Source organism: Emydura macquarii, unplaced genomic scaffold, assembly GCF_026122565.2.
Source record: "Emydura macquarii macquarii isolate MOO-44397 ecotype Brisbane River unplaced genomic scaffold, CSIRO-AGI_Emac_v2 contig_1253, whole genome shotgun sequence".
NCBI lineage: Eukaryota > Metazoa > Chordata > Testudines > Chelidae > Emydura > Emydura macquarii.
The window spans coordinates 4,075,653-4,219,831 of NW_027131390.1; the positions used below are offsets into that span (position 1 = coordinate 4,075,653).

Here is a 144,179-nt window from a genome sequence, read left to right on the forward strand (position 1 = left end):
AGCTTTGGGCCTTAAGTGTGTAACTTACGAGGGTTTCCAAAATATCAAATTGTTCAATAAACAAACAACTATAAAGGTTTGTGTATATAACTTTCTATATTCCAGCAGCTACAGGTTAATTCCAGGCAGTGATTCTCAAAAACATGACACTCAATCACTGCAATGTTTTCATGCCTTGTAAAAATAAAGGGAAAGATTTGTTGACTTCTGCCTTCTACAGGATTCAGATAGAAGAATGTTAGGTTAGTATTATACGGGTGACCCAAACTGAAAACATCATACATTCTGCAAAATACTTAATTATAACAGCCAAAGTTTACTTTTAGAAAATATGCCATGTACTATTTCAGTTAATTGCCAACATTTTATGTGTTCTTCCAAGCAATCATTAGAAGGAGCTTAACAGAATCAAGAAAAAAATTTTTTTAAACGAAATACTCATATTAAATGTAGCAAATTACAGTTACTGGTGCTTTTGAATGCCTCATAAAATGTTTTAACACTACATAAAGATAATGGCAGCAGCAATTATTAGCAATGAAATCATACTTATCATACTTGTGAATAAGAAAAAGTTTATAGCAAATCATAGGATTTCATGGATCCTGCACCGGAGTGAAACTCTAGCTGGAATATATATTATACAAAACAAACGCCTCACCCTTTCAGTAAAGAAATACCTTTGAGGTATCTTGTGGCTAGGCGCTGGGTCATGACCTAGGTCTTGAGAAGCTTGAGTTAGTAGATGTTAGGTCTTTGTTTACCATGGACTTAGACATTTTGTATTATTAAGAATCTGTGGCTTATGAGGACATTCTATTTATCTTACCAGTCTTTTTTGATGGAAATGCCTGAATTTTCTTGGAAACAGGGATTTTATTGTGGATTCTTGGTGCCCCTTGGAGAGGCTTATTTTTCTGGACAATAGTTTTCCTTAGTGTCACCATCCTTTTGATTTCCCAATGGTCACAGGCTCCCAAGGTCGTGCAGAGTGCATCCTTTTGTTACAATGAACCTAGAATTGTATATAAAAAGGCAGCAAAAAACTCTGGTTAGTAATTTAAAGTATATTTACAGTCATGTATCTCTGTATTAGAACTGTGCTGGTCTGACTAAAAACCTGAAAAAAACTTAAAAGTGTGAGATTTAAAGGCAAATTGCAAGAATACAATTAATATAACTATATCTTAAAAGTCTCTATGTGTGTTCCCATGTGTAACTGAAATGAGAATTCTGAAACAGGACTTTCTAAATAAACTTCTGTACTATTTAAAAGTTCAGTGTAATCAGTGATACTGTATCTTAAGCATATTTGCAATGTAAAAATTAAAACAATGTGCCTTTCTTTTTTGTTTTTTATTTTGATTGTTTTTTCCAGAAAATGTGGTAATTTAAATGATGATGCTTCTTTTAAATCCTTGTTGTTGGGTGTGTGTGGTAGAAAATGTTGATCATTGCTGTGGCTCACTGCATTTTTTAAGATGCTTAACTTGGCTAGAAGATGAATGGCTTCTCTCAGCCCTGATCAGAAAAAGCAGAACTCTATGAAGGCTGAACACTCAGTAAGATTAATAAGAATTTTAACTTGAAAATTTCCCTTAAGATTTGCCTGTGTTTGCAATTTCCTTTTGACCTCAGTAGCATCAAGTCTTGATTAAATGTGGGAAAAGTGTGTCATACTTCAAGAGTATTTCCATTCTTTATCTTTTCTTTACCCTTTCTTGCAAGAGTACATAGAATTCTCTATAAAGCTTTTCTCTGCTTAGCTGGGAAGTATATTAAATCTACTAAAACACTAACTGAAAAGATGGCCAGCAAAAGGTGTAAGCACAGTTCTTCTTTAACACATTTTAGGCTGCCAAACTAGATGTAAGTGTTCAGTTGCTCAATATGTCATTTATGGGTATTATTACTAAGCTTTCATTAATCGTGTTATTTCTCTTTCATGTTATTTCTTTTGTTTTCCATAATCAATTCAAACAGTTTTGTATATTGCAGAATAAATTGCCAAATAAATATAACGCCATTCCATAATCTGCAACAGAAGAATCACCGCCATCAGACATAGAAAGAATTCCTGTTTTCAGGACAGTTGAATGCATTTCTCCTTTAAACTAAGTTTTACTTATTTTTGCATAGATGGCCAGTAACTACAGCAGAATGTATGTGTTTTTTTGCAATGTCTTTTCCTACCACTGTTCCTCAGAAATACAATTAAAATGTTCATAAATTATTTTTTGTGTATTCTTTTTCATTTTATGGCTGTCTATGTTGCTTAAAGGGAAACTATCAGGTTTAACAGTGTATGTTTCAAAAAATACTTTTTCATGTCACCAATAACACCCTAATATGTAAAACTAAAATATTTTATAACTATTTATTTTCATGAAATATAGTTTTGTTTACTTTTTTGCTTTTACTTCACTGGGTTTTGAAATTGAGAAGAGATGAGTCAGTTTCACTTTTGCTTACAGTCAGTGTCCAATAATTTTCACTTCCTGCAACTAGTATACTAGCACAATGCTTGGGCTGTTAAAGCTGTAGCAGAATGTTTATATCCAAATAAAACTGCTTTGATTTAACATGTTTAACTGTAAATATTTCTAGTAACAAATTTTTGCTTCATTTAAAAGGAAACCTAAATTTAGTGTATAAACTACCTGGTCATGTGCCTTTAAGCATATGGGGTCTGATCCAAAATTCACTGAAATCAATGGGAGTTGGTCTTTCCTTCCATTGACTTCAACAGAATTTGGATAAGACTCTTGTGAAAGAAGTTTGGCAAGTTACATTGTAAGATTTGCAAAATGACAACATCTACTACATATTTTGCCCTTCTGATAGCAACTACACAAAGCGATGGCTTATTCCGGGATGGGAGTCATACACATTTTTTTTTTTAAGTATGATTGTTCTTGAGATCCAATTCTTCCATCCTCTGTGGGGGAAAAATGCCATTGGCTTCAGTGGCAGCTTTGCCTGATCAAGAATTTCAGGACTGGTCCCTCTTTTGGTACTTCAAATGTTTTCAGGTCAAAGAAGAGCTGATTCAGTAATTAAGCTCTTAGGGTACTAGTAAGGCTAGAGATACAAGGAGATGAATTCAGTAAATCCTCCATTCTTGACAAACCAGGTTATTTCCATCTGCTTCTATTTGCTAGAATCACTTATTTAATCTACCTCTGTGATTCCCACAGAGTAGCAATTAGGATTTTATTTACCTTGGGTTTACACATTTCAGCTGTTAAGAGACAGTGGCTTCTGAACACCTTCTCTTTAATTTAGTTACTTTTGAGGAAATGCTGAATTTTCTTGGAAACCAAGATTCCTTTTCAGTTTAGAGCCTTTGTTGAGCTTTTTGATGATCCAACACATAGCCATAAACAGCCACACAAAGGAAACTAGGATTTTATTGTGCATTCCTGGTGCCCCTTGAAGATCTTATTTTTCTGGACAATAGTTTTCCTTAGTGTCACCACCCTTTTGATTTCCCAATGGTCACAGGGTTCCAAGGTCATGAAAAGTGCATCCTTTTGTTCCTTCTAACCTAAAATTTTGTATAAAAAGACAGCTAAAGGACCCTAAAGGTGGTTAAGACCTGGAGCGTATTTTGTATTGCAAAACTTTGTATGAAGAAATGTTTAAAGAATTCCATGCAATTTAATGGAAAGTTCACATTTTCCGAATATGCAACTATTGGTGGAAGAATCTTTTTATGTGATCTCTTGCAGCACTTCTGAATATCTGATCTGTTTTAAGTGCAAGAATTTGCATGGCTTGAAGAAAAGCTTTTAATGTATGCCTGGTTTTAATGACAAAACTTTTTGTTAAAATACAGTTAAGGTTGCAATTCAAGAAAAAATATACCATTAAATATGTCCTTTAAAAAACCCAAGCAATGGAAATCACAAGTGAAGGTTACAGAAGCAATCCTGACACAAATCTTGGCATTCAATTCATACACAAAGATCATTAAAAAAAAATTCACTGAGCAGCACCCACGCACTTTTAGCTATAATTTTTTTTAAAATAGTTATTTAATTTTCTAGGATTATTTTAGAAGTGTTTTATGATGTTGCATTTTAAATGCTATTAAGATGTGTTAAAGTGATGGGAAGTTATATCCATGGCTGACGAGAGGGAAAGGAAGGAGGGACAATTGTACCAGCCACAAAACGTCAGTAACATCTGTGTAAATAAAGTGAAATGGGAGGGGGTAGACCCTAGCGCACATGATGCTCCCAACAGGCTCCCAACAGCCCTAGTTATATCTGTTCTTTAACCACTTAGGATGGTAGCTTTTGGAACCCTTCTGTTGTTTCAAAAAGAAAATGGAGATTCTTACAGGAATTTCAGTAGCCCATTGTGGAGGTTTTCTAGAAAGATATCAGTGACTTTCTTACTGAGGTGTACCCCAGGCTTGGAATAAAGCCAATTGTTCTGATTTTGAATATTTCTGTGCCCAATATTACCTATCCCTCTAAGAGGGATGCCAATCTCTCTTTAATAGTCTAGCAACATTGTTCCATAGCATGTCAGTTGTATATCTCAACTACCATCTCTCCATGAGGGACAGGCCTTTCCATGAGTGGCCATTTCAGGGAGAGTACAGGCCTACTGGAGATTCTTCTAATTTTCAGCCCAGAACACAGAAATTTTAGGGGATGTAATTCGCAGAACTGATGGAAGTTGAAGGGTTGGCAGGAATGCATTTGGAAAAAGCAGCAGGGCTATCAAAGGGAGAGCTGGATGGATGACAAAAACAGGACTGGCTGTTGGATCTCTCCAGCCAAAGGAGAGGAGGAGCTTTTACAGAGCCTTAAGGAGACCTGGAGAGAGCAACAACTACTGGGGGAACTCTCCTGTAAAGAGACCAGAGAGGCCATGGAGAGTGGCTTGTGTAGAACAGTCTGGAATGGCTATGCAGAGCAGGTCTGGGGAGAAGCCTAAGAGACAGGGAAGTAAGCAAACATAGGGAATAGCACAGAGGCCTGGAGAATGGGGAGAGAGTAAATCAGGAATGCTTAAAGCTGGAGTGGACAGTTGCTTCATTGTTTAGGGTTTCAGGAGTGGAGCTTGTGGTAGAGGAAGGACATGGGCCCTCCTTTACGCTTCAGTAATAATGCTGGTCAAAACTTTCCCATCAAAATTGGTTTTTTATGGAAAACTTCTTTTGACAAAATTAAATGTTTAATGAAAATGTCGGCTTTTTGTGGAAAATCTGTGTTTTTTTAATTGAGAAAATGGACCAGTGAAAACCAAAATATTTCCATTGGAAGATGCTGCTGTGATGCCTCATGGCCCCCATTGTCCTCTCTGGGCCAGGCTCCCCTGCCAGACTTCCATGACGCACCATGCTCAGGAGCTCCCATGATCTACCACATCTCCTCTCCAAGAGCAGGGGCTGTGGTGCATCATGGGAGATGTAGGTCGACCAGGGAGGCCAGCACATAGAGGATAATGGAAGCACAGGGCACCAAAACTACAATTTCCACCAGGCACTATGGCAGCATTTCCAAATTGAAATATTTCAGTTTGCAGGTGAAATATTTCAATTTATGTCAAAAACAATCAAACATTTCCATGGAAAATTTAGACCAAAATTATTTTTTAAATTTTCATCAGAATTTTCTATGGGGAAAAAATCCTGGTTTTGGAACAATTCTATTCAGCAGTGCCACCTTGAGGTGATATCTGCTGATCCACCTGCATCAAGAGGAGGGTATCACTAAGCCAAGAAGCAAAGGCTGCATGGTCTCTGGGAAGAGGGCTATGTCCAAAGGACTCGTGTTTTGTCCAGATTTTTTATTACCTTGCAAAGGGAAGAGTTTTCCTAATGTAATGGAAGGGCTAAATTAAATCAATTTACTTACCAGCAAATGGAACACTAAGGTACCTAATGCCAAAGACGTAAGACACATCTACACTGTGATACCAGAAACTGATATTTAATAGTAGATATATCCTCTCTGATACGATGGATTAATTGCACCCCTTCTTGATATGACATGATAACTTCTTTTGCAATTGGTGATTATAAGGTTTGGGAAAAGATATGAGGATTTCACTTCACAATGCTTGAATTAGCTGTTGCCACCTCATTTCTCTCTTGCTTCTGCAGATCACATTACATCCTGGTAACCCTAAACTTGACTTGCCATGTCACATCAGTCAAGAACCTCCAACAATCCACACAAATCTGAAGTATTCTGAAAACGTAGGGATAGCATAACATACGTGGAATGCAATATCAAAACAAATAACATGGATTTCTGTGCTAACTCTGTAATTCATTTTCACATCTAATTCATTGAACATTTCCATTTATTAATTGAAAGGAAACTGACACAGAATTAAATGGGACGACTCACACCAGCAAATGTTTGCAGAATTTGGTACATATTGTACACAGGACACACATACCAGGGATTTGGCACCTCTCATCAGTGTTGAGGATCCTGTCCCGCCATTTGATGTTGCAGATGCATCTTAGGCACCAAAGGTGGAAGCTCTCCAGCTCTTTGATGTGCCATTGGTAGAGCATCCATGTCTCACATGCCATGCCATGTTGGGCTTTGCCAGGTGCTGAATGATCTCATCAGCCAACATAGCATTGCTGGAAAGTATGCTACTCAGGTAGCAGAACTTGCTGACCAAGTTGAGCGATGTATTGTCAGTTGTGACAACGGGATCACGATGCCTGTGAGGTGGGCGGTCTGGTACTGGTTGGTACATGACCTCTGCCTTTTTCAGGCTGATTGTGAAACCAGAGCATTTTGAAGCATAGGCAAAGCATCCACAATAAGCTGAATGTCCCTGAGCATGTGTACAGTTGTCAGCAAACAGGAGCTCTCTGAATAGCTACATGATTACCTTAGTGCAGACCCTGAGTCACTGTAGATTGAATAGACCCCCATCCAACCTAAACTAGATGTGTATGTCTCTATCAGAGTCCTGGAATGCAAACAAGAGCATGGCTGAAAAGACAATGGCAAAGAAGACTGGAGCCATTACACTTCTTTGTTTGGTGCCGTTGGTGACAGGGAAGGCTTCTGATGAGTCAACCGCACTCCATCACTCTGGCCATTATGCCATAATGAAGAGTGGATGACAGCAATCATCTCTGGGCAACAAAATTTATGAAGGTATTTCCATAGGCCCTTGCGATTCACTGTGTTGAAGACCTTGGTCACATCAACAAACACCTTGTACAGGTCCGTGTTCTGTTCACCAGCCTTCTCTTGTATTTGTTGGACAGTAGAAATCATGTTCATGGTGCAACGGCCAGCATGAAAGCCACAATGTGATTCTGGATACACTGAGTCCACTAGGTGAGCGACGAGCCTGTCGAGGACAACCCGTGCAAGGATCTTTCCCACTACAGACAGCAGTGAGAGGCTGCAATAGTTGTCACAGCTAAATATACTTCCTTTCTTTTTGAATAGATGGACTATGAAGGCATCCTTATACTCCTGGGGCACGGTATCCTGTTCCCATATAGTCTTGAAAAGACTGGTGAGTTTCCTGACCAGGTGGGCATCTCCACATTTGTGCACTTCAGGGGGAATGCTGTCAGGGCCTGGAGATTTGCACATGGACAGCTGCTTGTTGGCCTTAGTTACCTCATCTACAGAAGGGTTCAGGGACAACTCCTCCAGGACAGGGCACTGCCAGAGTGAGTCAATGGCGTCGTTGAACATAAAGGATTGACAGTTCAGGAGACTATCAAAGTGCTCTGCCCAGTGACAGAAAATGCCACTTTTTGTCTGTGAGCAACCGATTGCCATCTGCTGTGAGGACAGGGGCTGTACCACTGGATTTTGGGCGATACACAGCATGGAGACTTTCACAGAAGGCCTTCATGTCATGCTTGTCAACACTTCCTGCAGTTCTATAGCCTTCTGCTCTCACCTGTGATTCTTCATTAGCCTTAGTCGGGTTTGTAGTGTGTTTGTCCTGATGGTATCTGGCTTTCTTCATTACTGATTTCTTGTCCAAGATGTAGTTTTGGTGTTTTCGCCTTACAAAGCCAAGAACCTTGGATGCTGCATTATATGTGACATCTCTGAGCTGTTTCTGCCAGGTGGCCTCAACGTCTGTGGAGTTCTCTGGGACATCAGCTCACACAGTCTCCAGTGTCTGTTTCAACTTTGCTTGTTTGCTGGGATCTTTCATTAAATTTCTTTGGTAGTTTGAGGTGTCTATGGAATGCTTTGGTGAGAAATGTAGCAACATGATGCTTCTCACAAGCCAGTGGTCTCACCAGCATTCAGCACTTCTCAAAGAAAGAGTGATGTACACATCTTTAATGTTTTTAGATCATACATTTACATAGTCCAACATGTGCCACTGTTTACATGTGCCACTAGGATGCATCCATGTTGTCTTATATTTGTTGGCCTGTTGGAAAACTGTGTTGATAACAGTGAAATTGAACTCAGCACACTTGGAAAGATGCAGTTGGCCATTGGAGTCTGATCTTCCAGTGCCATTATGTCCTAGTGCCCTGCTCCATGTATTAGAGTCGGCTCCCATATAAGCAGTAAAGTCTCCAAGGACAATGAATTTGTCCTGAGACCCCTCTGATGACCCTGCTGAGATCTTCAGAAAACGCCTCCTTGATCTCATCTGTATGAGTCACTGTCAATGTGTGGGCACTGATGAATGGTGGCATACTGGTTTGTCTCTGAACAAGTTGATGCAGATAAGTCAGTCATAATTTCCCTTGGGGAGCAAGTCAAACTTGCGGGCAATGTCAGACCATATATCAAACCCTACCCCCAACTGCCTTGGCTCATCCTTGGCCTTGCCATTCCAGTATTATGTGTAGCTGGTCCCATCTTCTCAAAGTGGGACTCATCAATGAGTCTGGTTTCACTGAGCCTAGGCAGTAGTACTACTGAAAATGGTCTTGGAGTTATAGTGGACCATGAACTGAATATGAGTCAACAATGTGATGCAGCTGCAAAAAAAGCTAATATCATTCTGGGATGTATTAACAGGAGGGCTGTATGTAAGACGGAAGGTAATTCTCCCACTCTACTCAACACTGGTGTGACCTCAGTTGCAGTACTGTGTCCAGTTCTGGGCGCCACAATTTAGGAAAGATGTGGACTAAACAGAAAGAGTCCAGAAACAAGCAACAAAAATGCTAAAAGGTTTAGAAAACCTGACCTATGAGGAAAGGTTAAAAAAATTGGGCATGTTTAGTCTTGAGAAAAGAAGACTGAGGAGGCACCTAATAACATGCTTCAGTAAGGGCTGTTATAAAGAGGATAGTGCTCAAGGGAAGTTGAGGAATCCCTGTCATTGAAGATTTTTAAAAAACAAGTTAGACAAACACTTGTCAGGGATGTTCTAAGTTTACTTGGTCCTGCCACAGTGCAGGGGGCTGGACTTGAAGACTTCTCCAGGTCCCTTTCAGCCTACATTTTTATAATTCATTTGTCCTTAATAAGGCAAGAGAAGGCCCTGAATGGGCCAATTGAAGCCTTTAATATTTTCCCTTCAGAGGTCTTATATGGTGTAGATCAGATTTGCTACATATTGTTGACCTCTACCCACTTATGTGTATCATAATACAGCTTGATTGGTAGTCCATTGCTCACTTTGAGTCAACTCCAAGACAAACAGGGCAAGCAGCTGCAGGCACAGTTGGTGTACAGCTAAAGCGTGTTAATAAATCTTTTAAATCCCACAGTTGTTCCTGAAGGCTGCAAAACTACTAACAGTACTTATTCTCTAAAAAAAGGAGCCAAGGGCAATTCTTGGTATTACACACTGGTGAGCCTTACCTTGGTACTCGGAATCTAAGGATAAAATAGCCCAACACTTGGATAAGCCTTACTTGATAACATCACATCAATACTGCTTTGGCAAAATTATGTTTCTCTAAGTAGATTCAAGTTAATAAAACAGTAAGTACTGGAGACCTAGGGGATAAAATATACTTGGCTTTTCAAAAAGCTTTTAATAAGGGCTCTCATAAAAGATTTAGAGAAAATAAACTAACCACAAAATAAAGGGCAAAGTCTTGTCATGGATCAAAGAGCTGGTTAGTGATGGGAAAGAGTCACAAAGAATGGCTGCTCCTCACAATGGAGATGAATAGTTTTGCCTCCAGAGATTGGTATTGGGGCTGGTGCTGTTTAAATCTATTTGGAGGAGGATGTGAACAGCAAGATTTCTGATTTCATAAAGTTGAATGTTTTCTGATTTCACAGAGTTGTTTACATTAAATGGACAGTAGAAAATATAAAAGAAAGTGAGAAATTCCATATGGAGACATGGGGATAGGACAGCATAATAGTACAAGAACTCCACTAGCAGTTTGTCCCTGTTATAGAAATCAGTGTCCAGCTGCCAGTGTAGCTGCACCTCTAATGTAGACAAGATAAACTGCTATAAGCAATTTGCATCAATGCTGTTTATTCCTGTTTGTTATTGCTGGTGCAAATAATCATTTATAGCCGTCTTCCCTGTCTACACTGGGATTTGTGCTGGGGCAGCTACCTCAGTGGGTGGCCACTGATGGCTGAAATCCTCAGTGGAGACAAGGCTGGGTAGTGTGATACATTTTCTTGTACACAGCAAAAACAAGGCGAGTCCTGTAGCACTTTAAAGACTAACAAATTTAACTTCTGCAGGCATAAGCTTTTGTGGGCTGCAACCCACTTCATCAGATGCAAGAAATAGAAATCAGATAGGGGGCATATATATATATATGTATGTATACATTCAGTATGTTTCAAAAAGCTTCTTGCAGAGCTAAATAATACAATTAGAGCTAAACAAGCAGCGGGAAGGAGAAATTAAAAATGATGGAACAAAAATGTGTTCTGGGTTGAAATAAGATGGAGAATCAGGAGGCAGAGATACAGGAAGGCTGTTCTAGATGGCAGAAGCTGCAAAAGAGGAGGCCTCTCCAGTTCCAGCAGAAGCCAGAGGTTGAGGTGGGACAGAGATCACCATAGCTAGATGAGCTGAAGGTGTGGATGAGGAGACAGAGAAGGGCTGGGGCCAGCTGGAGCAAATCCACGGAGGACTTTTTAGGAAAGGGCAATTTCTTACTGATCTTGAAATGAAGGTGGGAGCCAGTGGAGCTGTCTGAGTACGGCAGTGACCTGGCTGACTTTCTCTGGAAGCAGGCCCTGGACCGCTTCAGCACAGTCGCCACTTTTGGGGTCACACGAAGCCCTGTCAGCACAGCCGCCCTGGAGCGCGGCTCGGAGCCTTTGGCGTGGCCCGCTGGCTGCAGCAACCCCACCCCTCCAAAAGCTGTGAGGGGGCCATGGAGGCTGCCCGGACCAGCTCAAAAAGGGGGAGATTAATTTAAAAAAAGAAGAAGCAGCAGCAGCCACGTTGGTTTCGTGATGGGTGCTGAGGCCTTGGCGTAGGCTCGGGCGAGGAACCAGCACTGGGCTTCTCGGCCTGGACCCCTGGAGCCAGGGCTTCACGCCTACCCCAAGGTGGGCAGCCTCGTGGCGGGGCCAGGGATCCAGGCGGCGGGGGAAGAGCTGGGCAGCGGGTCCCTGCACTTGGGGCCCCTCTGTGCCTGGCTGGGGGCAGGACGATGGGGGCCCGGCAGCCCCACCTCACCGGCCCGGCCCAGCCTGGGGGTCCGCCCGCCAGGGCCCCCCACGGAGAGGTTAGTGCCGGGGGAAGCCGCTGCCCGCTTCCCCCCGCCCGTCCCCCGGGGCGGAGCCGGCCCTGAGCGGAGGCCGGGCTGCCCCGGGCCACTTCCCTAGGCCGCGTTGCTAGGCGGGCTCGCGCCGGGCCGCTCGGGCCGCCCCCGCCGCCGCTACCCCGGGGGACGGAGCTCCGCCCCGCCGGCACCAGGTAGGGCCGGGCCCGTGCGTGGGTAGAGCCAGAGCCCCCCTGCGGTGCCCGCCCAGCGCTGGGTGCTCCCACCCTACGGGTGTTACACCCTGGGGTGCTGGGTCCCCCAGTCGCTAGGGTCTTACACCCTGGGGTCCCCCACTCTCATGGCCTGAGGCGCTGGGTGCTCCCACCCTACGGGTGTTACGCCCTGGGGTGCTGGGGGCCCCCCACCCTCCTAGCCCAGGGTGCTGGGTGCTCCCACCCTATGGCTGTTACACCCTGGGGTGCTGGGTCCCCCACCTTACAGCATTCGCCTCTCCTCCAGCTCGGGGCAGGGGGTGACACTCTGCCCCTTGGACATTCCTAGCATCATCACTACTGTATTTACCTCTGAGCGCTAGTCAGAGATTAGCACCTAGCAGTGTGGGCGGCAGGCTAGCAGCAGGAGTCCCCCACTCCCCCCATGGCTGCAGCCTTTGATGCTGGATGGCACGGCTGTGGCACTGGGTATCCTCTGAGTTTGGGGCATTTATCACCCTCAAATTCATGCTGGGTAACTGCAGGAGGAGGACAAAACTGCTTGCCTGCCGGAGGCATTTTCTCCCCCTGGAACCTCCTCAACAAGCAATTTCGGTTTATCTCCTCAGAGGAATAAAAGTACGGACAAACATTATGGCTGTAAAAATTCAGGGGTGTTGTCGTTTTTAAATGTATACGGACTGGGATGCCCACGCCTTCTGGCAAACTGCTAGCATGGGTCTCTGTCCTAAAGTTTCCTATTGTGTTGGAGAAAGGAATGCCAGGAAAATTCACTCCCTCTAGACAATATCACAAGAATCTCCCAGCTCCGGGAAACATGCCCCTTTTTTCTTGCTTCAGAGTTTATATGATTCTCATGATCACCTGCTCAATATGACCCTGATCCTCTGAGCAATTCCACATGGGCAGGCTCTTATTGACTTCAAAGTGGCTTCATATGTGCATGTATGGAGCAATTTGCAGCACTGGGGCCTAAATGATGGCATGTGATTTCCCTTTGTCTGCAGTTTCAATACATCTGTATGGCTTACCCAGTTTTTCCCTCAACAATTTCAAAAATCACTGCATCATGTCCAACAAAATTATTTTGTTTCCTTTGTCCCACCTCTCAGCTGGCCTATACATTGTTTCAGTTTGTAAATAATAATTGTACTTCAGACATGTGCAGCTTTGATTCTAAGTGGTGCTAAAGGTGGGATAATTTAACACAGGAGTTAAAAAAGTGAGATTTGAAATGCTACTTGAATATGCATGAAATTCTTCATCCTCAGCATAGGATACTTTTTCAATTATCTGAAATTCCCAGTTACCCAAAACAGGTTTATGACCCCCAGCATTCATTACTTGAAGTGAAATTAATTGATTATTTAAAGCCTTTGTTGTCCAGATGTACACAGTGTCCCACATAGAATTCAGATACCTGAGTTGTATTATAATTTTTAATTGCTTCAGAATTGAGTCCCAGATGCCTGGGACTCAACAGGTCAGGCCATCTCAAATTCTTGCAGCCATGAACTTGTGCCATCTACAAATATGTCTCCCACTATTAAACTGCTTCCCAAAACTTCAAGGAAAATTGGTCAAGGTTTCAGGTAATTTTTATTAGGTACACTGAAAGTCTACTTTTTCCGCTGTGCATTGGCAGTAGCTCTAAACATATAATTTTTCAAGCTGTAAACCTGAGAAGGATCTTGTTGAGTTTTTAAAATTAAGCAAAATTCAACCAATTGTTTGGTGATATTAAGATGAGTGGAGGTAATTTTTCAGTAGGAAATATAGGCAAGGTTTACCATCAGACAGCATCATTGCTGAGCACCATTGCAGTGGTACATTAAGTGAAGTGACAAACAGCTCTTGTGTGCAAATAGGAAGTGTGCAGCAAGGAAACATTAATAGGGGAAACATTGAAACCTTTGTAGAATTTCTCTTCCTTGTATCTTCATTTTGTGCTTACTTTTCCTTCTTCTCTTGTTGTAACCTTTTTCCTTTTCATTTTTTTGACAATATTTAAGAACATACAAACTTACTCAGCACTGAATTGATTTGGAAAACCAGTTCTTTTCAAATTTATGAAGTCAGAAACTAGGTGTAATGAAGGCTTCTCTTTTAATGTTTTGAAGATGAATTTGGTTCTCATGAAATTTGCCTGGCTGACACATTTATTTGTCCTTAGTAACAGTTAGAACCTGGACAGCCACTTTGAAAGCTTCCCCACACAACTAATGGGGCTCAATGCTGTTTTGGGAGAGATTACCTCTAAGAGCAAAAGGGTAATTAAGTTTTAATGAGGGTTCAGTCCGTGGCCTCACTGCAAGAATTCCAGCAATAGTGTGTGTGGAGCAATGATACAATGCTGTCAACCCACTCTAGTTTCCTATAATACATACCTGATATAGAGTATGTCTACAATGCAAGTGAAGTTGTGGTTGTAGCAGCACCGGTAGGCAGAGGGCTGCCTGATCAATAATTTAGTACATTTTTATTTTTAAGATGACATCCAAACAGCCAAGATAATCCCCTTTACTTTTTTTTAGTCCATAACGTAAGTTACTTTTCAAAATTAAATTGTATTGTATGTGTGCATGTCCCTCCCATAAGAACAACATGCTGATCTGAACTGATCTGCACTTTCAAATTCTGGGTCAATTGACTGACTCACTTGGACCAGAGACAAAAACTGGTCTCCTGCACTAGGGCCTGAAACTGATGATTTGTCTACTTAGGTAAATTTTTCCGCTTGTTCCACTGAGTCACTTGTAGCCCACATTGCATTTGGAAAGACAGCTATAGCCCTCCCTGAAGTGCAGCATAGCCAACTGCAGCCTGGTGGCGTTATATAAGAAAACTAAACCCAGGAGGCCGTTTATTACTTTTCCATGCAGGACATGCTGATCAAACAGTGTACTGAAGATTTTTTATTTTATGTAATTTAAATGTCACTTGGCTTGATGGGGATTTTGGTTGGCCCATGAGCCCAGATGATAGGGGTTCAGAGGGTGGGGGTGGGAATAAGCAAATTAACAGTAAGGGGACAGAGGCAGACTTCTTTCCTTCACCTGTTAGACTGCAGTTGGAGCTTGAAAATACCAGGAGCACCAGTAGTGAGAACAAACAGGCTGCTGTTTAGAAAGAAAAAAACCTGTAGTAAAGCTCTAAAATTCATAGTTGTCTTGTGGTTCCCCTGTAGGTGTAGTTTATAGTTTCTTTGCTCAGGCGTCTTCCCCCTGCTATATATGTTTTATCCCTCTGTATAAAGTTTCATTTTCCATTGGCCAGATTATGAGCTCAGTTACAGAATAACCTTGTTTACTATAGCAAAGTTCCTCTGGACTGAGCATGCATATCTGAGATCAGAATATAAGTACATAAATGGGGAGCAAATATGTAATAATGAGCTCTTCAGTCTAGCAGAGAAAGGTATAACACAACCCAATGGCTGAAAGTTGAAGCTAGACAAATTCAGACTGGAAATTAAGCAGAAATTTTGAACTGTGAGAGCAATTAACCATTGGAACAATGTACCAAGGAGCATGATGGATTCTCCATCACTGACCATTTTTAAATCAAGATTAAACATTTTTCTAAATGATCTGCTCTAGGAATTATTTTGTAGAAATTCTCTGGCCTGTGTCGAACAGGAGATCAGACTAGATCAGATGATCACAATGGTCCCTTCAAGCCTTGGAATCTATGAATGATTCCTTACCTCTAGTGGAGGAAAAGAGAAATTCACTTTTTTCTCCCATCTCTTTGAAGCCTCCCTCGTTCATTTGTACCAGCACAGGTGGTGGGTGGCCACTCTCAGAGTTGTACCAATATAATTACTTTGGTTAGAACTGTGATAGTTATACCAATACAAAAACTGTGTAGACCAGGCTTGACACCAAGGCGATAGTATATCTGTATCATTGCCATGCTCACATATGGCAATGTGTGGCAAATATCTACCTATCTTTGCTGAGATCAGCAATCACTAACCCTCATCTGTTCTGTTGAGGTTATTATAACATATCCATCACCATATCTGATCTCCTTGCATATAGGTAACAAAAAAGTGGCAAGGTGGTTAAAACCTCAAATGTTTCACTGCTTCATTCAATATGGGTGTGGTTTCCAAAAGCACTCAGCATTGGCATACGTCTGCTCTCATTGAAGTCAATGGGAGAGTTATTCAAATACTCAGCGCTTTTGAAAATCCCAAACCAGGGTGCTAATCACATTGCAGGTATTCTTGTTTGTTTTTAATCACTACACAGGAAATAGCTCGATAGGGTTTCATTACGAAATAAAATGTCTATGTGTATGAACTGGTAACATGGCTAAGCAAGGGAAGTTACATACCTTGTTGAGATATGTGATCACTATCTGTTTTCCATTGTGGATACTCCATGCACCTGAGACTGGAGAATTCTTGTAAGCAGCGTCCATTGGTCCCACCTATACCCCTGCTCTCCTTGTGCCCCACACTGGCAGCCTGACTGCCTCTCCAGTTCTTTGTCTACCATGAATTTTGCCAGAGTCCAAAGCAGAGGAGAAGGAGGACAGGTAGTGGAAGACAGATAGGGACCACACGCCTCGAAGAACTCCAGTAAGTAACTTCTCTGTCTTTGCTTATGTGTATTCCACTGGGGGTGACTGACAAACTGTACTCAGAGAGGAGGAGGGTGTGAGCATGCTGGTGGCATAGCTGCTTGTGGAACTGCTGTCCCAAAAGATGCATCAGTCGTGGAATCCTGTACCAAGGCACAATGTCTCATGAACGTGGATGGAACGCCATGTAGCCGCCTTATAAATGTACATGGACATGAAGGAGCCCTTAACCTGCATGGGGGAGGAAGCTGTGGCGCTGCATAAGGATAGGGTGCAGCCAGAGATCCACTTAGAGACATAGCTTGACCTCATGCTTGTTCTGCTATGGCAACGAACAGTCTAGGTGCTTTCTGATCAGTTTTGTTCTCTGCAGGTAAAATGCCAATGCTCGTTGCACATCAAGGAAGTGAAGTCTCCTCTCCTTCTCCCATAGCCCATGTCTCCTGGTGGGGTCAAAATCTCCCTGCTGAGGGTCACTCCCAACAAGAGGGGAGATTGTGGATCCTGGGGAACAAAGAGGTCCTCTCAAGTCGTGTATCTTTCTGCTCTCCCCAGCCTGCGTGGGGTTCTGTCCACCTGTACCAACAGAGCTGAAGTAGAAAGGCTCTGAGTTAGCAGATCCATGAAGGGTTGTGGCAGTGCTGTTGATGGCTGAGGTTCCTGACTGATGCTCTTCATCTGTGCCAGCGGTTCTCGGTCTCTCAACCTGGTTACAACCACTGGCAGTGTTGTTGCTGGTGTGGTGCCTGGTAGCGGCTGAGCCTTGCTCCTATGCACCTTTTTATCGTGGCTCTGGGACACAGGATATCCTAGTCTTTGGGAGCTGAGTGTGAAGACTTGGACGGCATTGGGGAGGCATCCGTCCTCTTCAGAGGGGACTAAGAGGGAGATCTGCTCTGATGCTTATGAGAGCATTGTAATGGTTCTCAGGGTACCCAGGACTGCAAATCATCTTGTTACCCCTGTCTCCAGCATGAAGGAGTTTTTCCTGTGCCTAGCTGGCTGTCAGCTCCCTACCACCACCAGTCTTACAGCCATTCACGCACTCTCATCAGGGCTTTGCCAACCCTCTCTTGGCCCTGCAGGTTAAGATAGGTGCATTCAAGTTCATTTCACATAGGTCATCAAATAGCCAATAGAGCATGAGTGTCAAATTTATTTAGGGAGGGCCAGAGTCTATGTTTGGCCAGGATAAAAATTTAGAACTTCATACTCCCTTCAATTTATGGCAGATTCCCATCTGTCAGTGGGAGGCTTGCATAAAGATCAAGGGCAAAATACAGCCTTCATGTAGTAATTAAACTTCAATGTATTGTGTATTCAGTACCTTATTGTCATATTCCATGATTCAATGAGAAAATCCTTGAGACTCAATGAGACACCTCTGCGTTAGGGGGATCTTTCAGTCATTACCAAGCTCTTCTCAATTTGAATCAGTGAAATATTACTGCTTTTACTATTCTAGTATAATTATTACCTCTCTTACTCCACAAACTTATCCCTTGTGCCAGAGACATAGGTTTTCCATATTCACTTTATAGGCCTACTTGGTTTTATAAAACTCTTCAAGATGTTTAGACAATCAAATCATTAGAGAAGCTAGCTGTCATCATCCCTTATCAATATATTTTGCCTCACGTTGTTCTTGGATTTCAGTGCAAATCCAAATAAAATTTGTAACTGTCTTAAATATTCCTGGCACCATGCGTAAGCCTAGATTCATCTTCTTAGTTCAGTAATAATAGTGCAGGGAAACAAGTTTGAACAAATAATGTTGAAGTGAATAGCACAGTGGATTAATCGATAAATCTTTCACTTCTGGCGATCCTGAGTCAAATTCTGATTTAGTCTCTAGTGAAATGTATCTGGGACTCTTATTGTTGTCCCTAATGAACATTGATTCTCATAGCAAAACTAACAGTTGCTACACAATTACTAGTCTGTGCTCAGAGAGAGAGGATGAGAACTGGAATATCAGGAATTTTGCATGTTAGAACTGAAGGGCAATTGTCAGTGTTGTAGGAGGAAGTCTATGTCTAGTCTGTCCATATTAAGTGCATCTTTCCAGTAATTTATTCTAATAAGCACTGACATCGCCACAATTTGTAAACTCTTAACATTTACATACTGTACTGTTTCACATATTCAGATCCTTGTATAGATGTCAACTGAATGAGCACCTTTAAAAAAGAGTTTGAGTAGTGATACAAATTAAAAACAAACAATTTACAAACAAAGAAAGTATAATTCATATCCTTCAATGCATATTCAGGCAAATCTCTCATTACTGGCAATAGAAAATGTACCTGGTTTAAAAACTAGGATTTGCCCCATATAAGAACAATATAGGCTTTTCTTTAACAGGATCAATCTCTAAACTGTTTCCTCAAAGCCAGGGGTTCTCAAACTGGGGGTCACGACCCTTCAGAGGGTCACCAGGTTATTATAGGGGGTTGCAAGTTGTTAGCCCACATGCATGTTGAGGCTCTGGCTGTCAGCAATGTGTGGGGCTGACAGTCCAAGCCCTTCAGAGCTGGGTAGCCAAAGAGCTGCTGGCCGGGTACCCAACTCTGAAAGCCCCCAGCAACAGCACAAAAGTAAGGGTGGCATGGCATGGCATGGGGGGTCCTTACTTTTTTGGAGGGGTCGTCACAGCATGAAATATTTTCAAAGGGGGTCTCAGCAAAAAAAGTTTGAGAACTCCTGCTCAAAGCAATCTAGTTTAATTTCAGATAGAGAGCTAAAACAGAGCAGGGTTTCTGTATAGTTAATATGTGTATGACACTAGTAACTTTGGACCAGTTTCTGATACCCTTATTCATGTTGAAAAGCACCTTACTCCACAAGTAGGCCCAGTGAAGTCTTGAGTAAGGTGCTACTCAACGTGAGTAAAGGTACCTGAATCTAGCCCACTATATTTTTAAAAATAATTAATAATAATTTTAGTTTCTTTCAGATTAAACTTCACATCAAAGTATAAATGTGTTCTTTCAGTAATTGATTTTATTTTTCTACTAACAGGCACTGGAAACCTTAAAAATGGAGACCAAAGATAAACATTGGGTCGAGAAGTTATTTTCTCCTCATTTTAGTGCCCAAGATTTTTTTAGTCAAGCCCATCAACATGAATCTCTGAGTTTTGAAAAACTGGCTTTAGAGAGAGCAAAAAGAGTGGAAGAAATCTACAATATGGCAATTAAAGAATTTCAAGAAGAGAAAAGGCTGAAAAGGAAAGAATGTCTTTCCAAATTCATTGTCCGAGAATATGAACCAAACATAGTAGATGCAAAGATAAACATTTCAAAGAAGGAAACAGAAGGGGATTCTGCCTGCTGTGGAGCTGGTAATTTAGACGTTGGGACTGAAGAAAGCTTAAAGAAAACAGAGGGTCATTGTATCTGGAATGCAAAGGAATTAGCAGATTTGCGACAAGAAATGCACAAGAACCATGTGGAAGGAGTTTCTCTGAAACTTCAGCTGTCTTCCTTGAATGCAGAGTTAGTGGATCTGAAAGCTAAATACAAAAAAATACAAGTGGACTTTGAAAATGCTGAACAAGAATTTCTAAACTCCAAAAAAGAGGTTCGCTGCAAAAATGCCCAGTTACAGCACATTCGAAAGGACAACTTAAAAAAAGATTTTGAGCTTCAAGCCTTAAAACAACATTTACGTGAACTATCAGCACACATAAGAAACTTAAATGAAGAACTGCTTCAGGCAAGAGAAGAAATTCAGAGTTTGAATCTAAAGAACAAGGATTTACAAGAAGAAGTTAAGAAGTTAAAACAGCAACATGATCTTGGAAATAAGATATCCATAGAAAAGGTGAAACTGCATTATGACTTAAAAATAAGAAAAATACAAAAAGAACTGGAGGCTGTTAAAAGTGAGCTGAGTGATGAAAAACTTTTGCATACTAAGAATGTTACAGCTTTAGAAATACTTAGGAAACATTTTTCAGCCCAACCATTATCTAATACCTTGGACAATCTGAGAGTAGATTTTCTTTAAAATAAAAAAAGGGGAGAATCCTTGTTATTTGCAGTCAAAAATCCCTAGCAACCATACTTGCAGTTTTCTTGACTTTGTATTTTTCAAAGACTTATTAGTTTAATGTTGAACTTGTATTTTTAAGTTTGAATGCAGTCAAGTGTGATAGTAAAACAATATCTAGTTTAAAAATAGCTTTGTTTAGAGTTTTGTTTGAGTGAAATTGTGCCTTGATTCTGTGACAGAGCATCCCTGTGAGTTTTCATGCCACTGACATCCATTATACCCTTCTTGCAGGAAGATGCATCTCCTCTCTTCTGGAGAATTGCTTTGCAGAGAGGAAACACTAGTTTGTATTGAGATAAATCATGGCTTTGATACTTAATTTGAATGCAGGGTTCTATATCCCTCACTCTTTAGATGTATGAATTGACAAATGCTGAATAAACTAATTCTAGTATGTTCCAGTCGTCTTAAGTGCTAAGAGAAGTAACTTAATGTAATGGTCATGATTTGTAGCTCTGATCTGTTTGGTATGCCTATGATATTTCATGTCTGAACTGATGATATCCAGTGCCACAGTACCAATCCTTTAGACAATACCACATGCAGGTCCTTTGATTACCCAGCAGGGTGTACTGTCTACACAACTCTGAAGCATCATTCCACTAGAACCTTTAAAATCTGCTGTACCCAGATTTTACTTTCTTACAGTTTGCTAAAAATCATGCTGCTGTTACTATGCCATTTGGTTTGCAGTTTATATTGTTGCTCATAACTGCTGCAACAAAGTTTTTCTCTTTAAAATCTCTTGGAAATTGATGTTAAAATTATGTGTTGATCTTTGGAGAATGTTGTAAATCTATACCTTAATTTAAAACAATATTACTACTAAATGTTTAATTATAAAATAGTACACCGGTATGTAAGAGGAGCTAGTGATTTTTTTCTAAAAAGTATGTGGGTTATAGCCACAGACAATCTTTTTGTACTGTTAGTATGAATATGAATGATTTATTTAAGAAAGTATCTTCATTATGGATATGTGTGGTATACACTGTCACCAATAATTCTCATTTTAATTTTGGCTCAAAAAGATTCCTCTCAAAAGCTGAAAAAACAGAATTTCAGAAACTATCCTAGTATCTTTCCTCTTTATTATAACATTTTTCTTGAACTTTAATTGAGTAAATAAATGAATCATGCAATTCTATTCACTCCAGATGATGAAGTGACTATTAAATAATTGTTGCCTTAGATGTTTTTAAAATACATTAAATATTGGGGTACGGCTACATCTAAAACCTAATTATTATATAATTTTACCTGTTTTGGCCAAGATTTTCTATAAATCTATTACCTAAATATATTTACTCTTCCAGAAAAGCCTCATGCTTTGTCTGGTCAGAAATGTAACTTATGTCAGTCAAGCAAATGATATGTAATTTTAACTAAGCTAATTTAAACTTAGATTCCCCCTCCAAAAATTAAGACTATAACATTTTGTTTCTCAAGTATATCTGCAAATATAAGTGTGAAGTACTTTATATTGTGCATCTCCAACACTTATTATTTTGAAATAATTTGTTTCCCTAGTGGGGAATGGGATTGTTTGATGAGAATGCAGAATTATTGAAGTTTTCTGCATCCTATCATCATTAGAGCCAGACCTTGATTCAGGAGACAAATACCTTCTTACATCAACCAATTAGGTTCATTTTTCATTCTGCTCTCTCACTTTGTGACCACTAGTTCCTCTTCTCTGTATGGAAGTTCTCACCGGTGAAACTTGCTGGATTCTGTTGAAGACTGAGTTCTATTGACCTTCCTTCAAACAGGGGAGAACTCAGAAGCTGATGGACAGCAAGACTGCTTCTAGTCTGCTGCAGAGATAAGCACTAAAACTAAATTTAGTTTTACATGATTCATGTTAATCAAGAACCTAAAGCACTTGGTTGGGAAGAAACTTTGCCATTCCCCCCCCCACCATCTGAGGAGATTAATAATTGTAAAGGCTATTGGACTTCTGTTCAGTGACTCATATTGACATGAGGGAGATGGGAGAGGGGACACATTTAAAAATAACCCATTTCAAAGGTACTGGCCAGGTTTTGTCTGTCTGTCAGATCTAAGAGTGAGGCACTGTCACTGAGGAATTTCCTGCAAACTAAATTAATCTCTACTGGAGTGATCCATTCATCTCCTCAAGTTCCAACCCAGTTTTGTACTTTGGATGAATACCCTACTGAACAGCTTGGTGGGGATACAGAAAGCCACCAAAACTAGGGAATGTTTCTGCTAATTGACTTAAAAAGTACTAGAAGAACGAGTTTAAATAAATACAATTGTAAACATATAGAAACAACCCATCCTGTGGGTAGCGGCTATGTCTTTGTAATTGGGGTTCTCAGTGGTTTTTCCAAACTTCCAAAGCAGGCTGGGAAGAACCCTCCTGTCCATCAGATTAAGAGATTCAAAAGCCCGGTCCAGGAAAGTGACATTTAATCAGGTAGACTCAAATATTCTGCCTTATGGCTGTCCTATATAGTCACGTTTGGAGATGGGTTGACATCTAGGACGTGTGAGGTAGGCTGCAGAGTAAATGTGGGTGTGTTCCATGGGCATTTGTACTGGCTCATGTCTGAGCCCTGTCCCCTGTGTGTGCGGTGCAGCAGCCTTGAATGGTGCTGGGTTTTGCATCATCAGGTTTCCAGCCCTCATGTCGTGCAGCAAAACTGTACTTGTTCCACTGCAAAGGTTCCTTTTTCTTCCTCGTCTTCCTTTCCTACTGCCTACCAGACAAGCTCTTGAAGGGCACTTACATTTGGGTACATTGATTTAGCAGCACATCCAACTTGAGGCTAAAACTGAAAATTAGCCTTCTGCCTCATATTCCTTGTAAACACCACTGAAACGCAGAATGAGCTGACTTACCCTCCTAGCTTCTGCCTTTACAATAGTCATTCTCTGATCCTTCTTGGCCAGCGTGCTCCACGCAGCACTTTGGGAAGAATGTTAAGTGTGAATATGTTCTAGAAAGGATCCCCGTTTGCCTGGCTTGGTTTTGAAGGACATGAGAGGCCAGTTTTAATTTTTAATCCCAGGTCAAAAGTGTCTAATATTGTACTGTGTGCAGGATTTTTAAGTGTGAATTTCGTGTCCCACAAGCAAGCTTATCCTTGAAGGAGGGACCTGAAACAAGTACATAATCCAATTTAATTAAAAAGTAAATCGATCTCTCTGTAGTGCTTTGTTGTTTTGTTTCCACCTCGTTTGTTCCTGTGCTGGGGCGTCTTAGCAAACCAGTCTAGATAAAGTAGGCAGGATAAACAGACGTTTAACGTAATCAAGTTACAGAATTGCTTTCCCTATATAGGGAAGGAGAGTAAATATTTTAAAGCAAAATGCCCCACATTTTGCTTAGTTTAATAGTTCTTATATGGTATATGATAGTCCCTATCAGTCTACATGAGCACAGAGGGGCCTCTCCTCTGATTAAGTCAATGGAGCCATGAGTTTATGCCAGCTGAATATCTGCCCTCCACTCTTTAAACCACTGTCAATCCTTGATTAGTATTGGCTTAACAATAGAAAAAAATTAATGTTAACATTTATTCAAAATGCTTCACTTTTGAAGACCTTTTTTACAGTCTTACTACACAGGCCTTTAGTATACTAAACTTCCTTACAGGTCTCAGGCTAGAGTGTTCTGAGCTTGAATATTGTCAGAGTCCCAAATGCCATATTTTTAGCATGATATTTATTGGTAGAAGTAGGCTCATAAATGTCATTTGTAACTGGTACATTGTTTTGCATGTGTATCTCGCAGTTTATTTGCATTGGGAAGTGCTTTTTTTTTATTCTTTCAAGTTTTGTCTAGTGGACTGCCTAAAACTAGCGTTTTTATAAAATGTTGGAGACCTCATTGAATTATTTGACATGAAGAATATGATACTGAGTGTAAATACCAGTGAGCTTTAGCCAACAGAGTGTTATTTTGCTGTTTATGGACTTTGTCAGAGATGACTGAAATCACCTTAGCTGCACCTTTTATCAGAGGGCTGTCTGCTTGCCACAGACACGTTCCTGATGATATCCACTTCTGGATCTCTCTGCGTGAACAGAAGACTGAAGGCTGCCCCTTATTTTAGTTTTTGGCAGTTCCGCTTACATGCTCTTTAAAGTGGGAAAACGTTTTGGACAAAGATTGGAAACAACAGTGCCGTCAGCATTGTATTAGATTCTAAACATATGGCCTTGTGTACTCTACAAATTCACAGTGATGGAATCCACCCCTTGCTGTAGAATTGTGCTCTAGAATCTAATACACAATAATATTGAGGCAACACATTAGAAAGTCCAGTGCTAGAATCATGAAAACCATACATTTTACATACTGATTACAAAAGTAAAGACCTGTGTCAGAAAAAGTGTTTAGCATGTTATGCAAATGCTCCATGATGTTAATGTGAATAAATAAAGGTATAATACATCCTATCTGGATTTAGTGTAAATGGAAGGAAAAGGTACAGTAAGGGTAAAACCACAGCTCTACCATAGTCTAATTCTCCATGAGGATCCAGTGTTGCTGAATTAGGTCACTGCTGAGTATTATTAAATGGATTTAGAAATCCAATCACCAGTAATATACCTCACACTTTGACAGCACCATCCACCAGTCAAAGCACTTCTGAAGCACCCACCATTGTCCAATCCAGGGGACATAATTTACACCAGCTGAAGATATCACAGCTCTATTGAAGTCAATGGAGCTATGAAAATTTATACTGAGTATCTACTCTAGGTGGTGGTGCAGGACAACATTATAGTAATAGAGCCTCAACTGCTGTCAGAGGCACTAACTGCATTGAAGTTAATGGGGCTACAGCAGCTGAGAATCTGGCTCAATGAATTATGCCTCACAGCATTCCTATAAGGTAAGTATTACATCTGTGCCAGAAGTGGGGAAACTGAGGCACGGAATTTAAGTGAACTGCCCAAGGATACTCCGCAAGTCTATGGGAAAGCCTAGAAAAGTAACGGGCCTCCATTGCTCTAGCTGCATGACAGGTCTTTTTGTGTGGATGAGGTTCTAGTTCCCTACACGTATAAAGTAACTATTATGGTTAGTGAACAAGACTGGGAGTTGGGACATGTGGGAACAGATCTTCAACTGGTGTAAATTACCATAGCAGGGAGCTATGATAATTTGCACCAGCTGAGGCTCTGCCCTCTAGATTCTAGTCCCAGGTGTAATATAAACAGTCTGTGACCTTCAGAAAGGGGCTTAGACCAAAAGTTTCAAAAGTGTCCACTAACTTTTGGATGCTTAATTTGAGTGTCCTTGAGCCTGATTTTAATATTTGTATTTTTACATTAATGTTGCTATGATAATAGTCCATCTTTATTGTCCTCACTGTAAGGTGTGTATGTTAATCATTTTCTTAACATTTCTAACCGTACGGCCCTGTGTACTCCACAAATTCACAGTGATGGAATCCACCTCTTGCCGTAGAATTGTGCTCCAGAATCTAAGCTTTTATAATTAAAAAAAAAAAAGTTTCTAGCCCTTGTGTTTGTGAAGATAATCCTAACAATATGTACCACCCATAAAGTGATGCGATGATGTCCGTGTGAGGTCATCGATAGCTTGAAACAGTAATTCTGAGAAGTCAGAACCATTCAGTTAATTTCATTGGATTGTTAACTCTTAAAACCAAAGACAATAATTCAAATAATATTTTTGTGAAGTATTTCATTGCTGATCATTTCAGCAGAAACATCCAGCTAATGGGCTTAACTAACAGTGCAATACTGCCTCCCACTCCTTCCCAGGTGCCAAAATGCAACCATCCCTTATTGGGTTTTTTATTTCTTGTTGACCCTAACTTTTCCACAGAAGTGTGATGAATTTGTATCTTTCATGTGACCTATTATATCCATCTCTTGGCTTTCACCTTAAGTTGAAGATTGTAAACCCTTTGGGGCAGGAACCAACTCTTTTTGTATGTTTGTTCAGCACCTAGCTGACTGAGATGCTATTGTAATAGATATAATTAAAAATGGATATGTTTTTTTGTTAAACTCTTTCTTTGCGTAAGAATTTGTACTCAGAGACTTTAAGGCCAGAAAGAACCATCATGATCATCTAGTCTGACCTACTGCACATTGCAGGCCAGAGGACCTCACCCATCCACTCCTGTAATAGGCTCATAACTTCTGGCTGAGTTACAAATCTTGATTTAAAGACTTCAGGTTGCGCCCCCATGCCAGCTATGCCCCCGCATACCTGGATGACATGATTATCCATACCCCAGACTGGGAAACCCACCTGGGAAAGGTGAAAGCAGTACTGAATACCCTGAGGCCGGCGGGCCTTACAGCAGATCTGGCCACGTGTGCCATAGGACTATCAGAAGCTAAATACCTGGGAGATGTCGTGGGAAGGGGCATAGTGAAGCCCCAAGTGAATAAGCTGGAGCCATCCAAATTTGGCCCCAACTGAACCGGAAGAAACAGGTCCGAGCATTCCCCGGTGTAGTGGGGTATTACTGGAGATTCATCCCCCACTTCGCCACCAGAGCAAAGCCCCCTGATGGACCTGGTAAAGTCTTGGGGCCCGGTAATGGTGAAATGGACCAACGAGGCGGAGGAGGCCTTCACAGACCTACGGACAGCCCTCTGCAGCAACCCCATGCTCGTGGCCCCAGACTTTACGAAGGAATTTATATTACAGACTGATGCATCTGAGGTGGGGTTGGGGGCTGTCCTATCACAGATGGTGAGAAAAGAGGAACACCCCATCCTCTACCTCAGCAGAAAGCTCCTTCTGAGGGAACAAAAATATGCAGTGGTGGAGAAGGAGCGCCTTGTTGTCAAGTGGGCCATGGAAACGCTCAGGTATTAACTGCTAGGCCGAAGATTTACTCTTGTGACCAACCATGCCCCCCTCCAGTGGATGCAACGGAACAAAGAGAAAAATGCGAGGGTGACCAGGTGGTTCTTGTCCCTCCAACCATTCCAATTTACCATCTAATACGGGGCTGGGAGTCGCCACAGCAATGGGGATGGCCAGTGGTGTTGGGCAGCGGGGGGGAGGGATATGTGACAAGGTCAGACCGGATGGCTACCGGAGAGTGCTAGAAGGCCGATATATCAGCCTCAGGATCAGTAAGTCCCTTTTCCCCGGTAGCTGAGCAGGGGTTACTCCCAGTTAATTAACACACCTGGAGCCAATCAAGGCCCCACCTAGGACTTGTGAAAAGCCTCCCCTCCAGAGAAGGGGTGTGGCTGGAGTTGTGGGAGTGAGGCAAGCTACCAAAGTGTGTGTACAGGCAAGACGCTGTCAGAAGCCAGGAGGGTTTCGGAGAAGGAGCAGAACGCTGGGAAGAGGAGCCGGCAGCTACAAAGACTGGGGGAGGGAAAAACCCTGCCCGAAGGTGGCAAAGGACTTTTTCCGGGCCTGGGGAAAAATACCCTGCCAGAAGGGGAAGATCAAACTGGACATTTGGTTTGCCATCACCACGCCCAATGGGGCTGTCAGAGGTCAAGAGCTTCCCCTGGCAAGGAGGCCAGGAAGGGCCCCTGTCTGAGCAGGGTACGGACAGTAAGCCAAGGGGCATGGGGAAGTAACCCAGGGACTCTAGCAACTTTCCCAAAGCCACAGCACAAGGCTGCTACTTGTAGGGTCTCTGGGTTGGGGCCCGGAATCGAGGGTGAGACTGGGCCTCCTCCACCCCATACCAGTCATTCACTGGAGGGGCAAGAGCCCCAGCAAAGAGGCAAGGGCCTGGAGAACCACAGACAGGACTGGGAGCCAGTAGGGAGCGGCCATCTTAGGGCGACTGTATTACCTTCCCCCATCACTAGAGGCTGGAAGAACACTAAGGGGTGAAGCAGTTCCCTGACCTACCGCTCGAAGGAAGCACTAGCCCCACCAAGATAAAGGAAGAGCTTTGTCACACTCCATAAACTTAGCAAGCTCAGTCTTGAAACAAGTTAGGTTTTTTGCCCCCCACTGCTCCCGCAGAGGCTGTTCCAAAACTACACTCCTCTGATGGTTAGAAATCTTTGTCTAATTTCAAGCCTAAACTTGTTAATGTCCAGTTTATATCCAGTTGTTTCTGTGCCAACATTGACCCTTAACTTAAATAACTCCTTTCTCTCCCTGATGTTTATCACTCTGATGTATTTACAGAAAGCAATCATATCTTCCTTTAGCCTTCGTTTGGTTAGGCTAAACAAGCCAAACTGTTTGAGTCTCCTCTCATAAGGCAGGTTCTCCATAGCTGTAGTGTAGACTTACCCTAAGCAAAGAAACTATTCCTTGTTTTTTGGTTCTTCCTGCATTTGCAGAAGTAGGACTTTGTACATTCCTTGTAAATAAACAGGGTTGTATAAAAGAAAATACCAGACTATGTCATCAGTTTCTATTCCCAATTTGAACATCCCTACATCCTGAACTTTGACTAGTCAGTCACTCAGGTCAAAAAGGAGCAACATTTATATACCTTCCATGGTGAAAAGTTCCAGAGGGATAGCCGTGTTAGTCTGTATACAGCAAAAACAACAAGAGTCCTGTAGCACCATAAAGACTAACAAATTTCTGCGGGCATAAGCTTTCGTGGGCTGCAACCCACTTCATCAGATGCATCTTACAGTGTTTGAGTGACTTAAAGAGCTCAATATGTTTATCAACAAGAAGATTGAGAGCTGACTTGATTAGAGTGTATAAGTACCTTCATGAGGAGAAAATACCAGGTACTAAAAGGAGAAAGACTCAACAAGAACCAGTGGCTGGAAGCCAGACAAATTCAAATTAGAAATAATGCAATTTTTAAAAACAGAGATGGTGATTAAATACAGGACAACTACCAAGAGAAGTGGTGAATTGTCTATCTCTTGATGTCTTCAAATCAAGACCGGATGCCCTTCTAGAAGACATGTTTTGTAGAATACAAGTTATCGGACTCAGTACAGGGACAGCTCAGTGAAATTTACTGACGGTGCTTGTCTTTAACTTGACCCCCCAATTCATGTGCAAACTACACACTGGCTTGTCTTCACAAGGATTTTACCTGGAGTTAGTTAACTATAGATAGCTAACTTGAGTTAAGAACACACCTTTCTTGGCAGGAAAATGGAAGTGGGGTTTGTTGACTCATTATTTCAGATGTATTGATACCCATACAAATACAAAGGATGTAGAAAGGCATTATAATGAGGACCTAGAGTATGGGCTGAGCAGTTTTTGAGGAGGAGCCTTGGAAGAGAAGGCTTGGCTTGATTTGATGTTGTTTAACTTCAAGTTCCTCTTGTAAATAAAGCCAAATCCCAGATGGGGATAAGACTTGATCCACTGCAATTTACGTGGACTATATTTGAAAAATGGTGAGGAAGCCAGCTGCTCACACAGCTTTATTTCAGTTAAGTAGATCTCTAGTTGTAACTGTTCCAGGCTGATTCAACCTCTCTAAGAATATCTTTTAACAGCTTTTCTGGTATATTCTGAAGGAACTTGTGTAATGGGGTTTTCTTTAAATCGAGCGTTGCTCTGAGAAAAATAAATTATGTTTTTGTTTTAACCAAAAGTTGCTGATATACACTGGATTCCCTGTAAAATGTATTCCCCTACAGCTGGCCTATAGAATATCCAAAGAAACTGATCATGTCTTTGATGGAAGATGAATGTTGCTTATACAAGTCTGTGGTGTATAAAGCAACTGGATTAATGCTATGTCTGTGGGCAAATGACAAGCTCTGCCTTATAATTTAACTCCTTTTAGATGCTTGATTATGACATTTGTTCTTCTGCTGAAATGGGAGAAAGTAAATAACTGAGTTTATGGGTGATGAGCTTGCCAAATAAAAGGCACTGAGAAAAGTTCTATAAGCTCCCATAGTTGTTAATGTTCAATGGGCTCCTTGCCAATGCAGTCAATATATTTCAACATAAAGTTAGAATCTCCTTGTGTTGTCATGCAGTCATTACAATCAATCAGTCAGCTATATTCTGATACCCTTGGCAATTAAAAAAAACCAAAACGTTTGTTACCACTATTTCACGACTATAATTCTCAAAATCTCTGGTCCTAAAAATGTAGATTATAAAATATTGAGCCATCTGGATATGTTATTTCCAAAACTCATGAATTCATTCTCCTTGCTGAGCTTCTCAAAGGAACTATGTCAGAATTCACTACTCGTGGAAGGCACAAGTGTCCAAAGAGAGTTCTTAAATGCTGCACAGTAAGAAAGTAAAGCAAATGGCTATATTCAAGTTCTTTTAGAAACAGAGGGAGAGACACTAGTGTTTGCAAAATTATAAATACATAGGACCAAATATCAGCCTGAGATCTGCACGCAAAATGTCCCCTCCACCTTTGGATCTCATCTTTTGTACTGGAATGAAAAATTAACTGACTCCACAGCACCATTTTTGTCCGTAGCCCCAAGTCTGCCTGGGTTATATAGCATTATGATGTTACCTTTCAGATCAGTTTCTCTATACATAGAAGCTTTGGTTCTCTTCTCTCCAGGGCTTAAATTCTCAGAGACCATTTCCCAGAACCTCCCTCACCCTCCCCCATTCGGGGCTCCAGGCTTCAGCTGCAGGGAAGGGGGTGTTAGGGCTTTAACCCCACCAGGGAGAGAGAGTGGGGGGGCAGGCTCAGGGTTTCAGTCCCACAGGGAGGTGCCGGAGCTCCCACAGGTTTGAAAATATTTACCAGGGCTCCGCATCAGTCGGCTCTGGCTGAATTTAAGCCCTGCTTATCTCTAATTGCTACACCACATTGTCCTCTCACAGCCAGGGACAGATCCTCAGCTGTGTCAACTGTCATCATTCCATTGACTTCTGTGCAATGTACACCAGCTGAGGATCTGCACCTAGGATTCCTGATCTCCATTCTACTACTAACAAATAGCCATGAAACCCACTGAAAGTGTGTCAAGTCCTCCTCGAGTGGATGGTTCAAAGACTAGCAATGACTCCCCTAGTTCAATTGTAGTGAGCTGAGTCTCAAGGTCCAGGGTCAAACCCTGTTAACAGTCCACACTGGGGATTGCTATGCGTTTGCCAGTTTTCTTTTAAACATTGGCTTATTTAATTCACGCTGCAAGAAAATCCCCTTTTGGATTTTTTTTTAACTTAAAAACCACTGTAATCGGTGTATCGTGGTATGAGGTATATGTGGTATTGAGGCACCAAAATACAGTCAATTCACATTTCATTTGTTTGTCATACATTGGCAAGTTTGAAGGTAGGCTTCACACAGGCAGACAGGCGACCCAGATACCAAAAAGCAATACTTACTCCAGCTTCATCCAGTTTGCAGTCTAATACCATACCTCCGTGGCAGGCTAAGGCAGACTAACATCCCAAATGCCCAGGAAGTGTGATAGTTAGACGCACTGATCTGTTGATGCAAGAGTCTTGGTCACGTTAAAGGTCTGCATTAGAGTGTAAGTTGGGTGGAGCTGAGGTATAGACTGCTTTTTAGTAGCTATTGGAGATGGAAATAAAACCTTTAGCCAGTGCTCGTGTCACCAACGGACCAGGAGGCAGGCAAGGCAAGCAGGAGACTTTCCCTTTCTCCTTTCTGCCATGCTTGCAAGGGTTGGGTGGGCTGTGTCTCGACCCAGGGGCTGTGTCCCTAGGCACGGCTTTTATGGGCGTTAGTGGGACTAGCAGGGGCGGCCGACACAAGAGCGCTGGGTGGCAGAGTGTGAACTCCATGAGGCAGGGGCTGTCTTTTTAGTCTGTGTTTGTACAGCACCGAGCACAGCCGAGGGTGACCAGAGAGCAAGGGTGAAAAATCAGGACGGGCTGGGGGTGTACGAGGTGCCAAACTCCCCAACATCGAGACTGTCCCATCAAATCTGGACATCAGGTCACCCTCTGCCAGCGGCCCTGGCCCCAGGAGTACAGTCATTGCCCACACCCCGGGCACACCCGCCTTCCCGCCCCTGGCGCACTAACGGCCTTGCTGCGCGTGCAGAGGCAAAGACCCGCCACTTGGCGGACCACACACCCCAGCCCTTCCGAGCCCCCTCAGCCCCGCACATGCGCAGCCTGAGCCTCCGGCCCGCCGCCCCCGTCAAAACGATCTGTACGCATGCGCGGGTCGCCCTCCTGGTACCCAAAAGGCATTCTGCGCACGCGCGGGTTCCCCATTTTTTTTTCCCTCCTCCCCCTCCCCTCCGCAACCCCGCCAGCGGTCAGGGGGAAGTGCGCACGCGCGGGTGCCGCGGCCTCCGCGCCCCGACGACTCCGGACGCTCGTGTGCGCCTGCGCGGGAACGGCAGGCCGCGCTCTGGGGACCCGTCCTCCCCGGCCGTGCCTGGCAGCCTCGCGCGCCAATCAGAGGGACGTCCTGACGTCTTGTGCGTTGGCGCCCGCGCGAAGACGGACGTACGTGCGTGCGTGCGTGCGGCGGCGGCGCAGCCAGCGTCCCCTGCCCCGAATGAAAGGGAAGGTCCCAGCGAGCGAGCGGTTTTGAGCGCCCAGCGGCGAGGGGGCCCCGAGTCCTGCTTCTCCGGCGCCCCGCCCACCCGGGTGAGTGAGTGAGCGAGCGAGCGGCCGCGCGCACCTGAGGGAGGCGCCGCTCGGCGCCGCCTGTGGGCGGCGGAGGAGGGCTCCCCTGCCCGGCCCCCCCCCCCCCGCCTGAGGAGAGCCCCCCGCCTGACCCGGCGAGCCCCCCTTCTTCTGGGGGGAGGGGACGGGACTCAGGCCTGGGGAGCCAATCTGCCCGAGGGCCAACCCCCTCGAGGCTGCTGGGGGCTCGCCCTTCTCCTGGGGCTGGGGGGGGGAGCGACCCCCAGTCTGGCCCGGGGTAGCCCCCGAAGGGCCCCGCGAGCCCCTTCCCCGGGGCTCAGCGGAGTTCGTGGCCTTGTGGTGAGGGGGCCCCGGGCCTGGGGCCGTTTTCCTCGAAGCCTAAAGTCTTCGCTCTGGCCCCCGGCGGGGAGCCTGCCCTGCCTGGCGGGGAGTCCAGGGGTCCATTTCCCCTGAAACCTGCTTGAGGATCCCCCTCCTCCCCGGGGGACACGGCAAGCTGTGGCAGAGGTAACTCCTCCTCCTAATGGGGGGCCCTCATCGGCTCTCTGGCTTAGCTGCCCTCTCCACCAAACTGGTCCAAGGTTTGACCCTCCTCGGCTGGGGTGGGTGCCCTGCGTGGCTTGATTGAACTCTCCATGGGCCCCCCTTGTCCGGTGTGGGAACCCCAAACTTCCCTGAAGATAAACCCAAGTTATCTGCTGAATGCTTGTCACACCAGCCTCTCTTTCAGTCTTTGGGGTTTTTTTTAGGTAGGAGATGCATGGAAAATCCTGTTTGAAGGTGCCTTAAGGCCAAGATTTTCATGTGATTGATTTTTGGGTGCTCACGGTTCAACTAGATACCTTAAAGGGGCGTGATTGGCAGAGGATGGGTAATCTGCACGTTCTGAAGATCAGGCCCATGGGAGTATTTTAAATTGGGTATCCCAAATCATCAGTCACTTCTAAAAATATGTGCCTGAATACTTCTTTGTCTTTTATCTGAAAGTATCCAAAATCACTTTTCTAACAAGCTTAAATAAAAAAGTCCATAGGTATTTCTCTTGTGCTTTTCCCAGATGCCTCAAATTCTGTTACAAGTTTAAAAAATGAAATAAAATCCCAAACCATCCTATATTTGCCTAGCACCTCTAACCATGAAGGATCCAGAGTTTAGCAAAACAATAAAGCTTTACTTTGGAGAGTCTTGTGTATAAACTGTAATCCAATATTTTATGTAAGAAATGGCAAGCTGGGGCCTGACTTCAGCTAACAAATAAAGCATGAAGAAAAGCTCTTGAACCTCCTTTATTACCACTGGTATAAATGGGATCCACGTTACTGTTTCATGTACTGGGGAAGTGCCTTCCTTGTCTTTCCCTGAGAGATGTTGAATGGTAGAGAAACAGGGTGGGTGTGGGAATATCTTTTATTGAACCAATTTCTCTTGGTGAGAGAGACAAGCTTTTGAGTTACACTGAGCTCTTCTTTGGGTATGGGAAAGGTACAGTGTCACAGCTAAATACACGATTGAACAGTTAGTATAAGTAATTAACATGTATTCTATGGGGCCATTCAAGGTGAAGTGGCCTGTAAACACACTTGTAGACATAGGACAAAAAGGGGAGGTTAGTGGGTTATAGATTGTTGTAATAAGCTATCAATCAAGCATCTTTATTAAGACCATAATTTTTAGTGTCTAGCAGAGCTATGAATTTAAGCTCCCAGGCTCATCTTTTGAAAGGTTTCCTTCGAGGATGAGGAGTATGTCTGTTTGCTGTGCATTTAGAATCAGTCCTTTAGAAGATAGCAATAGAACTAGACTACGGGGCTTAATATGTTTTGTGTGAAACACTCTTATAAAAATTAGAAAGACATCAAGAAGGAAAAGATGACCTTGAGTTACTGTCTTAATATGCATTGATTAAACTGCACAGATGGACAAATTCTGGAGAGATCATTACAAAAAGAATCACTTTCTGTAGCTAAGAATCTCTTACGACAGCTTTCATTTTATAAGAGATTTTATTGTGGATATAGGTACCCCTTTAGATAGAACCCTTGGAAGATACTGACATGACTTTAGTATTGTATTGTCAGTACATCTTAATAAAAAATATGTACCCATCTGTCTCTTTTAATTAGATTGCTAGTGCTGGTATAAATAGTTGTCTCCATAGTCAATGTTTCTATGAAATATCGCTCTTTTCAGAGTTTATAGTGTAACTGTAAATCTTGCTTCTGACTAAAACTTGGCGAGTAAGGTGTCAGTCCAAGAATATATGTACACATCATATTTGTTTGGGGAAAAAAGCCAGTTTATAGTTTATTTTTAAAAGTGGATAAGAAGAATATTTTGCTGATTTTTAATTGTACCTGTTTTGGTGTTCAGGTTAAAAGTAGGTTGGTGTTTAGTTGATAATCTGGTTTAGACATTCTTAAAATATTTTCAATAAGAAGTTATATGGCAAGATTTTGAATGTTTGCATTCAGGATTATGGATTTGTAATGTGGCAGGGCAACTAGTTCTAACTATTTTTAGAAAATGTAAATTAGCTAAAATAGAGCTAAAATAAAGGTTTCTGCTTTTCTGAAACACTCTCAGATACATTTCTTCTTTGTAAGTATTCTATCAAAAATGTAAACCTAGCAGTTTTTCTCTAAATAGCTTGCTCGTTCTTAACCTATGTTAATATACATTTACTGCAAGCCATGATGATTTGTGATGTGAATTTATGCAAAAAATACACACATGAAAAGGATGCCGTGTGCACCCTATGATATGAAGGAAAAGGTTTCCAGTACATACCAGATTGGCATAGGCTATGACAACACGTTTATATATATCATGGGTGAATAAATGTAACTTAAAGTCAGTAGCATGGATAAAATACTTCTGATACTAATGAATTTTTTCTGCAAGCCTTATAAATGTATAAATAATGTACAAATGTCTAGGTATACAGAAAACACATGCTAAACAAAGAGCATACAATTAGAGAGAGCACTTTTAGGTTTCCTTTAAAAATGCTTTGGGAATAATACAATGTGATTTTGATAGGAATGTGTGTTTCCTTTCTGGCCTAATCTTTTGCTTTTTTGCTATGCTGGCATTTTAAAAATATTTTAAAGTATGTGAATAATCATGCCAAAACACAGTTTCAGCTAGTTAGTTGAATCTTTTCATTGCTATGCCAACAGAGACCTTCACAATGAAATACATATTACTATCATTTTCTAAGTTATAAAAGATACAAAATTACTTCAAGGAGTGAGGTCATATAAACAATAGTATGTACCCTATTAACTGTGCATCTTGTTATATGTGTGTCTTAGATGCACGGTAAGACATAAGGCTGAAGGCCAAGTGACTCCAACCACCTGTGAAGAACATATTTCTTTATCAGTAACTTTCAAGAAGTAAAATATTAAAGTGAGCAATCATTTTGACTTCCATGGTGGTCATGAATTATTCAGATTTTCCAAAACCTTAGTTTGCCACTCAGATTGAGATTAATTGCTGTAGCAGTTAGAAGCGATTGACATACTTAAAGCCAAATTCTCCATATGATTGTGTGTATGACTCCTGTTTAAGCTAATGGAAGTTGTGCACACACATCCAAGGACAGAATTTGACTTTAAATTTCTTAAGCTACTTTCATAAGGACTGTCATCATTGTTGCTACAAGAATTAGTTCCTGAATAAGAAAATAAAGTAAGAAAAATTAAATGCAGTGTAAAAAAATGTCAAATGAAAGCTAACCCAGAGCTAACCCAACACTTAACCTCATGTAAGTGTGTGTGTGTGTGTGTGTGTGTGTGTGTGTGTGTGTGTGTATATATAATTTGCTGAAAGATTAATTATCTTGAAACAGAAGTTATTGCATTTTAAATTTTGTTACATCTCCAACCCATTATTGTCTGATTTATGTGAAACTTTTGAATGTGACCGAAGAAAAAAAAAAATCTTTCTCATTATCTACTGTTCTTCTAAAGTCCTTTTTCCTGCTTCCAAGATTTCGTTTAGATTTTTAACGAATTAAAGAAAATTTTGAAAGTCTTTCTTTCCTTCACAAGCCAGCCTTTCTTGCTGTTTAATAAATGGAGTGCAGAGTTATCTTATTTTGGTTTCTCTTTAGAAGAATACAGTAAGTAATTTGTGTGTGTGCTTAACATTTAAGGGTTCTCTGTTGCCACTGTAAAAGGGTGTGACTCATTTATTCACATTGGCACTTTTTTGTGTGTAAATCAGCAAGATCTAGAATACGTGCATTCTTGTTACAAGTATGTGTCACCAATCTAGTAAATTACTTTATAATTAAAAATGGAAGTAAAGGAAACAGTAAAAAGTATAAGTACTAGATATAAGACGTACACTTATCTTGAATCAAGCATGGCAAGAAAAATGTTTTTAAATTGTATCTCTGAAAATTTTTGATAACGCTACATGAGAATGAAAAGGATCCTCACTAACTGTATTATATACAGAGGTATATAAACATAGCAATATTCCTCAACTTTCTGTTATAAAAATAGGGAGTGATATTAGTGTCTATGAAAGTGAGGGATTTGTAGCACTCTCAAGAAACACTCAGATTTGGGCTGTGCAAATTTTATCAGTCAGTTGTACTGTTGCAACTCAATCCAGAGCTATGCCACTGCCACTGTAGCCAAGGATCTTTTTTGAGCAGAAGTTTCTAATTGTGTAGTGGTCTTCCAGATTTAGATGGGAGTCTACTGGAGATGAAGGCTGAGAAAGCCATATTCATTGCACATATATGACCAGAATGATACTGAGACCGATATCTTCAGAGAGGAAAGGCAGTGAACAAGAATGCTATGTAGGTTCTCAAAATTAGACATTGTTAATTATATAAATTATATGATGTTTATATTATGTAATTTTTTCTTTTAGAGATGTAAAGATGAATGGATACAAACCTCAACTTTAAAATGGGGGCAAAAAGTGTGTATCCTTAAATATTGGGTGTGTTAAGACCCAAACTTGCAATGAGATACATAGTCAGATTCTTGTGTGAAGCCTTATTTAAGTGGATTCCCCTGTGTGAATTTCATTGCTGAATTGGGATCTTGGTGTTGTGTTTAAAACTACTTTGCTTGTAAAACATAAAAAGGATGTGACTTATGTGGAGTTTAATTTTAAATCACTTTTCTTAAGATAAGAACAGCTGCTGTTATGCACATATTAAGAATTAGGGTAAGGTTTTGAAAAACAACCATGGATCTTAAAGGGTTTGTATTGCAGCATATTAGTCACAAGTATTCACCTCTAAAACTTTGTTTGTGACTTTAACTAGCCACAATGTATCTATGTAATACCTAAAATGGTAACATTTTATCTTCTCATCTCTGAAGGGCAGTTACTCATCTTCAGCTTTACAAATATGAGTATTTAAATTCAATACATGTTAGCTATTGTGGATTGTATCCCTGTTTTTGTATTTACATTTTTATTCTACTTCTAAAGGAGTTCAGTAGAATGGGTTTTATTGTATGCTAAGGTACAACTCTCCCAATGCAGTGTGATTTTTGGGATAAATACAATATTGTCTCTCATCCCATTTTATTTTTTTCAGGATTTCCCTCAGAGCCCCAATGATTGTTGTACTTGTTATATTTTTCATTTATTCTCTTCCCCTGCCCCTCTCTCAGCCTTTACATTTATATACGTTTTCTAACTTCTCTTGCTTTGGGGACCATTATATGGCTTGTTGCCACATTCTTATAAAGATTTTGGGAGATACAGCTTTTGCAATATGCATGTTTACTGATATATTATACTTTAGTTGTGTGTATGAGACAAATTATATTCCAGTCAGAGATGTAGTGGGCCTTTCAGGTATTTTAAGAGAAACACAACTTGAATAGATATAATTTAAATTGATGTAGATTGAAATTAACATCACTATTGGACATTTTTATTCTCTGTAGCATTTGTGAGGACTGAAGTGTCATTTTAAAACCTTTTTAAAAATCATGACGAGCTCAGTTGGACAGAAAAAAGGGTCTGCAAGACAACGGAAGTGTGGTTTTTGTAGATCTAATAAAGATAATGAATGTGGACAATTATTGATGTCTGAAAACCAGAAGGTGGCAGCACATCATAAATGTATGGTAAGTAATACAGGGGACAAAGGAAGTTAATAAAGTGAGCTATTAACTATGGTATACAGAAGAATAAAACAAAATCTTGAATAATTTCAGCCCACCTGTGGCAGTGGTATATAAGTTACTAATACCACTGTTTATTTTTATTTTGAAATTATTCCTTTTTACAAATATAATTATTCCATAATTTTAAGGAAACCCTTAAAAATTAAGTTTTGTTTTTACCCAATTTGCAGCTATTTTCATCTGCATTGGTATCTTCACACTCTGATAATGAGAGTCTTGGGGGATTTTCTATTGAAGATGTTCAAAAGGAAATAAAGAGAGGTACTAAACTGGTAAGTCTGTAATTCTGCCTCTTGAAAATGGAAAAGTAGCATTTTCTTAACTTCTACAAAAATGTCATGAAGTAGTTCCATATACTACTGAAGTTATCCATTGAATCATATATTTTTGAAAAGATGTATCTTTTCCCTTTGCCTGTGAACTTTAGTGTAATGGGTAATTAACCCTTGGGAGGAGTCATTAAGATAAAACTGATCATGCATTTTTAAAAGAGAGGGTAAATCTTAGAGAAGTGATAGGGTGGTGGCCAGACAGACAGCCACCAACAGGTGTGATCATGCTCTTATTGAAATCAATAGGAATTTTGCAGTTGGTTTCAATAGGAACAGGACTCAGTTCTAAATGTCAAATGACTGACTATGGGAAGCTTCTTAAAGCCATCAGTTTGTTTTTATTTTAGTCATAATGTGTATATTCTCATACACATGTAAAGAGGTTATTTTGGAGATAGTGGATTATTTTTGGAATTACTAAAAATGAAATGCAAATCTTACCATTTTCACTAGTATTGTCCTTGTGTTATCAGCAAATTCAGATGGGTATAGTGAATATATGGCATAATTTTTCCAATCAAGTTTAAAAATTCATTAACAAAATAAGCTTTTTGTTCTTTTTAATGAGCTACGTACAAAGAAAAACCAGTATTTCTTAAATTTACTTTTTCTAATCCACTACTTCCTATTTAATATTTTCTGACAGATTTCACAATGAAAGCACATTCCAGGGAGCTATGCAAGTGTAACACTGCTCCTTTACCAACATTTGGTTTCACTGCCAAAAACTGGCCTTTACTGCCAAAATACTTATTGCTTCCATTTTTTAATGATTTAATAGAGCCTTGGGATGCAGATTTTGCATGATACATGAACACAAACTAGTTTAATCAGAGCCTCACCAAACTGTTATGGGACTTTGTGATAAGAACTGTCTTTTTTTTTTTTTTTTTTTTTTTGCAAAGCATTACTCAATTTCTGAGGCCGATTTTAGTTTGATATAAGAGCTAGGTATTATTATGATGATCTTTCCTATCTGAGGGGTGGCTTGTTTTGCAAATATTTTCTAACAACTGATACAGTATAAATAATACAGTACTTAGACACTTTCAGTTTGTTTGGTTTTTTTGGGAGAGAGGGGGACAGAAAGAGGCTCTGCTAGTGTTGCCTTATTTGGAGGCTGAAGTTACATCATGTTGCACCTCATTGTACTTACAGCTTCATCACTAAACAGTACAGTACTTTGCTCAGTCTTTCAAGGTGGAGTTTTATTTGCTCTGATTATATGATGTGTTCATTGAGCTATAGCCATTGAAGACTATACGTGTGATTGCAGATTTGATATTTATAAAGAATATGATAAATATTGGCCAACAAGAAACTTTTTGACAATTAAGACTTTAAATGATTTTACAAGATTTGTATGTTTGGGAATGTAGATTATCAGTAACATGCTGAAAGAGGATGCATGGATTCTTAAAGCACACCAGCTATAGAAACCAGGCAGTTGAACTAGGTCCAAGTTTTATATGAAGAGGCTAAATTGTTTCATCCTGTTAGGCTTGAATGTGCACTCTCCTCAAACAATTTGCATTTAGTGGTTGCTTTCCATTCTTGACTGGTCCTTTATATGAGAAGCAGTAAAGCACTCAATGTGGTGTTCCAAATCTAATAGTTATATTGGCAGTTCTTACTAAATTCTGTCTGCTGGCAGACAGAGTTTAAGTAGTTGTCCTCTTTTAATAGATGTTGCTACTTAGCAAATGGGCACTGAGGACTTGAAGCTACTTCTGCACATTCAAGCAATGATGGGAGAAATGCAGAATATTTCTGATGACAGATGACTAGCTGAGAAGACTTGATGGGTTGAGCCATAATGACAGCCCAGTAATATCAGCTTGTTATTAATTCCCAGGAAATGCACTGATCTGAGGTCATTGTTGCTTCTACTAGCTATATGTGAGGAGAAACCTTAAAATGTGTGGGGGGTTTTGTGCTTCAAACTTTTCATGTGCTTGATGTACCTAGTAAATTAATCCTGTTGATACACGCCAATCAGATAATAGGACTCATTCCAACAAGTTAAAAATTATTTCAAAGAGAAATATAAGATCAATAAGTCAATGTAAAGATTCTTCCAGTCTGTCATTTCACTAGAGACTTCACAGCTTTTGTTAGAGTAAATTGTGCCTGTCTAACTTATTAAAATTTTTGAAAGGATTAAAATAGTTGATAAAAAGGAGCTAATGGGTATAATTTATTTACAGTTTCAAAATAAACTTGATAAAGTTGCTTACAAGAAGTTAATACATAGGGTTGAGTAAACACCTGTCATGGATTTAAAAACTGGTTAAGAGCAAAGAAACAGTATGAATAGAGCAGCTCTCAATTTGTGGGGATGTAAGGATGATCTTCTTTTTTAATTCAACACATAGTTTTCATTCCTCTATCTCAAACATAGCAGACATGAAGAAGGGCCATGAAAATGTTTAGAAGCATAAGAGGTGATACCTAAATGAGAAATCATTACAAAGTCTAATGTGGAAAGTGTCTATCCTTGGAAAAGGAAAGCAATAGCCCTCTATGTAGCCTTTTCTACACCATAAAAATAAAAAGGCAGTGGCATTAATACAAATAAGATAAATTATTTTTATGTGACACAGAGTTGTGGAATATGACTGAGGCAAATTATGTGAAAGAGGATTAGACAGTTGTAGGGGAAAAAAGAAAGGCGGCTGCAGTTAACTAAGGTAAAATTGCAAGCATTCAGTCCTTATGCTTTAGGGAATAAACTGATTTGCCAGCTGTGGTCAGCAAGAAAGTCCCTTTTCTCTCCTGCTTTTATAGATCCACAGTTGACCAGTGTTTGGGATAGCCCAGTCTTGGAAGCATAACATCTAAGTGAAAAATTAAGTTTGTTCCAGTATGGCACTTCTTACTTAGCTAAAGTTATTGGATTATTTTTTTCTATTGTATTAATAATTAAGATGATAAAATGATTATCATACTGTTGTATTTTATAATTAAGTAGCTGTTTCATATCTCTCACTCCCGTTTTAAAATTAATTAAAAATTATACTTGAGGGGGGAAAATGCAGATAAAGACAATATGACTAAATACGTTGCTCTCAGTAACTCCATCTGTTTGGTGGGGAGAGGAGTTATTACATGCCTATTAGTTCCAATTATTTCCAAAGCCAAAAGTATTAAACTACTAGTAACATGAATGCTATTTTTCTTTCTTTCTGCTATAGATGTGCTCTTTATGCCACTGTCCAGGAGCAACCATTGGTTGTGATGTGAAAACGTGTCACAAGACATATCACTACTACTGTGCATTGCATGATAAAGCTCAAATAAGAGAGAAACCCTCACAAGGCATTTACATGTAACTACTATTTATTACCGTGTTATTTTGTATTTCACCCTCTTTGTAAAATGATCATTGAAATCCAAACATTTCAGGTGTAACTAAAAGACGTTATAATGGTGAATATGGGATTTAATATAACAGCGTGCTAGATATTGCATCTTTTTAACTGCAAAATTGAAGTATTAAGAGAGTCTTATAAAGGGGGTGAAATGTACTGCTATTTAAATTAAAGTGAGCAGAAGAGCTCTGAATCATGAATTATCTGACAGTTCTCAACTACTTTGTTTATAGGATTTTATGCCGAAAACACAAGAAAACTACACGTAACTCTGAAGGTAAAACTATTCAATGTAATTTTTTCTCATTCTAGACCAATACTTTGATTACATTTTAAATTTTGTGGAAAGTATAAATGTTTTGGGCAAATTAGACTGGACTAGAATTAGATGTGTTTCTGAAAGAATGACTTTAGGAGTCAAACATATATAGAAAATTTGCATATGCTGGTAAAGTGCTAAAAGGTAGGCATCAGGTAAAAAATCTAAATCTCAGAATGCTCTGGAGTTCTGATCTGTCACAAAACAGATTATGTGAAGGTAATGTGTTCCTTCTTGGGAAGAGAGATTCCCTTTTAGGAAGAAGCTGATTTGTATGTTCAGGTAAGTATTCTAGATCTTAAATGTGTTAATTTTATCAAGCAATGGCTATATCTTATGCTGTTTGTAACAAAATTCTGCAAAACCACAGCATTTCTTTTAACTGTTGCAAGGTTAAGCTTTAGGTCTTCCTTCTGTAATACTCCAGACAGTTTTGTCATAGATTAGAAAAGAGATCTAGTATTAAGTATAAGGGGTTATGATCAGATTACCCTTTGAAATACTCCCTTTGGCTATTTGACTGAGTTGATTAATACAAGCAGTTGTATGAAAGCACTCATGCAAGCTTCTTATAACTGGGGGGAAAGTGTTGGAATGGGTAAATAAGTTGGGCAATACATTAAAAATAGCTTTAATGTGTTGTATGGTCTTTTGACATTCAAAACCTGTTGTGAAATTGTGTGGAGGTAGTTTTTGCCTTTTTTCTATTTTGAATTTGGGTAAGTAGAAATTAGTTTATTTTTGCAGCATTCACAATTGAAATGTAATCTCAAATTGAAACAATGAAGAAATGCATTACTGTGACTTAGGAATATTTTTGAGTCTCTTGTCATTTGTTTATGCTAAGTGCATGTTATTTAACATATACTTGTTATATGTGTGTATATATATATATGTTATATTAAATATTATATTAATATTAGGTGTTCAGTTTAATCTTCCTCAAATCTCTTGATACATGTAAATCAGAAACTCCAGGCTAAAACTGTTTTTTTATGTTACCCCATTATTCCTAAATATTGTAGTGCACGTCGCATGTAACCTGCACTGCACTATGACTTCTGTAATTAAGAAGGCTGCATTTGAGGAAACTGGAGAAACAGCATAGAATTTGTATTAATAGTTAATGGATTTAAAATAGACTAGACCAGTGGTTCCCAACCTTTTTGGCTCGAGGGCCACAGATATAATTTTTACAACCCTGAAGGGCCCCCAGTCTCTGCCAGCAGCCTCCCTTTTCTCTTCCCCCGCCCCCACTGCAGCCAGATGGAGGGAGTTCCTCATTGATCTCCCATCCTCCTGACTGCATCAGGGAAACTGAACATGTCCTGTAGCCCCGTGCGCTCCATCTGGATCCTTAGGCAATGGTTTCCTTCTGCAGCCAGGGAACAGGAGATCAGTGCTTCCCCTCTCCTCTAGTTCCAAAAGGGAGCCACTGCCTAAGGACCCAGGTAGAGTACATTGCCATGGGGCTAAAAGACTGGTGCAGACTCCTTGCTGTAGTCAAGGGGACAGGAGATCAGCGCTCCCCTCCCTTTGGCTCGAGCAGGGCACCCAGCATCTAGGGACCTACGTGGAGCGCTTTGCCATGCAGGGTCCCTGCTACACCCAGGGGGAGGGGAGCGCTGATCTCCTGTCCCCTTGGCTGTAGCAAGGAGCCTGCACTGGTCTTGTAGCTCCGTGGCAATGCTCTCTGCCTGGGTCCTTAGTCAGTGGCTTCCTTCTGCAGCCAGTGGGAGGGAAGCGGTGGGTCACTTTGAAAGAACCCGCGAGCCACAGGTTGGGAACCAGTGGACTAGACCCCTTTACTTGAGTGTAGTTTGGTGTCTGAATTTCTGTTTGGGGTTTTTTGTAAACAGTATTGTAGAAAGAAAACTTTTTATGGAAAGATTTGGAGTGAATGACTAAACTAGTCTCTCATGTAAATAGTTTATTTTTGACAGACACAATATCCATATACTCACTGTTGGCTCATAGCTATTGCCATCTATTGAAAACTCTGTGGCCCTAATCCTACAGGGGTTCTGCTCCTTCGTGAAGCTCCTTGCAGGGCCAGGGTCTATGCTAGTATTTGAGAGTTTGCAATAGCTGTTTCTGCCTGTTATAACATGTCACTCTTTACTGTGAGGGGCTCTTTTATTTTAATATGTATATCTGTATTGGAAAGGACATGGAAAAATTACTGCAGAAGTGCAACAGCTGTTTTTTCAAATATTAATGATTGCAGGTTTTCTAAAACACAAAAGCAGTGTCATATATAACAGATTAAAACATATTTTAAACACCAAATCTGAGCTGTTGGAGACAAAAAACCTTATGTATCTTGTTTGGATTCTCATTTTTCACTCCATTAAATTGAAATTGAGGGAATTGGGTCAATAATCTGTTGCCATCGTGTTTGTGCCCTTTCTAGTCAGGGACCCAAGTTTGGAAATCAGACAGTGTCATTTTATTCTTAGGCTTATGGGGACTGAGTATGTTGTACTGACAGAACAGCGCAGTTGTTATTTATAATTTATATTGTGGTAGAGCCTACAGGCCAGGATCCTGTTGTCCTAGGCCATGTACAAATATAACAAAACAAGCATATTTAGTCTCTGGCAAAGAAGCACCTGTCATCATTCTATAGCATCCACATTTGAGTACACTGCTAGATACTTATACCCAGAGAGATAGTTGCTATGTCTTTAAAAGAGTAAGATATCAGGTGGTCTTCAGAGCCCTGAGAAGGGCCTTAAAGGATCTCCTGTGTTGTTTACTATTTAAGTGCTGGCAGCTTACTGAAGCTGGAACAGGCACAAATGGAGTCTGACAATCATTGTGCCATGTCTTTTAAAAGCCCAGAAGAGTTTTTCTTGCGCATTTTGTTGGCTCAGTTTTTGTGGCCAGCATGAAAAAAGTGTGTCAGGGAGGAAGTTGAATGTGTAGAGGGAAACTAGGGCTTGGCACACAAGAAAAGACAAGTAGAGAAGAGTAAACAAATTGGACTGAACAACCAGATGCTCTTGTAATAGCTTTTTTTGTCATTTATTATTTTGTTTCCACAAATTCCACTCTTGGAGTTGTTTGCATACCAGAACAGTTAATGCTACTCTGTGGTCATGTGCCTCACAGTTTATGAGCGGGGCACTGGGACTGAAAGTCAGATGTGAAAAAAAGCATATGAATCTAACCACATGATGGTTAAGTTCTTGGGGGAGAGGAGTTTGATCAGTGTAGAACAGTACTGGTTATGTGTCCTAATCCTAATTGCAGTAGTTCAGTTGCTTTTATTTTAGCTCTTTTGGCAGTGGCTGTTGGAATATAATATTTTTTATAGAATAGTTTCTCATTTGGACCATATCCTGTTTAGACAGTCCAGAATCATTGGAACTTAAATTCTGTGGATAATGCTGCCACAAAATATCTGTTAAGACCAACATTTATTCTTCCTGCTTTATCTAGAAAATGGTTGTTCTCTCTGGAGTTCTTGCTAAAACCAAAGAGGCATGTATTTGTGGCATCTCTGAGCAATTCCAGCTTGGTTGGCCAATAGCTTTTAGAGATCAATATATGTTACTGCGTGCCGTGTCATTTTCCACTTTCTGGAGGAAGGGTACCTGTTTGTATGCCATCCAACACATTTTAGGGTAGCTTTCAGTGTGGTGCACAGAAATTTGGCTAAATTACTTATATTAACATTAATTAAAGTTGAACAGCTAAAAACCTGTTCACCCTAATGTAAATTTACCCTTTGATGTCCAAATTTCTCATGAAGCTGAAAAGGAGCAAGAATTCATTATGCTGAATGCGTCCCTACTCACCAGGACCAATTTGTGAGTTAATGCAAGATCTTGTTCATGTAATGTCTGGGAGGAGATGCTAAAGTGTCTAACATTTGTTTTTGAATGTAATCAATTTAGCTTGGTGGCACAAGAAGCTACACTTAGTCATTCGCTAGTCTAGCAAATTGTTGACCTCCTTTAATATTTCTTTATGGTCCAGCATTCACATGACATCAGAATCTATATTTCTTCATCTTCACTCAGATGCAGAAGTAATTGCAATAAAATCCAAATGGTGCACCAGACAGATGATTGCGTGGACACAGTAGGTTTAATCTAGCAACTCATGGGTTAATTAGTTGTCACTGCATAGGCATACAGACAAGCTGGAATCTTATATGCTGTATTCCTACTAACTGGAAGAGCATATCAGTTAAATTAGTTTGGAGGCAGCTATTAAGAAGAGCAGATTGAGAGCTGTTTGAAATGTGTTGTCTAGTAAACTGTCTAGATTCTTGTTTTAATTTCTCATAAAATAAAATACAACCCCAAATTAAGCATTTTATTCAGGAAACCAAGTGAGCTCTTGGATTTTTTTCAGCACCCAATGTCATGCAGGAGTTGCAATTGTTGTTCTGTTCAGCTGTAAGTGTTATCATAGCATTTCATTAGTTGAATTATTATGCAACTTGATACAATTGTATTTACATTCTGAGAAGTTTGGAGCTGAGGTTCACTCATACTTCGTTTTCTTCAGTAGTTGCAATTTTGGTCAGTCATTTTGTTTGTTTTCTGTGGTGTGGTTCAAAAATAATTTTTCTTTAGTACCTTACATTTGAGGATTTCCATGTGAACTGGGGAGACCAAGGGACAGAGAATTGGTGATGTGCTCGTCACTCAGAAAGCCAGTGTCAAAGCCAGGAATAGAACCAAGATTGCCAGTTTATGCTTTACTCTCAGGTCCTTCAAATGTTCAACTTGTATCATTCTTAAATTAACTGAATTTTTGTCGATACTCTACTTCTTCATATTTCATATCAGACCATCGATCTGATCTTCCTGCAAGTTTGCTCCTTGCCCGATATTCTTTTTGCCATTGGGGTAGAATCCTCGACAGTCTACTTCTAGAACCAATTAATACTTTCAGGGTATCCACTTTCGGTATGCTACTGACATTTTAATGTAGGCAACCAACCCACAGATCTCACTTCCTCTTCATTGCAGAGAAGTACCTGGTCTTGCAGAAAATTGGGACAATACTGATCTGAGGTGCTTGAGTTCTGTTCCAGGAACATTCCCAGAGTAAGGCTTATTGAATATCAGTACTTACTTAAATACCAGGTTGTGACTATCCTCAAGAATAAGAAAAGAACTTTCAATAATTTTACACTCCTTTCTAAATCTAGCCAAGAGCTTTCTTATTGGAATTCCTTGCCAATAGCCTTGATTGCTAGTACTGCATTACTATAAAGATGGTAAATTTATCTCTGTTCGTTCCAGAGCATAGACCAAAAGTGCTCAGCCCCACAATTAGAACCATAGCTGCTGCATGCTGAGCTCTTCTGAAAATCTGGCCCCTATAAGTTTGATACATTAGTGAGATATGATTATAAACATATTTGTTTATTGGGACTGATTGATGGTCAAAAACAAACTCTAGTATCCTTCAGTTCTCTTCCGAATAGTTTTTCTTAGCCCTTCCAAACTGTACATATTTAACTGATCAGGAATAGTTCAAGATAGGAACTCAACAACTCTGCATCTCATTCCTCTTACAGCTGCTACGTAGTAATAAAATGGAGAATAATAAAAGAGGCCATATGACTGTACACTTTAATGTTTGGAACAGATGCCTGGAAACTGGGGGGTCAGAAAATGAGGTGTCCATAATTACCAATGTTGATAAATGCAAAGTAATGCACATTAGAAAACATAATCCCAACTATACATATATAATGATGGGGTCTAAATTAGCTGTTAGCACTCAAGAAAGAGATCTTGGAGTCATTGTGGATAGTTCTCCAAAAACATCCATTCAGTGCACAGCAGCAGTCAAAAAAGCTTACAGAATGTTGGGAATCATTAGGAAAGGGATAGATAATAAGACAGAAAATATCATATTGCCTCTTTGTGAATCCATGGTACACCCTTGAATATACATCTTGAATACTGCATGCAGATCTGGTCGCCTCATCTCAAAAAAGATGCATCAGAATTGGAAAAGGTACAGAAAAGGGCAACTAAAATGATTAGGAGTATGGAAAAGCTTCCATATGAGGAGAGATTAATAAGACTGGGACTTTTCAGCTCGAATAAGAGACAATTAAAGGGGGATATGATAACTGTCTGTAAAATCATGACTGGTGTGGGGAAAGTAAATAAGGAAATGTTATTTACTACTTCGCATAGCACAAGAATTAGGGATCACCAAATGAAATTAATAGGCAACAGATTTAAAACAAAAAAGTATTTCTTCACACAATGCATATTCAACCTGTGGAACTCCTTCCCTGAGGATGTTGTGAAGGCCAAATATAACGAGGTTAAAAAAACTAGATAAGTTCATGGAGGATAGGTCCATCAATGGCTATTAGCCAGATGGGCAGGGATTGTTGTTTGTCAGAAGCTGGGAATTGGTGGCAGGGGTTGGATCACTTGATGATGACCTGTTCTGTTCATTTCCTCTGAAGCACCCGGCATTGGCCACTGTCAGAAGACAGACTCTGGGGTAGATGGACCATTGGTCTGACCTAGTATGGCCGTTATGTTCTTTTACCACAGTAGCTGCACCCAAAGCTCTCAGGGAATATGAGGAATGGTATTTCCACAAATGGAAATCTAAAGATTCCCTTAGTCAACATTCTTTTTTCTTCTTCAGATCAAATATGACATTTTTAAGGGAGAACAACATTTCTGTAGAAAACCCATTCAGAAATAGCACATTCTGTACCAAAGCAATTATTTTATTCCAAGCTCTGCATAACCCAGATGCCACCAGGAAAAACATCAAATACATATTGGCATCAGATTTAGACAGTGTTCTGTGGGATGAGATTTATGCTTTAGTCAGAAGCATTTCTTGATACAGCCTCATTTTCTTTAACATCAGGCACAGACTACACCTTTACCCTGTACAGTTGCCCCACTATGCGCACACTTCTCTTGACACATTTAAAAGCCACAATGGCATCCTAACTCACAAGGTCTGGACCTCTCATCTTTCCATTTCTACTGCAGAGAGGTTGCATATTCTTTCTAGGAAGAAAGATTAGGCTGAACTGGCCAGAGTCACCTTGTTTTGTATCATTTGGAGAATATTCCTCTAACTATGCCCCTAAGTGTCTCCAGATCTTATGTCAAAAAGTAATGACTCCAACCTAGAAGTCTGAGCAAACATTCTCATAGTGACTGTTTCAATAGTCTGTTTTGCAAAGGCAGACTATGGAAAAAGTCCACTAGGTAACTAAAGGAAAAGAAGCATCTTTTACCTCGATATAGGAAATGTTCATTGTGTTTATGGAATATTTTACGTAATTCTTTCAGTTTGAATCTGAGACACTTTTTGTACTGTAGTTATCACCGTAGTATCTGGGTACCTTCAAGTAGTGCGTTAAGCACTGAGACTACACATCTGTCACATGCTGTTTGTTCTCTCATCCTCTCCTGAGAGGGACAAGTGTGTGCACTGAAATGTCTTGTTTTGGTAGAGGCTTTTACATTTATTTATTAAATAAATATACCTGTTGCTGTGTTTGTTAGGGAAGGCAATGTCAAATAAATGTGCCTTGCACTTGGCGTGGGAAGTAGTGAGATTTGTGATCATCCTTCGTTTGTGGGGGGAGTTCATGCCAAAGTCTCTGACCAGCCCTGGGGAAGGATCTGTCTTTCGCACAAATGAGCTTTACTCTTATTGCTGAGAGGTCCATTGTGCCAGAAGAGCGAAGTTGACAACCACAGTCTTCATCCCAGAGCTTTAGATGGTCTTTTAGGTATCCTGAGACCAGGCCATGAAACTCTTTGAAGATAAGGACCAAGACCTTGAATTTGATTCAAAATTCTATCAGGAGCCAATTTAGAGAGTATCATAGTAACCTGTGTTGCTGAGGAGACTTTGCTGCAGCATTTTGTAGTAGTTAGAGGTTCTGAAGCACTGTGCCCAGATATATTGTTTTGCTGTAGCCCAGTCAAGAAGTGATGAAAGCATGAATAACTGAGGCCAGTTCTTCGTCTGCCAGGATGGGATGGAGTCTCTCAGCCAACTGGAGATGATAGAAAGCATTACTCACAGATGTTGCTGTGTGAGAGCTCAGGGTCAGGGACAAATCCAAGAGTACTCCTAGACTCCAGACTGAAATGACCAGTTGTGGATGTGAACTTTCAACCAAAGAAGACTGCACCGTGCCTGCAAACTCCTCCAAAATACTTCCCTCTGCCCACCAGCATCACCTCTGTTTTGCTCAAGTTTAACTTCAGTTATTCATCCATGAACTGATCTTACCCAAGCATTGGGCCATCTTCTTGGTAGCGGTGTGGTCATATGTGATGAAGGATAGGTGTACCTGTGTGCCGTCTGCATATTGCGGGCACTTGAGTCTGTGTCATCTGACTATTGGTTGCATGTAGACGTTGAAAAGGACCAGAGAGAGAACTGATCCTTGTGGAACCCCACAAGTGAGGGTCTGGTGGTGGAGGTGCAGAGTATCACTACTTCCAGTAAGGACTGGGATCATTTTAACACATTATCTTAGGCTCCTGGCACCTCTCTCAAGTGAGATGGCAGTATTTCATGTTCAGCAGTGTTGAACTTAACAAAAGCATCCTTAAATTATCCATAGAAGTAATCTCAAACACTTCCTAATATAAATACTGTTCAGACTATAAATTCTTTTGGTCAGGGTCCATGTCATTACTGGTTTCTATGAGAAATCTAGTGTACTTGAAAATATAAAGTAGTCATTGGACTTAAAGGTGTGGAATTTTAAGCCTTTTCCCTTTACAATCTCTCTTTACACTTTAGAATCATATTGATATATTAGATCACAGGAAACTTTCTCCATAATCAAAAAGATTTCCTGAAAATAAACTGAACGTTTTCATCTGTAATTTTGCATCACTTATAGATGTAATTTACTGCAACCTGGTGATTTGTCTATGTATTCAAGTACATGCTTTCTACTATTTTGATGCCAATCTCTTCTAATTTATCCTCACTAGTGTCTGTGGGTGCATTCACATTCTCATTATCAAATACAGATGCAAATAAACTATTTAGTTTTTCTGCCATTTCTCTTCCAGTAAAATAATTCATTACCACCTTGTGATTCATTTATTTTTCAGTCTTCTGGTATTTTAAAGGATATCTTATATTATTATCCTGAACTATCTTTTAATTTCTACTTTTTTTTGTTCTTTCTTAATTTCTTAACCCTTTTATTTTGTAAAACTCAATGCTGACTTGCTCTAATTTCTATAAATCCTTCTTTACTTGTAATGCACTTTAGCCATTTTAAACCAAAATGTACGTGCTTTGTGTAGATTTAATAAAAGTAAGCACACTCTAAACCATCTCCACAAAGTCTAAACTTGAACCAAGTATCTACAATACCACTTGCTAAAAACTTTACCATCCTTCTTTTATCATCTTGAGCCTTTTTCCTCCTGTGTAACTTACTCTGCTGTGCTAGGTATTGCACTGCAGAGACCCGTGTGGTAGTTAGATATAGGAGTGTTAGCCTTCACTTTGCATGTCCTCCTTTATACAATCTTAAAATACTTTAATACAGTTATTTGTGTTACTTTGCTTTAACACTAGGTTTTAAAGAAGGGAGAGAAAACCCACAATGTAATTAGGGATGACACAATAAAGAATAAACTAGTGGATCTTAACTTCTTCAATATTATGGCTCCACATTACAACAGGAAAAAGTTTCAGGACCCCCTTTCCTTTTACCCATAACAAAGGTATACTTCTTCACTCCCACAAGAGTTGGGACCTCCAGGTTAACAACCTGTGGAGTCAACTGTTACATAAATCAGCTTTTTATACTGCTTGGTACTGATAGTGGAAGTCTAAAGTACAAATATGAGATTCTCTCACCCATCTGACGTTAGTATGTTCTGGATTAAAATATTAGGTGCTTCTGAAAATGCAGAATGGCTCTCTGGAATATGTTATTCTGAGAGCACACAGCTGGATCAGGAGTGTAAGACTCACTTCTTCAGATACAGCATTCCAGGTACTTTTGAGGGCAGCTTATACGACATATGAATTTGTTACGAAAGGCTAATGGGGGATAGGGAGGGGGGTACATGAAGGACATCTAGGGAACCTTAGGGGATTTCACAATATGGGTGGGGCCCATTATGACACTTCATATGGTCAGGGAGGTGTTGAACAACTTTTTGTGTTTCCCTTAGTTCAAGCTGACATGAGAAGTTGGAAACACCCAACCATCAGATGCCAGGGAAACAGGGTAAGCTTGGCAGTGGGCTTGAGGGGAGGGGTAGGGCACAAACCAAATTGTCTTTTAAATAGTAAAGACTGTCCAAGGCTCTGTTGTGTCAACTGGTTGCAGGTTTTTATTTTCTCTACTGTTAAACTAGTTAATAAGAGAGAGACTGTAATTTTCTAAGGAATCATTCCTGCAAATAGATGTGCTAGCGCACACCCTTGTATCTGTGTAGAATCCCATCTAAATCAATCCCCAGATGCACACTATTTGTTGGTTTAAATTTGTTTTGGATTTTTTTTTTTTAAATTTACTTAGATCCACACAATGTATGGATTTCAGTTAATTCTGAACTTTGCTGGAAATACTGGTTTTGGGACAGAAAGGGCCGTACTTTAAGGAAAGCTGAGGATTCTTATGGTATATTAACTAAATCATTTTTTACTCTTTAAATCTTTACTATTATAACAACCATTACAAGAGAGTACATAAAGTACAAAAGAAGTATTTCAGAAAGGATTCTATCAGGATCCTGGGACAGTTATTTATAAAAAGTTGGTTTCCCTTATGTATGTTTTTTCTTCTAATTATTGATAGTCCGTTTTCAGCACTGAAAGTACTGAGCAGTGCATTGTCCCAAGAATCTTTATTAAGACACGTATACATGTTGTTATCAGGGACAGAGAGAGACTGGACTGAGAGGTGGAAAAAATTGTGGCTGACAAGCAATTATTAAGGGTAGTCAAGACCGAAAAATATTGAGGGAGACTTGTAAAATTTAACAGGCGAATGGACAGCCTGATGGTGGATGAAATTCAGTGTAGACAAATGTACGTTGGAAGGAACAGTTTGAACTTTGCAAACACTGATGTTATTAAAGGGATACCAAACATCTGTCTGAATTTTTTTACTTACTGCTACAGGAAACACCTATGATTACTATAAATGAAAGACTCAAGAATAGTATTTTAAAGACTTCAGTATTTTAGTGGAGACCCAGAATTACATGCATGTGAAGAGGGACAAGATAAAATAGGGCTCTACTCTTCAGAAGAGCTTCTCAAAAATATAGGACTCAGCTTGTTATATGCAGTCAGAAGCGTGATATTTCCTTTGGTTTTCACCACTGACGTAATCATATTGATTGTGGCCATTTAACCATTAATCTCAAATGCAAAATAAACTAGGCTAATAAGGCAGTCATCTTTTGTGGCTCTCAAACTGTCCTTTAACAAGGAAATTAATTGTTTTTCACAACACAATCTTGTTTCTGATTTTTTTTATTTGTGTGTGTGTGTGTGTGTGTGTGTGTGTATTTTTAAAGAAAGAAAATGTTTGTGCTGCTCTATATCCCTCTGTATCTTAAACTTTGGAACATGGCATATATTCTTGCTAAACAGTAGTTTGTAGTATTGTTTGTAGCTGTGTTGGTCCTAGGATATGAAAGACACAAGTTGGATAAGGTAATATCTTTTATTGGACCAGCTTCTGTTGGAGAAAGACAAGCTTTTTCGTTTCACAGAGCTCGTCGTCGTCTTTTATGTAAGCTTGAAAGCTTGTCTTTTTCACCAACAGATTGGTTCATTAAAAGATATCACCTGCTAAAAAGAAGGTAATGTAAGCTAGGTTGACTCATTAAGTTTACGCAGAGGCTTGAGAAAAATGTGCATTGTTTATGAACCTGGAAAATCTAAATCAAATTGCTTTACAAAAATTTGTGTTACATAGCTTCTCAAATGTTGGCCTCTTTCAGAACATACAAAAGAAAAATGCTTTTTAGGCATTATATTTAAGATTACCCTTTCGTAGAAGCAGATGGATTAATCTTTCTTCCTGAATTAAGAGAAGTGCCAGTGTCTCTAGGTCTGTTGGAGACTGGCAACAGCTACACTAGGGAGGTAGGATGGGAATGGTTTATATGTTAAATCTCAGATCAATGGCTTTCTCATCTATGCTAGATTATGATAGCAATGGGATATATCCAAGGGTTAGGAATTGATCTCTGTAAGCCTTGGTTAAGTACACTAGGTTAACTATCAGGGTAAAATAACATGCAACTAGATTTTATGTCACATATTAGGCCTGGAAAAAGCAAAAGTTGTATAAATTGGAATCCCCTGATTTGTGATACAGTGTTTAGTCCTGAATCTGGAATATCCTGTTTAGAAATTGAGGCCAGGATACATTGGTGATAGGTGCCCTAGTAATGCCTAAATAAGAAGAAATACTACATTTGTCACTATTGTAAACAGTGGGAGATCAGACCTTCTGACTTTGGGCACCATTCCATTTAGATGTTCATCTCCGTCTTTGTTTTTTGGGTTGTAAGGAGTAGCTTGTCTAGCAATGTGTACAGTGCATGATTCTACAGAAAAAACAGCTGTAGAATCTTTGTATTTTGGGCTCTTAAAAAGACTGATGTTATAAATGTCTGTTTGTCAGGAAAGTTAGCAACTGAGCAAACGCTGGCTATTCAATATCAAATGCAAGTCAGTTGGGCAACAAAGTAAATAAGCCTAAAAGGCTTGCAGTAGGTCTCTGTTAACTACATATTTTGAATAATCAAAGCGACATTCAGTATAATGTTTGACTACAGCTAGATGTACCATTAAACATTTTGACTGGTATTTTGCAAGGAGCTTAAGGAACTTGGGTGGTTAACTCCTTTAGGCCTCTTTGAAGAACCAAGGCTTAATATAGTGATAAGACATGATTTTTAAACATTTAGTACTTTATCATTTTAAGGGAAGCCTTTACTTCTGGTTCTTCTGGTAAAGCAGATATAAAATCGTTGAGCTGCTGAGAACAGATAGTGTCCATATGTCAAGAGAAGAGGATCAGAAAATCTAAAGACAATGACAATCCAACAACATTAACCAGCTTTAACCTATTTTTGTGTTAGTATATGTAGAATATATATATAATGTGTATTTATAGTCTTAAATAGTGCGTTAAACTCAGCAAAAGATCGTAAACTACTTAAGTGTTTGGGTTGTAATATTTCCAGTGTAAGGAGGAGATTGCTCTGCAGCTGGCTGGTTGCTGCCACTAGCAGTAGGCTTATAAGTATATTATTGTAACTCAAATTTTATATTCAGATTTGTTTCATAATTTCTTCATGGAGATAAATGATTCTCTCAGTTCTAAATGTTCATTTCACTGGGATTACCAAAATGGGTGAAATTTCCTTTTAAACAAGTTGTGAAGGTTTCAAGCATTAAAGCAAGGAGAGAGGCATTCCTTAGAGATTGGCTTAAGATAAAATGTGACTTATACTGGTGTTTGCGTCTCATTTTTAAAAATAAAATCAAATGTCATTCAGACAAAGAACACTTGGTTCAAAATAGTAATTCAGCTGTTTAATGGAGGGCAACAGGTTACATAGACGAAATTAGGTTACAGATACACATGGTCAGTTCTGCTTTCAGATACTTGCTCAGCTCCCGTTATCTTCAATGGGAGATGAGCATGTGTATCTAAAGTCAGATTTTAGCCCTGAAATTGGATGTTGACATAAGGGATGTTAAATGCGTTGCATATGATTATAAAGGAAGTTTAAACATTTAAGACGGTAGTTTTCAGAGATGCACTAGATGACATGTACACAATAGTAGATGGCTGAAGATTGTGTTAAAAAAAGTTATTTTAACAAATTTCAAATAATATATTTTCTATAAACATGGGTAAGAAAAATGGCAATGCCCATTTATCACTTTTTTTTATATAATTTTTTGTAAAACCGTTTTCATTTTGAGATTTACTTGATGTTGTTTTCTAACTTGTAAGCAGATTTAGAAGAAGGTGTCAATGAACACGAGTTGGAGCCATCACCTCCCAAAGGGAAAAAGAGGGGTCGGAAAGGAAAGCCAAGAAAAACAAATCTCAAAGGGCAGTCAGAAGACACCAGATCTACATCTTCACATGGCACAGATGATATAGAAAGCAGTTCCTATGTAAGCAGTGAATACGCTCAACTGTTTAGAAGAAAGCTTGTCTTTGAAATTAAAGATTTTGATTAAATATGGCATTTGAGTCTCCAGCCAGTGGCCAGAGACTTGTTAAATTATGACATTACTTGGAACCCAGCAGTATATTTTAGTAGATTTTTTTTCTTTCAGAGAGACAGGTCTCCCCACAGAAGCAGTCCCAGTGATACAAAACCTAAATGTGGATTCTGTCATGCAGGTGAAGAAGAAAATGAAGCTAGAGGAAAGCTTCATATATTTAATGCCAAAAAGGCAGCAGCACATTATAAGTGTATGGTAAGTAAAATATTTTGGTTAGTTAATGTGGGGTTTTGATTTTTCTGAACTGCCATGCTATATGATACATTGTTCATACAGTGCCCTAACATTTAGTTATGTATTAATGCAATCTGTACTTCCAGTAATCTCTTTTACCACTAAAGTATTGTCAGGTGAGCAGTTCATTTATTTTCACCAGAGGCACTGTGGATGAAAGTTGACTCTGTTTAGTGATGATGAAAAAAGCTTAGGGAAACTCTTCAGCTTATTAAAAATGCTCACATTGTACCTAGGTGCATATACAATGTTTAAAAAAACCCACAATAACATTAAATTTAAACTAAAAGATTACACCCCAAAATAAAATACCACTAATGCCCTCTGCCCCAGGTCTTCTAAAAAAAAAAAAAAAAGTCTGCAGTAACAGATGGGCTTTGCACAATGCTTTGAAGATCAGCTGCTTCAGGCTGTGTGGAAAGAGTAGGGGAAGTGACCACAGGAGTCAGTGCCCCCCACTGTAGACTCCCTCCCTTTAAATGACCACATCTAGGGAACTATTCACTCATGTGCATCAACTTACCTCAGTGGTTGCAGCAGAACATGAGCAGAGAATGCAATTTGTCATATGGCTAGGTCCTTGGTCCAGGTGGGATTGTATTAAACAAAGTCCACACCTTCAGTTGTACCTGCAAACGAATAAGTAGTCAATGCAGCTAGTCGATTTTGGATGTAATTTGCTACCTGTGTTTAGTCTCTCCAAGCAGAGAGCCACACCTTTTGTAGCTCTTTGGTCGTGTTTGCTCCATTGCATGCATGAGTTTGGGAAAGAAGATCTGCAATACTGAGAAGCAGATTAAACTGAAAATAAAGTGATATTCTAATCATAACAGAGCTGACATTCATTTGTAATAAAGTAGATATGGGCTTTAAGTGCAAAACTCAACTCAGATTTATATTTGGAGCCACAACTGGCGCCTCCATAAAACAGCTCATTTCATGCAAAGGGATAACAAAACACCTTGTAAAAGAATTGATTTATCCATCCTTGCGGTGAAAACAGCTGTTTTTAATAGCATACAGTAATATTAGACAATACAGTTTGGCATAGGAGATTGATCTAGGTAGTTCTGTGGCCTCCATCACTAGCCATCGAATCTGAGCCTCTTATCCCTAAAAGTTTTATCCCCAGTTTCACAGATGGGGAACTGAGGGAGATAGAGATGAAGTGACTTGCCCAATGTCACGTAGTTCGTGTCAGAGAGAGAAATAGAATTTAGTTCTGCTGCATCCCAGTCTGCTGACTTAAACATAAGACAGACTTTCCTCACAAGGGGTCTCCCCTGAGACCTCTCCAAGCTGCTATCGTTTACCAGGACTTCCTTAGGACCTGGAAGCTAGTTTCAGCGACCACGTCTGTAGCAGCCATGGAGGGGGAAAACCTCCTGGTGAACTCCTGGTACACAACCCACAACTTCATGTACAGGTGGTGGGAGTCCCCTTTGGTGTAGCAGAGGCTGGTCCTGGCTGCTGTCACCAGATTTGAGACCACCTGGGCTCAGTTGGAAGGAAAGAGTAAACGCTGTGGTGCTTGGCCAGCCCCTTGGGTTGCCCACCTTGTGCATCCCCATCACGTGTTCAAGGAGGTGAGGGCAGTCTTGGCCTCCTCACCCCCTCCACTTCTCTCACTTTCCTCAAGCGGATCCTGTCTCTATAGGCTTGTGCTCCGTACCATCCTCGCCCTTGTGTCGTCCTCTGAAACCAAGTGGCGGGAGCCGCCGCAACCTGCAAAGGGGAGGAGAAGGGAGACCGGTGGCCAGCTTGTACTCTACCCTGGTTCCACAGCCCGCCCAGGATATAGAGCTTGGTAGCTCCTTCATGGTGCTGTGAGCACAGGCATGTAGTTGGCGTGGTTTACAGAGTCCCAGCAGCACCTGCCTCTTATATAGTGAGAGGGACACCTTACACATATCTACCATGTGTGTCAGATTGCAGCCCCTCTTCTGGCTCCTCTGTAACCTCCTGTCAAGGTTCTGGCTGTACTTTTCCCCACCCCTCCTTATATACACACACCCTATCCATGGCCCCATAGAGTCACAAGACCTTGTCAACCTACTCGTGGCATTGGACAAGATGGTCATCTACCAGACCTGGAGGAAGAAGCTTGCTTGGAGGGAAGTGCTCTGTGACTGTGATCTGTTTCCAGCCCCTTGTTGTATCACATATCCGGGCAGAATTTTGCCTTTCTCTTCAGCACGGGGCACTTGCAGGTTTAAACTAGTGTAAATGATGAATTTTCTGTAACTTGAAGTCTAAACCCATGATTTGAGGACTTCAGTAACTCAGCCAGAGGTTAGGGAGTCTGTTACAGGTGTGGATGGGTGAGGTTTTATGGCCTGCAATATGCAGGAGGTCAGACTAGATGATCGATAGTCCCTTCTGACCTTAAAGTCTGTGAGAGTTCCTGTGGGTGGCGTCCACTGATTCTTTGGACTTCAAAGAGCAATGGGCATTGCCCAGGGATCTCTCATCAGTGTCCCCATCCAAAACTGTGATTGTGAACCTTCAGCCTGCACTCCCATTCCTGGGTTTGCATTTGTTATCCCCCAAATTCAGTTGTGACCTGGGTTTTGTGGTTCCTCCCCCTTGGTTGACCTGGACTTGAGCTTGACCCCTTCCCCACCACAATTTGAATGTTCAAATTAGCTCAAATTCATTGTGGATGTCCTCCAAGAGCTTTTACTGCATGTGCTATATAGTCAAGTCTTGTGAGTGATGTTGATCTAACTATAAAAGAAAATGTATTCGCTAATAAAAGCTGCAGGTAATGGAAACATATTTGTTTTGCAACTCCTTGGAAATGCCTCCATTGTCACAATTTCAGGCTTTTCAGGGATGCTGATATTGGCAATGTGAGTAAGCTGAATTATTCAGATTGGGCGGTGAGGGGGGATGAAATATCTTTTCCAGAACCAGACACGACTTCAGTGTCTTAATTGACAGCAATACTCATTTATTGCTTTGTATATTCCATTATCATAATCATCATTTAACGACTGCTTTGTCATTCAAAAAATATCTCTGAAATGCAACCACATATAAGTGGAACAATCAAGCGGGCAGTGGAAGGAATATCCAAATTCTTGATATGCTCAAACTGCAATTTTTTTCTAGTTCATTGGCAAAATACATCTTGCCAGTAAATAACTGAGTACAGTGCATCCCCTTCTGTTGCCCCTCCTCCTTAATCTTCTTATGGCCACATATCTGTAATCTCCTAAAATTACTGTGGATTTGTTTGCTTTACAGTTGTTCTCTTCTGGCACTGTTCAGTTAACAACAACATCAAGGGCAGAGTTTGGTGATTTTGATATTAAAACTGTACTTCAGGAGATCAAGAGAGGGAAACGAATGGTATGTGTCTTTGGGTTTGTATTGAATGCTTCAGCAATTCTATTGAAAATATGTACAATTCTCTCTGTTTTCTTTGTGACCAGATCTTTTCACTTGATTCCTTAGAAAACAATTTAAAGGTATTGTCACTATTAGGTATCAGGATATAAAATGTCTCAACAATTACTGTTTTCTTAGCTACAGCATATTCTATGAATGCAGTATGTTTGCCTTTTGTGGACCATAATAGAAAGGAAGGAGCTGACAGCTTGTTTTCCGTACGGCAGGATTTGTTTGGCATGAAATTGCTAAGACTAAGGGAGTCAATTCATTTAATTGACTTATTTCAAACTTGTTTTGTTTCTTTGAAACAGTGGCTAGTTCATTCTGAACACACTTCAAAAGGACACTGTGAATCTCTGTATTGCCAGTTATAAAGGAAGGTGAATCCCATTCATATCTCTGATGAATTGCATCTTTTAAATACTTCTTTTTGGGTCTCAAGGCCCCAAATGTATTGCCTTATTAAAGTCTTCAGCTACAAGAGAGAGGGAGCTACTAGCATGGCTCTTGGATTCAAATTCACATCCCTTTGGTCTGTTCAGGGCCAGATTTGCTAATCACCTGGGCAACTGCAAGGCCCATGTTTTCTCCCATGTCTTTGGGCAGACCTAGGCTGAGTCTTGGTGGGACTTTTCAGGATGATGATGCCTGCTTGGTGAGGTGTTTTGTCGTCTTATGTCTGTTGGTTCATGTGTTTATTTTTGGAGTGGTCTAAGCAGTATGTTATGACATTTTAGTGTGAAAATTAAATCATATAAGGGCCCCAGAGTATGTGACAGGCACTCAGATATGTTTTTTAAATAAAATACGGTGCACTCTGTTCCATGAATATTAGAATTCATTAACATATCAAAGTCCATTACCATCTGAAAAAATATACTTTATTATTCATTGCCTTAAACACAATTTATATTCAATGAGTTTTGGTACTTGGAAAAGCTAGCTTCGGCTTCAACAATAGCAACAAAATAGAACTTGGAACTGCAGCAGTGTGTGCAAATCCTGCAGTTACTTACTTTTGCAGCCGATAGGTAAAGCAGTACTGTTATTCATATATATTAATTGATGCAGATTACAGTTGTTTCTGGTTTACTCTAAATTAAGATAAATTTGTGCTTCAGGAAAAATTACTTCATTCATCATGGTTATGGCTAAAATTTGGGAACATCAAAGTGAGCGTTAAGTGATGAGATTAAATGGATTAAAAGCACAGTTTAGAGTACTGTCTTCTTTCCTCTCAACAGAAATGCACTCTCTGCAATCAGCCTGGAGCTACTATTGGATGTGAAATTAAAGCCTGTATCAAGACTTACCATTACCACTGTGGAGTACAAGACAAAGCTAAATACATTGAGAATATGTCACGAGGAATTTACAAGTAAGACCCCTAATAGTTAAGTTTGTAATGGCAATTTTTTCCCATCTCCTCTGTGATAACTTTAAGAGTTGCTTTTCTTTTCAGATAAAACATTTTGATGATGCAGTAATGCTGATTAACCCATCACTCCGCTGCATTGCAGGCACTAGGCAGAACACTACTGTACATTTTTGGAAGTTCAGATAAGGTGACTGTTGCAGTTCAAAAGCTAGTTAGGTGAAAGCTTGTACAAAGTCAGTTTTGTTACTTGAACCATCGTGTTCAAGTCGAATGTCTTAGAAAAATAAATTAAATCAGGTTCTGTTATAAATGTAGAGAATGTTACTTAAAGCAAAAAAAAAAAAAAAAAAAAAAAATCTAAAGCAATCCTATTCTACAACACAATGGCAACATTAAATTTCTCTGCACAAAGCTCAGAGAATCTCTTTGTATTCTCCCCACTTTAATTTCCATTTCCTCTTGTCCCAAGGCCTTGCATCATCGCTGTCAAAGAAATTAAAAGAATTGGATGGGTGTTCCTGTCAACATCCATCTTTGACTGGCCAAAGGGCTTGCTGTTTGACTGTTCTGAGGTTCTTCCTCTCCAATTAGGCTCAGCATACTGCTGTCTGAGTATTCCTAGCTTTTAATCACCCTGAGAGCAATAGAGCCAGACCACTAATTGACATCATGGCTTCTTGTGGCATTGTAGATCATTGACACTAGACCACTGGATTGACTTCATATATTTTCTCCTTAACCTGAACCACTTACGCTCGTTTTAACGAGTCAGATGAGTATAAATATGTGCAAAACTGGAAGTATTTTCTGTTAAATTTATTATAAAACGAAAAATATTGTGCAAGTGAAAATAACTCATAATTTTTTTCAAAATAATTTTCAAACATTTCCCAAATATTTTTAGTGATCCTTCTAACTTAATTCAGAACTTCTGTGTACCCACTTATAAATACATGAAGTGTTTTAAAAATAAAACAGAAGCAAAAATAAATTAAATTCTTTTTCTCACTGATTAGTGAAATCTAACTCAAATTGCAGAAGTCGCAAGTAAACTCCTGCCATGTTATGCTTTCTGAGGGGTCACTGTTGTATCTTTTTTCCTGTTTCTTTACTGTTCATAAACTGTTCCAACTTCCTTTCATAGTTGCAGGCATAAACCTACTGCAATTGACCTTGACAGGTTGCATGTTGTTTTGGCCACAAGGGGGCATTCTGTGAGCAGTGTGATCGCAATCCTGCTTCTTCAGAACTCGAATTGATCTGTCTTAAAGTTTTTCTGCGTACACTATTCTGTAAAGCCTGCATTCTGCCTGACTTTCCTCTCATTTCAGCTTATGTATTGGTTTCAGATTGATAGTCAACTTAAGAGCCATGAATGAATGAATGAAAATTATTACAAATTGACACAAACAATCACAATTTTTATGAGCACCCATACTACCTCAGAATGTCCATTTGTTTTTGTTATGTAAATATCCATAAGAACACAGTTTCTGATCCATTTTATCATGTAGGTTTTAGACAAAGTCTATCACAAAACTTCTTAGAACTCACTAGTACTACTAACCATGTTCATGAGAAATCAGGTCTTTACATATGCAATCATTAGACATCTAGACATACAGCATTTTAGACAAGAACCAAACTGATATTTTATTTGAAAATATTTTTTTTAAATTGTCCCAGACTTAAGCCGTAGTACACGTCAGTCAGTTTTCATAGGCCATTGCAGACCATTGAAAGTAATGAAAATGCTATCACAGCCTTATCTCTGTTGGAACAAGCTTGCTAGTGTAAATAGGTAGTGATTAATTATAATAAAAAGAGAGCATAAATAGTATCCACTAATGATAACATATAGATATAAAGCCCGTCATAAACAATCTTTGTCTCTGCCCAGTGTTACAGTTGGTTGGCACAGGTCAACAGAACTTTCTTAGTCTAAGGTTCTTATCTGTGGAACTCTCTCAGAAGGATGTCTGCTGGTGTTTCTCATTGATTGCTTTTTAGGACGAGGCAGTGCCTGTTCTGGCATGTGTACTGGTGACCAGTTTTTGGGCTTCTGCCTTTGTTTTTGTGTTTAACCCCTCTTTGTTATCTTTTATCAGTTGGGAATTTTTTGTTTTGTTAATGATCTTGGGTTTGCCCCTTTAAAGGACTCCTTGGGTCTAGCCAGTGATTTATTCAGGCTAGCTAATCTTTATTTCTAATGTCAGATGTTGTCTGACCGGTGCGTTATACATGAATTCAACAATAACTGTTACTTGGCTTTTTGTTTCCTGGTAAATCCCCTATTGTTTCTTTTATTGTCTTAGACTCTATTGTAAAAACCATAGTGGAAATGATGAAAGGGATGAAGAGGATGAAGAAAGAGAAAGCAAAAGCCGTGGGAAATCAAGCTCTGACCATAGTAGCATTCCTCAGCAACAACTCAATGGAAATTAGGTATGGAAGTTACTCCTGGCAGCTCTCGTGAGACTGAGAAATACAACATACATTTCGTGTAGTTAATTGCAGTAAAATGTTTAAATCTAACATATGCAGATAAGTGCTTTTTATTGGTGTACTGCAAAAGAAGGGGAATGTTTTTATTTTTACTTCAGCTGGTTTTGTAACAGTATCAGAGGGGAGGTCTCACGTCTGTCGATAAAGATAGTTGTAACGTCAAATCTGCTAGATACTCTTCTCTTTATAGGATTTTAAATTTACTATTGTTTTTATTATTTTTAAACAGGTTCAAGGGACAGACTTAGAGAACGGGGAATGAATAAGACATCCATAACTACTAATTCTTTTTAATTGTTTTCTAAGATCAGAAAAGGGTTAGTAACTTTTACGACCTGATTCTGTTAGAAATTTCATTGAACTGCCTGAAACGTTCATGTGTGTGAGCCTTCAATAAGTGGCAGAGTTTTACATGTCAATATTATGTAGTTTGTAGTCTGCAGTGTCTGGAAAAAATTGAAACACTATATAAATGATATGTAATATGTACAGTGTCAAAAGTTAAGGCAGACATTGAAATGAAGTAAGCTCTATATTTCTGGACTGAATAAAAATCTTAAGATTTGGAATGTGTAAGTTGTTTAGTGGATTCATACACCAAGGGAAAGTCTTAGTAAGATTAATTAACATGGACAGGTCCATGGTGGCAACAAGCTGGTAACTCATGAATTTCGCATTTTCTTTATTTACAAAATATGGAAGATAAATGTGGGGGGAAATCGCTCTCTGTTTTTGCTTGCAAAGCACACAGTAGAAAAGAATTCAGTGCACGCAGAAGCATGCTTGAACCTTTCAGTTTGTTCCTGTTGTGATTGTTCCTACTGCCCAGCTTTCCTTGCTGGAGATTTACTTGAGCAGCTGTTGGTTACAAGCTGCAAGCTTCAGTACTCATGCCAAAGGGCTGTAGTTTGTTCTTTCCCCAACAGTCCACCTTCTCTATCTTCCCTAAGTACCAAGAACCTCTCACTACGTGTGACTGAAACTAACTTTTGGAAGCTGCAATTCAACCTCTTTAGATTTCAAAGAGTTACTACTTTAACTTACTATGGAATTTAGCCACCTTATCTGACATCCATACCTCAAGTGCTCTGTGTTGAGTGGAACGCTTCATGTTTTGTCCAAAATATGTATACAGGTCCCACATGCTGTAAGAAGGAGGAGGAAACAACCTTTTTTGTAAATCAGTATTTATTTTGAATCTTGTGACCACTATTTCAGAAGATTTACTTACCATTCTTAATGCTTTTAGCATTTGATTAATTTTTCTTGTCATGGCATTTCACAAATCTAGAGGTCGATGTTCCATTAGAAAATAATCAGGTTTAGGTTATACCAAATTTAACAGCTCAGTTCCCTAACTTCTTCTCATATAACTCTGGCATGTCTAGTTGCTAAAAAATAGCTTCTTCCGGTGCTGTTATTGAAGCACTTTAGCGGATTCATTTAAAATAAAACCAAAAGCTTAACCTAATAAATAAGTCTGTCTAATGCTTCCATGGCACCTCATTGCTTAGGAAGGGTTCTGACATTTTCTGAATACTGAATAAACCTAGATTTGAAGTAAAGCAGCAAGCAAGATACTCTGACAATTAAACAAAAAATAGCGTGAAGGTTCATCTGCAGTTGATATTACAAAAGCAGTTCATTTGTAACATAAGTTTCGGTAGCATTTTTTACTTGTATTTTTAAAAGATTTAAGGTGTCTCTGTCTTTTCATGTGTTTCCTTAATGTCTCAAGGGACTCAACTGTTGTATATTAAATTTCTAACAATTTATCATGTTAGAATTCAACCCGTTTTGGGGAAGAATGCAGTTTTAGTAGAAATATTACTGTGTACAGAAAATATTCAGTTACTGCTCTAAACATGCCATTGATCATTCTTATTTTGTATTTGTAACTTTCAAAATTAAAGGCATGACTTGAATTGCAATGACAGATTGATTGAGATTGTTTACCAAGGTGTTTGCTTTCTTCTAGAATATGAACATTTTTCAGCTACACAGAACAGTTACAGAATGCAAAATAATGTCAGTCACACTGTCCAGCTCAGTTTGAGATTGTGTGCCTCAGACTTGGCCTTCCCATGAAATAAAGGCACTTTCATTGTTTTAACTGCTGTGTTTTTGGCTAAGGAAAGACGAAAGGTAGAATGGGGTGATTTGCCAATATAATCATTGTATTTTTAACTAAATTTTAATTCCTATTGTGTCAATTGCTGGATTAATATTCAGTCTAATAATTCATTATGGGTGTAATCATTTAACCCTCTGCATGCCACTAGCAACCATAACAATACTTTACCTTTGAGTAGCAGAAGAGCAAGTGGCTGGCTACCTGTTATCTCACTGTGTTGAGATGGGCTGACTTAAACCATCATTAATTCAGAACTCATGGAAACTAAAAGTCAATACAGAAAACGTTTTTTGTTACAAGCCTCAAATTCATGGTATAATTTACTTTGTCTTGTCATGTACGCTGGGTAAAAGTGCCTTACAATGTAAAAATTGTATTTATATGTTCCCAAGTAGCATCACCTGCTGGGGAGTAATTCTGTCATGGTGTTAATATTTAGAAGAAATGTACCTCAGCAGTGTATTTACTGTACATCTCCTATGTCCTTAACCATAGTTTTAATAAGCATGAAAATGTATGATAGGTATACAACATTTACATCACTTTTTAAAGACAAAATACTGCCATTACTGTCTTTTTATGCGTATTTTAGCCTGAAATTTTGGACAGTCTCTTTTTTTTGTAAAGCAATGTAATCTTTGCAAGCATATACTTAAGGTTATCTGGAGCATTTACTGCCTTCCCAGAAGTTAGAAGTAACTAATGTGCTTTATAGGCGAAATAGATATGTTTAAATTAACTAGTTAAACTAATAAGGTCTATTTGTTCCTGGCATTTTTTTTTAAATAGGCACCTTTTGCTTTCATCTCATGATCAGAAAACAATCTCGAATTCAAGAAAACTTGTCTTATGAAACTGATTTCACTGAAGTTACTTTTATGTCTTTGGCCCATTTCTTGCTCACAAGAACAGTCTCTCTCTGTTCAAGAGATTCATGGAACCCTCCAATAATGGAAGATTTTTTCCACAAAAAAGTTTAAGTAGTTTCATTCTGTCAGCAAAGGGCTTGCCTTTCAAAAGAGCCCTTCCACGGCCTTTCACCCAGGGAGTGCTGGCAGAGCCTGTTTACAGCCAAGCAATTGTAGGGTAGTGGTGGCTGGAGCAGGAAGGGCTCTAGAAGGCAATAGGTCAAATTCCCTGCGACTCTGGTTTATGCACTGTGGAAGAGGTTCCAGGTGGTGACCCTCCACCAGAGCCCTAGGACATGGTGGCACAAAGTGACCACAAATTTGGTTGTGAGGGAAACGCTAAAGGGCCAGCCTAGCACCAGTGTAGGTGGCACTGGCTGGAAAGGGGACGTGGCCATTGCGGTTAAAGAGTTCACTCATTTAGCAGGTGTTTGCCAACAAGAGAACTCATTACTAGAGCCCTGGTTGGATTTCCACCTGCCAACGCCCATGGAGGGCAGCAGTGAATACGCCACTTACACTCCACAAAGAAGAATCTCCCTTGCACACACGGACTGGTGGTTTAGGGAGGTATAATTACAGCTCCATGTACCAGCTCTGCTGAATTCGGCCATAAGTCTGGTTTTCTAGTGGACGGCAGCTGTAGCAAAACCAGTAGCCAGAAATTGCTGCTTACTGTTGTTCCATATTGGGGGGGGACGGGGGACCTTCCCCTTATAGCAGCGGTTTTCAACCTTATCAAGTGTATGGACCCCTTTTCAATCTCCAAACATTTCACGGACCAGTGCATGCTACTAGTTTTATTTGAAATTGTACATTTTCTTGGTGAGGATGTTTTTCTTTTCTGCGGGCCCCCTGTAGTAGCCTCGTGGACCACCAGGGGTCTGCAGACTACAGACTGGGAACCGCTGCCTTATACGGAACTAGAGCAGAGGAGGTGATAAACCCCTCCTTGAAATGTCACCCTTATCTGATGTGATAACTGCTGTATTCCAAGAAGATTAGTAAAGTTGAACCAATATTCTAGTGGAATTAACCTTCACTGTAAGCACAGCAAAACTGAAGCGTAAGAGGACTGAAAGTACATTGCAGCAAATAACAACTCTCCTTCCATTTCATTATAAACAGATTCCATTGTATTAATGATGGAGATTAACAGAGCACAGCTCTTGATTTATATGTACTTGCTGAAGCAGTTTCTATGTATGCATATGTACGCACACTCATTAGTCAGCAGACACATCTCAAACCTGAAAGGATTCTGGAAGACTGTTGCTTGTTGAAAAGCACTCAGGTTAGACCAACTTTATTTAGCATCTTTAGCATACCTTTACATCAGATGTAAAGACAAGGAATGTTTAAAGAGGATAATCACATTCCTGTCTGCTATATTATGTATATTTTGTTCCTGTTATATTGGCTTTACTTCCAAAGTTGTAGTTTGCAGTATTAGTTTCTTTTATTGGTATCTTTGCATATATATTCAATAAATGAGCTATGAATTTCATATTTGTGTATCTGTCCTGTTTATGAAAGCACAACATTAAAACCGCACACCTCTGCATGTCACTTCCATGTATAACTGCAATGGGTTTTGTTAGTAGTATGTTATTTCATAATGAGGTACTTAGAGGACTGCTTATTGTAATTAAGTCACTGTAGAAACGAATAGCTAGCCAAGTGTAGGGGAAATAGATATTGCAGCTGTAGGATGATATGCAAGATGCAGTAGTAGTCAGAGGTTTTTGGTTTTCCTTTGTAAGTGCCAGGATTTGTTTAGTCTTATAGCTGCCTGGAGTAAGGCAGCAAGAGCGTTGAGTGGTCTTACAAGTGCCAGGCTGTGTTGCAGGCAAACTGGGGGTGGGTGGTTTGCTAGATCCAACAACTGCATACATATTTGTTGAAAATAAATGTTCCCTGTGTGGTCAACTTTTAAGAAGTACACAGTGGGGGGAGGGGGAGAAAAGGTTTAATCATGACGTCCTTAACCGAGGCAACTGTTGACTTAAATCCAAGTTGAAATTATTACTTCTGTGGACTTCAGGGTTGCCCCAATTTAAGGATATCTATCCACTCTGTTTAAATCTGGTTTCTTTCCTTCAGGCTCGCAAAGCTGAATATATTGGAAACAGAGCTTGTTCTCCAAGTGCCTGTCTCTGTGTATTCACTGCTGGCGCGCTTGCGCCCGGCACACTCCTCTTCAGATTCTCCTGGCCAGCAGCATTCATTGAGGCTGCCGATGGGCTCTGAAGATGTCTACACTGTGTTCCGGACACGAGTAGACAGAATTGCGCTAGCTCCGTGTGGATGTTGGAATGCGGGTGGTGGCACAGACTAGCCACTGAAGTCCAAGCCCAGCTGATCCCCTGGGGTCAAGCTCGGGTGCCTAGTCTGAGCCGCCACCCATCCTGCTGCATCCCCACACTGTAGTGCGCTAGCGTGAGTCTGTCTACCCATGCTGGGACTCGCCCCTTGCAGCTGCAGCGAAGAGACACCCTGAGTGGCCTCCCGCTGAGCATAAAGCAGTGGTTCCCAGACTTTTCACTGAGGTGACTCACCAACTGCATTCTGCCTTTTTGCAACCCATCATTACGTATACACTGTACGTGTGTGTGAGAAATTATTTAGTGTGTTGTAAATCCTGTACCCCTGCAACCCAATATTGATTGCGTGTTAAGGGAAAGCAGTCTCCGCTATATTGAGTGTTGCTGTCACAAATCCTGAGTGTGGCCAGGGCTGGATTAACACACAGGCAAACCAGGCGTGTGACTGGAGCTAAGATTTGAGGGAGGGCAGGGGCACAAAATCAAATACCAGCGTCCTTCCTGCCTCCTCGCCCCACCAAGGGAACACGGACCTCCTGCAGCAATATGCTATGCCCTGCCACTGCAACCTTAACTCCAGCCTGGTGCAGCGGGGAGGCCCTGGGGTTGGGGATTGGAGAGTGAGCCCACACATCCCCCTGCAGCGGCTCCTGTTCCCCTGGGCTGGGAGCATCTGAACCAAACCTGAGTGGCACTGTGATCCCGTGAGCCAGGTTGCAAACACCCAGAGCAGGACAGGAACTGTTGCTGCAGGGTGAGGGCAGGAGTGGGGGGCTTGCTTTCCAAACCTCCCTGAGGCCTCCCTCTGCCCTGGAGGATCAGGATTCACAGGGTAGGAAACACTAGCATAAAGGATGGGGTGATCCCAACCACCCCTCGGTTCCTTCACACCACTTGTGGAGTTGGAACTTGCAGTGAACAAGCCCCGTCACTCGCTGTGCAGTTTTGCCCATTCTCTTGATGAGGAGGTGAGAATGTGTGATCAGTGGCAATTACTTTTTGTAATGAGAGAACCATTCCGAGTCCCGATTCAGACCCAGACCCTGATAATCAATGGTTGTGAATAGGCCTCAACTACTCTAACTAAATGGACTTTGCTTTTATCCACCTTCCCCATTGTTGTTACTTCCCTTGGATATCCATATATATGCCTCCTATGTGATTTCTGTTCCTTACATCTGACGAAGTGGGTTACAGCCCACGAAAGCTTATGCCTGCAGAAATTAAATGTGTTAGTCTTTAAAGTGCTACAGGACTCTGGTGGTTTTCGCTGTATACAGACTACCACAGACTAACCCCTCTGGAACTTTATACAGTAAATGTTTCTTTAGCCAGTAGCTATGAGTAAAAATAGCTTGTAAAAATCAGCAGTACGGGTCAAACAGCTTCACTGCCATCTTCCCTCCTGGTGTGAAGCGGTAGAGCAGAGCTATAATTTTGGACCTTGGTCACTCTCCGTGACAATAGCTGATTGGACTAAACCGAGGCAGCTGTTCTTGTGCTCTCATTACCACTTGCTGCTGTACGGTGTCAGTTTCACCTGTTTCTGCTCTTGCCAGACTGCCAGTGACTCATTCAGGACTAAGTTCAGAGCTGGGATTTAAAGCATAATGACAAATGGATTCCAGAGATCTGTTGCGCTCTAAGCAATGCGCAGCCCCTTAATTTAAAGTTGAAATTCCCAGGTGACTTGTCAAGGAGCGCGTGCCCACCCAGAGATCAGTAACTGCCACAGTGGGGTCGCTTTTGAGTAAAGAAAGGCAGACGAGGGAGCAGCCAGTTCAAGCAGCATTCTCAACTTTTCAGATGCATGAACTAAACACGATGATGTAAACCTGAAAAGTACGCTCCGTAAAAGAGGTCTGTCAAAAAGAAAATAGGCCCAGTAACACCCTACAAATCCCATAGGAGGTCAGTCCGGATGATCAGAATGGCCCATTGTCACCTTAATGTCTATGAATTGTTGCTTGCCTTTGCTGTACTATTTGACCGTTTTTTACTCACTTGCTAGGCCAAATTATTCCCCTCAACAATAAATGGCATCACTTTGTTCTATATATTTTAAACACACACAGGCTAATGTTTAACGATTTAACTGTTCTTTGTATCAAGATGTGGTGTTAGTTTAAACAAAACAAGCTTTACTTTTTCTGTATTTTGATCATTTCTCAGTTGTAGTAAAACTGTTTATTTTCAAAGATAGCTGAAAATGATCCAGGGACAGTTACTGTTTCACCGGAATCCTTGTCAACACATAGTAATATTGCACAATAGATGTAACATGGTTCTATTTTCAACTAGTGTTTTTTTCAATTTCTCATTAACCAGAGAAACTTAACTTCTTATATGCTGAAGTGAAATTATACCCAATTATCTGATTAGTGTGATGATTAAACAAAAAGTTAATTTAATTGTGTCTTATATTCTTTTGGAGCACATCAATAACGGGTATGTTTAAGAGACAAGGTGGGAGAAGTAACATCTTTTATTGGACCAACTTCTGTTGGTGAGAGAGACAAGATTTTGATCTTACATACAGCTCTCGCTTTGTGTAGCTTGAAAGTTTGTCTCTCTCACCAGCAGAAGTTAGTGCAATAAAAGATATTACCTCACCCACCTTGTCTCCCTGATATCCTGGGACCAACACAGCTACAACACCACTGCACAGAGTGATATGCTTGTTATTCTGAATCTTGTAATTTAAGAAGTATTTGGCAGCGATTCAAAGAACAAGGAAGTCTATCCCATCTCACTCCTGATCGCAAATGCCATTCTGACAACATACAGAACAATATTTACACTAGAACAGAACGGAATTTTAGAAACGCTAATTCAGATTCTGATGAAACTTAACAGCTCCAGACTGGGATAAACATTTGGCACTTAAAAAAATTCTTGGTCACATCATTGTAAAATTTGTCTCAGTGTGTCAGTTACCCCTGCAGTTCATACAGATCTGTAAGTTGGGCAGGTGAAATTCAGATGGGGGAAAAACAGACCAAATGAAAACCTGAGATTTGGCAAAATTTATATCTGAAAAGAAATTCTATCATCCCCACACCAGTGACTTTTATGATGCTGTCGATTTCCTAAGTGGCGTACAAAGCTCTGTCTGCCAATTGTAACTGAGACCGTGATTAGTCCCCTAGACAAACCTAGAGAGAGAGGTTCCCTGCTTTCAGGGCCTCCAACTTTTTGGAGACAGGCTAGATTCCTCCTTGGAGACAGAGGGGAAATGGATGGGGAAAGATGGTGGGGAGAAGGGAGGGCTGAAAGAGCTTCTCTGCAATCAGTGCTTCTCTCTGAAGACTCCTCTGGCTACTTTAGAACTTCCTTGACATCTCATCTGTAACTAAGTGTTGTGTCTCTTCATTTCTGGGCAGTTTATAAAGCATGGTGAAAAGGCTAGAATGATCATAGAATAGATCATATAGAATCACATAGATCATATAGAATAGATCATAGATAGAATGATCATCGAATAGAAAATTAGGGTTGGCAGGGACCTCAGGAGGTCATCTAGTCCCACCCCCTGCACAAAGCAGGATCAACCTCAGCTAAATCATCCCAGCCAGGGCTTTGTCAAGTCACAGCTTAAAGACCGCTGAAGATGGAGATTCCACCACCTCCCTAGGTAACCCATTCCAGTGCTTCACCACCCTCCTAGTGAAAAACTTTTTCCTAATATCCAACCTAGATCTCCCCCATTGCAACTTGAGGCCATTGCTCCTTGTTCTGTCGTCCGCCACCACTGAGAACAGCCTAGCTCCATCCTCCCTGGAACCCCCCTTCAGGTAGTTAAAAGCTGCTATCAAATCTCCTCTCATTCTTCTCTTCTGCAGACTAAACAAGCCCAGTTCCCTCAGCCTCTCCTCCTAAGTCTTGTGCTCCAGCCTCCTAATCATTTTTGTTGCCCTCTGCTGGACTCTCTCCAATTTGCCACATCCTTCCTGTAGTGGGGGGCCCAAAACTGGATACAATACTCCAAATGTGGCCTCACCAATGCCGAATAGAGGGGAATGATCACTTCCCGTGATCTGCTGGCAATGCTCCCACTAATGCAGCCCAATATGCTATTAGCCTTCTTGGCAACCAGGGCACACTGCTGACTCATATCCAGCTTTTTGTTCACTGTTACCCCCAGGTCCTTTTCTGCAGAACGGCTGCCTAGCCAATCAGTCCCCAGTCTGTAGCGATGCATAGGATTCGTCTGTCCTAAGTGGAGGACTCTGCACTTTGTCCTTGTTGAACCTCATCAGATTTCTTTTGGTCCTATCCTCCAATTTGTCTAGGTCCCTCTGTATCCTATCCCTACCTTCCAGGGTATCTCCCACTCTCCCTAGCTTAGTGTCATCTGTAAACTTGCTGAGGGTGCAATCTGCCCCATCCTCCAGATCATTAATGAAGATGTTGAGCAAAACCGGCCCCAGGACTGACCCCTGGGGCGCTCTGCTTGTGACCGGCTGCCAGGTAGACATGGAGTGCAGAACTGCATCTTTCCCATGTCTCTTGACAGCGTGCCTTCATTCAAACACTGAGTAATTACAGATATTGGTGTAAGAACTTGAGGATACATGTTAACTGAATTCTGGGCTAGTAAACTGCTTGACACTAGAGCCCATCTCCAGGAACTCAGTCTATGCCATTTAATCCTGGCCTCTGCAGTGCCCGCGTATTGTGAAGTAGACAGCTATGAAGTAAGGACCAGGTTGTCAGCTCATTTCACATAGTCCATTTTGAACATCTGACAGGCAGTGGTAACTGCCTGCCCTTGTTAACCCAGGCTGGACAGTTCTCATGTTGGAGGAGTTGATAATCTGGCTATTTTAATCAGGGATGGGGGGGGGAGGGGCAGGAGCCAGGGTTTAGCCCTGGCGTGAGGTGCTGCCAGCTGGGGGCAGAGGGGAAAACCCCCGCACAGGGAGAGGCAGGGGGGTAATAGTTACCCTGATGGGATGAGCCACCTGCCTTGTTTGCAATAATGGTGGGGGAGGGGAGGGGCGCGGTGCGGCTGTTTTGTTTCCCCTCACAGGATGGTATGTTTCAGCACCAACTTCCCAGGGCTGGGTTCTTCAAGGCCCAGGGCACCCCACCGCTAGACATGGCAGCTCCTCTCTATCGGCTGTAATGTGCTGACGTTATTTCTTGTAAAAGAAAAGACTAGCAGGATCTTATTCAGGGGGACAAGGCAACACGCCACGTTTCTTATGAGAAAAACTTACGTTCTTATGTGAATAGCTAATATCTAGTACCTACATCCTCCTCCCCCCAAATGTTCTGCAGTGTGTCAGGTATAGTTACCAGTCCTCATCGTTGCTCGAGATCGTCGCTTGGGTTCGTCGCTGGTGTTTGCAGCTCGTGGCGGGCCAGGGAAGCCGGCACAAGGGAAAGCAGGATCTCTGTCGGGCATGCACCGACGCTCTTTGATGCTATGCAGAACGTTACCCAAAGCTGTCCAATCTCACTCATTCTTTTCTAGGTTTTAATTCTGATGTGAGTCTATGAGTCCTGCTGTGTCAGAGTGCCTCAGGACTCCCGTGTGATCACTGATCACCAGTCAGTTGCAGACATGACTTTCATCTTGTCTTGATTATACTTGGTTTTTGTTCTTTTCTTTCTGGGGTGGATCTTTCTTCTTGCTTTTTCAGGGATTTGTCTGCATTCTTCAGCCATTAAGGTGGTACTTGCATTTCATCAGGACAGGCTGATCCCATCACACACCCACCCTTCATTCACACCTCTCGTTCACACATCTAAATGAAATTACACAGTATACACCCAAAAACAAGTTTCATCAAGAGTACAAAATGGAGTACCTTATTCAAGATGGAGTTCCAAATTTACAATATGGAGTCTCCTGGGCCATTGGTTACAATGGAACTGGACAAGCTATTAAACAGAGTGACAGAGGTACTTTAGTTATGACAGTAAAGAACAGATGCACAATATTGACTAACAGATGTTCTAAAGGCAATTACTAATGGCTGCCATAAAAGAATGAGCTACAGTTTCTATCGGTAATAATAATAAAAGCACAAGTGATTTGAAACAGCAGAGGGGCAGCAGCAAGTGACTTGGAGACAGCTTTGTCAGTGGTAACTAAAAGGAGCAGCTTTTTCAGAGAACACAGGAAAGCAGTGGCTCTACCAAGCCTCACTAATATGCGCACAGCACGATTTTATGAACGACTCCATTAGCACGGTTTATGTGTGTGTGTTATATAGACAGTAAAGACAACTCATCTGTAATATAAACTCAATTCGTTTATCTATCTGTACCCCTACACTGAGGGGCTACAGGAGACCTGATTCAGTGAAACATTTTACATTCACCCCCTCAAGAACTCTGTGTCACACATGTTGAGTATTTAAAAGAATAGTTTTGCTCTTTTTAAAATGTTATTTTTATTAGTCGTGTTACTCTTACTGCTTCATCATTTACCCTGGTTATCATTGCACGGATGTATGTCATTGTGCTATTTATTTTTTATTTTAATAGCAAATACTCATAAAAATATTTATAAGTAAATAGGTGGTATTCGTTTTAGCAATGATATCTGTGTTTCTAGTATAGCACTTGCTATGGCTTCTATTGTGATTTTTAATTTGGAATTTTTTATTCTAACTTTTTCTACTTATTTTTATAGCATAAGTTTATTCTATTGGATCATGTGACTTCCAATCTGGCTGATTTCCTGGCCTGGTGTCAAAACTTCATTTGCATTTGTTCTACCAAGGGGCATTGCCTTTTGCAACTGTTAGCCTCTCACTCCAGCCCTTTGTGCTTTTTCACGTCATTGCTTGTGTGTAGAGTTTGATTCTCAAATAATCAACAAGGGAAGTATACTAGTGACGCTTTGTGGAATATGAATGACCATTTATAATATTACTGATACCAATATTACAGAATTGCAATAAATATTGTATAAGATATGCCATGCCAGGTATTGATTGGAAAGTCATGATTCGCTAAGATAGCTATAAACATATAAATGTGCTTATCAGCTTTGTATTATGAGTTCTAAATATGTCTGGTATACTTGTATTTCAAACTTGTGCTGTGTTTCTGGGGGGCAACCCCAGACAGGATGGTAGCAACAGTTAGCCTGCTTGACAGTGCATCAAAAGAAATAAACTGTACAATGAATCCAGTCAAAGAACGTGTGGGAACATGCTTTTGGCCCGAGGACTCTGAGGCTTTTCCATGCCATGTGCTGGGTGGTTGCGTTTGGGACAAAGGAAGTACAAGCCTCATGGCAGAAAGAATATAAAAAGACAGCTGCACCACGTGCATTTTGTCTTCATTCCTGGTTTCTACTTCTGGATCAACTACTCAACATCTGAAGCTGTGAACCAAGGGACTGAGACCCATCTAGGTACTGTTACTTGTCAACTCTGTGTTCTGGGGAACCCTTGCGCAGTACCCAGCCTGTCTGACTCATGAAGGACTCCCCCTCACCACACCCCCCTCTGCCTGAACCAGAACTGATCAGAAGAAAGACTTACAAAAAGCAATGAAAATGCAGTAGGGGAGACCCACCTAAACCCCTCTGGACAAGGGTGACAGGATTAAGGCAACTCCCCTAGTCTCATTTGCATCTAAGATAGGACAGGGAAGCACCTCCATTAGCATTCAGAGAGGAGAACAGAGGTTCCAAAGCAGGGACCTGCACTGAACTCTGGGACCAGAGAAGCAGGGGAGCACTGCATGATGGGGGATCTCTGCTTCGGGTCCTAATCGACCCATGCCTGAACACACCCAGCTCAGCATTTATCAGACCAATTCTAGTAATGAACTCTTTATTGGTATTGAAAATACTGAATCTGCCTGACTGCACTCTGAGCTCCCTGGAGTAACATTGCCCATAGCCAGGAATGATCAGTTCCTATTGTCCAGCCTAAACAAAACAACTCCGGTATGCTCCCTTGAGTCATCGTTTACCCATAAACAGATCTAGTGTTCCCCCTTGAACCATTGTTTCTTCCCTACAAAAACCCCTACCCAAGTTCAAAACTCTGTTCTGATGCCTGGGTCCAAAAACTGCATCAGTTCCACTGGGACTTCACCTTTTCCTGACTGATCGTGTGGGACGCTCTGCCTGTCTCAAGCGCTCCGGACTCAAAGCTGAACAGCCTGTCTCCTGGGAACCTTTGACTGGTTCAAGCTGCACTGGGTGGTGAGACCCCAATTCTCTCTCTCTGGTTGGTTAAGCTCACTTTTTCCCCTCAGATCTAATTTGATCTCTCTATCTTACTCCAGGTATAACTTTCTAGACCTGACTTTTGTAATCAGACTTGGGCTAGATTTTCCCCAATACCCCAATTGAAACCGCGTAATACTAACTGTTTGGTGTGTAAGTCTCTCCTTATATGGCTATTACTAGTAGGATCATAACTTTTATATACCTGGCAATAAAATAACTTTTATGATCAAGCTGGTTGCCAGACTCTCTCCGAACTTTGTTTACTCTTTTGTGTTCTCGGCTTCCCTATTTGCTCTGCAGCAACACTCCTCTTACCTAAGCCAAAGATCCCTGTAACGCCCACAAATCCTGTGGGGTCTGCTCATCAAAGGAGTTATTCTTAGGACAAGTGTGACATAAGATTGGGGGGAAGGTGCTGAGTCTGGGGCACATGAGCGTGTCAGCTTGGAAGTGCTGATCGACCCTGCCGGCTCAGACGTGCTGTGTGTGTGTGTTTGACTGATTCTGGGGAGGCACTAAGCCCTGCAGAGCAGCTCCACTGGGAGGTGGGGACTTGCAGAAGGGAAACATAGAGCTCCATACAGAAACACAAGTGACACAAGCAGCACATTGATAACATTTCAGAGACCCCAGAACATAATCCTAATAAATAAGCGTACCCCAAGTTAACGGGCCAATCTGGTAACAGTATGGGATGTGCTCCAGAGGAACTGTACACGCCTGCAAACTCCACAGTTCTGCTAAGAGTCTGATAGATATGGACTTTGAAGTCATTTGTATGCCTCTAAATGTTTTGAGCGTTTAACATCTGTCACCTTGTTTGTTTCTGTTTATAATAAACCTTTAGTTTTAGATACTAAAGGAGTGGCTGGCCTTGTGATCTTTTGGGTAGGCTGGCTGAAGCTTTGAGAGCAAAGGGCTAGGAGGTTCAAACACATCCAGTGATCGTCGGAGCCCTAGGCACATGGAACAACTGCAATGAGCAAGTGCTGCGGGCTCGTGGAATCGGTCAACCTTACGCTTAGCTGATGCGGCATCTCCATGGTGTCGAACACCAGCAGGTGGTCCAGGGACATCTACACAGAACACATCAGCGGGCAAAGGCAATACCAGGAGGAATGAGTCACAGCACAACGGAAAAGCAATGCAGAAAGACCTTTGTTTTGTGGATCATATTTTCTGAAGGACTACCTATCTTGAATTTATTATTCAATGAGGGACAATCAACACTCATCGTTATACTTGCTTGCCACTAACTGACCTCACTATTTCTTTCGTATGAGTGATGTACCTGAATGTTTGAATGCTTATATCTCAACTGTATCATTAAATTGATAACCCTTAATCTGGGATATTGCAGATTATGTACTCTGTGTATCGTATGACTTCTGAACCAAAGCTTGTACCTTTTGGATAATCTATGCATTATTCCCAGTTGTACAGAAACTTTCTTTCAAAAACTCTGTATCTGATCATTTTATAACATTAGCTTTAATACAAAAATTTGATCTGGTAATGTGGCTGACCCTTTGGGGATCGAGAGAACATTTTGGTAAAGGGAATAGAGTTTTAAATCATGTGTCTCTTTACTGGACCTAGTTGCTGATTGGGAGTCTGAGATTGAAATGCAATAAAGGGGGCTGTGTATTTCTTTTTGGGGCGTCTTGATAACCAGTGTGGGGAATCAGTAGCACTGTTTGTGACTGGTTGGTGAATCTAACTTCAATGTTATCCACCAGTTTTGGGAAAACCTATACTCCTTTTGCAGCCTGCCCTGGCCCTGGCATTCAGGTGGGCTACCCTAGACACAGATAGGTCACAACTATCTCACATTACATCCTTCTCAAGGGCAAAAATCTTCTGTAATTTTTGCTTAACCTAAGAATGACCATAATGGGTCAGACCAAAGGTCCATCTAGTCCAGTATCCTCTCTTCCACCAGTGGCCAGTGCTTCAGAGGGAGAGAACAGAACAGGCAATCATCGAGTGATCCATCTCGTCATGCACTCCCAGCATCTGGCAATCAGAAGTTTAGCAATATCTGGAGCATGGGCTGCATCCCTGATCATCTTGGCGAGTAGCCATTGATGGACCTCGTGTGAGGAACTTATCTGATTCTTTTTTTAACCCAGTTATAGTTTTGGCCTTCACGACATAATGAACACACATCTACAACCCCTAGATAGCTTGACAACCACAAGAATAAAAAAATCAGGCCGTGTAGACCCTCAAGTCATGAAATTATTTTAAAAAACCCCAACAGGATTGGGTTCCTTTTATGTGCTTCTTTGCAGCTGAGCATTTAGAGTACAGTAAGCCCAGGACCACAAAAGCAGGTGCCGAAACACTCCATAGTCATAGTTTTCCATATGGTTGTCATAGTTCATGCTAAGCATGCCATATAAAATATCGACTGAAGTCATGATCTGCTAAAACTGCGGTTCCCAAACTGTGGTATGTGTACCATCGGTGGTACGCAGGCCACTTCCCAATGGTATGTATCCATCTGTTGCTGGGAGGCTGGCCAGGAGCTGCTCCAGCACCGGTCCCGCACCTAAGCAGGGTGGCTGGCGGCTGCTCCCCCTCCCCTCTTCAGGTGGTGGTACTACATGTGGTGGTGTTTTATGTTGATGATACACAACATGGTAGAGTTTGGGAACCGCTGTTCTAAAACCCATTGTGCTGATCAAGTATGTGTATCAGCGTGTATCAAGCTAGAAGACTTGCTGTTTAAACGTTACAAATTTTGCTGCACGTTTAACAATCTTTTCTACAAGGGCGGTGGTCAATGCTCCGGAGGTGGGTGTTAACAGACGATTATCCTGCAAGGGAGTTCTAATCCTTTGTGATTAGAGAATCTACAATTCAATGACTGTTGCCCAAGCATCATACAGAGGCATTAATCAACCTTGTGCGTCAGCAGAGCCCAGTCCACCTATGCATGCCTTATAGCCACATGGCCAAAAGATAGAAAATAAGGGACAGAGCAGAGGCCTTGGCCTTTCTTCTCCCCCTACCTATGCTGAAAGGTCAGAGTCAGAGATGCTGGAACATGGAGACTGCAACAAGAGAGTGGACTCAAGGTTCAGGAAGAAGCTTGTGCATTGAGAACTATAACAACTACTGGGGTGACAAAAATACTTAATGTAGATACCGCCTAGTGTTACTTACCATTGTCCGGTGAGATAGTTTATCCTGCCATAGCCCCTTATTCTTCAGCCCTGTGTACCCTTCATTCCACAACCTTCACAGAAACTGGATGGTTACTTTGTGCTTTTTAAACTTTTTCCAGGCCTCTGATCATTATGATACCAAGCTGTGTATGTTATAGACGTTTCTTTATTTCAGATTCTTCAGAATTGCAGAAAATTGTTCTCTCTAAAAGAGCTGTACTAGGCAAAAAATTACTGTGATCAACATCAGTTTGGCAGGTAAGGAGAGGGTTTCAAGATACATTCTCTTGTTTTCTGTAAACATTATTTTCAAACACCTCTGCTTGTGGTTTGTTTGTTTTTTAATTAACATTTTTTGCTGTTATATTTCCTGTCCTGATTTACTGTGACTGTATTTGGTTAAAATCTTAAAGGTGATCTAATTATTTAGAATGACACTTAATCTCCATTTATCTAATACAGCCAGAGTTTGTAAAACACCAATACTTTGAATTTATGCACAGAGCTCAGGTTTACTTACCTCTCTTTTGTAATTGGCCTAATAATGCTGCACTGTAGATGTTGGCTGACATGTCCGCAATGAACATGTCATCCCACTCCCTCAAATCGGATTATTATACAGATAGATAATATACGTTCGCAGTTATGTACACGTTAACACTGTGAAATGTTTTCTTCTGTGAACGTCCCTCAGGGAAATCATTCCAGGACAAAATTGCACGGGTTTTGGCGTATAAGATGAGCAACAAATACCCTGAAGGAAGGAGTAAAGGACAGCGATTTGCTCTGCTGCAAACTTTTCTCTGGAAAGCAAGGAATGGGGTTTTTTCCATGTACTACATAGGCCGATGGAATCGTCAACGTACAACTGATGGAGACGCTCCTCTGCTCCCTATGCAGGGGATGCCACAGGCGAATCGGTCAGTTACATGACAACTAAGTCTCCATACGACCCCGAACCCGGTCTTGTCGCTGTATTTCTCAAGTTATGGGGTCCAGCCTGTCCTGCCAATGGCAACCCCAATCCATACATCTCCACAGCCCTGATCGCGAGTTAAAGACGAAATACACCGAACACAACATTCTCCCCCTGTACTGAAATTGCCGCCCTCTCCCTCAATCCCTGGGGACCCCCCACCCCCGCACAGCGGTACCTCAGCTACCTCGGCCTGGGCCTGCACGGCGGAGCGGTGCGGTGCGGTGCGGTGCGGTGGGGCCGGCCGCCGCGTGTGGTGCCATCACCACGTCTCGCCGGTGACCAGCCGGGCCCTGCTCCGGGCGGCGGCGGTGCGCGGCCTGGCACCCGCTCGCCCTTCGCGCGCTATCATGGCGGCCGGGGGCTGAGGGCAGCAGCAGGGCGTGCGCGGGACGCGAGCGGCGCCGAGCTCCCGCCACCGTGGGCCGGGGCCGCTGCCGCCCTGAGGCCGCCCGAGCCCCACGGCCTGGCTGCGTCCGTCCGTCCCCGCGGGCTGCGAGCGGCCCCTTCCCTAGGCGGAGCCATGTCCGCCCTGCCAGGCGCAGCGCCGCCGGGCTCCGCGCGCCCCGAGCTCCCGCCGCGGCTGCGGGGCGACAGAAGCCAAGCCGCGCCCGGGCCCCTCCCCGCAGCGGCCGCCTCCGCCCCCTGCGCCCGGCCCCGGCACGCTGCTGACCCCCGCCGCCGCCGCCGCTTCTGCTGCCGCCGAGCTGCTGCTCCATGGCGACCTCCTCAGCCCCGGCCCCCGGGCCCTGCATCGTGGTGAGTGGGGGGGGCGGCGCGCGCTGCCGGACCAACGGGGCCGCCTGCCGCCATGGCGCCGTGCGGGGGGGACCCACTGGGGGGGTATGGAGGGAAGGGGGTCCTGGAGGTGGGGACCCCACTGGGGGACTGGGGGGAAGGGGGTCCTGGAGGTGGGGACCCCACTGAGGGACTGGGGGGAAGGAGCCCCTGGAGATGGGGGCCCCACTGTGGGAGATGGGGGGAAGGGGCCCCAAAGATGGAGGCCCCACTGTGAGACTAGGAGGGAAGGGGGCCCTGGAGATGAGGGCCCCTTCTGGGACTCTCTGGAACTGGGGGGGAAGGAGGCCCGGGAGATGGGGGCCTCACTGTGGGATATGGGGGGAAGGGGGCCCTGGAGATGGGGGACCCCCCTCGGGGGTCAAGGGCCCCCGGAAATGGGGGAGAGGCCTGGCACTGCAGCATCTTCCACCTCACCAATTCTCTTCCCTTTTTGTTTTCATGGCACTACTATAAATGGGGGTTTCTGAGGTTCAGAAGCGACTGGGTGGTGACACACGTTGTTATGCCATTTCCAGTCACTTATCTCCTAACAGTGTGTGGCGGGATCTCTGGGTGCCTTAGTGTGACCCAGATCAGTCTGATGGTAACACTCCCTTCCCCCCCCCCTTGTATTTCATATTAATCTCTGAATACCTGTGCTGGGCACCTAAACCAGTGTTCAATTACAGAGTGTTTTTTGCAAGAGACCTTACAACAAAAACAAGAGTAACCTGAGAAAAGTGAAGTTCTTCCTTCCTTCACAAATTATACCAACATAGGCAATTTCTGATGTCTAGCGCTGTTTGTGGTGTGCAAACTAACATATATTTGTGTGCTATGCTAGAGGGTGGTGTGTTACTTATAATCATCTTATATGATATAGTTAGAAATGAATTACTTTTTATTTTGAAAGGATTCTAGGAATATCTTGTCTGTTTGGAATGTATTTCTGCTAAGGATAATACAGATTCTAAAAAAACCCCAAAAAACCGACAGCCACCGGTGTCCATGAACAATACAGTACTTTGCAGTTTGTATTTTGTTCCATGCTTTGAAATTCTGCTTAACTGTAGGGGTTGTGAGCCCTCCCCCAACTGTGCATAGTTTGCTATCTCAGTAAGAAACTGCATGTTAAATTTGTAGGAACAACCCATTCTTTCCCTGAATACAGAAAAAAGGGTTTGTCAGATAAGTTGTTAAAAATAATTTAAAGGCTGAACTGTAGGAAAAAGCTCTCTTTGAAAAGCTACAGCCTTCTCGCTACAAGACATAATAGCTCACTAATGTTTCCAGAGATCTGTCATCCAGTAACTAAATTTTGAGTCTGATGTACAGGTTAGTCATACAACTTCTAGTCTTATTAACATACTGACTATTCCATTGGAACAACAGTAGTCAAGATGAATGCTGAATATGCATACGCTGGTTAATTACCAGTAATAGGATTCAGTTTCCTCAGTAGGCTCCTAACTATACTTTACCTATAATGGTGTTAAATTGTGAAAACAAAAATGAGATGATAAACTTCAAGTTATGTCTGGGATGAGACTCGTGAAAGCCCAGATCTTGAGGCTGTCGTAAGGATATATCCTGAAACTAAATGTAATGTCTAGTATAATTATATAGGTGTACTAATCCCAAATCCTAAAAATAACACACTTACCTGCTGATCCTGCAAGCTGTTCCATACAATGGTCTGCCTGTGCAAAACTGTTTACTAAATTGAGGCTTTAGGATCTGATCCTGAGAAGCGCTGAGCACCTTCAGAACCTTTCTCTATGTAAGCATAACTAGTTGTATTTGAAAAGCTGTTTTGTGTATATTGGAAATTGGCTCCCGGATTTAGTTTGATTTTGTAGTGTACAGATTTGGAAGCTGTCCATGTTATAAAGTGTACTTGATCTATTGCTTATATAGTTTATATATTGTACTTGTTAGAAATGAAGGTATTTTTTTTCAAAAAGATATAATTTTGGATTTACAAGGAATTCAGACCCATCTGGGGTGTAGTAGTTTCATTTCCTGTTCACTAATCTAGAGGAACATTTTAAATAAGTATCTCCCCACTTTTGTTGTTTTATTAAGTACAGTACTGCTCATATAATATTTGAGGAGACTCTCATGCTCTATAGATGATAACTACTAACCTATACATTGCATTGTGTTCAATATGATTGGTATCTTTATAGTGAGGGGAGGATAAAATGAACCAGATCATTGTTGTGCCTGAATGGTTCTAGATCATGTTTTTCTCCGTAAGGATTTATGAATTGTACTCAGTCTCATCTTTTATATTTCTTTTTTTTAGATTGGTGATGATGAGCAAGGTTATGACCTGGACTTGTTCTGCATACCTAAACATTATGCAAATGATCTGGAAAAAGTCTATATTCCTCATGGGCTTATTATGGACCGGTTAGTTTGACTTCAAATAATACATTGCAGTGCAACTGATTACATGAAAAATTATAGTTTTTTAAATGTTAACATGATTGTTATAGAAAGAGAATTGTAGCTATTTTGATTTCCAGTGGTGGTGATGGTGTAAGTGCAGGACCACATGGAAGACCTTGAATTAGGACCCACATGTTCCTTTCTAGAGAGAAGTGCAAAACACTAATAAATATTTAACTTTCTTTCTTATGGCAGACCCTAGGAATTGGCACATTTGCTGTTGTAGTCCATTTCAAAACTACAGCATAGGTATCAAGAGATGCTATACAATATACAGTGGTGCATGACCTCTTTCAGAATAGTTCCAGGGCTCTTTTACAGTCTAAAGAATTAAATAAAAGGCACATCATATTTATCACATTAGTTTAGACTGAAAATTGGAAGTGTTACAGCCCCCTGAAATTCATCAGAAGATTAATCTTAACAGCACGGATGTTAGTTATGGAAGACATTTGTTGGCTCTGATTTTTTTTTTTCCAAGTTGGTATTGTAGGCAAACTTAACATCCTCCATTCTCCTCCTTTCTGTGAAATGCATTGATTTTTTGCGAATTACTGGTCCATCAGTTCTGTACAGCCTGAAATCCATGGTGAGCTCTTGAAGTTTGTATCTCCCATATGATCAGAGATTGGGAGTAGTATAATCATGAAGCATTTTCTTTCAGTGAGTACTGCATTTAAATAAGTAGTTTTGTAGTTCTGAAAAGATCTTTCTGATTTAAAAGACTGAAGTGAAAATAGGGATGCCATTCTGTAGTATGCATTGTGGTTTTGAATTCCCAGTGACTGGACTGCATTAACATATTTGTATCATGGTATTTGTAGCAGAAAGAGAGAGTCCCAAACCGAGTCAAGCCCTGCGAATGTAAAGTAGAGTTAACATGAGTCAGACCAAGTCAGGCCCTGCCGTGTTCTTGTGAAGTTCATGTCCAGGCCTTATGGCTCAGGCTCTCTCTTTCTACTACAGTATTGTAAGAACTACTGAGGGGCTTCCAATGTGAAATAAAAGCCACATAAAATACATAGTCTTTTCCTAGGAAGTTTATTTACAGCACATCAGCCAGCAACATGCAGAGCACTTTCCAAAACAAATTAGAAGACAAATTTAGGAATGAAGATTACCTTCTTTGAAAAATTACTGCTAAAAGTAATGCCTCATTTGTGTGATCTGGTTTTTTTGTGTATTGTCCTTGCTTTTGGAGTTAATGCAAGTTTTTCTCCCAAACATTTTAACCTGGCTATAAAGCAAAGGACTAATTTAAAATCTGAGCAATGTCTTGATCTTTCCTGATTTGTCTAGGCTTCCTGTATCTGCTATGTGTATTAGGAAATAGGTTTGGTTTCTCAGATACAGAGCAGTATAAACTTATCTTACTTAAAAAACAAAACAAACAAACAAAAAACCCCAATGTATGCTTCACATCTCTGGCAGCCATTCAGTAACTCAGCAATGATTAAGATTTGCTTTTGCTGTGATAACCGATGACGTTGATGAAGTTTGACAGTTTTATTGTTACATTAACCTTGAAAAGTGAGAAAAACAAAAGGCTTGCTGACCAGTAAATGCAAAAATTGGCTGTGAAGTGGGAGGCAAATATTGCATTGAAAAAGGAAGATGTTTTCCAGTTTGCTGTGTGTTTGAGTTCCCTACTGTTGGCTCCAATACTAAGTGATGCTGCTGCTGTCGTAAAATAAAATGAGAAGTAATAGGTAACTTTTTTCGTTCTACAGGACAGAAAGATTGGCACGAGAAATTATGAAGAGCATGGGAGAACATCATATTGTAGCCCTTTGTGTACTCAAGGGTGGCTATAAGTTTTTTGCTGACTTACTGGACTATATCAAAGCACTGAACAGAAACAGCGACAAATCTATCCCTATGACTGTGGACTTCATCAGGTTGAAGAGCTATTGTGTAAGTATAGCTGCCAACACTACATGACTTTGTATAAAATTGATTAACTTGAAGTCATTAAACTAAGGTGGTTTTAAATCTATTAATATTATTGCCTAAACGTGCTAGGAATTGTGTGTGTATAGTTCTAGATTCAGTCTCTTTAATCATAATGTGACAATGGGGAAATAGGAAGAAGGATGGAGGAGAATTACAAAAATTAGGTCACGTGGTTACTTGTCCACACGTCGTGCAAATGTGTTCAAAGTGGCTTCTTATGTAACTCCCAACTATCCAACTCCCCTCTCCTTCCCCCGGCTATCCCAAATCCAGTGCTGTGGTTATAATGCAACCTTCCCTCAAGTTATGGCATCATTTAAGTAAAGTTTTACATGGCTAGGGATCCTACTTACTGTATAGGGAACATTTCAAAACTATAAAAATATTTATAGCTGAAATCAGTGGATTTGCACTGAATATACTGAGAGCAACATCATTACCTGCTCATCTTTTATTTACCCAAATCAACCAATATGACTAAAACCAATGGCATTTTTTCCTTTGGAAAAAATGTTAGGCTTGTATGGCTTAATTTGTAATCAATTGCTGATGAACGGCAGTCTACCCTGTAGAGATCAGCTGTGGGCGATACAGTAGAAAAAGTCTTTAAAAACCCCCAAACATTTAAGCATTTAAGTTTATGAGAAAATGGAGCTGCAGCATTGCACAGCTTTAAGGTTATGTTTAAACCTTAGAAAGCATAAAACTTAAACTACATAGGTTGATAGAAGGTGCCTACATCCATGAATGCTAGATATTTTCTGACTTAGCAAAAGGCTGGCTTTTTATCTTCAAAATAAATCAAAAGGCTGCTTTTTGGATCGACTCCACAAGACTGCATTTAGTGTGGAAGTAAAAATAAATTATTTCAAGAGGATTCTCTGGTAGCTCCACGTCCAAGGATCTTCGCATTCCAATTAGGAGTCCAGACTATTTATCTGAATCATGGATGAGTGCCTTTTGCAGTACACAAGAAGAAAAAAAGCCATGGTGACTATTAAATTGAAAACATAACTTCATAATTCATTTGATTAGACCGTGAAACCAGAGATTAAATGGTTTTGCAGCATTAGGAGTTCTGGCTGTGGAAGAATGTTATGAATTTGTATATTGATGTGGCATTATCCGTTAAAATCTCATTTTTAAAAATGCCAGGTCTAAGTGCTTGATTCTGGATTTGCCCCTTGCAGTTGTACAATTGGGTGAGAGAGCACAAGGTGTTTTCTTTGCCCCGCCCCCCCTTTGCTCCTTGTGATCACCTTCACCCACCTTGAGCATGCATGCTGTGGGCTTCCAGAATATGGATATTTGCACTCACTGAACATGAGGGGGGGTGGCCTGCTGCAGCCTGGGAAGCTACACACCCAAGCATGGCTTGGCAAAGTGGAGAATGGGCCTTCTTGTCAGCCTGACCCTTAATGCACTGTGTGTGCTTAGGGTACCAAAGATGCTTTTATATACTTTTCTCCCAATGCCTATGGAAAGATTTTAGCTCCCCCACCACCACCAACACGAGTGCACACACACTCTGCCTATCAAAGTCCAGTACAGCCCTGAATGTTTTAATTTCCCTGAATTAATGCAGTTACAGAAGGACATATAAAAGAAGAAGAAATAATGATCCCCAGCTCTCCTGAGCAAAAAAAAAAAACAACCCCACCTTCTGTATTTTACGCTTTGTCCAAGGGACATTGTCAAGAAACTTCTGTGATTTGTTTAAAAACACAAAACTGTGGTTGAAAGAGAGACTTGATAACACCATTTGGAAAACGGCTGCAAAACAATCTGTTGAAAGATAGTTCGTTTTACATAGTGTATTTTCTGTATTTCACTTTCCTAGTTTATTAGGCACACTTGCATCAATTTCTTTAGTATCTCTGCTCCTTCTGCTTATTCCACTCCAGAATTCTAGTCCTCTGCTACATCAGTCCTTTGACATTAAGAGGGGAAAAGCATCAAGAGGAATTTTAAATAAATTAAGATATTATTTTCATGCAGATCCTAATAATAAAGAATAAGGGAAGAGAAGTACAAAGAATATCCTGGATGGGAAGCTTTCTCAATTGTATGCTTTCTTGATGTGTTGTCCAGGGCCCAAGCATCATTTTTTCAGGCCCAGTACAAACTTATAACACAGACCTCCTCCCACACACATACCCATGGGGGTTGCAGCCTGGACTGGGCCCCCCAGGGCCGCCAGGCTCGGGTAAAGTGTACCCTTCCTTCCCCCCTTCCCCCCCCCCCCATGTGGGGGCCCTGGTGTTCTCTTTGGTGGGGGACAGGTTATCAGGCAGCCATACAAAAGAACGATTGCCTGTTCTAGATCAGTGCGGCAGTCTGGTCACCTGATACACAGGACTAATACAAAATGTTCTAGCATTTCACTTCTGCAGGCTCTGTAAGGTGGTGATTAATATCCAGCGCTAGGATCTTTAGATTAAAACACTGTGGACTCGAGAAGATTGTCCTAACACAGGTATCCATGGAATTAGTTGACTAGAATTTGTTATTAATACTGTTACTACTCAGAACTTAGAGTGCTTTTTTTTCCAGTGATTTCAAATACAAAAATGAATAAATACTATCCATATTTTGATGATGGGAAAACTGAGGCCCATGGGTTCTGTAACTTGCCCATGGTCACACAGCAAACTAGTGCAGAGTTGCAAGTTGACCCCCAGCTCTCTTGACACTGAGTCCTTGCATACAATTATTAGACCATGCAGCCTTCCTCATTATATACATTTTACAATCTGGATAAAAAGGAATCAGAAGTGCCATGATTAGACAGTCAAGACAGCTGAACCTTGTATAACTGTTCTGGAATTCTGAGATAACTTTCTTATCTCTCATTGACTATTTCAACATTTAGAAATACACAGCTACTGAATGCTGGAACAGAGAGCACATGCTGTGATCCCAATTAAACTTCAGTTGCAACTTCTGCTTTCAGAATGAGCTGGCATACCATTATGGCATGGAAAGACAGCATTTATGAACAAAACCAAAACTCTTTCTTTCTTTCTAACAGTTCATTTTGTGTATGTTAGCGAAAATCACTTCCCATGAAGCTTCTGCATTTAAATTTAGAAATGGAAAAAAATTGCTTGCATAATCATGAAGAAGAGCCAAAAAACACTAGATGTTTCCTTGGAGGGTGAAGGGGCGGAGATTGTTTCAGGAAAGCCGTGAGGGTTTAAAACTTTAAAACTATGCAGTCTGCTTAGTGCATTGTTCTGAAAAGTACTTCATGGTGAGTACTTTACAGCACATAATTTCATTTTAAACAATTTAAAGTATATCTGAGCCATTAGCTAGTGGCCTCCATCATGTAAAACACTTCTGTCATTTAGCAATGGCAGGAGTGAGGTCACGGCTCAGTCTTAAATAGTAAATCTCTTCTTAAATCAATATTGAAACAAGGTAGAAACTGATTAGCTGTACTTCACTGGGCCCTTGCTGCTACTAATCTCAGAAATAATGTCACTTATGAGAAATGAAAACGCATTGTTTAATAGTTAAACAACAAAGTTCTTAACACTGGAGAAGAATGGAAATTGGTTTATAGTCTGAAACTAGGTACCAATACTTCCAGGAGTCAAATGCTTTAGCTTTTTTATCCTTAGGTTGTTTAGAAATTCAATCCATGCGTAGTAGGGAATGTGGGTTTACATGCTGGTTCACAATTGTATTTAGCATTCCAAAATGTAGGAATACTTGTATTGAAAGAAAAGGCTTTTGAGAAGCTGTTAAAATAGTTGTGTGCTCTGCTGGTTGTCATACTTCAGCAGGGGTAAGCCAGATGTTCCTAGTAATCAGTGATGTATGATGTTCTTCCTTGATGGACTTTGTGCTGCTATGTAGCCCGACAAAGTATTTACTGCATCAAGACCACGATCTTGTACATGCGCTGAGAATACCAGTCTGAGGGAAAGTTTCCAATCAGCTCTTGGTGCTTAGCAGTCTCCTTGTGATCCAACATTTAAAAAGGGAGGAGCGTAGCGCTCAGAGGGAAACCACAAAAAATAGAGCTATTTGTATCTTGAAATGCAAGAATTTCTGTAGGTGCAATTAAGATTATTTTTTAAACAGGCACTCCAAAATCTACTTGATGTGCCAAAGCATTGGTGTAATTTATCAGTGGCCAAAAGAGCTTGCTTTTGGACAAAAAAATATTGTAATAACTGCCACCTATGTACATGCTTTTATTTTATTTTTTTTTAAAGGAGCAAATACTGATGGTATCTTCCCACCTACTGTCCCTTTGCTAAAGAGTGAAATTTTTTCATCTTTCTTTTTGAAAGGAGAATAGAATCCTTAGTATAGGAATAGATTAAAAGATAATTACAATATAAGATGAACAATTTTGTAAGGATAAAAGATACTAAAAATATGCCAAAGAAAACTTGACAAGAGGAAGCTATCTTAATAACCTAATAGGATGAACATGGGAAATGAACCTCAGCATTTTGAATACAGAAGTCTTTCAAGTGCTCTCACAAACTCACACATGTTTTTGTGGTTTAATTTATCCACTTTCTCAAACATTCAGATACTAAGCTGAATATCCTTTGTCTTAAACCACATCAGCTTGGGCATCCTTTTTGGACTGTTTCAATAAAACAGCGGTTCTCATTGGGTAACTCTGTCTCTGGTCAGTTATGGAGTTTCTGAGACAGTAACTGGTATTTCTAAATTTCTCATTCAGTAAAATATGTAACTTTTCAGGATGGCATAACTACTGTTTTCCCTTAAAAATATATGAAGTAATCCTAACAAAATTGAACATTGAGACTACTTCCGTTCTTACTTGGCTTGAGGCTGCGTCCTAAAAATTAGAGATGGGAAACATCCAGTCACATTTTACACAACCCCAGCTGTTGAACTTTCAGCATTTCTTTATGGAGAATGTTTCAGCGTCTAACAGACCTTAGTGTTAGAAAGTTTTTCAAATAATCTTAATTCTTAACTTCATCTCACCCACTACTAATCCATTGTGTGTCACCCTAAATAATGACTTTCCCTCCTGGGGGTTTACACTCTTTTGATGGATGGGAAGTCCATGTTTACCATTTCACTGTTCCCTTATCTGTCCTCCCCCATGGGTTATGATGGCAAGTCTGTTTTGTAGTCTGCACAGTAATGGGAATAACACATACTTAATGCTGACTGCTGGAAAACTTCAGGTGATCAAAGTCAGTTGGATGCCAATACATGAAATGCCAAAGTCATTCCTGAGGAGCACCTGCCAGTTTTCAGGTTGGGTTGTAAGTTCCTTTTGTAGTCTGAGGTTCAGCTGTGTGGATTTTGTTTCAGTAATTTATTAGTATGGTTATACCCAGTATTACAGTTAAATCCCTCTTGACAGTTATCAGTTATTATGCCTTTGGTGACATCAGGGAATCATTGCTCATGGCTGGCTAGTCTGTTGAGCCTCCTGGCTTGCAGCTGTGAATGAGGGCAGAGCAAGTCCTTCTGGGTAAGGACTGAGCAAATAAACAGCCTGTGGCTCAGGCCACTTGGGTGGGGGCTGAGCATATAAACCATCATTGGCTCTGGCTTTCTGGCTGAGCAAATCAACACTCTGTAGCTCTAGGCCCTGGCTGAAGGCTGAGAAAATAAATCACCAGTGGCTCGGGCCTTCTGACCTAAGTATCATCCAGCCCTAGCTTGCCAACAGTCCCATATTAGAAGGGACGTCCCTTATTTCTTCATCTCTGTGTAACAAGGTCGGTAGTGCTGAATGCTGCAAAAAGCAGCAAGGAATACCTCTGGCGAATGTAGGTGAGTACTTGCTGTTCATCGTTATGATTGATGATGATGATATCGAGTGGAGGAGTGGGGCAGGAGGTGCTAAGAAAACAGCCCCTTATTTTTGAAATAGAATGCTGACAGCTCTGTCCAGCCCGTGTGGGACTGGGGGGTAGGGTGACTTGGGCCCACCCTGCTCCACCAGGTCCCAGCCCAGGGCCCTAGAAGCAACGGGCGAGCCTGTCACTGGGTTGACAGGGGAACATGGGGTCGCTGTATTGCCTCCCAGTAGTGCAACAGGACCAATGTCTCTTTTCCCTGGGCTACTTCCAGCTGGGGTCTGGTGAGCTGTCCATGGCCACTGGTTCCTGTCTCCTTGTCGGGCAGCCAGCTCTCTGCTCTCCCGTTGAGTATCTCAGTCTCCAAAGATAGCGGTTTGCCTTCCCTCCAAGCTGGCTCCAGAGGGTCATTGCCCACCCCGGCCGGTCGTGGGCTCCGCTGGCGGTTTGGCTCCCTGAGAAGAACGTCTGGCTCCAAATGAGCTGCAGGGCCCTGCTCTTATACTTCCTGCCCTGCCCCCTCGCTCCTTGCCAGATGGAATGGGCGGGTTTAACTGAGTCCAACAGGATGAGTTAACCCCCCTCAGCGCTGGAATGAGATCACTCCGCCTCATTACAGAAAGCAAAACTCCTTTTTGAGCTTGCACTGTTTGTATTGCTGGAATTTGATGTTAAACATTGTAACTACATGTGGTTGTAATTATTGTTTGTTACCTAGTCTCCACACTTATGCTTTGGACTTTGAGTAATACTTTACAAGTAAAGTCTTACTACTTAAAAGGTAAATTGTCAGACCTCGGTGGCAGAATGCCGCTTAAGCATTAAAGTATGTTTTCTCATTTATTTTGGTATATTCAGTCTATCCCCTGCCTGAGCACATGAATCCCTATTGTATAGTGTGAGAACGTGATAGACAATGCATGCTCATAGGTTCACATACATTTTCCTGCCAGACATCTAGATAATAAGATTCTAGGAATGTCACGCTCTCGATCAAGTGTCTGAGTCAGTGTGAAGTGATGGAAGCAGCTACAAGCAAGGCTGATTGCTCTTTCTGTTCAGATTATTACTAGGCTGGATCATCAGTGGGTTTTTGCAGTCTGTTATTGTCCAACTTTTAAGTTCTCAGATATTTTGACTTCACCGATTACACCCGAGTGGTGTACAGCCATGGTAAGGCAGGTATCTATGCCATGCCAAGAGTCCTAGACCATTGTGATGCCAGAGGTAATTCAACCAATCACTTTTCTCTTCCAGCTAATTTGCATACAGCCATTTCATTAGTTGTATGAGGCAGCCTGCATAGATTGTGGATTATCTGGCCCAACTGCCACACCCTTGCATCCAATTGCCACCAATACAAATCAACACAAATCTCTCTCTGCACAGCCCCCCTAGATACAAATTAACACAACCACCCACACAACACCACCACAACTAGCATACACAATAACTGCAGACATACACAGCCCTTATTTGCCACCCACACAACTCTCCCAGCACAACCACCATACACGATAACCCCGAACACACACAGCCTCTCATTGTAGCACACACCTCTCATTCACCATCCATTCAACTCCCTAGCACAACACACACATTCACCCACCCTCCTCATACTTACCATAAAACCATAAACTTGAGCAGCAAAGCTGTGGGTCCGTTGCTATTACTTTACATGTTCCAAAACACTGTTTGATCAGAAACATTCATTTAAATATCAGACTGATGACTTGTAATTCTCTAGTTAGTGGAGAGACGTTTGTAGATGCTCTCTCTGAAAGCGCTATAGTTCTGTGTACTTGATTAGAAGTTTAGCTATTTTAATTACTTCTAACCACACTGATACTTTGGTTTTTTCCCCCTTTTTAACTAGAATGATCAGTCAACTGGAGATATAAAAGTAATTGGTGGGGACGACCTCGCAACCTTGACTGGAAAGGTATGTCTTTTAGTGTGAAACAAAAGAAATAAATAACACGTTTTTAAGCTTTCTAACTATAAACTTTGCAAAATAGGTTTTGTTTTTTTTAAAGCTCATCTATGTTCATATAGTACTATTCTAACTTAAGGTAACAACAATCCAAAGGCTACCGCTGTATAATTGCTTTGTATTATGACTTGTTACAAAGGCAGTTCTGTGTTTCCTGGCTTTGGCAGAGATTATTGCCCAGCAGCTTTTCAGTACTCAATTGTACATCAACACACACTCTGATACCGTAGCTGGATTAAAAGTAGTATCTTCTTTATGGTATACTCCATAGCTGCTACAGTGCAGTTGTGTATGTGGTCAGTAATCAGTAAGGATACTGTGCATTATCGATTGTGAAGCTGTTACCATGACAATACGCAAAATCCAGTTGTGAAATCATGAGGCGTTAGCTTTATTGTCATCACAATAGTTCCATAACTTTGCATTTATAAAGCAGTTATTCTATGTTTGCAATAGCAGTCTTTTTCAGTATCCAAAAGGTGTATGGGTTAATTATCTACAGAATTTCATATTTAAAAATGAACTGGCAAATTAGCGGAATGTCAAAAAAGTTAAAATATTCTGAATGTCAATTTCCCCCTACATTTAAACGTATAACCAAATCAGTCTTCAAGGCATGTGTGTTTTAAATCAAAATGCATGCAAAGTTTCAAAATAGAGGAGATATTAATGCCAGAATTATAAACCCTTAACAAGTGTGATGCCATTGTAATGATGAATATTTCATTAAAAGCATGCCAAAAATGTGTAGGCATCTATATTTTGATCTGTTGTTGCCCGCTTATAATGCTGTTTTTCAAAGTCTAAGAATTCTACAGACCAGTTCGTATTCAGCAGGTGCCAAGAGACAGTTATCAATGAGAATCTTCTTGCCAGCACTTCAGAAACGTTAATTAAATAGAATTTGCAAAGTGTTGCATAATGTCCTTGAACTGGGTGTACTAATATTACAGATTTTTTTTGTCTACAGTTTTCAGCTTGTAAGAATGTGAAATTCTGTAAATGGTGACAATCATATTTCACTGCATTGATAATATAAGTAATTTAACAGACAATTGCTAATGGAATCAACATAATCTCCAGCTAAATACTTACGGATTTTTATGATTTCTCCCCCCCCCCACTAGAACGTCTTGATTGTAGAAGTAAGTATTACGTTTCATTTTGGGTTCTGTAATGTGTGATTTGTGATAACATTGTAACGGGAGATGGTCCTGAATCCGAACACTTCTATATTTCAGCAAATTGTGTAACCTGAATCTAGGCCTGAATTTTGCAAATAGCCCTGTATTTTTGTAATGAGCTGACCCACGTACCATCAAATTTAGGAGTATGTGAAGTCCAGATCTGAATTCTGAGGTTGGCCCCATCTTATCTTATCTTAGCTGCAGGGAGAATGTCCATGTCAAAATTTTGGAATTGTTGCTTTCAGTTTGCTGGGATCCTGTTTAATCATAATGTTAATCACAAAGTGAAATTAAGGATCTATGTCACTTTGTTAATGCACAGACAGGAATTTAAACTGCATTAGTTATAGAAAACAGTTCTTATCAGGAATATCTTAAAATATATAAAACACTCAACAGGGCCTGATGTTTCCATGCATCATTTGTAGACTAAAAATAAAAAAATACATTTTTGTTGCATAAAGAGTCTTGCCTACCAGTCTGGCTCACCATGCATCTCTGGACATTAATATGCAGAATATAATTCAATCTGACTTCCTAGCTACTAGGATAAATCAATTCTTACATTGATACCTCTCTTCCTTGATGGACAGAGGATTGCTCTATCCAGTTAATATTGATTTGTTTGCAGATAATGTACTTAAGCAAGGTTTATAAATAAGGCCCTACTTGAATCATGGGATGATTGTCAAATAATTGCAGGTGACTTGTAGACAAGATATGGAAAATCATATACAAGTAATAAAAGACCTTTTTATTAATTGCAGTAATTTGGAAAAGCCAGAGAAGACATTTGTTTAAGAAAAATTTGCTGGAACAATATAAACATTCAAGTATTATGTTATGCCTGCTAATTGTTTTTGATAACCGGACATTTTACTCCAACTATGTTAGTCATTAATGCATGGAGCTGACAGCGGGAGCCCCGCCTGCCCAGCCGCTGCCCTGGGGGCTGACTGCAGGAGCCCTGGGCGGCTGGCGGCCAGGGTTCCCGCTGTCAGTCCCAGGCAGCTGGCAGAATTGCAGTGGAAACCTAATATTGTGGGATCTGAAATTTTCACAATATCGCAAATTAAGTATAGCCTTATTTATAACCTTAGAACAGGGAAGCAGTGGCAATAAACAAGTACAAAACTTCCTATTTAAACAAAGTGTTTTGAGACCTAAAATAACATTAACTTCTTTTTCACATTAAAAACATAATAATGATTATGTCATAAAGAGCCCTGTCCTCAAACGGATTTTTTTTATGCCAGATGGGAATGACAACTTCCTTTTGTCATACCAAAGTTCTTATCTTGGAAATCCAGGGTATTACACATGCATCCTGTTTTGATGCAAGAAGACCAGTCTACTCTATCATTTATATATCCTGTTTTAGTGCATCTATCACCATAGTATGTGTGCACTCATTTTTACTTTCCCACTTTTTTTCCACACAAACACTTCAGTCACCTATGTGATCATGTATCCTTCTGAAGGGCAAGTAAATTGAATTTTATATCTGTCCCATTTCAAATTAATTTAAGTCTTCTGAGTACCAGGCAGCTAAATTAATTCATTTCTCATCTGTTCAATGACCTATATCTTCTACATGGCAGGTTCTTGTCAAACATAAGCCCAATTACAAATCACCATTCTGTTTGTCAATCAAACAATAAAAATAACTTTTACTAAAATTTATCCCCTTATGTACAACAGCACCATGATTTTTCATATGGTGCTGCCTGTGACTAGTAAAAAAAGACTATAGAAAACTGAGATCTGGCACATGTAGGTCAAACACTGAGAGGTCTATGATGTAGCTGATTTCTGTTTTGACTTTTAAAAGCTACTGACATGGCAGTAGGGCACAGTTGCCTTTGTCCATGCATTGGTCTGTTTAGTGTGCACGCCCAGAGCCCTTGCTCATACTTGTGTTAATATCTATTATTTGAATCACTGAACATTTAAAATGCATATTGGCATAATCCATAGGTGGTTTGGAGTGTTTTAGGAGGAAGCCATATAAAGATAAGATGCAGCAATCAATTTTGCCTTTCAGTGCCACCCATATCTTTACTTCATAGTAAAGTAGACCAGACTTCAGCCCAGAGAGAAGAATGTTCCTCTGAAGGGTTTGTGTTAATCCAACCCAATCAGTGGTAACACTTTCATTGCAATGGTTATTAATAAGACCACTGCTGATAGTAATTAAACCATTACATGTAAAAGATGACCACGTCAGTCCAGTATGGCATTTTGTTAAACTCACACCCACATTTGATTATGTGCAGGAAAAGCCTGACTTCCACTTCTCTAGTTACTTTCATATTATTGCAACTCGGCATGACATGGGCTCTTTGATTAGAATCTGAAAGTGCTACTTTAACAGTTCTTATATAGTTTTCTTACATGTGGCTTTTTTATCATCAGGATATAATTGATACTGGTAAAACAATGAAAACATTGCTGTCTCTGGTTAAGCAGTACAACCCAAAGATGGTGAAAGTAGCCAGGTGAGTTATGATCACTGCTGCTTGTGTTGTATATTTCTTTTTAAAGAGCAATGAAGATGGTGAAATAGGATTATAGAATACTTTTATATTTGAAAGACAAATTTTTCCCCATGACTCAAAGGTGAAAACACCTTTTGTGGAATTGTACGTGTTCATGATTTCTCTCATATAGAAGTTCATTGTAAAAAAGTGCATTTATTTAGGCAGGAGCACTTTTCTATTATAGAATCATAGAAGATGAGGGCTGGAAGGGACCTCAGGGGGCCATCCAGTCTGACCACCTGCTCAAAGCAGGACCAACCCCAACTAAATCATCCCAGCCAGGGCTTTGGTGTGTTTTTCATTGCTGTGTGATGCAGCTGTTGCACAGAAGTTCCAACATATCCCAATATAGATTTAGAGTGCTTAGTCAAATCCCAAACTGGTGACAGCCCCCCAAAATTAAGTCAACCAGCCAAAACTTCCATAAACCTCAAACGTCATCAAAGTCTGAAAGCTGACAAGTTTCTGGAAACCCAGCTGAATGGTAGGCTCAGCGATACGAAGGGATTTAGTGTTATGTTGATAGGCCATGGCAGATCCTCTCCCCTCCTTAAGGGATGTGGTTGTCTTGCTGGTAGGGAAAGGCGTATAGGGGAATACAGAGAGAGGCTTGTGAAAGTTTGTGAAAAGTTGACCAGAGGGCAAGTATCTCTCAGAGAGAAGACAAAAAGCATCATGATACTAGGGAGTGGGGCTTAACAGGAGCTCTTCCTCCACCTCTCTTCTCAGAGAGCCTCTTCCCTTAAGCAGGTGACATTTTTGAGTACATGATCAGCTTGAACTGTCTCCAGTGTTCAACCCATCAGACACCGGGGGCCATCTCTCTTCTTTTCTCCTCCCCATGCCTTCTCCAAACAATGGCAGCCAAACTCCAGACACCACAACAGCCCTTTATGTAAGGGAGGAAGCTTCCATTGACTACCTTGAATCATTTAAATGGTTCCTAGATATGTGGTGTTGGGTAAAAAGTATGAGAACACTCACTCTGTTCTCCTTTCTCTTTACTTCCGGGAAAGTGCAGTTTTGTTCTGAAAAGTGACAGCAAAAATGGCCCCTTCTTCACTTGGCAAATCTGCTCCTTGTTTTTATTCTGTTACTTTTCGTCACTAAAGTCAGCAGATGTATGTTCGTTCTTTACTACTGTTTGCTCGATAGAGTCACCACAACTGAAAAAGGGGCAGCAGGATTCCATTCCTCTGTGCACTCATCAACGGGAATGTTTATTAGATTCTACTAGCGGGGACAATCAGGTGATGGTACGCAAGAAGGAAGGAATCCAGTTTGGCTCTCACATCATAGGCTGAATTTGTAGGTGTGACTGATAACTAGAAAAGCTGTCTCTTTTCGTATGAACGGAGCACTGTACATGAAGTTTCTTAGGCAAAATGAACATGGAGCCTCGTTATGCCAGTTTATAGAATCACTTTTCAGAACTGTATTTTACCGTAACTCCAGGCTGAATTTTCTAGTCTCTGCCTCAGATGCATGTTTGACTCCTGTCCTTTCAGCTAGACTATTAACTGTTTGTGATTCAGCCAGGAGTCTTGATCCAATCAATGTGATTGTTGGGATGTGCAAATAATAGGATATATTTAATTGATGAAATTCTGTCTTCAGTTACACCCATTCAATATCAGTGAAGTCTGATTGGCTTGTTTTTAGTAATTAATTCTCTGTCTCGTTTATTTGAACATCTTGTAGCTGCTGGTTTCCATATTTCAAATTTATACTGGTTTTAATTGACAGCTTGTTGGTGAAAAGAACTCCTCGAAGTGTGGGATATCGACCCGACTGTAAGTGACTCTCTTTTGATAATCAGTAAATATTTTTAAATCAACTAAGAAATACACGATCAAAGGGTATAGAATCATTTTCATCAAATTGTAAGAATATCTGGAATGCTTATCTCCAGTTCATTTTTTTCCTTCTCTTGGGCAATGTACTCTGATTTATTTAGTACATTACAATACGTGTTGGCAGAATTTACCTTACTTTGACATGCTTTGTATGTTAAAGGGACATTGTCTGGTAGATATATCCAAAATACAAGTGGTTCTTCGAGTGGTTGTCCATACAGGTTCTACTTCTGAGGCTCATGTGACCAATGCACACGAGATAGGATTCTTTTGGCCAGCAGTATCTGTTGGGATTGCATCTATGCCCGAGGGCATAAAGGGCACAGCAGATCCAACCATCTCTGATTTCTTCTTGGTGCCCGTTGCTGTAAGCCAGACCCTTTGATAGGATTTGCTTCTGTTGTACATTATGCAACCTAAAACCTGATTTATTTTATGACTAATTAGTATATTATTATAGACAGGGCAGTGTTGGTTTAGTGTAGTTAGTACTAATATTTGATACCTTTTGACTATAAGATAAACAAAACAACAAAAAACCTTTTTCTTCTTAGAGTTAGGGATTTACCCAGAACAGGGATCTAACTTGCCCCTTTTTCAATGCAGCTATCCTGCTGAAGGATGGATACCCGAGGTGCCATCTGATAGGTGTATTATCTGCCATTGTTCCCCAAAGAACACAAAAGGTGAAAGGCTTGCCTTAAATTATTTCGGCTAGTACAATCTATGAGGGCCTCCTTGGATCTGGAGAAAAAAGGCCCTGCTAGGTCTGAACAGCTTTCATCTTGTATCACTTCTGTATGCTCCAGCTCAGCTCCTAGTTACCCAGCTCCCTGATCCAAAAACGTCTCAGCTGAGACCAGCAAAGCAGTTAAGTCATCTGAGAGTGGTAGGGAAGAACATGGCTCCTCTAGAGAACACAGATCTAGGTCCCCTTCAGAGGGACCTAGCAGCAAGAGGCAGAGATCACCTCAACCTGCTTCCTCAAAGGGTAGTTCATGGCCCAGAAGGGAGTCCCTCTGACATCCTCACAGAGACCAGTCACCAAACGAAGAGTACCATCTTCAGGAGAGCTCTGAGCTTGGCCCAGTGCTGACAGCCTCAGCACCTACAACTCCTGAGTTGATGACCATGGTACAGCTGTTCTTGGTACAGACCTCAGCCCTGGAGTTGATTTTTGGTAGCAACTGACCTAACAGCGACCGCTCAGCCTGAATCACAGCCACTGTCTTCAGGGGTGAGGGTGCCCTCTGCCATACCTACCTCTAGTACCATTCCAGTACTGAGCGCCGTCCGGGTCCTGGCACGAGCAGAGCCCACAGCTCACCCTGGGACTCTTGTTAAAGGAGCCCCACATTTGGAAGAGGAGTACTCGCTTCCTCAAGTGGTGAGCACAGCAAGGAGGCATCCCTCACCCACCTGCCATGGTCCCGTTTGTATGACCCCTATTTGTCAGACAGGGAGTTCAGGACCCATTACTACCTACGCAAACCTAGGGGGTCTAGGGAAGAGCATTCTCCATGGTGCCCCCCCTGTAGGCCCTGGCCCTTTACTCTTAACAGGGTCATTCCTGGCTCAGCTTGGGCCCCTTGGGGGACACAGCCAACAAGAAAGCCAACTTCGACTGCTCCTTCTAAGGCTAGGTCTCCCTCCTCTACCAGATCCCTAGGATTATGCAAGAGGCACAGGTGGCTATCACTCACACGGTCAGCAGCAGGAGCATGAAAATAAAGAGCAGCAGCTTATCTCCTTGTCCTTACCAGGCAAGGCAATGGTGCCCATTACTTCTGCACAGCCTGATGACTATAAGATGTTCCAGGACTTTCTGACACTCTTGAGGTCTCTGTAGAAGTTGTGCAAGAAAAGTTTTGCAAGCTGTTGGATATTCTACACGTAATAATGCCCAGACAATTGAGCAAGTATTGTAGCTAGCAAAAAAATCATCAGCACACACTAGCATCTGGAGGAAAGTGCCATAAAAATGCAGACAGGTGATACCAGGTACTCCTATCTGGCTTTGAATAATTTTAGACACATCCAATCCAAGGGTCCTTGGTTGTACCTCTTGTACCTGAGAGATCCGGACAACTAAGACCACCAAAAACATGACCAAGAGACAAGGATCCAAAAAGACTGGATTTATTGGGCAGAAAAAGTTACTCTTCAGGAAGTTTACAAATATTTATTGCTAATTATCAGCTAAATAGTTACTTAAATGGGGATAAAGTATCAAACTCTATTGAAATACTTCCTCAGGACAGCAGGAAGGAAATGAAGTCCTTTGATACCAAGGGCCAACTGATAGCCTGTACTTCTCTATAGGCAGTGTTAAATGCCTCAGATACAGCAGTGAGATCTACGGCCCTGTCCATTGCTGTATACCTAGGACTTTGTGAGTCCAGTCTGCAGGGATACCAGAGGGGTCTAAGCGACTATTGAGGACCTCCCATTTGAAGACTCTGACCTTTTTAACGTGCTCACTGAAAACTTGCAAAGCACTTGATGATCTTTGGGTGTCTGCATGCCAGCACCTAGAAGAAAACAAGCCAGGCTCCAGAGTTATTCCAAACAAGAGATCCGCTGTTGGAGCCTGTAGACCATCTGTCTACAAAGACAGCCTTTTTAGTACCTTCCACATCAACGCCAAGGCTGGGGGAAATTCAGGTGCCTATGGCTGGTCCACTTTACACCATGTTCCATAAAGACAAGGGGACCCTTAAGTCTCGCTCTACATTTTTACCGAAAATAATCTCAAGACTTTTTCATTTGAATCACGTGATTTGTCTGCCTGTTTTCATTTCCAAGCCCCATTCCCACCAAGGGGGTCCAAACTCTACCTTCATTGTGGTCAGGGGTCTTTTGTTTTACTGAGACAAGACAAAAACCACTCCGAAACCCCTGAAAACTCTGTGTGGCATGTACTGACAGGATGATGGTCAGGCAGTATGAACCCAAATGCTCTCTGCATGGGTATGATTGAATGAGAGGATGCTATGAGCTAGCTAGATTAGTTCCACCCACGCAGCTTAGAGCCTGCTCCACCGGGGCTGAGGCAGCTTTTGCGGCTTCCCTGAGAAGCCTACCTGTTTCTGACATCTGCAGAGTGGCTACCCGGGGATCAGTCCATGGTATTACACAGCACTGTTCCCTACTTGAGGCATCAAAATCTGATGCCTGCTTTGGCAGTGTTGCCCCATAGTCTTTATTCAGATGCACTTCAAGCACCGATCTCCTGTCTACCAGGTCACTGCTTACAAGTCACCAGAGGTGGACTGCACATGGACCATTGCTTGGAGAGGAAAGAACAGTTACTTACCCTACAGTAACTGTGGTTCTTTGAGATATCTTGACCTCATGTATTCCATGACCCACCCTTCTTCCCCACTACAATGGAGTCCTATAATACCTGCATTCTGTATTGGTGAAGGAACTGATGGATGATTTGGCTCACTCTGCCCTTTATGGCCTCAGAGGACTCCACTATTCAAAAGAATCGGATCTTTCTGCCTGGGGATGCATGTGCACCAGAAGTAGAATCCTGTGGCCAACACATCACAAAGAACCACAGTTACTATAGAGTAAGTAACTTGTGTGTTTGAAACTTTTTAAATAAAACCTAAATTAGTAGAAATGCTTTCATGACTTTCAAAAATTTCAATACAGAGAGATTTTTTTGGATCAAACGTTTGCAAGCTGTACATTGCAGCATTGTGCTACTGTATGAAAACCAGAAAATGAAATAACTAGTCTGTTTTCATATCTAAGATGAGTGAGATGAATGTAGTAAATGGACTAGATAGTAAAAAAAAAAAAAAAGTAAAATTAGATGTTTAGAATTTAGAAACTGGGGATGCTTTAGAAGAAATAAAGACATTTGTTTCGTTTTTTAAAATATGCTAATATGACCATGTTTTTTTAAATAAATACTGGTACATGAAGTCTAACAAAATGATGAATTATGATCCTTTTCAGTTGTTGGATTCGAAGTGCCAGACAAGTTTGTTGTGGGTTATGCCCTGGATTATAATGAATACTTCCGAGATTTGAATGTAAGTAATGTTTTTCATAATATTTTTTACTCGGCAGGAGGAAAGAGGAGAATTCAATTGTTTTCCTCTTAAACTGTATTTTCATGATCACTCTGTTAGTGATGTAGTGACTAGGAAACAACTTCAGCACCAGAGCAATCTTTCAATTCTCATTAGTAAGGTCAACAGCTCTGGAGAAAGCGGCTATACCCTCCTTGTTGACTAGATGTGAATAATGTAACAACTGCAGTTGGGGTTTCTTGTCTCATCAGGATTTTTCACAATTAACAACAGAAGGACAATTTGGAATAAAGAGTGAACTGCTCTTGAATTGCGTTCAATTCCTCCTGAATCTCATTCTCTAGATGGCACAAGTCCCTGGGTAGAACTTGGGTGGGATATGGGGAGTTGACATTTTGGTAAAAAACCGACTTGAAAATTATTCTATATAAATAGACTCATGAAATTAGTGATGAATAACGAATACTGAAATGCGAGGTACTTTCATTTTTTTCTCAATATAATTGCATTCTTGAATAAATGTCTAACATCTATGAGTAAGAGACTGAAGTTTTAGTTTTCTAACATGAGCTTTTTGTTTTGTTTCAGCATATTTGTGTGATTAGTGAGACTGGGAAAGAGAAATACAAAGCATGAGAGCATAGTTCAAGTGCTGTGACAACAGAACTTTGCAACATTTTAATTACTGAGTCCTGTCTTTAACAGACTTCAACTCTAGCACACTAGTTAACAGTATAGAACGGTTCAGCCTCATTTTCATATGCTTTCTATAGCTTATTGCATGTACAGTATAAGAAAACTGTTGTCTTCATTTATATTTTCAAAATGTCAAAAAATGAGTGCAATTCTGATTTTCATTTGCACTGTGACTCTTGACTATCGCTTCCCCTGGAGGGGTTGTGCTGTTTGTGAGCTGCACTATTTGAAGTGGAAAATTGCTTAAATGACAGCGGAATGATCCAAAGTACTGTTAACGTAAGCCATTTTAAGAAAGGGAAGTATATTAACAATATGTTTAAATATGTCATTTGTTTCTTTTAATGCACAATTGTGATTATTGATAACTGCCCTCTTGGGGCGTTAGAAAGCATAGGAAGCGGCCAGTGATAGTATCTGTATTCTCCAAAGTATTAACCACAACTCCTGGAGTTGTCTTATTGCCGTTAAAGGAAGTCTGAGTGAAAAATGTCAGTTTGGGCTGAAGGGAGATGGAATGACATAACAGAATGTTTGAAAAGTAGTTCCCTCTGAGCTGCCCCTTTCTTGTTAATTTTTTTCTTCAAAATATTCATCAGCCGGTGGGAATTGCCTTTGAAATCTAAACAACTTTAAGATATTTTACATTTGTAAAAAAATATGGTAATGTTTATAAGAGCCACAAAGCAAAGTATTTTAAATAAAGGCGGTTCTTTAAAATAAAATCTATACCCCTACACCTTCATTTCATACATTAAAATGCTCTTGAAATGTGCTTTTTGCTCATGATATTTGGGCCCAAGTCTTTCTAACTGTGAAGGCAGACTCTCTGCCTTTGCTGGTTTCTCAAAGATTTCAGTTAATTATTGTGTACCGTATATTGAAAAAATATAGTAGTAGGGTGAAAAACACAGAAATACTTCCATGTTCTATACCAAACCAGATTCAGAGAATATAGTATTTAAACACTGTTGTTTGGTCTACTTTGAGCAGGTAAATAGTGAAGATAATTGCTTATTAAACACATGCATATGGAAAAATACAAATATTTTGTGAGTGATCCTTTTGTTTTATCTTGTTGACTCGTCTGTGCGCTAGAGATACCTTGAAGAATGCTGGTATTGCTCTGGACATAGTGCCATGTTTTTCAGTCTCTTGACTTTCACAGTTCCTGTACAATATACTTCATTCCTGCCTTGTTTATCAGGACTTTACATAATTCAGGACATAATACATATTGTTTTCTTGCCAGGCAAGCTGTTCTAAGTGTATTAGCATATGTTGGATCATCTTGTTTTTCTTTTTGAAGTTTAGATTGTTTCCATAATTTTTCCCAGTAGTGCTCATTCTCAGAGAGATATTGTCCATGCATAGAGTGGTCTGACACAGCCACACAGTTAATTGGCGTAACTGCAACATGCGTTATTTACAAAATGTAGTTTAGTCTTAATAGTCATAATCAGTAGAAGACTTTTCTTTGTGAATCTCATCATTACTGAACAGTATACTGGTCATGTGTGACTGAACTGCCTTTTTTAATGTCCCAGTGTTGAGTTTTATACTTAACATTCCAAAGAGCTTCTCTAAATCCATTATGCAGTAGCTGACTCTTTAGCATTTTGTCTTAGGTTCTGAAATGGTGTTTGCATATGTCTTTTCAAGGTCAGGAATTGGGCCTTGGACTTTGCTTTTGAGTATATGTGGTATGCTTAGCAATGCCAAGAAAAGGATTGGAGGAGCAAAATACATATTTGAAGAGAGAAATGTATAAAATCCTCCCAAAATGACTTCACCCAGTTGGCCTTTGACTTAGTCCTGGCTGTATTTAGGGCCTGAGAGACTCATTGACTTGGATAATAGTTTCCTACTTCACCAGGGTGTTCCGAGAATAAATCCATTAATATGTCTAAGGCATACAGACAGTACAGTGATGGGGTGGAGAGGCGAAAAATGGGTGTCAAGGATGTTTAGCACTTTGTAGCTACCATGGCTACCCGTTCTGTCTAGCATCGGTCCCCTGCCGATACGCCCAACTGGTGCGACACTCTGTGAAGCTCAGTGAACTCAGGAAAGCAGATGTCCTCCTATCCACTAAGAGTTTGACAATGTCCCCCCAACTTCTAAAGTCCTGCAAGCCTTTCTGGGAATATTTGCTTAGCCTCATGCAATCAGGCTACAGTCAGGAGGAGGCTTGGAAAGCAGATTGGGCTAAACACAACTGAAAAAATAAGCACCTCATGCTTGATCCTGCGCAGAAGGATCCTGGCTTTGACCTCCCACCAGGGCCCAAGCATAATATTTTCAGACCCAGTACAAACGTGTAACACGGGCCCCCTCCCACACACATACCGCAATCCCTCATCCCATACATACAATCTCATGAACCATGACAAAAGTTTGAATTCTGAAATTACTGTTACATATTCTACATTTCTGAAAAATGCCCCCCCTTTGCTATTTTTGTTTCACATAACACCCAGCCTGAGAGTCCGACAAGTTTGCTGACTATTTTGTAACTGTTTTGGTCATTATAAAGGTCTTATATCCTGTCAACGTCTTGATTCTGTTCATCTGCTTCCCTAGTTAGTGTATTGCCTGACTGCAAAAGGGCCTCGTCTGATTTGAAAAACTGGAGGATAGATTGGTGTCCTTTAGCTTCTTTTAGTTCCCTTTCTTTTACCTCCTTACATTTCTGGCTGCTTGATTTGTATGTATAGCCACCACCAGACACGGCAGTATGGGGGGGGGTATGACTGTTGAGTGAATTAGACACTTACTCACATATATTTTGGGTCTGCAAATCCTACCAGAAGCAGCAGCAGCCCTGGCTCTCACTGTTTTAGGGTGCTTTGCTTTGCCCCGCCCACCAGCTGTCCCTCCCTCCTGCCTAGGCACAAGGAACTCTGGGACTGGCAGTTCTTGATCTTGATACGACAGAACATGTCACAGAGAGGAGCACAAATCTCCCAGTCTCAAACTACAAGTCCTAGTTTAACTGCACAAGCGCACACTCTATTCTAGAGAAGGGCCTGGGCTGGGCCAGCACGCCCAGCAACTCACTGTGCACGATGTTGCTTAGACTGCTCGAACACTGCTTCTGATTGGCGCCAGCAAATCTCGCACCATCTGGACAATAGATACAGGGAAATAAGTTTCTACAAAATAGCCTCAGGTATGATCTACAATTTAGCCTCAATTTTTTCCTCATGGTAATGGGGGTTGCAGCCTGGGCCAGGGTCCCCCAGGGCCTCCGGGCCCTGGTGAAGTGTACCCTTCCCCCCCCCCTCCCCATGTGGGGGCCCTGCCTCCCACAGACATCTTGGTCCACTCTGAACCGATTCTGAACCAACCATGGCATGTGTGGACACTGAAGGCACAAATGGAAAATCAAGGACTCTCCAGCTTGCCACTGTGGCTCCCCACAACAGATCACCCAATGTATCGCCACCGATTGCTCAATTTATAAATAAGAAGGAGGCATCACTGCAATACGTTCCGCCACTGCTGGTGTAGCCATCTGGCTCAATCAACTTCAGGTGAAATTGTAGTTGCTGCTCTATGCCAGCCATACGAAAGGACAAAACGACGACGTTAGATCCGTAAACAGTCTGTCCTGAAGTATTCTGTCTGTCTAGGTACTTGTATACACCCCCATCCCTGTGGTGTCTGAGTGCCTCCAACTGTAATGGATTTATCCTCACAATACCCCTAGAGGCGTAGAAACATTATCCCCCCTTAACAGATGGGGAACGGAGCCACAGGAAGATTAAGGGTACATCTATACGACAACCAGGGGTGTGAGTTGCAGATCATGTAGATGTACCTGCGCTGGCTTTTAATCCAGCTAGCTCACTGAAAATAGCACAAGCTGCACAAGTACACACCCAGGGAGGGTCCATGGTGTCCTCACCACTATTTTGAGCAAGCTAGCTGGATTAAAGCTAGCACGGGTACTTCTACACCCTTGGCTGCAACGTAGACGTATCTTAAGTGACTTGCTCAGGGTCATGCAGGAGGGGTGGCAAAGCTGGGAATTACTCCAGATTTCTTGTGCTCCGTTAAACTGTCTTACCCACAAAACAGTTCTTCCATTCTATGGTAGGGTCAAAGGGCCAGTAGACTTTAAAAATAGTCTTACGGATGGATTGATAAGTTATAACATTTGTGAAACATTTAGTTCAAAATAATCCATTTTGTTTATTTTCCCAGTACATGTTTTCCTGGGAAACCGGACACTTTTTTTGCACTTCATGTATAAAATCTTGTATGCATTGTAGATGAAGTTTGTTTACCGTTCTGAAGCACTGCTCTGATTTTAAAAGTTTATGTACTACTATATTTATATAAAAAATATGGTTCACAATAAGAAACTTCATTGTACACTATTTTGCCCTAGAACACTTCTGAATTATTGCAGTCTAGTTTTTAAAACTAAAAATGACACAAATTATATACTCATATCCTGAAAAGAAATAGAAAATAATTTACTTTGTAGGCCGGGTATAAAAGACGGGGATTTTAGCTGCACTTTTAGGTTAAAACTCTCTGTGACAAGGCAGACCTGCCTTGAGCGCCCTCCTGTGGATGGCCATGGTACAGCAGGCTTGGCTGCCTCAATTTCCACTTTCGGTCCCTGGTAATTCCACTTCAAGCCCTTGCTTAATACCCTCCCCAACAAAAGTCTGTCTCTCAGCCGGTGTACATAGTCCTTAAAACCCCATTTTCCCCAGTTGGAAACACCCCCCCTCCATCTCTGTGCTTGGAGATCCTTACCAAGGGAGCATCTCTCACTCTCCCTGCCCTTCACGTTCCCCTGGGTCCACGTCTGCAGCATGGAGATGGTAGCAGGTAAACCCCTCTGCTGCTCCCCTGCCTTCAGCCTTCTCTGGACCTCAGCTTTGGCTCTCTGGCAACTCCCTCTGCTGTTCTCCATCCCTCGGGTCCTGGAGGGGCAGGCCAGCTGGAAATCCCCCTTGCTGTTCTCCCCCAGGAACCACAGACTGTCTCTTAGCTCTGACAGCTGTCACCTGCCAACCGCTCACTCCCAGGCAGCTCTTACCTGCCTTTTTCCTGACCTGACCCTCAGACAGCCCTGGCTCTCCAGGTCTCTCTCTCTCTCTGTCTCCCTGATTTTTTTTTAATAGCCCCAGGTTCTGCCCCATCCTCTTTAATTGGCCAGACTGGGATCACCTGTTCTGACACAGAAGCTCGGCCTGCCTCATGTACAGAGGCCACGTATAGATTGGCGGTTAAAATGCTTGGTTTTGAATGGTTACAGAAAGTCATATGCAGTCCCCTGCTGCAGCTGTCATTCAGCGAGTTTATCCTGGCTAATTCAAACCACAGAACGTATTTATTTTAGCTGCCTGCGTGCTACAAATTACAATGCTGCTGTATGGGACTTCTGGTTTTCACAGCAGTTTCACATCTTGGTTATTAATTGAAGCTTGAAGGATTCTAGATAAAGCATTAATGAGGCTTGACTAAAAGCGTTTTTACAGTTTGACCGCTTGCCATTTAGTCAGTTTCATTTTTGTCTGCTACTGCAATAGAAAATTTACTGTCCGAGGATCCAGCTGAACAAAACCATGTAAATTGCCTGGTAATTGTACATTGAACTAAACAGGAGTTGCACTGCATCTTAAATGAAGTCCATTTACATTAGTGCTAATCCGATGCTACTTGTAGATAGGTAGGTACACAGGGTTCACCAAAGCACTGTTCTGGTGTGGTGCTAATTGCCCCTTCCAGTTGCACCTCGCTGGATCAGGACTCAAAACTGTACCCTCTCTTTTATTAGTGAAAGGAGAAGGAAGCAGTTGTCATTTTTTTTTTCTTTCTCCACCATAAGCCCTTATGAGGATCTGAAAGTCACTTTATTTCACAAGCAAAACGAAGGTCTGGGAACCACTTTTGTGAGAGAACTTCCTGACTGTAAAGGGACCAGGATCCAGCAGGGTTACCGCTGTTGCAGGCCTGAAAATGAAGACCCTGTAGTTCTGGAAGCCCATCAGGAGCAATGCGAAGAGTGGGGAAGAAAAAGGACAGACAAAGGTGAGGGATTTTTTTTTTTTACTTGGGAAGCTGCTGAGGGAGGGACATAGGAGCAGCAATCACGTAACAAAAGTCCTTGTTGCCACTGTCGGGCTGGTGAAAAAGCAGCTAATTTGGATTGCCACAAAGGCATCAGGGTGGGTAGGCTTCTTTCAGCTTGGCTCTGCTCTGAATTCATCAGTCACAGATGCTGAAACGCTTCCCCAGCAGTACACTAAAATGAATGCAGGACTGGCACCTCAGCGTCTCGTTAGTCCAGATGTGGCTGAACCATCCCCTTCCTCGCAATGGCTGTTATTTAAGTGACAGCAAGTGATTCTTGGCTTCTTCCTTTCCAGCTACAATCAGGGAGAAAAACCTGCCTGTGTTTTTCGAGTGTTTGCCGACAGTAAGTTGCCTCTTTGTGAACTATAAACTAGGGCGTTGGAAAGGGCCTCTTCCAAGCAGACTGCCACCTCTACATCTATGTCCAACTTCTACCACACATGTCCATGGTCAATTGGCCTCTGCAACTAGCTAGTTAGTTCCTGATCAGTCCACTGTCCAGTTTATGCCTTTTGAAATCCCATTAATATTGGGATTGCCACAGGATATCAGAATTGGGCCCAATTTCTTTTTCTTTATACTTGCTCTATCAGTGGGAACAGCGTAAACCAAAGTCTCCAGTTTCCATTGGAATATCTGTTAGTTCCATGGTAGTTTTTTCTCTTTTCTATGACAGAAGTTTAAATGCCTTTACTCTGTTAAATTGTGCGGGTGCAGCAAATGCTGTTCACTTTTTGAATCTTGCTCTTTAGGGTCTAGGAGGTTTTCATCTTGACCCTGCATTTTCCAGCTGAGATCGCCCTCTGCTGAACAGTACCTGTCGTAAACACGTTCAAGTGCAATGTGCTACATTTAAAGCATTTGGATAGGATTTTCATAGTGGCTCAGTGTTGGCCTAACTCTGCTCCCCTGATATAGCGGGGAAACTCGCATTGACTTAAAAGGGAATAGAGTTAGGCCTACAAGGAACACGTCTGAAAAACCATCTTCAGCATACAACTGAAAATAGCATTAGGGCAAAACTGAATTTACCTTCCAAGGACTGATTCTCCCCCAGATAATAATGGGACTGGAAAAGCCAGACCTGCCATGCAAATCAATTTTCAATTTGGTGTCTATAACCACTCCATTTTAGAAGCTGCTGCTGCTGCTACCCAGTGACAAGCAGGCTTCAGTGTGGCTTAAAAGCTCTCAGGCAGTCATGTGCTCACTGTCACCTTCGAAAAATGTTGCCATCTGTTTATCAGACATTGGTCCAGTAAACGTCTTGGCATTTCTTCCTTCTCCTGACCTTCCCCTGCTCCCTCTCCAAAACATACCCAAAATTACTCAGAGTTTGACAAGAAAACTTCAATTTGCTATGAGAAATGTCATGTTCTGTGTATGACGTTAACTAGCACAAGCTAGTTAGCTTTCCTGCCGGCTACAGACCACCAACCTTTGTGGATCTTCCATACACTCCCTTCTTTCCACCTCTGCTATATCTCCTGTCCGTTACACACACCCACTCAAAGGTAATTGTTTTCATTCCATGGAGCAAGGCTGGATGCTTGCTCTTATTTGGTTTAGCATCACGGCGATTGAGACCTGAGATATTGGATAGTTTTTATATATAAACTTATATTGAACTTGAATACTGAATTGTATTTTGAGTAGTTTTTAATACCTTCCTCCATTATTTGAGCATGAAAACCATTCCCTTCTGCATGTATAAGATAAGTGCAGCCTGCTGCCTTCATGATACTTGGAGTTTTCAACTCCAGAAAAGGTTTAAAGTTGAATTTTTTTTTTCTTACAGCGAGTTAATTTCCAAGAAGCCGTGGTGCGTCCAGATCCTTCACCATTCACTCTGTGACTAGCTCATTGGAGTCTTGCTGTAGCAGGCTTGACTTTATTGTTATTAGCTGGGACTTGGATTGTTTTGCGAGATGCTTGTTTCTCTTCCCCATCATTAAGCCATGATGATGCCTCTCACTTTGCAGTTCTCATGGTTTCATATTGCGCACACTGTCATTCCAGCTGAAGATAACCGGACAGGATGCCCTTGTGGTCTTAGCCAAGTAAGCATCTTCTTTAAGCAGAGGAGTCACAGTTAGTAAAAGGAGAAACTTCTTGCATGCACACTCTCTTTCCATGGACACAAGTGGTAAAAGTTGGACATAGATGTAGAGTTGAAAAGGGACCTAGCAGGACATTTACTGTTTATTTTGTTCTTTTTCTGATGCAAGGACTAAGACCCAGTTAATAATAATCATTACTTGTGTTACCATATTGCTAAGACGCCCTAGTCACGGACCAGGTCCCCCTCATCCTAGGTGCTGTATGGGCAAGGGGGGGAAAGTCAGCTTCTGCTCCAAAGAGCTTACAATCTTAAGTGTAAAACAAGAGACCACGGATGGATACAGGCAGACAGCTGGGGGATTGCAATGAGGTAAGATAGGCCAGCATGATAGACAATGGTATCTGCGCACCATTGTCAAGCGTTCTTTTTAAATAGTACCACGGCAAAAGGAGAGTATTATGGAAGGAGTTGGAGAACCATGAAGCAGCTTGGCAGATGGGGGAAAGAATCTCAGAACATGGATCTCAGAACATTACCTTGTTAAAATAGGCATCCAGTGGTAGGTCTCTTGGTTTTCGGTCTGGCTCAAAGACTAGCATAACGATGCATGGTGCATTGGCTCAGCCAGACCCTACATTCTACACCCAGCAGCTAAATAGAAGAGACATAGTGGGATGTACGTTAACTTACCATAAAGAACTTCAGGTTTTCAACTTGATAAATTGATTAAACTTTGGAAGACAAATGGAAGAAATCTTCTTCCATAGCCATGAATTCCAGGGCATCAGACTTCCCTTTTTTTAATAAACATGTATTGGGACTGTTTGTTTCATCTAACTGATTAATTTTAATGTGTATGTGCATTAAAGACAATTACTGGATATATATCTCCAAATATTCCCATAAGCTCAGCCTGCTGCAGCACACTGATCATCAGCCTTTCATAAAACTGATGTTAGATCAATTCTCTCTCATGCTATTTTATTTGTGTAACCTTTTAAAAAAAGTCATTGTTGGATTGGAGGAGTCGCTGTCAAAGCACAGTGTTGGTGTACTGACCTGAGGCTAATCTGCTAACGTGTTGGAGGAGGAAGAGTTATGTTTTAGAGAAATATCGATAGGGGTTTTCATCCCTTTCAAACAGAACAAAGGCACAGAAATACAGCCTTAAATTCTCCTCACTGTGGCTGCACACAAATATTCTTATGCTCAATTCTTTGAAGCAGGGACTACATGTAGTCCTATGTGTTTGTACAGTCCCTAGTCACTGTGAAGTTACAGGTATATAAATAGAATCATAGAATATTAGAGTTGGAAGGGACCTCAGGAGGTCATCTAGCAGGACTAACCTCAGCTAAATCATCCAATACCAGTCCAAGAGCTATCTTGCTGTTACTGTTCTCCTGATTAGCTGTACTCAAGGTGGCGTACACCTCCTCTCTGACGATTGCTATCTAATTTCTAAAATGATGGCAAAGGGGCACATGGCAAATCATGCTTCCACTTAATTACGCATTATTCTCATAGATAGAGACTTGCCATATTTACTGTGTAAATATGTTCCATTGAGCGGGTTTTACGAGGGCTGTATTGTACTAACTATGGTACTATTTTTCCTGTTGGCTTGATTTATCGACTAAAATTGCCTGCTTGTTCAGAGTTCTTGGAGTTTCTTATCCTTTTTTTTACCACTTTAATCTCTGTAACATCCCCTAGCAGGAGACTACATTCATTCCTTGCAGGGAGTGAACTCAGTGACCTCATAGGATCCTTATATTTTGTAACTTCTGGACCCCAGGTGAATAAAACATGAAGCTTTAGTTTACCCGTTAAAGTTTGGTCATGGTCAGAAAAGTGACTATAAAAATACACCACACTATTTCCTGTGTGTTTGTCACAGTTGCTTACCTTACTGATAATTTTTTTGCTTGAGTTAATGCTGCGAAACAACTACAGCTGAGGAAGACAAAAGTGGATTTTGCCTCCTACATCTTGAAAAACAAAATTGTCAAGTTCCAGTTGCAGAATCTTACCACTGGTGATGATTTAAGAAACTCAGATCCAATAGGTATGACTGTCGATTCAAAACGTCCCTTGACTGTGACTTGTGAACCAAACAAATCTGATGTGTAAGTAACAGAGTGAGAAATATGGAAATTCAGAATGACTAATACCACTTTAAAATGGTCAGTTCTGATCGCTATGCTCTAGTGAAATGATTAGCCCGGAAATACGTTTTTCATACAGTGATTAAGGACCTGATTTTCACAGTTTCTTATTTTACAAATGCAAATGAAAGACTGTACATATCTGCCTGATTTGCTGTTGCAATCATAGCTAGATGTCCAAATACTACAATTTGTACCTACAACTAATTGTGGGCACAAAATTGTGCATGTAAAATTAGGTCAGGTGAGCCCTCTTTAAAATCAAATCTCAACTGTGTACATTTATTTTGATTCTCTGCTGTGCTATAAGCAATACTTGCAGCTTTGTGGGCATTACCAGAGTTTACCCTCAATAGTACTGAGTCAGAGCAATGTAAGGTGAAAGAGTTAATCTAAATTTTAATATCTGGGGGGGGGGGGGGGGAGAGTGTGTGTGTGTGTGTGTGTGTGTGTGTGTGTGTGTGTGTGTGTGTGTGTGTGTGTGTGTGAGTGAGTGAGTGAGTGAGAAGAGGAGGCTTACTCTCCTCCTCACCATTCTGAAGGTTTGTTTTATCCATGTTATCCGGTTGCTTTATCCATTATTTTTGTTTTATCCATTACTAGTAACACACTGTCAAATATTTGAAAAATGTTTTAGGGTGGTAATTTACAGGCTTTAAACTAATGTTTTAAATAATGAACGTAGTATTGCATTATTTCCGTCAGTAATACGTGGTGTTTAAAGAATAAGCTATCTCACTTCAATCACAACTCTTAGTTAGGGAAACCTATCTAAAGATTATCTCAGCATGGTCCAAAGACACTTACCTCACCCAGGTAATCCCTTTGACTTCCCCCATGTGCACAGTGAAAAAGATTCAACCCTCTTCTCTTTATGGCGTAATTCACCTACAGGGAAGTCACTGCCGGCAGCTCTGCTAAACTTAGGGATTTCTTACCATAACTCCTAGCACCCCGTTTTCTGCCTTTGACACTGGATTCTGAAAACGTTCTCAATAAAGCTTTAACACAGCGGTTTACGTGGTGAATTCTCACTTCTAAACTGTGGCCTGATTGTGGTTTTCCAGTTTGAACTACTTTCTTTTTCCAGCTTTATTTTACAGAAAATAAAATGTTTAGACTCTCTCAACACTTCTTAGCTACCCCCCCATAACTGTGGACTGAGAGGCAAGTATGCAGATGAATCAAGCTGGTGTGAGAGATGAAAGCCGTGCAGGCGCTGATTAGTATTACAGCAGTTCGCTCAGTTTCTGATTAATTATCTCACATTATAGATGTACATTTATACCACAACTGCCCCACTTCTGGACTGGACGGAGATTTTCAAAAGGCATAGAAGAGTAAGGTGCCCTGATCCCACTGACTTTTAATGGGAGGTGGGTGCCTAACCTGCCCTTTATGCCTTGGACAATTCTTCCATTTATCTCTTAGTTTCCAGAGTGATTATCCATGAGTGGATCATCATCAATACAGTAAAAATGCTGGACACATGAGAGTTAACTAACTGTTCCATACTGCCTATGGCTATCTTTGCTTTAACGGAATAAACGTTAGCTCTCAGTTCAGGAAACACTGGGACACATGCTTAAATATTGTCCTCCATTGTAAACTGAAGTGCCTGCTTTTCTGTATCAAGGCTTTAAAGAGTGAAAGGTAGTCATGAGACTTCTGACTGGCGTAACAGTGCTGTTTAGTTCTTTTGGAGAAATATTTCATTCTTTATATTGATTATTATTATATATATCAATAGCTACAAATCAAACTCTTATTCTAAACCCACTTATCCTTTCATTTTAATGTAGTAAACACAGATTTATTAATGTCACTCAGCCGAAAACTACCCACTCTAATTACTAGAAAAATCCACTTTTGAAGCTCTAGAACTCCTGAACATAAAATAACATTTTAGCAGCATTCCACAGCTCAGACCAGGTCTGGGTTTAATCAGTGAAGAGTCAGCTTGAGTCACTTTTTGCCTGGTGTACTCTTCTTTCCCAGGTGCTGTGTGTTTGTGGAGTACTTACATTTCTACCAGCACTCCCTCCCATCTCTCTGTTCAGCCTATTTAATCCAATCTGTGCTAATCAACAGGCTTTTACTTCAGATAAAACACAGTAATTAAAGCCAAACATACAGGTTGACCCAATGCCAGCCAAGGCTCACCCTAGTCATCCACCCCATTGCTTTACTCAACACTGAGCTGGGGGAATAGATCAGCCTAGGGCAGGCCCTGCAGGTGATAAAAGGTGGGCAGTGGCCAATGAAAGAGGAAAGTAAGTTCCAGGAACCCGAGAATGCTCTGCTGCACGCCCCTTTTTATTTAAACCAAGACGCTACTCGCTTATGCATCCTAGTTCATGCAGCTGAAGCACCTGAGAAAAGACAGAGCCTCTGAAATCAGAGCTTCCCCTGTATCAGCAGCCAGTAAAGAGCACGTGTGCCATGCTTTCTGTAAAATGCTGCTTATTAAGCAGCCTGCCTTTTCTTCACTAGCTGCAGTTTTCATGTGCGCTTAAAATGCAGTTCTACTCTGAAATGTGACTCAGGAAAAATGGCTTAAAGGGGGGGCCCTGTTTATTGCCGTGGCTCCAAATCAAAGGTACTGGCTTTAGCTGGGCTTCTGACACCTTTATTTGTGCTGAATAGTATTTTATATTAATGGGACCACTTGTAAAGTGTTACACAACGTGAATAAAGATGTCAGAATGCGGCTTTAGAAATAAAAAAGGTGTTTGATTTCTCCCTGCAAACTCCACCGTGGATCTGAAAGTGAAGTGTTCTATGCATCACCACCAGGAATAGATTGCTACAAACTAAATGATACCCTCCTTTATACCTATGTACCCCATTCACACAAGGGTAGCTGGAGATGTGTTGAGAACTGTTGCACAGGTATTGCTAAAAGCATTTTGGCTAACACAGTTATTGCTGGTGATGATGCATAAATAGAAAATAACTCAACATGGCTTTCAGAACCCAGGTAAAGTTTGTTGGGTTGGCAGTTAGAAGAAAAATCATTTTTCAGAGGGAGTATATTAGATCTGGAGCTAGATCCCATAAACTCCCTTCTCAAGCCCCTTTTGTGAAGCCACTTCCTGAAGTGCACCAGGCACGCACCTTTCAGGTGCAGCTTGTTGCTGTATTTCACCTTCAAGCTCCCAAGAGGATGAGAAGGTGCGTCTGAAAGAAAAGGCTGCAACCGCTTTACCAAGTGCAGGTGATTAAAGAGCAGCTGCAGCGAATGCTACTGGGTGCACAGAGTTTGGAGATTCAGATAAAAGTGCAGCTACAGTCCCATGAGGAGGACCCTGAGTGAATCATGTTCTGTGGCAGGATAACCTCGCCAACCAGTCCTCAAGTATGTGGCAGGCTCTCCGAGGAAAGGTAAGTCAGTTTCCTGGGTATTGAATATAACTATGGATAATTTGGAGGAGGAACTGGTTCTTTAGCTGGCTGAGGGGTATGTAATGGCTCTCTGCAGGGATGTTTTGTGTGTGAAATCAAATGTAAGTTATGGCTGAGAGCTCTAAATCCAGCAGGAAAGATTAGACTGTGTGAGCTCCTCGGGGTAGGGGCTCTCTCCCTCTCGTATGCCTGTACAGTACCACGTACAATGAAACCCCAATCCTGATAGTGGCCGCTGGGTACTCCCGTGGTACAACTGAAGAACACTATGACCCAGTTAACACAAGCCCTCCTACTCCGTCTATTCAACAGCCCTAGTAATTTCACTGATGGCACCCACTGCACTGCTTACCTTGACTTTCATGAGTCGTATGTGTCTACGGTTCTTCAGAAATGACTAAAGGGAAAAGCGAAGAGAAGTTACAAACGGGTCACACGTGTTTGTTTGTTTGAAGCTGCAGGAGGTTTAGAAAATCCCTACTCTTTTTCTCAGGTCAATATGCAAAATTAGAACTTCACCAAACCATCTTAAAGCCTGAGAAAGAAAATAGTGAGGTTAGAATGGCAGAGCTGCTTTGCTGGAACCTACCTGCGCTGCAGGAAGGAAGTTGGGAACCTTTGTCTGCTGAATGAACTCGTTTGAGGACCAGTGGCTACTGCACGGGGTGGTGGGAGTCTGGTAACTGTTCCAACCTGCCTCCCTGGTGTCTGCCTGCTGCGCCAACCCCAGCCTGGAGCTAAAGGAGCGAGCTGTGGGCAGAAATCTGATTTCCCCCGCCCCAGCAAGGGGAGATCCATTCTCAGAGCCGCCCTGCTCTCCTCCCACGGGGCAGGATGGGAAACAGAGGTAAGACCCATGCGTGCCAGATGCTAATCACAGTGCTTAATGCACTAATGGGAAGTGCTCAGACGCTGCCCTGCTGGGTAGGAGAACAGAACCCTGCCAGCCGGGAAGCCTGGGACCCATGGAGGGGGGAGAGGTGCTGGCTAAGGGAGTGGTAGTCTGAAGGGGAGCCGCACCAGAAGGAGGCGTGTCTGATGTACTCCAAGAAGCAGCTGCATCGAAGGGCAGGCAGGTGTGGAGCTAGCCCCAGATCTCAGAGTTTTCTACCTGCTCCCCCAGCACACTTTACAGCCCAGCCCAGCGATCTGCTAGGGCGGCGGCATCCTCAGCAATAGGACAGATCCCATTGCCCCCGGCGTCGTGCCGCAGCGCTGCGCCCCTTGCGCGGGATTTTCAAAAAACGGGCGCCTGGCGCGCGTCCCGATTTTCAGAGGCACCGAGCGACCTCCGCCCCATAGAAACCTCCCCCCGCAGCCGCGCCCCTCCCCCCCGCAGCCGCTCTCTTCCCCAGCCAGCGGCGGGGCGGCTCTTCGACCCGCGCGTTCCCCAGCTGCAGGCGCACGCGGGGCTTTCCCCAGCCCGGGCACGGCCGGGGCCCGAGGGGGCGGCGTGCGCGCCACGTGGGGCCGGGCCGGGCCGGGCCGGGGGCAGACAGGGCGGTGGCGGCTGGAGCGAGCCGAGCCTGCCCCGGGCGCCCCGCCGTCCGTGGAGATGTTCCCTGGCGGGTGACGGGGAGATTTTTGCAAGGGTGCAAGGGGAAGGCAGTGCGGGGGACCGCGTGCGTCCCGCGTGGCGCCCTCCTCCCCCCACGCGCGCAAGTGGCCGCCCCCCTCCCGCACCGATTGCCGGCGCGGGGCTTCCCCGGCGCAGCCCAGCCTTTGCGCGTCCGGGCGTCGCGCGGCTGCGGGCACGTGCTGGGCCCAGGAAGGCAGCGCCACCCCCCCCCGCGGGCGGCAGCGGCCCGTCCCCCGCCCGCCTGGCCCCCTGGCGGCTTCGGGCGGCGCTGCAGCCCGGCTGGCCCGGTCCTGCCAGGCGGCTGGGGCTGGACTCCCGGTCCTGTGTTCCCCGCAGGCCAGGGAAATGCCCCCTTGCCCTGCGCCCAGAACTGGTGGCCCCTGGCGGCGGTAGCTGCCCCCCAGCTCTGGGTGCAGGACCCAGGGACAAGTGAACACACTGAGCCCACACACAGACCGGCAGCGGGCAGCGTTGGGGGGCCCTGGCCCAGCACAAATGCTCAGGTCCCAGCCCCCCCCAAAGCTCAGTGCCTGCCCGAGCCGCTGGCGAGGTCCCCGGCGAGCCTGGGCTGCCCTGGCTAGGACAGGACACCCTGACCCTCGGCTGGGAGCTGACCGCAGACATACCCGCTACTACAAGGAGGGCTCTGGAGGCCCCCGTGGGCGGGCTCTACCCTCCCGAGGGGCTGCTCACCCATCCTAGGCCGCAGCAGTGCCTATGAAGATGAGGGAGGCCATTCAGGCGCCTCAGCTACTGCAGCCTTGGTCCTTAGCCATTCCCCCATTTCAGAGAGAGCGTTGACCACGCAACAGCCGCAGCCCCCCAGGCAGGGCTGAGCCGGGCTAGCGCCCAGAGCTCTGCCCGCCTTTAGCAAGAGCCGTGATAGCAAGGGAAGAGCCAGCCCCCGCAGCTCGCCGTAGCCAGGGCACTACCCTGCCGGCACTGCGGGCTAGCCCAGCCACGGAGGGCCCACAGTCTATGCGGGCAACACTCTTTGGGCTCTCTCTGATTCTACCGCCCCGGTGGAGGTGGGGACACGTCCCCTTAGAAGTTGGGGGCGCTGCTAATAACCGCGGCTCAGACAGTTAAGTGAATGTATGGGCTAGGTTAGGAAGCAAAGCTCCCGGGATTCCTGCTAGCCAATCCCTCCCTCCACATCCTTCAAACGCCCCTTGCTTCCATCTCCTGCGCCACTAACCAGTTAATAATACACGGCTGCAGAACAATTATTCGTTTTCCCACTTTCATTTATTTTGTTCTTAAGACAGATCTATAGAACAGGAAACCTCTTCAGAACCTGATCATACAGCGTCTCCCCACCTTTAACAGCGTTCCCACTTTGTTCTGTTGCCCTAGGCATCACATGCTGGTAGCTACAGCACTGGCTCCTGCTGTAGGCACCAAAATCCAGCCTCACTAAAGCAGCAATGCAATACTGGAGAGCAGCTAGGCAATCCTAAACTCCAGTATTTACGTGCTGCTAGAGCACTGCTGACATGCTTCCATTGTAAAGAGGTCTCCGTGACTTCCAGAACCTCTTTTTTACAATCCCTGCTGGTTGTCATAGTACCTATAATTTGTCATGTGTGTTAAACAGAGGAAAGAATTTTGAACAAAACAGGAGGTAGGATTACTTCAAGCAACATACAGCTGTCATATAAGCCCACTGGAGACATAACATTAGAGATGATTTAATGTATTAAGTTATTGCTGATGTTGGAGAAAAGATAAAATATTGAACAATCACGTTGCCTGCGATCAGACCACCAGGTTAGAATAAGGCAAATCCCTGTACCCTGTTTTAGGCAAATTCACCAAGCAAATACATAAAACCAATACTCTGTCTTTGCAGGCGGGAAAGAAAGTGTACAAGTAAAAGCACTACAAAAACGTATCTAAACATACCTGTTCACTGATCTAAGAGAGACATGAGAATGTGTTAGCTTCCACGGCTGATACCCAGAAGCTCCCTTTCTTGTCTATCCTTGAGGTAATGAGGCAGCCCAGAATGGTCTGTATCTCCTTGTCTCTACAAACCATGATGTGCTGCTACATCTCCTCAAAGGCCACAATGTTGACATTCCAAATGGTATTTTGACTATTTTTAAACATGATATAAGGTACTGCAGAGCACAATCCAATCCAAGGAAGGTATTTTTAACATTCACTTATTACAAAGGTTAAACGTTCTTCAATCCTGTTCTACCAGAAAGTCTGTAACTATAAAAGAGAACAAGTAGTTATACAAGAGCATCATGACTGCAATCATTTTTTTTTTTTTTTTTTTTAAAGCAAAAAATAAGAGCCTAATTTATTTGCCCAAAATACACAGTAGACTTGTTGCAGTTAACTACGTTTTCAGACCAGCCATCTCTCCTGCTTCCCCCTTGTAACACTTTTTTCTGGCCCTTTCAACTAGTCTATTGGGAAATCCAAATAGTTTACAGATTGGGGTTTGTTTTGGTGGTGCATCTACTAGGCTCCGTGCTATGGAGTTTTTACAAGCTGCATATACTAGGCGCAGTGCTAGCGAGATTTTACAAGCAGTGATACCTGTGTAAGAAATAGTTATAGTGCTAAAGTGTTCGTTTGTTCGCCATTTCCCTGAATTATTTCAATTTAGATTATCCAGATTCCTCACCCTCACTTCCAGGACATAATCTGAAGTAAATATTTCTCTTTTTCTGTGTTTGTTTTTAAGGTCCATGTTGGTCAGATTTCCCATTTCAAATCTGAATGGATGAAGTCAGCTATGAGAAATTCACAGCTGCCTTGAAATTTTTCAGAACATTCCCTGCCTATGCAGATAGAGACCACACTTTTGAAAGAGGCAGGGGGGGAGAAGAAAAGGAATGTGGAATGGGTTTTTTTTGCGTGGTACCTGACTTCCCAGTGTACAACCTTAGGGTGTAATTAGAAGTTAGACTATGCACCAGTACAGGGGTGTTGAAGATAGCTTGACATATCTGCATTTCTTTTAGACATTTTCATAGTTATGTGATCAACAGGTGCAGTACTAACAGGTATATGTTCCTCCAACTCATCTTCTTAGGGCTTGTCAACATGAAAAAAATAGGAACAGTGTTAGAAATATGACATTGAGATGTCTCCCCATTGCCTACCAATGGTGTGCTATCCTGTGCTAAGCACTCTGAATACATTTTTGGGGTCCTTGTTATTTGCCCCCCCCCCCCCTTTTTTAAACAGAACTTTAAAATGGGACTTCAAAAGCTCTACTGGTTTGTGTTGAATTTATGCAAACTTACACTACTGCGTTTTTGTTAGCAGACATATTTTTGCTTTCCCACTTTAGTTTTGACCTTGTCCGCCCAACGACTCTGAAAGGATGAATGCTACTTTACCTTTTTTTTTTTTTTTTGGCCACCATTTCTCTAACAATATCTTGCTTGACTATACCTGCTCTGTCTGTTTAAGAGATGAAATAAAACAATAAGCAGAAGGATAAGTGGTTTAGTTTAATAAGCAAGCTCTCTGTTCCAGAACTCTATTTTAATTCTAGATTGAGAGTCAAATTATAGCATGATGATCTCCAGGGGTTGGGTGTGCAGAACTCAAAATCCTTAAAATAAATCAGATTCTAAACCAAGAAGGCAAGCTGATCATAGAAGATTAGGGTTGGAAGGGACCTCAGGAGGTCATCTAGTCCAACCCCCTGCTCAAAGCAGGACCAACCTCAGCTAAATCATCCCAGCCAGGGCTTTGTCAAGCCGCAGCTTAAAAACCTCTAAAGATGGAGATTCCACCACCTCCCTAGGTAACCCATTCCAGTGCTTCACCACCCTCCTAGTGAAAAACCTTTTCCTAATATCTAACCTAGACCTCCCCCATTGCAACTTGAGACCATTGCTCCTAGTTTTGTCATCTGCTACCACTGAGAACAGCCTAGCTCCATCCTCCCTGGAACCCCTCCCCCCCTTTCAGGTAGTTAAAGGCTGCTATCAAATCCCCCCTCATTCTTTTCTTTTGCAGACTACACAAGCCTACTTCCCTCAGCCTCTCCTGATCCTGCCTTTTAAAAAGAAGGGTGACATTTCCAAGCCACTGCCAATCTATTACCAATAAGCTCTTGTCTGGAGAAAAGAGGGAGTCAGTTTTCACAATGTAAATAGGGCTTTTTGGGAAAGGAACATAAGGCCGGTAGAGATGTACAACAATATAGATGTGAGAAAATATTTTTACCAATGCAAGCCAACAAAACAATTCTCTCAAACTGTTTAAAGCTATTAATCATCTCGTGCAGTACAGTTAGATTTGTTGTTTTGTTTAAATAGCCAGTGTTCACTTTGGACTCTCAATACTACATAAGTCAGTAATGAAGTAAAGATTGTCAGCGTATGTCTTCGCTCACTGTCGGCACCGCCAGATCAACTGAGCGGCAGTGGAGACCTGCTCAATCGATCCAGACGTCAATGGCATTAATCCACCCCTGCAAAACGATTAACGCTTTGTCGATGGGAGGGCATGTCTGATCGGCACAGCGTAGTGGGATGCCGCGATATTTAGAAGTTAGGAAGTCGATGGGAGAGACGCAAGCTACTCCATATAGCTTGTGTATCTCCTGTCGACTGCCACCAAATTTTGCCGTGAGTGTAGACCAGGCCTAAGTTATGAGCATCTTCCCTGAGAAAGTTATGGCTAAGATGTATCTCTTACTGTTAATTGCAGGGCCCAGTCCCGAGCGGTGTTCACTTCAGTATAAATTCCATGTACCCTGCACCTCTGGGTTGGACCATAAGGGTTCTTTAAAAGTTATTGGGTATATTAGGTTTGCCTTTTCAACTCACCTTGACTGAATGCAATGATGCATCAGTTTGTTCTGCAAATATGACTCTTTGGACACAATTTTAACTTCTGTTTCAATATGAACTAGAAAACAACACAAAGAAGAGTTTATGAAGTGTTCCAACAGACTGTACCTTAGACAGGTGATATACATTATAGTGCACTGACTACTCAAACACCAATCAGATTTTTTGCCAGTTAGGCCTAACGACAAAGACTATACGACTATTAAAGGCTCTGATGTGTGTTAATCCTTTTAACTGGATGTGGGGAAGAAGTGAGGGGACTCACACTTTCATCCCAAAATCCACTGTACTACAAAGATCAGTATTTAAACAGTGCTTCAGCACACCCATCCCTTCTCTCACCATTGTACGATAATTTGTAGAATATTGGTTGCCTGGATATTGCGTTTTAGGGAATGATACACACGCCACACTAATACGCATAATGGTGTTTGGTATGGTAATACTAGGAAGGCTGGAGTTATTTGCTATGAGTTCTCTACGCAAAATTCATATTGAAATAAATGGCAGTTATGAGAACACGTTGGGCTCTATAACCCAATGCATAATAAAAATACCCCGCAAAAAGGAAGTGGTACCCCTCCATATGCTTTCTTCCTTGGAGGAGTTATCCCAACAGCAATAGAAGCATATTTGTTGGACAGATGAAAAGGGAAAACTTTGTTGATTTTAAAGAAATACCACTATTAAACAAGAACATTAAATACAGTCCATCTCTTCTGCAAGGAAGGGGAGCAGAGATTGGGGCTAGGTACCTCATGCCTTCATCCAGCAGCTCTCTCAGCTTACTGGAAGGGAGGGGGAGAGGGAGGAGAAATAGTGAACACCACGGTGCTCTTAGCTACACCCTTCAAGCCACCCAGGAACAGCATTTATTGTCTCTTTAGTTTCATACAGTCCTCCTCAGTTGTGAGAGTAAAGGCAGGCCAGTCAGAAGTTAGCCTTCTAGGAAGAAACACATTCATGTATCTATCATCTTTTGGGGGTCTCAGAACACTTCACAAAATATTAATTAAGCCTCACAACATTCCATTACATTTATTTTACAGACTGAAAAACTGAGGCTTAGCAGACTGAGGTCATTTGTCTATTGGATTTCCTATCTGCAAGCAGGAGACCACGACTAGTGTAATTTAAACTCCAGAAAGTACTGAGGCAGAAACTTCTGCAGGTCCAATACAGCACATTTATGGCAGTGATGTATATAGGCATAGTTAATCTTTCTGGATAACTGAGCATTCTGGATATGCAGAAGTCCACTGTAATGCTGTCCATAAGGCAATATCTATACTGTCCTTGTTTGCCAAGTACAATGGGACATTATATAAAAATTCTCCCCCAAAACAAGAGAGCATCTTTTAAAAATCAAAACCGATGAAAAAAAATCTTATAATAAAGGTTGATATAATATAATGAAAGTATCTTTATAATAAAGCAAAGGGCTGAGAAGGTGTATTAGGGACAAGGGCAGGACAGATGGACGGACACCCACCCCCACGTAGCCCCCCTCACTAAGTTGCTTGTCTCCATTTCAGTGCTAGGCAAAACCAAAACCAGTAAAACATTGTTTCCTATATACTCAGGATAAAAAAGATCTGCTATCGAATGGCTGTTTAGGAGACCTTTGACAGAGCAGTAACATTAAAATTTTGCTGTTTCGGGGGGGTGGGGGGGGAATCAGACAAGGCATTTATTTCTAAAAAAAATATTTAAAAACTAGTCATTCTCATTGCATCTGAAAATAGACATCCAACAAAAAAGACACCGCTCATTTTGAATAGGGTGATGAAACAAAACTAAAGTGGTGAGTCCCACCCACTTAAATAGTTCATAGCTGACTGTGTCTGTAAGCCAGTCATTTTCATCTCTGTTTTAATTTGAACAATGGAATTTAAACAGTGTAAAATATTCACAAAGGTGGTTAATAGCTAGAAACATACCCAACATTTTATCAACAACTGCCACGTGTTTTTCCGATATTAAAATTTCCTAAACAGTTCAACTCTGACTGCTGAGATGGAGCTAAGGACGTATAAAGAGAAATGACTATGAATTTAACAGCTAAATATATTAATAGATGTATCAGTGGTTTTTTTTCCTTTGCACAGATATCTCAAGTGAAACTAATCTGCGCGCAAAGTGTCATGAACAATCATTACTACTCAGTCTTTACTGAGTAGCAAGGTACCCATATAAAAGTGAACAAAATAAAAATAAATTTCAATATTTAATTATATATAAAACTGGGTGGAAATAAAGTATCGATCTTTTCCAGTGCACTTGTATTGAAAGTATTGAATCTATCCTCTAACCACCACAAATTAACTTCTACTATTTCTCTTAAGATAAACAAGGATTATGAGCATTATCTGAACATAAATACGTATGAGCTGCAACCTGAGCTTTGGCACATCCTACCTTTTAAAGTTACATGATTAAGTACTCAAACTCTCTTTTAAGATGGTATGGGGAATAGAACAGAGAATTGGATACCAAACTGTTACAATAACGTGCCTATCATTTGGTTTTTGTTTAAAATATATTAAAGCTTCTAGTTTTACAAAATTCAGAGTTTGAACTTGCAAACTCTTAACATGACTAGTCTCATTTATTTAAATGAGTCTATTCATGTGAGAAAGGACTACTTGTGTTTGCAAGGCCTGCAAGATCAGATCCTAACTTACTGTACATTAGAACGTCAGTAAAATTCCCAGGATCCAGTTTTTCCTCAAAACTGCAGAATTGAAGAACAGTACGATGCTTCTTGTTTCCATTTTTTTTCACCATCATCTCATCCAGTTTTAAATAATAAGGCAAGGATCTGGAACCTGAACTCCTAAAATGTTTTTGTTAAGAACAGAAAAAAAAAAACTATGGGTTTTTGGTTGTGATTTTTTTTTTTTTTTTTGGTCAGATGACCATTCAAAGCATAATGAGCATTTAGGAATTTAATTATATTCTTCACATTTGGATCAGTTTGCCTAAAGCCCACTATAGCTTCCCTCCTATATTCCTTAAGCACTTTGCTGTATTTGCAGTCAACTATTTTACTGAGTTCCCACCAAAATGGTCTCTTTTTGGATTACTTAAATATACATAAAGATGGTGAGCAATGGAGTTCTTTTGATTTCTTCAGATTATGCTGAAGCTAGACAGATGTTGGCACAGTTACGTATGTACATGTAACAGTGCATTTAAAAAAAAATATTCTGCACTTTTGTCCTAGCTTTGGAAAATTATTTCCCTATATACTGAAAAATTGCTTTTACCTCTCTATTTTCATGCAGTAAAAATATGAACAATTTTTACACATTGCTCTCCTGACTGTAAACAGGCAGAAAGACAGTAACCAAAAGACAGTAACCAAAACATAATTTAGAAGTTCATATGCGTGCCAGGATATTCATACTTCCTGTATGAAACAGATCGATAGAGAATTGTTAAAATACTTAAGGGATTTTATTTTGTTTTGTTCTTCCCCCTTCTTTCAATTATTTGGCATTTTAGAGTCTTAATTTTTTATAATTTTTTTACTACTTTATATATGTTCATGCATTTATATTTTTATGAGAATTTAGTATTTTCAACTTTTCCACCACTAACAAATGGTTTTAATAATTTTAATTTGAGTTTAGTAAGTTTTAATGTGTAACATAAAAAATCCAGTGCTTAAAAAAAATTAATCTCATTCCAATGTAGAGATGAAATATACAATTTAAAATTTTAAATTATATTAGACATTGCTACAAAGAATAAAAATGTTACCTCAAGACATACAAAAATATCTTGAAACTAAATTTTAGTACAGCAGAAATTAAATTGTTACGAGGGGGAAGTTTATTAGAAAAAAACAAGTTTTTCAAATCCGACTTTGGGGGGAGAGTCTGACAAACCCAAGTGCCACCTTTCCCACTTCCAGCCTGTCAAAACAGGATCCCAGTTTATCCTACAGTAGCTCCAAAGCCGGTGTAAAATTCAGTTTTAAGAAAGCCAGGTGCTTTCAGCAGGCCAACTGTACAATTTAAATTCGATGTTAACCCTGCCTCCAATCACCGAATTACAGAACACTTTGACAAGCCCGTAACAAAACTCGCGGAGGTTCTCCGCCCTGCAACAAGATGCAAAGACGTGGAAAAAAATGACTTTTTTTTTTTTTTTTTTGAGGCCAAAAAAACCCCGAGCCCCAAAGCGCCTTCAACGTGCATCCCCCAGCCTGCCCCGAGCACGGGCCGGGTCAAGGCTCCTCCAACTTTCCTGGAACGCAGTAAGTCGTTCGGAAAAGAGGAGCCGAATTGAAAACAAACACGTCCACACGCGGCCCAGGCACCCTCCCTCCCAATCCGTTTTGCAACTTTTTTTTTTTTTTTTTCTTCTCAACGGCTTGGAGCGAATCGACTCGTCCGGTCCCGTCCTTAACCCTTCCCTGCCGGCGGCCCGGGAACGGGCTGGAAGCGGGGCCCTCCCCCACCCCGCCGGGGGGGCGGCCGCACGTGCCCCCCGGGGCGGCCGGTTACAAAGTGTCTGTGTCTGTCCCGCGCCCGGCACTGGGTTCGCAACTGCGTCACGCGCCGACACAATAGCCAGGGCCCCGATCCCGGCCCGGGCCACCAGCGCTGCAGCGTGCAACGGGGCGCGGGGGGTGTGCACAGCAGCGTGCAAGGGGGGGGGCTGCAGTGTGCAACGGGGCGCTGGGTGCGGGTGCACAGCAGCGTGCAACGGGGGGGCTGCAGTGTGCAACGGGGCGCTGGGTGCGGGTGCACAGCAGCGTGCAACGGGGGGCGCCGGGTGTGAACAGGGCAGTGTGCAAGGGGGCGGCAGGCGCTGGGTGGGTGTGAGCGGGGCAGTGTGCAAGAGGGGGGCGGCAGGCGCTGGCTGGGTGTGAACAGCAGCGTGCAAGGGGGGGCTGGAGGCGCCAGGTGTGAGCGGGGCAGTGTGCAAGGGGGGGTGGGGGGGCTGCACTTTAACCCTTTGCCACCACGGGGCATTTACACGACACGCGCCGGATTTCTGCGCCCCCCCCCCGGACTTGTTTACTGCCCACGCCCGGCCAGCCCCTCTCCCCGCGGCGCCGGATCCGTGCGACCCAAACACGCCCCCCCCCGCCCCACTCCGCCAGCTGGGCGGGGGGAGGGGCGGCTGCATTTCGGGGGGGGTTGGGTTTTGTTTTTTTTTTTGGGGGGGGGTGCAAATGGAAAGTTTGCGGTTTCTTTCCTTCCCCGGGAAAGTTTTTATCCCGCTCACCGCCGGCCTGCGGGGGGGGCACTGCATGCACGCACCGCCCTGCGCCCCCCCCCCGCGCCCGGGGCTCCCCTCCCCCGCCGCCCCCCGGCCCGGCCGGCGGCGCCCCGCGCCCCCCCCTCCTCACCTCCGAGTCCACTCGAAAATGGCGCCGAAACCGAAAAAACTTCGCAAATTTCATTGTAGGCGCCTGCAAAGGCTGCTGGGAGACGGGCCGGGGGGGGGGCAGGGGGCAGGCACCGCCCCCGGCTCGGCACGGCACGGCTCGGCTCGGCTCGGCACCGCCCGCGCAGCGCTGCGCCGCGCCTGGGGATGCGCGCGGGATGCGAGCGAAGGGAGGGATGGGGGCGCTGGGGGAGGGGGCAGTGGGGGGTCCTGGGGGGAGGAGGAATGGGGTGCAGGGGGGAAGGGGGCACTGGGGGGCTGCTGGGGGGAGGAGGAATGGGGTGCAGGGGGATGCAGGGGGCAGTGGGGGGTGCTGGGGGGTGGTTTTGGGGGTGAGAGGCGCTGAGTGTTGGGGGGCAAGCAGGCTGTGTGTGTGGGGTGGCCTTGCTTGGAGCGTGGTCTGGCCCCAGATAAAGTCAGAGCTGCCAGGGCAGGGTTGTATCTGCCCCCCCCCGGCCCGGCCTGGCCCCAGGGCTGGAGCAGAGCAGAGCAGAGCAGGTGGAAAGACCCCCGGCCCGGATTGAAACATGCCCAGGGCGGGAGAGTTGGCCACCGCCCTGGGTAAGTTGTTCCAGCCGTTCATTACCCTCCCTGTCAAAAACTTTGCAGCCTATTTCCAGTTTGAATTGGGTTAGCGTCAACCTCCAGCTACTGGTCGGGGTGAGAGCTTTGTCTCCTCGGCTGCAGAGCCCGCTGGCATCACGGCCGTCTGCCCGGCATAGGTGCCTGGAGACTCACTATGTAGCCCCTGAACTTGCTCTTTGAGAAACTAAACGGGCTGAGCTCCTTGAATCTATCGCGGGGAGAGCCTGTTTTCCAGTCCTTCAACCGCTTTCGTCTCTGAATGGACTGACACCGGTGTATCAACACCCTTCTTGAGCTGTGGACAGCCGTCCTGGACACGGTATTCCAGTAGTGATCGCACCGGCGCCAACACACACGGGTACTATAACCTCTCTGCTCCTATTCGATGTTCTCTGTGCATCCAAGGATCACGTCAGCCCGGTTGGCCGCAGCGTTTCACGGGGAGCTCGCGTTCAACTGATTATTCATCGTGACCCCGCTGTCTTTCTCACAGTCACTGCTTGCCGGAGCACTGTCCCCCATCCTGTAAGTAGGGCCTGCATGCTTTGTTACCTGACATTTAGCCATATTGAAACACCTATTGTTTGCCTGCTCCTCACTCACCAAGTGATCCAGATCATTCAGTCTGAGTGACCTGCCCTCTTCATCAGTTACCTTCGCCCCCCTCCTCCCTCCCAGTCATTGTGTCATCTGCAAACTTCACCTGTAATGATTTTTTTTTCCAGGCCGTTGATGAAGATGTTAAATAGTGTAGGGCCAAGAACTGATCCCTACGGGAACCTACTAAAAACACACCTATTCGATGATGACTACACATGTAAAATTATATTTTACGGCCTATCAGGCAGGTTTTAATCCATTAATGTGTGACATTAATTTTGTGGTGTTCTAATTTATTAACCAAGAAGTTATGTGGTGCCAAGTCAAATGCCTGACAGTAATCTAAGTATATTACCTAAACATTACTACATTCATCAATCTTGTAATGTCAAACTAACTTGATATAACTTTTTGATGAGAAGACCTATTTTCCATAAACCCTTGATGATTGGCATTACATTACCCTTTTTTAATTCTTTATTTTGCCTGGGATCTCATATAGATATTTTCCCTATGATTACCCAGGTCGTTCCATTTTTAAATATTGGCACAACATGAGCTTTGAATCAATCCCCTGGAGCTTCCTCAGTGTTCCAAGATGTATTGGAAATCAAAATTAATGGTGCAGGGCGCTCCTCAGCCAGCTCTTTTCAAACTCTTGGATACAAGTTATTTGGTCCTACTGATTTAAAAATGTCCAACTTTAGTAGCTGTGTTACTGAGTTATTGTTGCAACTGAAAGTATTTAATCTTCTTTCGGGGAGGGGTGTGATGCCCCGGGGGAGCAGGGATGTGTGCTGGGGATAGTTAATGCCTGGGGGAGGCAAGACTGTGAATAGGGTGGAATGGTTCTCTGGGGGAGGAGGGGCTATGTGCTGGTGGGCAATGCCCCAGGGGAGGAGGCAGGGAGGGCTGTATGCTTTGGAGAAGTAATGGGGGGTTAGCGAGGTTATGTGCTGGGTGGGGGATAGGGTTACCCCGAAAGAACTACAGCCAGAACGAGCCAGGCTTAGCCCTCAGGTGGGTGGGTCAGTTGGAGCCGGAGGCTGATGACTCAGCCCTGTGGCATTCAGTGCCGGTGCCTGAGGTGCAGGGTGCAAGGCGAGGGTGTGCCAGGTGTGCTCTGTCTGCTGGGCACCCCTGAGCACTGGGGGGAGGGGTTGGGGGGGACAGCTAGGGGAGTTGTGCATCGTGGAGGTGTTGCCTCCTGGAGAGTGGGGGGAACTCTGCCCTGGAGGGCAGCGTGTCTTTTATTCCTAGCCCTGGCATGCCTGGTGCAATGGCTTCTCATCAGGGGAATGGTGCATGGACCGCGCTGCTTCCAGAGCTGGCTGCCTTCTTCCTTCCATCTCCTTTGAAAATCCCACCCTGCATGTGCAAAGCTTATTCCCCAGCTGGGGCCAGGCACTGGTGAGAAGCGTGTGCCCAGCAGAGCATGCCCGCAGAACAGGGCTAGAGCCCATGCCTCAGCCATGACAAGACCGCACCTAGGCATGGTCAATTAGTTCCTGGGCCCCTCAGTCAGCCAACAATGGGGTGGAGGCCCAGCAGCAATGGTAACATTTACCGTATCCAGTAGGAAGCAAACTGACCCCACGGGCTCGTTTCATATAATGTGCTGTCGAAACGGCTTGTTACTGTGAACTTATTCAAACCAGCGCCCCAGAGATGAAAGCCGCCATATCCCATCATTACTAATCCCCAGAGCCATCCAGTTGCCCTGGCCTGTTTAAAAGGATGGGCACATCAAGCAGTTTGTTTCCGAATGCAGCTATTGCGGGTGGCAGTATTGCAGGCAGATGCAGGGGCTTGTTGGAAATAATTCTTATAAGTATTCCATAAACAAAACCCAGGCTTAATTCCTTTTAAATGTCGTCTCAGTCTGCCACACACCTAATGTCGACTCTGAAGAGCAAGAAAATGCCAAGTTGCACGACACCTCTTAACCAGAGCTACACGTGCACTGAGCACGCTCCGCTGACCGTGCCAGACGGCACAGCTTCACACGGAATTCCCTTCCACCTCCAGCAGATGACCAAGCACTCTGCAGATAACACCCTGATCTCACTCACATGATCACCGAACCTTAATTACAACCTGAGCCACGTTAGCAAACGCTTAGCATTGGTGTATGTATGCAGGGTAAAGTTGGGTCTCTGCCCTGTGATCCTGACAGGGGTCAGTGGGAGTAATTAAAGTTTTTAGTCTGATACTTTGAAAGAGGTTAATGTGTTTGTGTGAAGTGTTTCTTTATCTCTTGGCAACAAATGGAAGTTCCTTATGAAGAAGTGGAGTCCATCACCGGAGTCAAAGGAAGAGTGCTGAGTGGCACTGGGATGCAGTTAAGAGGGATCCCATAACTTGCCGTTTCTTGCCTTTTTGTTTTTAAGGGTTTTTGTTGTGGGGGAAGGATTTTGTGCTTCCTTCTAAATGCCGACAATTTTATTTATGGAATTTCCTGGGAGTTTAGTATGGCATGTGCACAGGAGTCATGGATACCAAGGCCCAAGGGTACTGTGATCATCTAGTCTGACCTCCTGTATGACACAGCCAGAGAACTGCTGCCAAAATAATTCCTAGAGCGTATCTTTTAGAAAAACATCCAATCTTGATTTTAAAATTGCCAGCGATGGAGAATCCATCACGACCCTCGGTAAATTGTTCCAGTGGTTAATTATCCTCACCATTAAAAATTGTACACTTTATTTCTAGTCTGAATTTGTCTAGCTTCAGCTTCCAGCCATTGGGTTGTGTTATACCTTTCTCTGCTAGATGGAAGATGCCATTATTAAATGTTTGGTCCCCATGTAAGTACTCGTAGTTTGTCATCAAGTCACCCTTTAACCTTCTCTTTTTTAAAACTCAATAGATTGACCTCCTTGAGTCTTGGATATGGAACTCCCCAAACTTCAAGGGATAAGGTGGAAGCAGGGATATTTGTGATGGGGGAGGAAGCTGGGATGGCTAATTGGGAAATGGACTCGGTGGGTTGGTCTCCGTTCTTTCTCCCTGCAATTGTGTCTACATTCCTAGGTTAAAGTGGCGAGGCTGACAAGCACCAGATCTGCTCCCCCTCGGTCAGTCACAGCTCCTCACAGCCCAGAAGCCTCAGTGAATAAATAAATAGCCCAACACCAAAAAAATGACACTGAAATAATGTTAAGGTTGCAGAATTTGAGCGCTCAGAAGTTATTAAATTAAAATAAAATTAAGGTTAGCCGTGTAGCCTTAACTCTACCCACTTGTGTGTCTGCATTACAGCACAGCCATTTTATAGGATCATAGGCTGGTTTTTTCCCCACAGGACCTCTGCTTTATTCAGCACATGAGGATGGATGGTACTTAGTGAATGAGACAGCCATTCAATATTGATTTTTTTATTCTTATTCAGCACTTGGTCCTGTGCTTCATTTACTGACCAAACCCCGCCCTGAATCAGAGATTTTTTTTCATCCGCATTGTACTTGTGTGCCTCACAAACACTGAATTTACAGCCCTCCTTCCCCCTATCTATGAGCTCAGGAAGTATTATTGTCCCCATTTTGCAAAGGGGCCGCAGAGGCACAGAGAGACTTGCCCAAGGTCACATAGCAAGTCTGTGGCAGAGCCAGGAATTACAGCCAGCTCTCCGGGCCCCACGTATGGTGCGTTAAACACCAGAGCATTCCTCTTGGGAATACACCCACACATGCATGTTCCGGCCTGGGGGCCTGATGCAAAGCTCGCTGGAATCAAAGGGAGTCTTGAGAGCAGGGAGTGAAAGAGTAACGAAGGCTCCAGGCACAGTGTCCGGGATAAGTACTATCCGGGAGACCTGGTGGAGATTAAAGGAGGCAGAGAGAAACCTGGAGACTTCAGAAGAGCAAATAAAAGGTGGGGTGTCTGGGTGGGTGATTTTTCAGGAGGAATGTCTGGGCTTTTGGGGACTGAAGGAGGCAAGGTCTAGGGAAGAGTGTGGAGTTTGAGTGGAAGAGAGCCTAAGGAGTAGAAAGGCTAGGAGGGAATTTGTTTCTGGGAGCCTCATGGTAAAGAAGGTGTCTCCAAATGGTTAATGTCTTTGAAAGGAGGTTGTTACATAAAGGCTGGGAAACCCTGAAGGAGTTTCTAATCTAGTGGTTATGGCAGAAGACCAAAAGTTCTCCTGGGTTCTCAAGCACTGAGCTCTGCCACTGGCTTCGCGTGTGACCTTGGGCACATCACTTAAAGTAATCTGTCTCCATTTCCCCGTCTGCCATGGGAATAATGCAGATATCACAGAGCTGCTTTGAGGCTCATTTATTAATTATATGTACGCAATACTTTTCACTTTTATAGTGCCTTTTATCTGAGGATCCCAAAGCACATTACAGACATGGGCCCTATTCTGTGCGGACCCATTAAATGGAAGGCAGAATGGGGCTTGTAGTTAGACCAAAGGATGAGAAGTCCGAAATCCTGGATTCTACTCCCAACTCTGCCACAGACTGCCTGTGTGAGCCATTGAAGTCTTTCTGTTGACTTCAGTGAGAGTGCAATGAATCTCCTACGGTCTCTGCTGCAGTTTTACTTCTGTAAAATAGGAATTATACCTACCTGCCTCCCAGGTGAGTGGTGAAACAAAACATATTACATTTTGTAGGGTGCTTTCAAATCCCCTGATAGACATCATCATAGAAGGGCAAAGTGTTTTTATTTTGCGATGTACAAAGACTGATAACAGCAGTGAAAATGGAAAAACTCTCACCACTAAAGAGTATTACAGTTCTGTGCTTTTTCCACTCAAGATCTATTAACTGGCAGATGACGGCTGCTTTTGATTTAGAGGTCTTTTTTTCTTCTTGAAAGAAACGCAATCACTACCAAGAATTCTGGTGGGACTTCTTCTTTAAACAAATAATGTTTTTCTTGTTGGGTGTGCACTATTATTTTCTTGATTATTCCCGGATTTCTGCCTATTACACGAAGAGTTTTCTCAGATTAACTTTTTTATTACGTTAATAGCAAGAAATGTCCCTTTAAAAAAGAGTCCGTGCAGCCCATAAACTAAAACATTACACGTTGTCAACAATTACACCTCTTCATTGAGGCATCTTACACACTTTTCTTTTTTAATTACTATAATTGTTTACTACTACTTGTCTTCGCTAACAATTCTTTGGTGTCAGTGTAAAATAATTTGTGATTTTTAGCTTCAGAGTCCTTGATCTCATCATTGGCATTTATTGGGAGAAAGGGTCTCAACAGAAGTGGCAGGGACTGAGCATGGAGATTAAATGACTTTGGCCAGGAAGCTGTCATGGCAATTGTCTGTACTGTACCCATTCTGTGACGGAATAGAGGATTTCAGTTGATAGGGTTGTCAATCCAGCACCTTTTGCATGTACTAACATTTGTTAAAACACACACACACACACACACACATTGGGATGTCAAATATAAATGTCAGCATTTCGTATGTAATGGCTCCTACACATGTGGTCAGCCGGTTGCGCCATCTATATCATGGACTAGAAAGCAGCAGTGAGAACCATGAAAGTCACTGGCTTAACATCAGCAAAAGAGTTTGCCAAGAATGGATCATGTCACTGCTTTATGATCTTGCTTTGTAAAGGGAGAATCCTCCTGGGGAGGAAGGACTTGGCCCACGGTATTCACAGTCGGAGTGCAGAAAGAGTATTGATAGCAGAAGAAAGAGGGAAAATGTCTGAAAAGATATTTTTCAGATGGATGCTTTATGAGCGTTGACCTAAAGCAGAGACAGTCGCTACAGCTCACTCAAGCTGAAAACAAAAATCAAAAATACCAGTTAAAAATATTAGCTTCTCCCCTGCCCTCCTCTCTGCCCCCAAGCACACCTGTTTGGGCTTTGGGTTGTTGCCCTGTGACTGACTGGTTTTACTGTTCTGTAGACGGTGAGAAGGCTGAATTATTTCTTCTGTCCTTGGGGAAAGACGGTTGGCACCTGTCTGTTTCTCACTCAGTAGAAGTTGAAAATGTACTGCTAGACTTGCTGGTTTTTCCTACCCTGTAGAATACAAATGTCAAGTCAGGTTATTGCTTAGTGCCCTGCTTTCAAGAACCTCCCTTTACAAAAACTGTCTGCAACTCAAATGACACGTCCATGAGTGACAGAGCTGTGCCAGCCTTTTCTCCTTCCTTTCAGGGTAGCTTGCTCCATATCTCTTAATGGCACCCACCTGGGACGTGGTGAAACCACATCCTTCTGCCAACTGGGTATTTAAAGAGGAAAAAATTACAGGCCAGACATGATGGTAGGGGAGCCATTCCGTGGCCGGTTCCACAGGTGTAAAGGACTACACGGATACAAGCGGCAGAGATCTGGCCCATCAGATGCTAGAGGAACATGCATGTCAGTTAACCGAAGCCTAGGGTTTGTAGTAGGTCTCGAATGAAATCCTTGTTTATTTATAACATCATATTGTGATATCCAGCTGCCATCTTTATAAATGTAGCGATGGTTATCAAATAAATGTGGCATTAGTTATTAGTTTAAAAGTGACCAACCTGTGGGAGATCCTGTATACCAGACTCGTTTCAGAAGTAATGGTGTAACTTTTCTTGTGGGTTGGGTAGGTGGGTGCATTTGCAGCACTACCAATTGCTGAAGTTCCTGATCTCAAGCACCTCTAAGTTGAAGTGCTGTTGTCTCCTGGAAAAGTGTATGAAACTTTCCTTTCAGGAATTGTGCCAGCCCAGGTGGTGAGTGTTTTTCTATCAGCAGGTGGAAAAAGGACATGGCAAGACTCTTCGTGACTTTACATCACCTGTGAAGGTTGCTGGTGAGGGAACAGGTGATAATGGAGGGACCAGTGATCCTGAAGCAAAGATCGCTTCTGAGGGGTAGCTGCGTGGATTTTTGAAAACGGACAATCTGCTGGCACAGCCGTCTGTCCTGCACTCTGATGGCAGTATCTCTGTGAGGAGGGAAATTCTTGTGTCCGCCCCCTTCCCTCTCAGTTCATGGATTTTATTCAGGGCGCTGTGGCTAGAGAATGGACCCTTGGACATTTTTATTCAGTTTTTGTGCTCTTAATTAATAGGTAGGCCCCATGAACACATTCCCAAACTCGATCGCAGCATAGTGGTGGGGAGACATTTTCATGAAAAGCAGTATCTTTGCTTCTTGACAGTTCACCTGCTTCTTATTCCTTGTCTGATGTAATGATCCTTTGCTGGCTGTGACATCAGAATTGATGGCTGGAAAAATGATTGATGTCCGACTTGAAATGGTGGGAGAGGGAAAGTGGCCGAGCAGATACCTGAAGGAGGCAGGGGGGGGATAGACAGCCTTACCAATAAAGGAGCAAACTTGTGAATATATAACTCTCTTCCCACAAGCAAAATTCCCAGTCTTCAGCAGGAGCTTTGACTGAGTAAGTGCAGAGAAGCTGAACATTTTGCAGCTGAAATGTACTTCAAGTTTGCATTAGGTATCAATTGGTTGTTTGGTTCCCCCTTCCCCATGCAGCAATTCTTGGTTCCCAAGATGTAGAGGGAGGAAGTAGGTTGTTTTCTTTGCATTACTCCCACATAGACCAGTATGTTCATGGCCATCCTAAGCGCCAGCTTCTTGTTGCCTCTTTTTTGGTAGTTCTTGGCCTTGCATTTCAGTTCCTCGTAGCCTCACTGAAGTATTGTTTTCATGTTTCATTTCTTTGCAGGTCTCCTTCAAAGTTACAGTCCTCTGATTGGTGACCTTTTGCACCAGCCTCAACATCTTACACTATTTCACTTCAGTGCATTGTGTAGAGATCTTAACCTTTGGGTTTCATGCATTGTTATTACTTGTAAAGGATTTGGTTGTTAATCTGTGTAGAAGCAGGGTGTGGTCATGGTGTGGACCTTTTTTGGCCACATCCACTTCCTTCTCTAGGCTCAATGAATGCCCAGAACATAACATTGTCTGAACAGGGATTTCATTACCCTGCTGCACAATCTGCCAACACAACCTCGTCACGGCAATTTGTCACACATATTTTGTATATGTTCTGTATTTCACTGAAATCACATTTCCCAGGCAATTCACATACAAGCTACTTGTTTGGTACATAGATTAACTTCATATGTGTCCTTGGCCAATGTTTCATTTTATCCTACAGTCGTGTCGCACGTCAGCGGATGTTGGCCGCTTGTCTTTACCTTAGGAGTAGCTGCATCTCCATGGAGCTTTGTGTCCCTATACTGAGGAGTGCTGTGAGTTCTACATGTAAACCAGAGATGGGCTTGAACCAAGCACATAGACCTAACTGGAGCTGGTCAACATTTTTCTGTCAAAGGTCTGTTTGTTTGAATGGAAAATCATTATTTTATCGAAAAATATCCCAGTGACATGTCCATTTTTTAATTAATTGGGGGTGAAAAATTTAGTTTTTGGCCATACGCACACAAAAAAACCCCATGGTTGATTGGAGAAAAAAACCCAAATTTGGTTTTACTGAATTTTTTTGCCCAACTGGCTGAAACTTTTGGCTGCGTAAAACTGAATTTTGGAGGAGTTTTGATTAAAAAAAAAACCAAAAGTAATTCATAGAATTTTTTTTCATTTTCTTCAAAAGCTATGTGAGGGTGAGGGGAAGAGAGAGAAACTCCCACTTCCTAACCAGCTCTAGACCCAACCCCATCAGAAGTTTGCATACAACTCTGGGCCTGTCTGGAAGCCCTGGATCTGAACTCTAGGTACATTTGGATCCGTCAATCTACATGTTTACATCATATTCAGCTCATTAGTATCTGTCTGCCTGGCTCCAGCTATCAAGTTTTCAGCTGGGGTTCATCTCTCATATAATACTGAAATAGGGAAACATTGCATAAGAAAATTGAGAGCTCACCACGAAAATTACCCTGGTTTAGATTCCCACAGGCGTAGTAGATTCCAGAGCATCAAGCAAGGTGGAGTCAGGGAGCGTGCTTTCACCTGCTGTGTTCAGTTCCGGTGGGATCCCTCCCCATGGAAGCCTCTTTGTATTAAAACAGCGAGTCTTGTGGCACCTTAAAGACTAACAAATTTATTTGGGCATAAGCTTTCGTGGGCAGAAACCCACTTTGTTGCATTTTGCTAAAAACAGACTCACACGGCTACCTCTCTTTGTATTGAGGACCAGTCTGAAAGAATGAAACTATTTCCCTGTTCAAAGGCACCGCACCAGTCTCCTTTTACTAATCCGTGGAGTAAAAGGACCAAGTTTTCTAAGAAGTACCAGGAGCTAAGAATTAGTGAGCATTCAGGGTGCAGGTGCTGAATGTGATGGCACCTGTGCGTGTCTCATTTCAGCCTGGACTACTTCCCAGTGAGGCCAGATAAGATGAGGAATCTGCCCCTGGCTTGTTCTCCCACGGAAACTGATGGTAAAACATGCCCATGGGCTCCCTCAGGAGCAGGCTTTAAGACACAGTTCCCAATGGATGGGGCAGGAGCGGTTGTGAGACCAGCGTAGGGGCAGGGTGGGTACAGCTCCATGTAACTAGGGGTGGTATGCTGCTTGCAAAAGCCCTGTTGCCAACAATAAGTTTGTTGGCCCTGAAAGTTGTGGGTTTTTTCCCCCCTGTGGCCCATCTCTGATTAGCCCCCGTGAGATGGGTGTGGGAAGCGGCAGGTGCTGCCACCAGAGAAAGTAAGAGAAGAATACTGCTCTTGGTGTGTGTGTGTGGGGAGGATCTGCCATTTATCTCTTCCCACTGCAGATGGGCATCCTCGGAGAGTCTAAACTCACCACAGCAATCCAAAGGGGGAGGCTGCTCGGGCAGCTGTCTTTCTGCTGGGCTTCTCTTCTCCAGCGGGAGCATTCAGTGAGGACGGGGACAGGCCCCCTCTCATGCATGAAGGAGGGCAGAGAGAAGGGAAGCCAAGAAGGGAGCAGGAGAGAAGAAGACAGCAAAGCCAGGGAAACATGGGGAAAGAACACACAGAGGAGGAAACAGGGAAAGGGAACTGGAACTGTGGAGGGAGGGGGCAGGCTGGGGGTTGGAAAGGAAATGGGTGGGGAAACGAGACAGATGAAAAAGAGATGAACTAAAAAGGAGCAAGAAGGGGAAGAGAGAGAAAACAGGGCCAAACCCAACACAAAAGTAAAAATGAGAGAACAAACCTTTCAAAAATACAGCTCAGAGTGAGATGGCCATGGACTGGGAAGGGGTGGGGGGGGCTGATGGGCAGGTGTAGATCTGTCACAACTGGAGGGGATTTAATAGCTAGGAATCACATCCTATGAGCTTAAACTGAGTCTGCGGAGGACAGTATTGCAGCATCTAGTGGGAGGGAGGAGAAAGGAGGAAGTGCTACTGAGTGCGCTGAGATATGAAAGTACCTCTGAGGTTTAGAGCCAGTTTGAGACAGGGGACAGTGGCAGGATACAAAAAACAGAGCGGAGGGGGAGGGGCAGGAGACAGACTTCAAGGTCACAGAGAAAAGGGCAAGAGTGTTTTATACTTTTTCTGTGCAGCACAAAGCAGAAGTCAGCCTGCAGTTCTCCTTCGGGTAAACAACAACACCGTTGCACTGAGCATGGGAATGTGCTCTGGCTTTTGTCCTAATGCAAACAGTCCTCACCTCATACCTGTCTCCATTCGGTTTTGTCCCAGGTAAATCTAGAATGTGCAGTTATTCAGCGCTTCCAAAGGGAGAACCTACTTCATGAAATAACCAGGCATAAGTCAACACTGTGGTGGTGTGAGCAAGAATGCAGTATGGCTGTAGATCAGTTTTACTTCGTTGTTGTAAATCTGCTGCTGAAAGCAAACAGGGAACTTGATTAAGGGCCACATTTTGCCATTCTAATTTGATCAATTCTCCTCCCCTCCACCCCTGCTGATTTGTCACCTAGTGATACCCAGCATTTTTGAGTTGGATTTCCCTTCTCACTTTCCCAATTTGGGACAAATAGGTAGGATTTGGCCAAATTCCAGAAACTATTTTAAAAAATAATCTCTCTAAAGAGATAGCATTAGATGTCACCCCCGGGGGGGGGGGGGGGGGAGCAATTCAAACTGAACAACTTTCACCGCTTTGCTGGCTGCTTGTTCTTTCAAAAGAACAAATCCACAACAAGCAACTCAAACACTCCACTGTATAAGTGTCCCTCAAAGGAACACGAGCCTCTGGGAAACAAAACTACTCAAGAATAGTGTTTTTGCCTAGCAATTAATGTGGGGTGGGGGGGGAAGAAGCTGTGTGTGCGAACTGAAATGTTCCAGTTCTCTGTGAATTGGATTCCTTTTTCATTCCTAAACCCCCAAAACCGACAACATGCCTACACACAAGGAAAATTACACCAAAACGCACAATGTGCACAAGAGGAAGCCAGAAAAGTGGTAGTTCCTAGAGGCCACTCTCCTAGATCAGGACCCCATGGTTCTTCTAGATGTTGGACAGACACCGACTAGCAAGACATTCCCTGTCCCAAAGAGTTTACAACAGAGGTAGGAGAGACAGCA

At 42.1% G+C, this 144,179-nt stretch overlaps 3 protein-coding genes and 2 long non-coding RNA genes across 9 annotated transcripts; all 5 read left to right on the forward strand.

The window, feature by feature from the left end:
• Positions 1–11,342: 11,342 nt before the first annotated feature.
• On the forward strand, positions 11,343–20,899 carry CCDC160 (coiled-coil domain containing 160). 4 transcript variants are annotated; one of them, XM_067548022.1, is made up of 2 exons: positions 11,343–11,468; positions 19,471–20,899. In XM_067548022.1, exon 2 carries the CDS (start codon positions 19,489–19,491, stop codon positions 20,458–20,460), a length of 972 nt encoding a protein of 323 aa, XP_067404123.1. In that variant the 5' UTR covers positions 11,343–11,468; positions 19,471–19,488; the 3' UTR covers positions 20,461–20,899. The 4 variants fall into 4 exon arrangements, with proteins under 4 accessions (XP_067404123.1, XP_067404125.1, XP_067404127.1 ...); XM_067548024.1 differs by lacking the exon at positions 11,343–11,468 and adding an exon at positions 11,828–11,838; XM_067548026.1 differs by lacking the exon at positions 11,343–11,468 and adding an exon at positions 16,091–16,447.
• An 11,977-nt stretch (positions 20,900–32,876) lies between these two features.
• PHF6 (PHD finger protein 6) lies at positions 32,877–65,552 on the forward strand. 2 transcript variants are annotated; one of them, XM_067548027.1, is made up of 11 exons: positions 32,877–32,995; positions 38,926–39,108; positions 39,339–39,440; positions 42,695–42,828; positions 43,105–43,148; positions 57,193–57,356; positions 57,522–57,665; positions 60,954–61,058; positions 62,345–62,478; positions 64,794–64,923; positions 65,213–65,552. In XM_067548027.1, exons 2-10 carry the CDS (start codon positions 38,971–38,973, stop codon positions 64,921–64,923), a joined length of 1,095 nt encoding a protein of 364 aa, XP_067404128.1. In that variant the 5' UTR covers positions 32,877–32,995; positions 38,926–38,970; the 3' UTR covers positions 65,213–65,552. The 2 variants fall into 2 exon arrangements, with proteins under 2 accessions (XP_067404128.1, XP_067404129.1); XM_067548028.1 differs by lacking the exon at positions 32,877–32,995 and adding an exon at positions 37,188–37,814.
• Positions 65,553–83,218: 17,666 nt separating this feature from the next.
• HPRT1 (hypoxanthine phosphoribosyltransferase 1) lies at positions 83,219–107,065 on the forward strand. Its single transcript, XM_067548029.1, has 9 exons — positions 83,219–83,460; positions 85,790–85,896; positions 87,666–87,849; positions 95,575–95,640; positions 96,819–96,836; positions 99,294–99,376; positions 101,165–101,211; positions 105,247–105,323; positions 105,912–107,065. The coding sequence occupies exons 1-9, from the start codon at positions 83,419–83,421 to the stop codon at positions 105,957–105,959; spliced, it is 672 nt and encodes a 223-aa protein (XP_067404130.1). The 5' UTR covers positions 83,219–83,418; the 3' UTR covers positions 105,960–107,065.
• A 4,123-nt stretch (positions 107,066–111,188) lies between these two features.
• LOC137153039 (uncharacterized) lies at positions 111,189–116,729 on the forward strand. Its single transcript, XR_010919680.1, has 3 exons — positions 111,189–112,073; positions 112,412–112,461; positions 113,917–116,729. It is a non-coding gene; the product is annotated as an uncharacterized lncRNA (long non-coding RNA).
• A 2,926-nt stretch (positions 116,730–119,655) lies between these two features.
• On the forward strand, positions 119,656–124,169 carry LOC137153040 (uncharacterized). Its single transcript, XR_010919681.1, has 3 exons — positions 119,656–119,732; positions 120,247–120,600; positions 124,034–124,169. It is a non-coding gene; the product is annotated as an uncharacterized lncRNA (long non-coding RNA).
• The last annotated feature ends 20,010 nt before the right edge of the window (positions 124,170–144,179 follow it).

Bases quoted from the DNA above. Each gene is read 5' to 3' on its own strand.
- CCDC160 (XM_067548022.1), top strand. From the start codon at position 19,489: ATGGAGACCAAAGATAAACATTGGGTCGAGAAGTTATTTTCTCCTCAT.
- PHF6 (XM_067548027.1), top strand. From the start codon at position 38,971: ATGACGAGCTCAGTTGGACAGAAAAAAGGGTCTGCAAGACAACGGAAG. The intron at 39,109-39,338 runs GTAAGTAATACA...CCCAATTTGCAG, and splicing joins CAGCACATCATAAATGTATG to CTATTTTCATCTGCATTGGT. The intron at 39,441-42,694 runs GTAAGTCTGTAA...TTTCTGCTATAG, and splicing joins TAAAGAGAGGTACTAAACTG to ATGTGCTCTTTATGCCACTG.
- HPRT1 (XM_067548029.1), top strand. From the start codon at position 83,419: ATGGCGACCTCCTCAGCCCCGGCCCCCGGGCCCTGCATCGTG. The intron at 87,850-95,574 runs GTAAGTATAGCT...CTTTTTAACTAG, and splicing joins TCAGGTTGAAGAGCTATTGT to AATGATCAGTCAACTGGAGA. The intron at 101,212-105,246 runs GTAAGTGACTCT...GATCCTTTTCAG, and splicing joins TGTGGGATATCGACCCGACT to TTGTTGGATTCGAAGTGCCA.